This window comes from Podarcis gaigeae, assembly GCF_964106915.1.
Source record: "Podarcis gaigeae genome assembly, chromosome: 16".
NCBI classification, from domain to species: Eukaryota; Metazoa; Chordata; class Lepidosauria; order Squamata; family Lacertidae; genus Podarcis; species Podarcis gaigeae.
In genome coordinates, this window is record NC_139693.1 from 30,155,280 (window position 1) to 30,277,175 (window position 121,896).

At 46.9% G+C, this 121,896-nt stretch overlaps 1 protein-coding gene across 2 annotated transcripts; it reads left to right on the top strand.

Annotated features, from left to right (window-relative positions):
- The first annotated feature begins 55,931 nt into the window (after positions 1-55,931).
- Positions 55,932-101,438, top strand: TBX1 (T-box transcription factor 1). Of its 2 annotated transcripts, XM_083717273.1 has the most exons (9): positions 55,932-56,292; positions 61,434-61,971; positions 76,010-76,111; positions 82,655-82,826; positions 84,867-85,022; positions 91,763-91,830; positions 92,155-92,255; positions 97,210-97,272; positions 100,553-101,438. In XM_083717273.1, exons 1-9 carry the CDS (start codon positions 56,013-56,015, stop codon positions 100,987-100,989), a joined length of 1,917 nt encoding a protein of 638 aa, XP_083573399.1. In that variant the 5' UTR covers positions 55,932-56,012; the 3' UTR covers positions 100,990-101,438. The 2 variants fall into 2 exon arrangements, with proteins under 2 accessions (XP_083573399.1, XP_083573400.1); XM_083717274.1 differs by lacking the exon at positions 97,210-97,272 and having other exon boundaries at positions 55,934-56,292.
- The last annotated feature ends 20,458 nt before the right edge of the window (positions 101,439-121,896 follow it).

Sequence of the window (121,896 nt, forward strand, 5' to 3'; positions counted from 1 at the left end):
CCTGGAGAAGAGGAGGTTAAGGGGTGATATGATAGCCATGTTCAAATATATAAAAGGATGTCACATAGAGGAGGGAGAAAGGTTGCTTTCTGCTGCTCCAGAGAAGCGGACACGGAGCAATGGATCCAAACTACAAGAAAGAAGATTCCACCTAAACATTAGGAAGAACTTCCTGACAGTAAGAGCTGTTCGACAGTGGAATTTGCTGCCAAGGAGTGTGGTGGAGTCTCCTTCTTTGGAGGTCTTTAAGCAGAGGCTTGACAACCATATGTCAGGAGTGCTCTGATGGTGTTTCCTGCTTGGCAGGGGGTTGGACTCAATGGCCCTTGTGGTCTCTTCCAACTCTATGATTCTATGATTCATTTTGTTTTGTTACAACCAAGCAGTGTATAAATTATATTAAATAGATAAATATCTTAAGGCCCACCTCCTTCCAACAGAGGCTGTTCCATTTGGATGGACCAAACTCAGCGTTCCTATTAACAACCCATTCAGGGAGTGGCACTGCCTGTTACTCTCTCACTGGATCATCACCTTGTTGTGGTGTGTGGGCTTGCACATTCCGAAGCAGAAGAAGAAGAAGAGGAGGAGGAGTTTGGATTTTATATCCCACTTTATCACTACCCTAAGGAGTCTCAAGGGACACGGTTGGTGCTGTGGGTTAAACCACAGAGCCTAGGACTTGCCGATCAGAAGGTCGGTAGTTCAAATCCCCGCGACAGGATGAGTTCCTGTTGCTTGGTCCCTGCTCCTGCCAACCTAGCAGTTTGAAAGCACCTCAAAGTGCAAGTAGATAAATAGGTACCGCTTCAGCGGGAAGGTAAACGGTGTGGCCGTGTGCTGCTCTGGTTCACCAGAAGCGGCTTAGTCCTGCTGGCCACATGACCCGGAAGCTATCTGCGGATGAACGCCGGCTCCCTCGGCCTACAGAGCGAGATGAGCGCGTAACCCCAGAGTCGGTCATGACTGGACCTAATGGTCAGGGGGTCCCTTTACCCTTTACCTTTAAGGAGTCTCAAAGCAGCTAACAATCTCCTTTCCCTTCCTCCCCTTGTGAGCAAAGCCATTGGGAGTCTCGTACTCCCAGCAGGGTCACCCAAGGCAGATCCACCAGTGTTGAAGCAATGACTCTTCAACATCAACTTCGTTGGACTGGTCATGTTGTGCAGATGCCTGACTATTGTCAAGTACTCTATTCCGAACTACTCTGTTCCGAACTTAAAAATGGAAAGCGTAATGCTGGTGGTCAACAAAAGAGGTTTAAAGACTCTCTCAAGGCAAATCTAAAAAAAAAAATAGTATTGACACTGACAACTGGGAAGCAACGGCCTGCGAGCGCTCTAATTGGAGAACAGCCTTTACCAAAGGTATCATGGGCTTTGAAGATGCTCGAACTCAGGACGAAAGGGGAAAACGTGCTAAGAGGAAGGTACTCTTGGCAAACCCTCACCATGATCAGCTCCCACCCGGAAATGTATTTCCCCACTGTGGATCCAGAATTGGCCTCCACAGTCACTTATGGACTCACTGTTAAGACTGTGTTCATGGAAGACAATCTTACTCGACTATGAGTGATCACCAAAGAAGAAGAAAAGGAGAAGGGGAGATTGCCTGTCTGCTTCCTCTTGGTCTCAGTGCTGCCCTTGGATAACCCAACAGGGAGGAGACTGGGGACAAAGCCAGAATGAGTTGTCTCTACCTGTTGTTAGCTCTAGCACCAGCTACTGTCGAACTCCCTGCCTCCTGCCCCATCAGGCCCAACAGGCACCAGGCACCACTAAGCCTTTCGGGAATTTTAGGCCATTACGCAAGAGCCTTCTCTTCTCCCCACCAACAACGTCAGAGGTAAAGTGGCTGGATACCCAGGACAGAGTCTTTTCCGCCACTATACCCAGGCTGCACCCCGTGTGTGTCTGGCTTCCTCACCTATGATCTTCATGCATTACATTAACACAAGAAAGTCAACTTCAGAGGCCCTTCCAAACAGAAACAGCAGACAGTGTTTTTATTTTCACTTACATGCTACAAACCTAGACAGCATCTTAAAAAGCAGAGACATCACCTTGCCGACAAAGGTCCGTATAGTAAAAGCTATGGTTTTCCCAGTAGTGATATATGGAAGTGAGAGCTGGACCATCAAGAAGGCTGATCGACGAAGAATGGATGCTTTTGAATTATGGTGCTGGAGGAGACTCTTGAGAGTCCCATGGACTGCAAGAAGATCAAACCTATCCATTTTGAAAGAAATCAGCCCTGAGTGCTCACTGGAAGGACAGATTCTGAAGCTGAAGCTCCAATACTTTGGCCACCTCATGGGAAGAGAAGGCTCCCTGGAAAAGATCCTGATGTTGGGAAAGATGGAGGGCACAAGGAGAAGGGGATGACAAGAGGATGAGATGGTTGGACAGTGCTCTCGAAGCTACCAGCATGAGTTTGACCAAACTGCGGGAGGCAGTGGAAGACAGGAGTGCCTGGTGTGCTCTGGTCCATGCGGTCACTAAAAGTCAGACACGACTAAACAACAACAACAATGGTAGGATGTCCCTGTTTTCGTCGGAGAAATGTTGGAGGGTGTGGAGTTATCCAACCCTCCAAGCTGTCTGAAGGCAATCCTGTATAGGGAAGGGTGTTTTTAAATGTTATGTTTTTGTGTGCGTTCGAAGCTGCCCAGAGTGGCTGGGGCAACCCAATAAGATGTGTGAGGTATTAAATGGTAAAATTATTACAATGGAATGGGACGTCCCTATTTTCGTCGGAGAAATGATGGAAGGTATGAGCTTGGTTGTCCCCTAGCTGAAACCCTGGTGAGGTGCTGTCAAGTCAAGATAGACAATGTTGAGCTATATGGAGCAATGGTTATGTGATGGCCTGGGAATCCGATTCAGAGGCTGAACCGGAGGAATCCCAGCCTGCACAGGAGTCCCCGCCTCCAGGGCCGGCTGAACTGGGGCAGGGCCTTGATTCTGAAGTGCCTGCACCTGTGCCGGATCCTCAGGAGCAGGCACCAGGTGAGTCCACTCTGGCTCCAGAGGTGGTTGAGGACTCAGTGCCTACAGGTGAGTCTCCCCCTGGGCTCAGTAACCCTTCAGCCTCTCCTGAACTGCAGAGGCGAAGGGAACTGGTTTCTCCCAGGAGAAGTGCTCGCCTTAAGGCCAGGAGAGGCGGGTCTCCTGGGGGCCGGGACCGCCCCTGGCCTCAGAGAAGATAAAGGCCAGTCAGCCCGGTCCCAGGTTGCGGGAGAAACGTCGTTGTTGAGTACCTGTTCCTGCCCGGACCCAGACCTGACCCTCCAGTGTTCCTGTCCCTGCCCAGCTTCGGACCTCGCCCCGCTCCTTGTGAACTGTTTCCAGGCTAGTGACCCAGGACCGGACTTTGACTACGCCAACGGTAACCTTCCCCCCGGGGCCAGCATAAGTTTGACTCAGCAGAAGGCAGCTGCCTATGTTCCTACATCTCTTTATCAGGGGCTGCTAGCAGGGACTTGCAACAAGTTGTAATAAAATAATAGAAATGAATGGTTCCAGTGGGAAGAGGCCTTGGAGATATGTCTTCCTCTACCGCAGTCTTCTCCTCTTTGACATGCAAGCTCAAGAGACACGTCATATCCTCTCCTGCACTTAAGAGGCAAAGGGATTCAACCCCCCTGCCCAAAGAAGGAAGTTTTGGGGGGAATGTTTCCATCTATACACAGCAGATTCCCAACACGGAGCCAGAAAATCCCCTCCAGGAATCCAACCACAGGCTCTTCCAATTTGCCCCTCTTTCATCCAGGAACACTCTGGTGGGTTTGTGCGGAAGGGGAGGTTTCCAAATGCTTCCCCTCCTTGCCTAATAATATCCATCAAAGCGTTTCCAGTTTTAAAAGCAAGGACACACATCACAAGGCGGGCTCAGCAGGAAATTGTCTCTGGGAAGGCAGGGCCAGCCTTTTCTTACCAGCCAGAACAAAACCACGAGATCCTGATAGTCCCTTGGCTCAGTCCCCCCACAAGCTCTGTTTTCCTTCTCTCTCCAGACGGATTTTATTTTTATGATGTTGGGGAATGGGGAGAAAAGGCGGAAAAAACTGGCTTTCGCACTTACTTCTTTGTGGCGATGTTGCGTCTTGGCTATTAGAGAGATATCTGTGACAGAAAAGAGCTGTCCGGTTTGCTAAACAAGTCAGACCTGCTACATAATGTTGCAGCATAGACTCGCAAATCTATCCCATAACCCCAGCAATGGGGAACCTCAGGCACAGGGACAAAGTGGAGCCCTCCAGGCCAGTAGCACAGGGGCAAGTTCAGAAGTGCAGAGTTCTTTCAGGATAGTCACAGCCTTGCCCGCTCATAGTCACACCTCCTTCTAAGAGTAATACTATACAATAATCTTATAACTATGCAGTAATACTGGGGTACCTTGGTTCTCAAACTTAATCCATTCCGGAAGTCCGTTCCAAAACCAAAGCGTTCCAAAACCAAGGTGCACTTTCCCATAGAAAGTCATGCAAAATGGATTAATCCGTTCCAGACTTTTCAAAACAACCCCTAAAACAGCAATTTAACATGAATTTTGCTATCTACTGAGACCATTGACCCATGAAATGAAAGCAATGTACTGTGCTATAAAATAAATAAGACGGTATTGCAGATGATAAAAAAATTAATAATTTCTTTTTACATGCACTGATGATAGTCATTGTTTGGATGGGGGGCTTTTATCCATTTCTGCAGTCACACAATCAATCAATCAGTAGCTGAACTGGTTTCCACACAGCCACAAAAACAAATTAATCGAAAGCAAAATAAATAGCAAAAACAAAAGCGCCAAACTTAATCCATTCCAGAAGTCCGTTGGACTTCCAAAATGTTTGAAAACCAAGGCACGGCTTCTGATTGGTGCAGGCGCCCTGGAAACATTAGCCAACAACTGCATCGGATGTTTGGCTTCCAAAAAATGTTCCAAAACTGGAACACTTACTTTCGGGTTTTCGGCGTTTGGGAACCAAGGTGTTTGAGGACCAAGGTACCACTATAATTATTAGGGATGTGTTGCAATAATCATGTGTTGCCTTTCAGCTAGATATACCAGCAAATGATTTGGAGTGTTCCCATGTTTTATTTTGGAGTGACTTAAATTTTGTTTTCCTTGAAGTGCAGAACTTGCACCCGGTTCTCTTGAACAGGAAGCCCCTTGTGTTTTCAGTATTACAAAATGCTTATCTCTGAAGCATAGAGAGCCACACCTCCTTGGTGTTCCTTCTGCATGACCTCTGTAGAGTGACCCCAGGAGCCAATCCTCAGCTCCTCTTTTCACTCTTGTTGGCTCCAATCAGCACAAAGGGTGACAGGACATTATTATTTATTGAATTTAAATACTACCCTACACCCAAAGTCTCAGGGTAGTTCACAGAAGACTTCTTCTCAGTGCTGAGAAATCTCCCCTTTCATGTCTCTAAGATGCTGGAAAACAGGGACTTTGCTGGCCCCCTACTGCAGAAAGAATAATGGTTCTTTGACACAGCCATCCACAACGTTGGACAACTACACCTCTGTATCTGGCCCTTGGAGACCCTTCCAAGCCACACCTCCTCAACTGCACCCCAGACCACCTATAACCTGTAGGGATGTGCGTAGATGCTAGGAGAAGATATATTTATTAGATATTTTCCTTCCTCTGGAACTGTGGTTGGATTAAGACCTTTCAAGGTCCTAAGCACTGAGAAGATTATTTGTGTCATTGTGAGAGTAAGACTGAGCTTTGTCTACAATTTCAAAAATTCAGTAAAAAGTATAATAGAAAATGGGCTGGGGGGAGAAGCACATCGGGGAAAATTATGGAGGAGGTGGCTTTCGGTGGCTGCTAGCCACAATGGCTGTGGTCTGTCTCCATGACTGGAGGCGATAATACTTCTGAATACCAGTTGTGGGAGACTGCAGGAACAGAGAGGGCTGATGCACTCATGCCCTGCTTGCGACGTTCCCATTGGGGCATCTGGTGGGTCACTGTGAGCAGTGACAGATTTACGTATAAGCTAAACAAGCTATAGTTTAAGGCCCCACTCTCTTGGAGGTCCCCTCAAAAATTAAAGGGGAAAAAACCTGGATGTACATTTCCAAAATATAAGATAAACCAATAAAATAAAACCTACATACAGCAACAGTGTTTTGTGTTAGCTCCTGTAATGGGCCCTGCCTGCTAGCCTGCTCCCTAAAATATCACTGGTTTGCTCATTTCTATATATAGGGTGCCTACATTCTGCATGGACTGGTTGCATGGCAACATATGTCCATCAATTACAATATAACATATATTCAACACCAAAAACAGTGACAATTTGTTGTTGACAAAGGACTTTCAGTAGCTGAGGGCCTCATCAAACCTAAATCTGGCCCTGACTGTGAGAACAGGACTAGATGAGCCACTGGCCTGATCTACCAGAGCCATTCTTGGGTAAAGCAGCGAGTCATTTTCACACCTCCTCAAAAGAGATTGGCTAAGATGCTGCAAAGGCTGCAGTCTGTGCAATGACACCTCTTGGTGTGTGGGAAATATCAAAAGAGGAAACTGATGGAGGTGGAGGTGAAAAAATGCGAAAGAGCTTTCTCGACTTCCAAGCAAGACGCAGACAAACACGCCCTCTGTTTATTATCTCCAGCCGGTTGGCATGAACAAGGGAGGGCCTGAATGTTCCGTTGGTTACTTCCTCTGTGGCCGAACACACACTGAGCAACAACCCAGGGGGACGGAAAGGAAGTGGAGGGGAGACAGAGCGAACACAAGGAGAGGCGGGCAGGACAGAGCAGCTACGAAAATGTCAGAGGTTCAAAAGCCGGCCAGAACAAACGGCGTGGATTAGCAATCCAATTTGTTGACACTGCCATAGGCCATGTTTTCCTTGGCATGGTCTGGCTCTAGAGATCATGTGGGCTCCCCAAAGTATTTGTGAATTAATTACCAGGTACTGTTCAGAACAACAACATGGTTTCCCGTGCAGCGTAAGGAAAGCATGACCCGCCCCGCCACCGAAATATGGAACACCCAGGATTATTTAAATAATGTCTTATTTGAGAAGGATCTCAAAGTGTCAAAGATAAGCAAATCTGGAACTGTAGCCAGGGACTCACTAAAGCCGAGGGGTGACGGCGGGGACCCTGTGGCCCTCCAGATGTGGCTGGACTCCAACTCCCATCGACCCCAGAGAGTATGGGACTATGCCCAGAGATGATCGGAGTTGTAGTCCAACTATTTTGTGGTGGTGATATGGTTTTCTCACCCTGTTCTAGAGCAGAGGAGTGTGTCCCCAGGGCTGGCTTAAGACCTTTAAAGGCCCCAAGCACTGAAAAGATTATGGTGCCTGTGCCCATAGGTAATTCAAAATCAATGCTAAACAATAAAATAAAATTTTATTGCTCACGTTTCACCCTGTCTCTTATCTCAGTTATCTGATTTCTTTTTTTAAAAAAGAAACTGAATTATACAATGTACACTCTTTCTATGTATATATGTATGAAAGATAAACAAATACATTAGTAAAAAAAAACCCCATAGAGTTATTGCAACTTCTGGAGTGTTTCAGGTTGGCGAACCCTAATATAGTGACTCTACGGACTGTATGTTGAAACTACTATTTTCTCCACAAAGGGAATTGATGGTGTTGCCACCTAAGCTGAAACCGTTCTTAACCTGAGGTACCACTTTAGCTAATGTGGCCTCCCACTGATGCGGGCACGATTTCTGTTCTCATCCTGAGGTAAAGTTCTTAACCCGAGGTACTACTTTTGGGTTAGCGGAGTCTGTAACCCAAAGTGTTTGTAACCTGAGGTACCACTGTAAGTCAGAAATAACCCAATGTACCTAGATTTGGGAAGGGGGGGGCACTAATTGGCCTGACCCTGTGGCAAGGCAGAAAGCTCCTGGCCTCTGTGATGAGTATTTTTCCCCTTCCTATGTGTGCCCCTATAGTGTGGGATGTATCATCACTGAAGCAGTCAAACACAACATTTCCTGTTGCCTAGAGTGGACATGCAGGGGAATATTGCTCCAGACAGGGAGGACTTCCTGTCATACCTGCTCTGGAGCGTCCTCCCCCTGTGTGTGACCAGGTAGATGGGTGTGACCCTAGCAGACCCTATAAAAGGGCTAGTCATGCAGCCATCTTCCTCTTTTGCCTCTTCTGGCTCTTAGCCAGCAGCACATGGCTCATCCTTACAGAGGATGGAAGCCACAAGGTAGAAAGTCCGGGGCCTAGCTCAGACATCTCTTCTCTACAAATGTCACTGTAACCACAAGATAAAGCCTTCCTTCAGAATCCTACTGTGAACTGAATCTAAGTGAACTTTACTCTTACTTTTAAACAAGACTGCCGTGCTATTATTATTGTTAAGAGGGAAATAAAAGGGAAAACTTACCAGGAACAATCCAGGCTGGACAAGCCAGACTGAATTGCTTAACTTTAATGATTCTAATGAATCCACCAACTTGCACAGCAATGTGCAAGGGAATGTGTTCTGATCCTTGTTCACTAGTGTGTGAGAGAGGAAGGATAATATTTAATCAATATACTCTCTCCTACTTTCCTCAACATTCCCACAATTGGAACCAGCAACAAATCAGAGCCTGGGAGAACACACACACACACACACACACACACACACACACACACACACAAAATATGATAATCTTTAGTGTCATTGTCCCACACAGAACAACGAAACTGAAAAATCTACACCAGACATTCAAAACCAACAAGCCTGCTATCCCAGCTATCCCAGCCTGGTTAGCCCCCTAAAAACTCTGATACCCCATAATTAAATACAATATGCTCCCATAGAGACTATCTTACACTGTGTTTAAAACCAAAATATCACATTTGAATAGAAGCTGTTTCTCAGGCGGCTAGTCCTAGTCTTAATAACCCTGTACCTACGCGCGCACACACAGGGTATATAACCATGATCTCTATGTTCTACCTCCAACATTGGACACAGTGACACCTTTGAATACCAGTTGCTGGTGGTCAGAGAAGGAGAGAGCATTCATGTGCTCAGTTCCTGCCTCCCATGGGCATCTGGTTGGCTGCTGCGAGAACTCAGTGGGCCGTTGGCCTCATCTAGCAAGGCTATTCTTACGTTCGTAAGTTGTACCGTCCAGGAAAGAGATTATTATGTGATTCTGCTGCATGTCTAGATCAGCTGTCAGAGATAGATCCCTCTCCTCTCATGCCTAGAGAACTGCTGTAAGCAGCAGCCTTGGGGTTTAGCACTTTGCCACAGGAAAGAAATTAGGGAACAGATGGCGGATAATGAATGACAGGAAAGCTTAGCATTTGTTTGTTCCCTTCCTTCTCCCTCCCTCCTTCTCAGGTCTCATTGGCTCTAGTTATGGAGCTTCCCAGTCAGCGAAAATGCACAGAGGGAGGTTTTCTCTTTTGCTGAAATATTGCCACAAGTTAACCCAGACAGAGGCTCTTCAAATCGCTTCCTTGCTATGGCGATGGCTGCATCTGATCCACCTTGCAACAAAATGCGCCAACATGGCACATCTCCCCTGGTGCTGACACTGAATTGGTGGGAGGAGGGTAAGAGCCATGGACAGAGAAAGCTGGTAGGACATTAGCTCTCAAGAAGAACAGCGTTTAACTGTTGTCTGGTCAGCGCGAAGGCAGACATGGTCCACCCAAAGCTGAAAAGAAGGCAGAGAGTTTGGCAAATCTGACTGACTGGTGGCATGTTTAGCTTGGAAAGGTGTTTTTTTGTTGACCAGTTAGTGGAGGGCGTCACAGCTCAGTGACAGCATAGTTGCATTTCAGGTTCAAGGGCCCAGGTTAGGTCCTTGGCACTTCAGGTAGCAAGTGATGGGAAAGAAGAAGAAGAAGAAGAGTTTGGATTTGATATCCCGCCTTTCACTCCTCTTCAGGAGTCTCAAAGCGGCTCACATTCGCCTTTCCCTTCCTCCCCCACAACAAACACTCTGTGAGGTGAGTGGGGCTGAGAGACTTCAGAGAAGCGTGACTAGCCCAAGGTCACCCAGCAGCTGCATGTGGAGGAGCGGAGACGCAAACCCGGTTCTCCAGATTACGAGACTACCGCTCTTAACCACTACACCACACTGGCAAAGCCGGCACCCATTAGGCAATGCTGGGTGAGATTTTGATCAGTTGGCTTCTGTCCACAGCAGGGCACCCAATGTCATTGGGGTGTCATGTGATGTGGGTTATTTACAATGCAGTCTAACCAACAATGCTAGGCAGGCACATGATAGGAGCTGAAGCTCAGAGTCCTGTAAGTTTCCTAGACACTTCCTAGACACTGACAGACACTTCCACTGTGCCCCTTCAGGGGGAGGGCATTGCTATACATATACAGTGGTACCTCGGGTTACAAACGCTTCAGGTTACAGACTCCGCTAACCCGGAAGTAGTACCTCGGGTTAAGAACTTTACTTCAGGATGAGAACAGAAATCGCGAGGTGGAAGCGCAATGGCAGCGGGAGGCCCCATTAGCTAAAGTGGTGCTTCAGGTTAAGAACAGTTTCAGGTTAAGAACGGACCTCCAGAACGAATTAAGTTCTTAACCAGAGGTGCCACTGTACAGTGGAACCTTGGTTCCCAAACACCTTGGTTGTACGTTTCGGTTCTCGAACGCCGAAAACCTGGAAGTAATTGCTTCCGTTTTCAAATGTTTCTCGGAACCCGAACCTGTGACGTGGCTTCCGCTGAGTGCAAGAAGCTCTTGCAACCAATGGGAAGCTGCGCCTCAGTTTTTGAACATTTTGGAAACTGAATGGGCTTCCGGAATGGATTTCGTTTGAGAACTGAGGTACCACTGTAATCTCACCTGGCTGGGGCACTTCCTCTTTCGCCTCATTCCAGCAATGTAGAACATCTTCATATCTGAGCTCCGTTGCTCAGACACCATTTTAAAATTAGACTAAAGTATATCTTTGTAACTGAGTTGCCATTTTAAGCTTGCCTGAATAAAGCTGCTGTATCTGTTACTGTTCAACAAGTATTCTGAGTGAGTAGATGTTACTTTTTACCTTTTACAAGATTAGGGGAATCCAGTCTGCCTTAAAGCATCCTGGATTATTTAATCTAAAAGGTTAAAACTAGCCTATCTAATCTTCCCCTTTAAGCTGCAAAGGGATGCAGTCTGCTGAGCTCACAAACGGAAGGAAAGCTCCGTTCCGGAGCCCCATTCACATTCAAAAGCGAACACAACCCACGTCTACGCATCTGCGTGAGGCGCGATTCGCCGCTTCCGTGCATGCGCGTCACATCATTTTGACCGTATGCACATGCGTGAGCGGCGAAACCTGGAAATAATGTGCTACATTACTTCCGGGTTGCCGCAGCGCGCAACCCGAAAATACTTATCTCGAAGCTACTTCAAACCAAGGTATGACTGTAGTGGTTTATCCACCAAGTCTGGATTGTCACTGAAAAACAGATTCAGTTATGCAAGTTTTGGGGGACTTTGTGGTATGCCAATGTGTAATTTTACTTATTTCATTAAACACTTGTTCCCCAAAATATGCCACCTTCAGTCATGTCCCAACTTCTTTGTGTACCTGTTTAAGCATCACTCACCTTAGAGCATGGGTAGGCAAACTAAGGCCCAGGGGCCAGATCCGGCCCAATTGCCTTCTAAATCCAGCCCGCGGACGGTCCGGAAATCAGTGTGTTTTTACATGAGTAGCATGTGTCCTTTTATTTAAAATGCATCTCTGGGTTTTTTGTGGGGCCTGCCTGGTGTTTTTACATGAGTAGAATGTGTGCTTTTATTTAAAATGCATCTCTGGGTTATTTGTGGGGCATAGGAATTTGTTCATTTATTTATTTTTCAAAATATAGTCCTGCCCCCTACAAGGTCTGAGGGACAGTGGACCGACCCACTGCTGAACAATTTTGCTGACCCCTACCTAAGAGCCTTGGTGGCTCTGATGCTGAGATGTGGGGAGAAGAGTCTAGGAGCTAAAGGAAACAAAAAAGGAAAACTTACCTCCAAATGCCTCTATTATTAGGCTTATGGATAAGCCTGCCTTTATCCTCCCCCAATTGCTAGAGAATTAGTGAACAATAAATTGTTCAAAACTCCCCTCCACATATTTATGTGTCAGCTTTGAAAGGTGGAGAAGCTGATGAGAGAGTGACTCCATAATTAATTTGAGATTCACCTGTTGATGCTTTGTTCCCTTCCAGGCTGTTTAGAGAACCATGGTGGGAAAGGCGCTGTCAATCAAGTTGGCTGGGGATTTCAGCTTTGACTTTTATCTGCTAATTAGCACTTATGGTGGAATCAGCAGGGGGCCCTTTAGTGAAAGTCAGCTCTGGACCAAACCTCCCCACAGCCTCAAAACACACGCAAACAAAGTTCAACACAGCCAATCACAAACAAGCAGCTGCACCCTAGGCCAACCACAATTTCTCTCACCACCAAAGGAACACGAGCGAATAGCAAAGAGAACCTGCACAAACAGCACTGTCACAAAAACCCGCACATTCATTAAGCAAAATAGAAATATCACCTCCCGACCCCACACCCCACCCACCATGGCCCCCTCCACCTCTTCTCCCCTTTTTTCTTCCTAATGTAACCCTAATGTCTCAACAAATGAAACTGACCTATGGAAGATGTAACCTGAAGAAAGAGACATTGCGCATACCTTTGTAAACCAAGAAAACTTTAATAAAATATTAAAAATAAAAACACACGCAAAGAAAACAAGCCTGGAATAATAGAGCTTCCTGTTTCATCATCAGACCCATTGGTACTCTTTTCCAATCTTCAGTATGTTTGTGTACTATTTTGGAGACCTGGGTGATAATCAGCCTTTGACACAAAACGGGGGGGGGGGATCTCCCTCAGCTACTGATCAAGGAACAGAGGGGAGATGTTAAGCTACAGCAAATATGGGGAACCTGTGGCCCTCCAGATGTGGTTGCACTCCAACTCCCATCATCCCTGAACAGGTAAAAAGGTAAAGGTAAAGGACCCCTGGATGGTTAAGTCCAGTCAAAGGCGACTATGGGGTTGTAGCACTCATCTTTTAGGCCGAGGGAGTGGGCGTTTGTCCACAGACAGCTTTCCAGATCATGTGGCCAGCAGGACTAAACCGCTTCTGGTGCAATGAAACCAGAGCTCACGGAAACGCCGTTTACCTGCCTGCCACAGCAGTACCTATTTATCTACTTGCGCTGGCATGCTTTCAAACTACTAGGTTGGCAGGAGCTGGGACAGAGCAACGAGAGCTCACCCCGTCATGGGGATTCGAACCGCTGACCTTCTGATTGGCAAGCCCAAGAGGCTCAGTGGTTTAGACCACAGCGCCACCTGTTTCCTCTCCCTGACCAATGGCTATGCTGGCTGGGGCTGATGAGAGCTGGAGTCCAACAGCATCCAGACACTACAGTCTTGATCCACAGGCTAGGATTAAAATGTTAGCCTGTTAACCTACCAGTGAATCAGTGAAAGCTAAAAAATCCTAACCTGTAGCACTATCCTAGCCATGCCTACTTACAAGTCAGTACTACCAAGTTCAATGGGGCTTAAAGGTAAAGGTAAAGGTACCCCTGACCATTAGGTCCAGTCATGGCCGACTCTAGGGTTGTGGTGCTCATCTTGCTTTATTGGCCGAGGGAGCCAGCGTACAGCTTCCGGGCCATGTGGCCAGCATGACTAAGCCGCTTCTGGCGAACCAGAGCAGCGCACGGAAACGCCATTTACTTTCCCACCAGAGTGGTACCTATTTATCTACTTGCACTTTGACGTGCTTTCGAACTGCTAGGTGGGCAGGAGCAGAGACCGAGCAACGGGAGCTCACCCCGTCACAGGGATTCAAACCGTTGACCTTCTGATTGGCAAGTCCTAGGCTCTGTGGTTTACTATGTTTCCAAAGCCTGCTAGTCCCTCCCCACTGTGGGTGGGTGGTGCTGTTTTGGCTACATAAAGAACGGCACACAGAGCCAAAGCATTGGAAATAGAGGGAATGGTTAAAGTGGGGGTTGCGGCTAAAGGAGAAGGGGAAAGGATGGGGGAGAAATTTGATTCCATTTGCATTCAAATGAAAGTCTACCTTTATTCAAACTTTCCAAAACCGTACATGAGCTGAAACACAGCCATCTTTCAAAATTCACACTTTATGAATTTTGTAGTGCAGCTCTTCAAATACGTAATGTGTACAGAGATGTATACACAGGAGTAAATTGTGCATAAAGATGCATATAAGTAAAAATAACATTAAGAATGCATTATGTCAAGGGGAAACGCTTTGCAAAATTGTGTATATTGGGAGAAACATGCTCTAAAATGCTGATGAATTTTCATGAGGACTTTAAACTAAATAAATCACTAGCTGATGTGAGAGAATGTGGAGAGCTGAACTTTATAGAGTGGAAAAATGAGAAACTGAAATTGTCTTTCTTTAATCATATCATACAACTGGGTATCCCAGTTAATCACACAGGTAATACAATGAAAATAACAGAAGCCTCTTTTCTCTCTCCTTCAGAGCCTCCATTTTTCATCTGTCAATAATCCAACTGGTCTTCCCAACTCCCCCTTGTTCAGCTTTCAAGGCTCACATTTTAATACTAGGATCTGTGCCCCTCATATATGAAGGGGGGTCATGCCAAAGCAACCTGGCAGCTCCCTGTGACTCCCAAGACACCTGCTTGGCTTTGCCGTGATTTATGAAGTGTGAAATGATCTTCCAAGCCCAATTAATAAGGCAACCTCCTGGTGGCTTCAATATCAGCCGAAGGGCTGTGGGCCAGTTCCCTCACTGTCTCTCATCTTTTGCCATGGGAGCCTCGCTGGTTGTGATTATTTATGGGCAGTGGGCACTAAAAGTGAGAAGAGAGGATGGGACACACACACACAATCCACCAGGTGGGAGAGAGAAATGGTTATTTCAACCTGGACAGCAGGGATGCCATCGGAGCAGGAATTTAGTGCAGCCATCGGAGCGCCGCTCAGCAGAATTAACAGGAGCAGCCAAATGCGGTGAGATTTCTGTGTTTTCCATGAACATTGTGCTGTGGTTCAGGACAGTGGCACAGTGTGGGGAGCCACAGGGTGGTTGCCTTAGGCGCATACAATTTCATCACCTGGTGCTGCCTCAATACAGCTGTGCACTTCCGTCACTGAGCTCCAATGAAAATGACTTCTCCATGAGAACCAGGAAGTGACCTCTCCAGACAATGGAACAACTCTTCTTATCTCTGCAGTTGTGATCTCCTGAGTGACTCTTTGGTGAGTACACGTCTCTTGCTCCGCACAGCCCCTGGGTACTAGCAACCAGTGCTATGCCACTGACTCAGGGTGATGGGGATGAGGATGATACAGACAGGACTTGGGTAGCTATCACAGCAGAGTTAGGAAATAAATAAGTAAGACTGTTGTGATTGAGAAAGGTGCCACAACACTAAAGGCCCTGTTCCTACATAGTGCAGGACAGACAGGCTGGCCCACACATGAGGCCAAGTGAGGTGACCACCTCAGGTGGCAGTGTCTACAGGTTCAGCAGATCCTGATGTCAATATTTATCCCTCCCATGTTCCTGATGAAGATCTTCACTCACCCTTTCTTCCCTGGCAAGGGGAGGAAAGCATTAGTTGGCTTATCTCAGGTGCCAAAATGTCTTGGGCTGGCCTTGAGGACAGAGCTCCTGATAAGATGGCATCTGCTGCAAGCAGATGGGTATATATGGGATGAGCGTATCTTTTGGACATCCTAGTCCCAATTCAACAAAGGTCTGTATAGTTAAAGCTATGGTTTACCCAGTAGTGATGTATGGAAGTGAGAGCTGGACCATAAAGAAGGCTGGTCGCCGAAGAATTGATTCTTTTGAATTATGGTGCTGGAGGAGACTCTTGAGAGTCCCATGGACTGCAAGAAGATCAAACCTCTCCATTCTGAAGGAAATCAGCCCTGAGTGCTCACTGGAAGGACAGATCGTGAAGCTGAGGCTCCAGTACTTTGGCCACCTCATGAGAAGAGAAGACTCCCTGGAAAAGACCCTGATGTTGGGAAAGATGGAGGGCACAAGGAGAAGGGGATGACAGAGGACGAGATGGTTGGACAGTGTTCTCGAAGCTACTAGCATGAGTTTGACCAAACTACGGGAGGCAGTGGAAGACAGGAGTGCCTGGCGTGCTCTGGTCCAGGGAGTCACGAAGAGTTGGACACGACTAAACAACTAAACAACAACAAGTCCCAAGCCATATAGGGCTTTGTACAAAACAGTACAAACTTAGCCTAGGAGCTAATTGGCTGCCAGCACATTGTACTATACTGCTTCCGCACCATAGGAGCCAATTCCTAGGGGCCGTGGTCCCTTTGCCCCCCCCCCCAATACAATATTTGAGGGAGTCAGCCATTGCCATTCAAATGGTGTGTGTGCACCATGACTTGTGATTGATTATTCAAGTTGGCACCCCTTGTTTCCCACCCAAATTCTAAATGTTTTCCTTATAACATAAGAACATAAGACGAACCTGCAATGGCCCATCTAGTCCGGCATGCTGTTCTCACAGTGGCCAACCAGGTGTCTGTGGGAAATCCACAAACAGGACCTGAGAGCAACAGCGTTATGCCCTCCTGTTGGTGCCGGCAACTGGGGCAGTGAGTTGTCCCCCCTCAGGAGTGCAATGCAGCTCTCACCCATAACACCCCACCTGTTTGTCGGGGGCCTTCATAGACCACCTGAGTCATGGTCAGGGTGCCATACACAGCAGAGCTGCAGTCTTTTGAAAGTCAGCCCTCAACACAAGGTTTGGTTTGTTTGTTTGGCTGGTTGGTTGGTTGGTTGGTTTGTTGGTAAACAGGGAGTACAGTGGTACCTTGGGTTTAGTACTTAATTCGTTCCGGAGGTCTGTTCTTAACCTGAAACTGTTCTTAACCTGAAGCACCACCTTAGCTAATGGGGCCTCCCGCTGCCGCCACGCTGCCCAAGCACGATTTCTGTTCACATCCTGAAGCAAAGTTCTTAACCTGAAGCACTCTTTCTGGGTTAGCAGAGTCCGTAACCTGAAGTGTATGTAGCCTGAAGTGTATGTAACCCAAGGTACCACTGTACTTAATTTGTTCCGGAGGTCTGTTCTTAACCTGAAACTGTTCTTAACCTGAAGCACCACTTTAGCTAATGGGGCCTCCTGCTGCCACTGTGCCGCCGGAGCACGATTTCTGTTCTCATCCTGAAGCAAAGTTCTTAACCCGAGGTACTATTTCTGGGTTAGTGAAGTCTGTAACCTGAAGCGTATGTAACCTGAAGCATATGTAACCCGAGGTACCACTGTACAGTGGTATCTCAGGTTAAGAATTTAATTCGTTCTGGAGGTCCATTCTTAAACTGAAACTGTTCTTAACCTGAGGTACCACTTTAGCTAATGGGGCCTCCTGCTGCCGCCGCGCAATTTCTGTTCTCATCCTGAAGCAAAGTTCTTAACCCAAGGTCCTATTTCTGGGTTAGCGGAGTCTGTAACCTGAAGCGTATGTAACCTGAAGTGTCTGTAACCCAAGGTACCACTATAGCTGATTTCCAAGCAATGCTATTTTCACCAGTAAAAGAATGTGTTGAATTGGCAGGATTTGAGGGGGTTTTTTAAGGATTATTTAAGAACAATTGAGAAAATATGTGAAGCAGTGGGAAAAGATTGAAAATGGTAACCATGGAAGGGTGGAAGGGAGTAAAAGGATTCGGGGAATCCTAAATGATAATGATGTTTAATGTTTGAATTGAAATTTCCAATATAAAACTCAATAAGAAAGATTAATAATTTTTCAAAAAGCACGTGTCATATCATAATGCTCACTGTTTGCCCACGTACGTCTCTCCCACTCCCCAGATAAATCCACAATCTTATGAACATTCTCTTGGGAAGGTAAGGTAAAGGTAAAAGAGACCCCAGAGCATTAGGTCCAGTCGTGACCGACTCTGGGGTTGCGGCACTCATCTCACTTTATTGGCCGAGGGAGCCGGCGTACAGCTTCCGGATCATGTGGCCAGCATGACTAAGCCGCTTCTGGCAAACCAGAGCAGCGCACGGAAATGCCATTTACCTTCCCGCCAGAGCGGTACCTATTTATCTACTTGCACTTGACGTGCTTTCAAACTGCTAGGTTGGAGCTCACTCCGTCGCTGGGATTCGAACCGCCGACCTTCTGATTGGCAAGTCCTAGGCTCTGTGGTTTAACCCACAGCGGTACCCCCCAAAAAAACCCCACACTACTGACACCCAACCCCTAGCATCATGATACTTGGAAGATACTATTACGTTATGAAGTTAGTGGATGGTCAAGTAGCAATGTAGTGCTTGAATATTTGAGGAAGACTTGTCCCGGTTCTTCTTCCATCCAAGTCTATCTCCACATTCTTCCTTCATTCTCTTCCTTTTTAAGCCAGGAGGTCTATATTTAAAACTAGCACTCTAAAAATAGGGTAACCCGAGGTGGTCATAAAAGAGCTTTTTAGCTTTTGTACACGCCCTCTAATGCCCCTCTTTTGGGATGTATAATCCAAGCACAAACCAAGCTCCTTTTTCTCTGGGGTATATTTATAAATGGGCTTATATATCCCCTCCCCTCTCTCTTGTCATTGGTCTAATTTGTGAGTTGGGTTCCAACCAGAAAATAGCCCAAAAGATATTTCTTTATATAGAAATGAGATACAGTGATACCTCAGGTTAAGAACTTAATTCGTTCTGGAGGTCCGTTCTTAAGCTGAAACTGTTCTTAACCTGAAGCACCACTTTAGCTAATGGGGCCTCCTGCTGCCGCCACGCCACCAGAGCCCAATTTCTGTTCTTTTCCTGAAGCAAAGTTCTTAACCTGAAGCACTATTTCTGGGTTAGTGGAGTGTGTAACCTGAAGCGTATGTAACCTGAGGTACCACTGTACTGAGTTGTTGTCTACCTTGAATCTTGGTAATGACATAGGGGGTATCAGATTGTTGTTGTCGTCCTTGTTGTTGCTACTACTAATTACCTGCCCAAAGATCCCAGGGCAGGTTACGACAATTCAAATATAATATTAAAAACAGTTTAAAAACTTAAACAAATTATATTATAAATAAATAAATAAGATGGATAATATTTTTTTTATTTATACCCCTCCCTTCCTGGTTCAAAAAACCGGGCTCAGGGCAGCTAACAACAAATTTAAAACACTTAACTTGATGCAACAAAAAACACAGTATAAAACGTGAATAACAATAAATTCAGAATTCAAAATCAATTTAGGGGGGAAATCCATCCAATAAACATTAGATGATCACCAAGGCTAGCTGGCTAAATTAGTCCTATTTGGGCCAGCGAGGAGGCCGGGGGGAGAATTAGCTGTGGGATCCCAGAGCGGGTAATCTTCATAAAAAGGGGAGGGGAAGGGAAGGAGGGGGAATAAAAGATCAGGCTAAGTTCAAATTGAAAGGTGGATTCTTCACCCCAGAGTTGTGTTGGTTTCTGTTGCAAGAAATGTAAGAAGTGTGTTGGAGAGGAGTGGTAAACAGTGGCGTAGCGTGGGGGGTGCAGGGGGGGCCGGCAGCACCGGGCGCAACATCAGGGGGTTAGGGTTAGGGGGTGCAAATTACTTGCCTTGCCCCGGGTGCTGACAACCCACGCTACGCCACTGGTGGTAAACCACAATAATAATATCCATTCCACCCAAAATATCAAAGGGCAGTGATAGCCTGTAGAACTAAATTTACCCCACTCTCCTTTGGTGACATTCTCCTCTCTCTTTTGGGTATAGAAAATGTGCACCTGATTTGCTGAGCTGGCCGCTTTGTTCCCTTTCTGTCCCTGTGTCCACGGTTTGCTAACTGCGCTTTGAGGTTCTGAAATCTGAATGAGCAGGTCCCTGACAGAGAAGAATGGCAAACCAAACTGATGGACTATGCCGAGATGGCAAAGCTGACTGGGAAACTCAGAAGCCAAGTGGATAAAAACTTTATAAAAGAATGGAGGAAATTTATAAGTTACTTAGGAGACCACTGTAAGCAGATGGAAACAAGATCAGGGATTTGATTCACATGTAGTGTAAACATCACTACGGACAATAGGTTTGATATAAAAATTGGAGTACGGATGAATATGCAGTTGTAGGTGTTTAAAATGAGACCCCGTGGAATGAATGGGGGGAATTCTCAGGATCTGGAGAATCTCTTTATATAGGAATGTTTTTACAGTGGTACCTCGGGTTACATACGCTTCAGGTTACAGACTCCGCTAACCCAGAAATAGTACCTCGGGTTAAGAACTTTGCTTCAGGATCAGAACAGAAATCGTGGCAGCGAGAGGCCCCATTAGCTGTGGTGCATTAGTGGTGCTTCAGGTTAAGAACAGTTTCAGGTTAAGAACGGACCTCCAAAACGAATTAAGTTCTTAACCCGAGGTACCACTGTACTAGTTTGTTTATTTGTACTTTGCTTTGTAAAATGAAATCAATAAAAATCAATTAAAATGATTTCAAAAAAGGGAAATAAATCTGAATGAGACGGATAAAAATTAATTAATAAATGCATCATAAATATTCGTTCCAAACATGTGCAGAGTGCTGGATTCTGCTTTGCAACTAAAAATAGAAGTATGTATGAAGTGTGTGTGTGTGTGTGAGAGAGAGAGAGAGAGAGAGAGAGAGAGAGAGAAGTACAGCGGTACCTCGGGTTACATACACTTCAGGTTACATACGCTTCAGGTTGCAGACTCCGCTAACCCAGAAATAGTACTTCAGGTTAAGAACTTTGCTTCAGGATGAGAACAGAAATCGTGCTCCAGCTGCGCGGCAGCAGCAGGAGGCCCCATTAGCTAAAGTGATGCTTCAGGTTAAGAACAGTTTCAGGTTAAGAATGGACCTCCGGGACGAATTAAGTACTTAATCTGAGGTACCACTGCACATTAAATGGAGCTATCTTGTGGTCTGGCTGTTCTTCCCGGGTTAAGACTTGACTTCATTTTCATATATATTTTGCGAAACCTAGGCAAGCCCCAAACGGGATCGGATGGACAAATATATGGAATGGGAGCGAGGAATCTTCCACCGTTTTTTTTTTTAATAAATTATTAAGCCATATTTCTAAATATTAAAAACAACACTCTTTTAAAAGTAAACATTGGGACGCTCCGCAGTGGGTTTGTGTACGTCAGCCTGACAGCCCATTCCGAATTTATTTTGTTTCTTTATTTCTAACAAAATTTATAAGCCGCTTAACAACAAAAAGGCTCTAAGCGGTTGATCCAGTACGATGTAAAATGATGATTATTTTTTTAAAGCAACATGCCCCGATAAAAGGAAAATTTAAAAAACAGGCAGGACTTAGAGCGTATTATACGTAGAATATATTATTATATACGCAATAAAATGACATCGCTTGCCGAAACCAAACAATGGAAAGGAAACTCCTGCCAGAAACCGAGCCCTTCAAGGCTGCAATTCAAGATAGCCCCAGTGAACTCAATGGGTCTTGCTCCAGAAAAGTCCTAATTGAATAGCGCTCTTTGGAGAAATGTCAGTTCCAGAAATCAAAGGAACTTCACTTCCTAGTCGAGCGCTGCGAGAGACAGAAAGCGCGCTGTCGCCAGAGTCAGTTTTTCTTTTCCTTTTAGCTGACGAGCCATCTGCTTTTCACCGACGGCTTGATCCGCGTTCAAAACCTCAGGGGAGAAAAAAGCGTGAGGCAGAGAGATGATAATTCAAACAAGGAAAAAGCGATGGCTCGTTGGCTAGGAGAGCAGGCCGTCTCTCAAGTCTTTTCTTTCCTCGTTTCATAGAATGGAAGAGGGAAAAGAGAAATATGACGGGGGTGATGATCAGGGCCGGATTTAGGTCTGATGAGGCCCTAAGCTACTGAAAGTAATGGGGCCCTTTATATGTCCAGCTGTCCTTTGTCAGCAACAAATTGCCGCAGTTTTTTGTGTTGAATATATGTGATATGGTGATTTATGGACCTAATAGGTATCAAAAGCCATTTGCACATAACAAATAGGAGCCTACACAACACAAAATAAATATACTGTTGCTGTATGTAGGTTGTTGTTTTTTATCTTATATTTTGGAAATGTACATCCAGGTTTTTTTCCTTTAATTTTTTTGGGGGCTCCCAAGAGAGTGGGGCCCTAAGCTATAGCTTATTTAGCTTATACATAAATCCTAGACTGATGATGATGATGATGATGATGATGAAATGGGGGTTCAATTTCCAGCCCCACTGACTGAAACTGACAATTCCCGCCTTGGGATTTCCACACGATCCTCTCCACTCTCTCTTTGTCTCTCTCTTTCACGCGCACAATTGCACGCCCGCCCATCCCCTCTCTCACCGTCACGCACACCTCCTCGCCTCTCTTTCTCTATACAGTGGTACCTCAGGTTACATATGCTTCAGGTTACAGACGCTTCAGGTTACAGACTCCGCTAACCCAGAAATAATACCTCGGGTTAAGAACTTTGCTTTAGGATGAGAACAGAAATCGTGCTCCGGCGGCGCAGCAGCAGCAGCAGGAGGCCCCATTAGCTAAAGTGGTGCTTCAGGTTAAGAACAGTTTCAGGTTAAGTACGGACCTCCGGAACGAATTAAGTACTTAACCCGAGGTACCACTGTACAAATTTAATAAATCATCATCAACAACTTCATCACATCTCGCAAGAACCCTTCTCTCCAGTTTTTTCTTCCCAAAACAATACCCAAAACTTCTCCATTTGCAGAAGGATTTTTAAAAAAAACTCCTACAACATGGTTATTCTTTTATTGCTATCCTGTTAATATTCTCCCCTCCTTCCCACTTTGGTTTGGTTGATCTTCTTGCTTCCTTAACTTCCGCGCAGCCTTTTCCCCGAGCTCTGGAGGAGGCGGAAAATGAGTCTCGCTGCTCACCGGTCCCGATCCACAACCTTTGCTGGAAAGGCTTCTCTGCGAGGAGGTACACCTGGATTCTACCTTTCGACCTTTCTGCATCGATTCTTTGGCGCTGCGCGCAGAAGTCATCTTTGGAAAGGCCCTGGGAACCTCATATTTTTCCCCTCTCCCCTATTAAAAATAAAATAAAAGCATCACCCCACGTGAAACCCACTGACTGAAAAGCTTCGCTTTCTTTCTTTACGATCTCAGAGAAGAAACACTCTACTTGTACAACCAGAGCTTACAAGCAGAAAGAATCCGCTCCAGAACTGCTGCGCTTTTTCTCTTGCAACCGAAAAGAAAACGGCACGTTTCCGTTCCTTTCCTCGGACAGCCAGCGGCGATTGTCCTCGTGTGCCGGCTTTAAAACCGAAGTTGGAGGTTGGGAAGGGTGGGGGAAGGGGGCTCGCTTATAATAAAGGATCTCACGTTGTCTTCGCTCTCCATCTTCTCTGAAATCTAGCTGGCTCTAATTTCTGCGCACGAGGCCCCTTGTTTCTGCTCAAAGCAACGGCGTCGCTCAGGACTGGGCTTTAGCAGAACGGACAAAAGAAAGCAGCAGAAATTAAGTCCGAATTATGTCTGAAATATGTTGGGCATATTCAGAAAATATTTATGAAATATATTGGGCTCCCCCCCCTCTTTTGTAACGTTTTCTTTACAAAAATCCGGGGCGGCTATTTTTACATATAGTTTGTGTGTGTGTGTGTGTGTGTGTGTGTGTGTGTGTGTAAAAACACAAAAACCCTCAAATAAAACATCTCCCTTGCTAAGCCCCTCGGACTCTTTTAACAATGGTTATTTATTTCCTCTCTCTTCGCCCCCCCCCCCCCCCGCCGCCGCCCAAGAAGACAGTGAAAGACGCAGGATCGCAAGAGGCTGGGAAGCGAGGGGTTATTTATTTAATTATCGATCCCAATTCCCAGAACAGGAGGAGAGGGAATCACTACAATCCGAATCAGCGTCAAGATTTCGCATGGAAAGATACTTTTTTTAAAAAATGGGGGGCGGGTCGGGGAAGTTCCCAATCTGGAAAGGGAACGTAGAGGCCGACCGCCTATAGCAAAATCTCTCTTTTTTTTCCCCTGCCTCTACACGCGAGGCGTTACGAGAGTTCGTCTCGTGTGTAATTGGTAACGCGTGTTTCCTTCCGTGACTTTCTTTATTTCCGTTTCGACAGTGCCTCATACATATCGTGTTTTAAAGGAATGCTTTGCTTAGAATTAAGGTTCGGGGGGGGGGGTCGGGTCTCAAACGCACCCGGCTCCACTGAACCCCCTCCGGGGTCTATAAGAACCTCCTCCGAGATCCGTCAAATTCAACGGGTTGTCATCCATTGTTAGGCGGACTCAAGTGCAGACCCGCTGAAATGAATGGACATGGCTGGGGCCCATTCATTTCAGTGGATCTACTTTAGTTGAGCAAAACCCAAGAGGACTTTGAAAACAGAATGCCAGTCCCAAAGAAATCTCCTGGATTTGGGACCTGAGAGGTCATTGCCTGTCTCCCAAGAGATCGATAGATAAACAGACATATTACCCTTCTCATCACGTTGTTTCGCTTTTCTCAGTGTGGCCCAAACGCTGCTAATACGTTTTTAATTCTCAAGCCACCCGAACACCTTATCGTGGACACGATCCACTCGACGTGAAACATTTTTTTAAAGCCCGTTCATTTAAACCGGAGTGTTGGGGGTCCCGATCCCTGCGAACTGGGCAGTAGATCTACCGACTGCCCTGCGGCTTCCTCGCGAGAAATGCGTCTAGGGGATTGCAACTTTGAGCAACGCGCTTTATTTCTTGCGAGGAACACAGATTTATTCCATGATGATTATTATTACCTACTGTCGTTTGTGCTGGTAGCATACTTAAAACTATTATTATTATTATTATTATTATTATTACGCGAACAGTTTATGACACTTGCCATTAAAACCGGATTTTTTAAAAGAAAACAACAACCAGCCTACTGTTTAAATATTTCCACAACCCTGAATGAAATCGCAGGCTACTGGAAAACAGGCTTTCTGTTCAAAAGTTTTCCCTTTCCCTCTCTCCCCTCCCCCCCCCCGTTTTTCTTTAAAAGTGAAGGGGAAAATATTAAAAGCGCGCGCGCATAAAATCCCATGCGCGCTAGATCGCTTTCAAAGTCGAGAAAGCAGCCCACTTAATGCACGTGGATGGGCGTTATTCCCGGGTGGAATCGGGGGCTGACAGGTTAGTCTTCACCCTTCCGAAAGAAAGTGCTTCTGATCTTGATCTTCGAGTCTGGAGCGGGGCGGAGAGAGAAAGAAATCATTTGTAGATCAAGTCAAAACCCAGGCTGCTGAAAGGAGGCTGAAATTGACCCAGATGCGCGCAGGGAGAACAGCCTCGAGCCCTGTTGAAATCTCGCTAACGACAATTGCTCGGGGGCGACTCTGAGATATATCAAAGATGGGGTCATAAATAAGAATATTTTTTGGTTATATATATTTTTTAAGTTTCCTTGGGAAGGAAGATTAGAGTTAAACTCGGATTAGCTACTTGCTGATGGGTATTTTCGTTCCAGCCTTTTAAATACAGTGGTACCTCGGGTTACGTACGCTTCAGGTTACAGACTCCGCTAACCCAAAAATAGTGCTTCAGGTTAAGAACTTTGCTTCAGGATGAGAACAGAAATCGTGTCGGCGGCAGCAGGAGGCCCCATTAGCTAAAGTGGTGCTTCAGGTTAAGAACAGTTTCAGGTTAAGAACGGACCTCTGGAACGAATTAAGTACTTAACCCGAGGTACCACTGTACGTCCCCCCCCCCCATCACTTGCTAGAGACAGGGGTGAGTGGATAAATTTAAGGGTTGTTTTTTTTCTCCTGTTCTTGGTGGGGGGGTGTGCTTTTATTTATGGAGAGATGAGCTTCTGGTTTCCGGTCAAAAGCCTTTGCTCCCAGGTCCTTTATTTCGAAAACATTTTTTATGGAAAACACTGTCGCTGCCGGTCCGTGCAGACAGTACTGAGCTGCATGGCCGGATGGTCTGGCTCAGCAAAATGCAGCTTCTTATTGAAAGAAGGGCCTTAGCTCAGTGGGTGAGCATCCGCTTTGCATGCAGAAGGTCACAGGTTCGCTTCCCTGCATCACTAGGTAAAGGTAAAGGGATCCCTGACCATTAGGTCCAGTCGTGGCTGACTCTGGGGTTGCGGCACTCATCTCGCTTTACTAGCAGAGGGAGCCAGCGTACAGCTTCCGGGCCATGTGGCCAGCATGACTAAGCCGCTTCTGGTGAACCAGAGCAGGAGGCAGAAACGCCCTTTACCTTCCCGCCAGAACGGTACCTATTTATCTACTTGCACTTTGACGTGCTTTCGAACTGCTAGGTTGGCAGAAGCAGGGACCGAGCAACGGGAGCTCACCAGTCGCGGGGATTCGAACCACTGACCTTCTGATCGGCAAGTCCTAGGCTCTGTGGTTTAACCCACAGCGCCAGCAGCGTCCCTGGGGAAAACTCCAGAGAGCCGCTGCCGGTCAGTGCAGTGCGATACTAAGCTAGATGGTTTGACTCAGTGGAAGGCAGCCCAAGGCTCACCCTGAGCCTTCTGCGTCCAGCCCACCCTCCGGCTCCGTCGTCCTGACTCCTGCCTTCTTCCCCAACCACCCCGTCCGTCCTTCCTTGTTTGTTCGCCCGTCATGCCCAAATTCTCCTCAATGACAGCTCTTCTCCTCCGCCTCACCCCCATTTACCTCCCCTCCAAATCTACCCAGGACCACCAGCAGCCCCCAGGAAGGGAGATCCATGAATCATCCCTGAAGGGGGACGCGTGACAGGGGGCCAGCAGCTCCCCGGAGCTACCACTGTGAAAACAAAGAGGGGGGGGGGCGAGAGAGAGAGAAGCAAACACTTTCTGAAAGCGGCGCTTTTACGCCTGCAAATCGCGCGTGGACCCCCGCACCTGCCGGCCTCGGAAGCCTGCCCTGAATGGAGCTTTTGATTCTATGGAGGGTAACAAAAGTGGCTTTTTAAAATTATTATTCTTTTAAAAAAAAGGAGGAGGTAGAGTATTCAGGCACCCAAAAATAATCCTGGGAATGGCACTTTGCCTCTCACGGAGCTACAGCACCCTTAAGAAACTATAGTTTCCAGGATTATTTGGGTAGGGTGCGCATTGAAAAAGATGTGGATTGACTAACCATGTCTACTCAGAAGGAAGCCGTACTGAATTCAAAGGAGCTTGGGGTAAATGGGGTTAAGGGTTGTAGTCTTAGCCAACCAGGCTGAGGTGGGAAACGGGGAGAGAGAACCCAACGCCAAAATACAGGTTCCAAACCCTGAGGCGGTGTGGTATAATGGTTAGTGGGTCGAACTAGGATCTGGGAGACTCGGGTTCAGAATCCTGATTCAGCCGTGAAGTTCCCAGAGCGACCTTGGGCCGGTCACGGTCTCTCCAGCCCAAGCCACATCACAGGGTTGTTGTGAGGGGGGGGGGCACACATGGAAGTTATGGGCACGCCAACCACACACCGCTTAAAGTGGAGCCACATGGATTAAAAACACGACAACAAGCCTGATTCACATTTGAAGTTGCCAAAGGACAAGACCCGTCAGCGTAAAATTCAGATCCTAAACACCCCGCAATCCCATAGACGCCTATTCAGACCTAAACCTCATTGAAGACAATGGAACTGGCCAGTTTTCTTTTTAAAAATTGTTTAGGGGCACTCTCATTTTGACTCAAGAAAACCACCATTTTATAGTTGAAATTGGGAAAAATAAATACAGTAAATGGACAAACGGACAGCGATTTACAAAATGTTTAGGGCATGCGTACCCCTGCGTAATCCAGAAAGAAAGAAAAGCACTGGAACTGGCTTTCAGTTAAGCGTGTATAAGACGTGACAATTTAAAAGTCCCCAGCGGTTATAACTTTCAAGGAGGAGGTTTGTTTAGAAAGGAGGCCTTCGCTGGATCGGCCCCAACGACCTTTATTCTGCACTGGATCCGTCTCACCTTAAATCCAACAGAAGGAAAAGTTGGGGTTTAGACGTTGCCCCCCACTTCCCCTCCTTTTTAATGAACCTGAACTTGTTTCATTTGCTGTATTGTAAAGCGCCTGAGGAATCTTTATGACCGAAAGGCGGTCTACAATAGAATAAGGCAAAACATGATCAAACCATACGAAACTGCTGCGTTGTTGTTGTTTTGCGTGTAACTGAATCTGACCACTAGCAGCGCTAACCTCTGCTTGGTTACTCGGCAGTAAGTTACACTGCGTTCAAATGGAGCTTCCTCCTTCGTAGGCGCGTTTAAGATTGCAATCTATGTTTGCAGTTCCAACAGGGAGTAAAGCTGCGAGTAAGTCTTATTGAACTCAGTAGAGATTGGTTTTGAGAAAGCAAGCATAGAATCCATTCAATACTGTATTCCTGTTGCGCTCAGGACGCAGGAAGGCCTCCGTCAACAAGCGTCGGAGCGTTCAGTTGTGGATTATTTGTTCCCACTGTAGAATTCAGGAAAAGGGTAACCATCCACCAGTTCCACTCTTACAGCGCAAAGCTAGATGTGCTTCCTTGGAAGGAAGCCCTGGTGTGTTGAGCGAGACTCTGGGCTGCATTCCTAACCCCACTTACTTGGGAATGAGCTCCATTGAATTCAATGGGACTTCTATTTGAGGAGACATAGGTTTGCACTGTTACTCCCTAGTCAGTCTTTAGATCAGAGCCTCAGTGTGTGGAGAGAGAGAGTTATATTCTCAAAGGTTCAGATGTTGAGGTTGCAACCATCAACACATTTACTAGGGCGCAAGACACCTCCGTTACCAAGGGTAAAAATTGTCAAGGTCGCGCGTTCCTGCGTCCCAAAAGCATCTATATGGGAATATGGTTATCCAGGAATCGATGGTTTCATGACTAATAATAATAATAACAATTTTATTATTTATACCCCTCCCATCTGGCTGGGTTGCTTGGACACACACACACCCCGCCCCCCAATCTTTCTAAATTTCTAATTGGACGAGTTACTTGGAAGTGGCTGAAACCTCTGAAATAATTGGAGATTCCTTCTCTGCCAGATACGTTCTGTAGAGGTTTAGCAACTGTCATTCTAACAGATCTCTTTCTTTTAAGCAACCCCAAACACTGTGAATGTTTCAGACGAGAACTAGCTCAGCAGTTTCAAAATCCGACTACGCAGCAAAATAACCAGAACTACCACTCTTTTAATAAGCCCTATGACTCTTAAAAGGTAAAACAGAAAGCACTTTGTTTATTAAAATGGAACCATATATTCCTATTTTAGGATTACGCGCTGGTTTTTAAAACCTAGGTGCATCTTTTAAAAACATGGACAGTACATATAGAATTACATATTATATGTTAGTATGCGGCATTGTTTTGTAAACCGCTTTGATGTTTTTCCTAGGCTCAAGCGGTATATAAATCCTGCTAAATAAATAACATTATTTATGTTTCATCTGAGGCTCCAGCTGTTTTCGAGGACAGCTTCCTTCAGCTCCAGCCAGCCACTTGCAGCCCCAAACAGCTGGAGGGCAGCCGGTTGGCAAAGGTTTTGTGTCTCATCACTACCCAGCGATTTGGATATGGAGATGTTATTTTGTGCTCTTCTGTTACGATCTCCCCAAACCAGTTTTCCAGTCGAAATCTTCGCAGACGTATCTACAAGCTTGACATTATCTGCAAGCGTACGAGAGAGAGAGCTGTTGACAGACAAACCCATACTTCAGTTCTCCTTTGATACTTGCTTATCCCTTCTCTGATACGTAAGGTTTTCTTTAACCCATTCTCTGCCGTAACAAGAAGAACAATAAAATTAAGAGGACCGAAATAAAAAGAAGAATTCTCCCTCCTTTTAACCGTGTTCATCCAGCAATCAGTCTCATTGATCATTATTGTTGTTTATTGATGGGGTACCTAGAATTCAACGTAAGTCCCTCGTTTCAAGGGAAGGGAGGATTTCAGCTCAGGAGTCCTAGGGCGCCTCAAAAACTCGACGGGTGTCTTTGGCCTGAACTCTTCCTCTCGAAAAACAGTCAAGGCATATCTGACGCAGAATGCGGGAAGGTCTTTGGACGATCCTGTCTTTGTGCGTTAGAAAGTGGTAATCCATGCTAGTCTATTCCCACTCAGAGTCCAGCCACTGAAAGGAACGGACCTCAGTTAGTCTTGTGTTCGTGAATTCCAAGGGCTCGACATAAACCGCTCCCCAGAATGACAGCTTCCCGGGGTGTCCCCCACCCCACGCGGTTTATAATACAGCATTCGCGGGCACCTCAATTTTTAGCGGAAGAAAACTATTTTTTAAATCAGATTGAAAATCTGTATGCCATATACTGTGTGTGTGTGTGTGTGTGTGTGTGTGTTCATATATGTGCCATATATATGCATATATGCACACATACTTGAGATGTATAGCTTTAGAACCCGACTTATTTTTGTAAAGTTAAGTTGTTTTAAACTGTTAACATTGTGCATTATTGTGTTTTATATTAATGTTGTGTTTCAATTGTCATCACCCGCCCTGGGACCTTCAGACGAAGGACGGGCAATAAACTGTAGTAGTAGTTAATAATAATAATAATAATAATAATAATAATAATAATAATAATAATGTATTCACACATAAACACACACACGCTCTCTATAATTTATTTCTGTTGTTATTGAAGTAACTGGCCCTGTGAACTTAGGCTGAAGGGCAGGTTTGAAATCCCATCAATTAATTAATAACATTCCCCGCCTCTCTGAATCAGGAGTCACTTCGATCACTCTTTGCGCGTTTGATCCTCAGGCGTCTGAGCAGCCGCACTAGTCACCCGCCGACCCTCAAACTATCAGCGGTGAGTGGGGGATGCAAGCGCAGCTGGATCCTTCAGTAGCAGAAGTTTTGCAAAGGAGCCAAATAATAATATTAACTTTTCTGGGGGGCGGCTGCTACCGACCTCCAAATGTTTAGGAACCTGGCGCGTAAAGGATGGCCGGCATTAGAAAGCAACTCCCTCTCTCAGGAAATACATAGGGATTGTGGCTACCTGCTGCCGGCCAAGTATAAGACATCGCCATGTATGGGGGGCGATGAAATATACCGTCCACGCTCTGTTATTGCGCAGCGTTGTTTGTATCCATTTATCTCTTTTCTAAAAATAAAATACAGCACTCTCCAAAATCTGTTATCCCTGGGAGACATGTTAAAATAAATCGGAATATTTTTTATTTATTCTGATCTTTATTTCAAATGATCCTGACTCCTGATAAAGTGAGAGACCTTAAAATTTAAGTCAGCTAGCTCTTGCTTAGAAGTAGACGCCGTTGAGATTATTAACTTGCTTTAGGGTGGCTCCTATCCAACCGGAGCGATTTGCGCTGAGATTTCCTTCAGATTGTGGTGAAGATTCAGCCAGGAATATTGACTTCAGCAGGACTAAGGCTGAAGCTCTCAACGATTTTGTCGGGGAATAAATTCCCCCGAACTGTATGCCCACTAAAAAAACCAACAACATAGGATCGCGATTCATCTTTAAATGGATCGCATATCTGGATCCGATTTAAATCCAGAATCGACGGCTTCTCTCTGCTGTTCTCTTCCTTCCCTATATTAACTAAACGAAACAAGTCAGAACGACATTTTTTAGGGAATAGATCGCATTGCCTTCAGTCGAGCTTACTTCTGCCTAAGCTTCTTTAGGATCGCAATCACTGGAGCGCATTCGACTTGGGTTTAGAAATGAAAGAAAATAAGCAAATACTTGTCGCGAGGAAGGCATGAGATGGCTGCAATCCTAAACACATTTTCCGGAGAGGAATGAACCCCTCCGAAAACAGAATTCGTTTCGGAGTAAAGACGCATAGGATTGGGCTCCGCTCGCCGACAACAACAACAACGCTTTTCAATGTTGTGCAAAAGTTCACATAATTTAGCGTCAAAAAAGTTCGTGCGTCTTGTTTATATACTCCGCAAAATCTGGCGATTTTTATTTCTCTGCTTAAGCGAAATACATCAGGTATAATAAACCGGAAGCCTTTTGTCCTAAACTTGGTTGTCCGGCAGATTCCTGCTTCGGGATTTGGAGAGATCTTAAATTGCTTGGGCTTCATTCAGGTCCGCGTTTCACCCACAGCCGGTCACTTCGAGTTGCGGGCTGCTGTTTAACTGTCTCTTTGTTTCCGGGAGGGGATTATTTTTCAAGACAAAACATCTCCTTCTGAATACATCCCGAATACCCATTAGACGCAACTGTTTTTCTTTCGCTCTTTTTTTCAGAGCCGCCAATTAATAGGATCCCGGCTCCATAATCCCACCTGGCGCTTGCAAGAAGACCTACTTTGCGACATTCTTTCGCTCTTGTTTTTCTGTGGACGGGATTTCAGCCTCGGATTTGCCCCCACTTCGCTTGGACCGGGCATTTTCTGTTGGAAAGGCTAGTTGCGCGTTAAACACAAACGGGGGGGGGGGTTAAAACAGGGCGGGAGAAACTATTTTTCTGCACCTCCTGTGGGAGATCGTAAGCCATTTTTACACCTGCGTGAAAAGGCTACTCAATCGCGTTATCGATGCGGTACAGAATGCAGAAATTACGAGCGAGGTCTCTGCCCCGAGGGTTTACAATCCACAAGACTGGGATCTGGGGGCGGAAAGGGGGATAGGGGCTATGGATGAACATTGGAGGCACCAATAAGAGGTGGGGGTCAAGTACACCCCCACCACCAGACACATAAACATTTACTCCCCCCCCCCTCATTATTGAACAGGAAAACCTCCTTCTCGGTTTAAGGGAGCTTTAGTTAGATTGGAAGCACTCTGTGATGCTTTACTGTCGGTGACATAAAAATGAGAGTAACGGAAATCCGTCGCAAAGTCTGGGAGATCTGATTCTGTGGAACTGGCTGGAATATAGCCAGTCAGTTTTGTCGATCTGAGCGCGTTTAGGATCTCAGACCCGGGGCGTGAGTGCAAGAGTGAGCGCGTGATTTTTCTCTCACGCGCAAACAGCGCAGCCTGCGGAAAACCGGATCTGGAGCCTGGTACGCGCAAGAACTCCCTTACGGGGCACCGTCCGTTTAAACTTTAAAGCCTACACCCCGCTTGTAACAATCGCGGTTTGTTATAAAGCCCAGTCCTATGCGTGACTCTCCATAGAGTTCAATGGGCTTACTCCCAGGCCAACGAGCGTATAGGATCGCGGTCTTACAGTGTAAGCCTATCACACAGGTCTGTTTTACAAGCAGGTCCCATCGGGTTCAATGAGGAGGACTCCCAGGGAAAGGGGCATTTAGGATCGCCCGTTCACAGGGTGCTATGCTCTCCGCGTCTACTCTGAAGAAAGCCCCGCAGTGCTCGGTGGAGCTTACTGCCAGTTTACCGGGTATGGGATCACTGCCTCAATAACAGAGCGCGGCTTGCGGTAACAACAGCCATCTGCTTCCAAGTGATTATTTCCAGATTAGCAAAACCGGATTGAGATAGGCCGGGCATCGCCTTAATTTCGTACTAATAAATGCGAGCGAGCGGGTGGATGTAATCCGGCGCCCCGCCGCTTGATGGCTTTTAGAAGGCTGTTTCTCTCGCTGAAACTTTCTCCTAATTTTAGCAATTATTTCCCACCCACCCTCCTTCTAATTAAACACGTTTTCCCCCGTTGTGCTCATTTTGGCGTCTTCTTGTTTTAATCTGATCTTGATCTCTTGTGGATCCGTTTCCTCTCGCCTTCGTGCGAGTTCACCGGCTAAGGAAGCTTCCCATGTTGCAGTCCTGCGGTTTTAGCTCGGAGTAAGACCCACTGAATTCAATGAGGCATACCTACGAGTATGGGGTACATAATGAGTTTGTGCGATGAATCAGCCAGGGCTTTTTGCTTGGAAGGTATGGGGGTTGTAGACTCGAGGGCGTGAGCAAGTGTCTGCTTTTAAAAAAATCCTATTTCTCGCACTTTTTACTTTACTTGGCAGCAAAAGGCATCAGGTAGTCTGTGTTAAGCGGTCTCCAACATTTTCCGTCCTGGACCGCAAACCATCATTTCTAAATGGGGTTGTTTCTAAACCGCCTCTCAGCCAACCGCACAAGGCGGTTTACAAACATCCCTGAAATGCACCAGTGCGCGACAAACCATAACATTATCGCCTTGCGAATATCACAGAAGTGTGCAACTCGGTGTTATGTAAAAACTTCTTAAAGGTCTGTTTTTAATTAATCAATCCAGCTAAATCAAACATGAGGTAAACGTGGAAAACATACTAGTATAAAACTAAAGATAAAAGGCAACCTTGAAAAAAAGCAAAGTGTGTCTAGACCTTTGAAAAATAACCGAAAGCATATCACTTACATTTATAGACCCCAGGAGAATAAAAAAGGTATTTTCCAGGCAAGAAGAAGAAAGTAATGTTGGTGCCAAGTGGGCCTTTTTGGGGGGGTATTTCACAGTTGAGATGCCACCACTAAAAAGGCCCTAGTCACCTCCTTGTGTGTGTGGAGCAACACTTGGCAGTGCTAAACTAGGGGCCCGTTTAACTCCATCTTTTGCACCCCTCTCCTCTACACTATTGCATGTCAACTCTCTACACCATTGCATGCGTTGCACCTGCAGGCTGAGGATAACATCAGAAGCTTCCTTAAACTGAGTCAGGTCATTGGCCTATCTAACTCAATAATGTCTACACTGACTGGCAGTGGCTCTCCGGGGTTCCAGGATGTGGGATCTTTCCCAGCCCCACCTAGGGATGCTGGGGATCGAACCTGGGACATTCTGTAGCAAAGCAGACGCTCTGCTTCTGAGCTACGCCCTTCCATAGCCTCTAGGGGAGGTTATGGCATAACAAACGTGTTAGTCTTTGAGGTGCTACGCCGTACACGGGCACCTTCTTGTTTCCCCAACAGGCACAGATGGCGGAGAGATAGACACTTGTCATCGATCTATGTACAACTGATCGAGAGGCAGGAGAGACTAAGTGATAAGGTAGATCAGTCAGTCCCTGCCTATCTCACTCAACAACTCAGAATCGCAAGTGGGTCAGAGATGACAGAATATGAGGGCGCGTCTGGTGTCCAGCCCAGCGAAAGTCCAGCTGCTGAAACCGCAGCACTTCAGCCCTTAAGCAGAAAACAGCATCCTGCTCGTTTCTGCTGCGCCAGCATCCGGACGCCGTAACTACCTGAAATGCCCCATATCCAAAATCATAACTGGAATCCTCTGCTTTCGGGACTTAACTCTTTCCTGCCCCACTCTTAAGTTCCCCTTCCCCTTCCATCCTCCTTTCCTAACTGCGGTCTGCCGCCAACTAAGTTCTCCTTAAAGTAGACCCATTGAAACGAATCGAGATGACTAACTTAGGCCCATACAATTCAACCCGTAAAGAAAATTTAGTTGGGTGCAAGTCTCCCACCCCCCACTTCACGGACTTCGTCCAATTACGCTCCCACCTAATTTCCCTCAAAATAAAATAAAATAAAATAAAATAAAATAAAATAAAATAAAATAAAATAAAATAAAATAAAATAAAATAAAATAAAATAAAATAAAATAAAATAAAAGGACGGGAGAGAGACTCTCCATGGGATTCAGAGAGTCGACTTTCTTCCTCTCAGTAAAAAAAAAAAAAAAAAAAAGGCATTGGCACAAGTTGGGGCGGGGGAGTAAGAGCGGAAGCCAGCCAGGTTACTTGCTGAGCTTGTGCCATTGGCAGCGCGGGCTGGCGGGACTGGCTGGCTGAGAGATCAAGGCAGAAGACTGGGTTTCCGCATAAAGAGAAGTAGCAGCAGCAGCAGCAAGCCGAGGCAAGGCAGGGAGGAGGCTTCCCCCAAGCCAATCCTGCAAAAGATTTGGAGAGCTGGCCAGGGCGAGGGAAGCACAGACCCGGAGCAGCCTCGGTCCCCTTTTTGCCTTCGCTGCTGCGCGCAGGAGGTGAGGAGGGAGGCGCAAGGCACCCAATGGAGGCCGGGCGGAGGGAGGCAGAGCTTCTCCTCTGAGGCACCTTGGCCCCGAGTAGAGAGAGAGAGAGAGAGAGAGAGAGAGAGAGAGAGAGAGAGAGAGAGAGAGAGAGAGAGAGAGGAGCCGAAGAAGAGAGAGAGACGAAGAGAGAGACGCAGAGGGACCTCTCCGGAAGCCTCCGGGGCTTTGGATGCTGGCGACGGGCCTCGCAGGAGGAAGCAGACCTCGCTGCCTGGAGACGAAGGGAACCTCCGCGAGGCTTTCCCTGCTGTAAGTCTGCATCCTTATTGCGGATCTTTTCCTTGGGGAGAGGGGGGAACGGACTTCTTTATCCCTCCACTTCTCTTTATATGAGCCATTAACTCTTCCCCTATCGAACAAACTGTCTTTATTCCAACGGATCCTTGCGCGCGCTTTCCATCTCCCATCTCTTTATTTTTATTAATCACAAGAATCTCTACAGCTCCCCCACTGCTGCAACCTTGCTTCCTTAAAAGAGGCGACCTGTGGCTGGTAGCATAAACCGTAAGAAAGGGTTTATGTTGATGTTTCGAGATGTTATGTTGATGTTTATGTTGATGTTTCGAGAGGGGGAGGCAGAGAGACAAGGTTCCCTTGGGTATTTTCTTCCTTTGCGCAAATTCAGATCTGGCCTGGGGACGTTCTGTCTAGCAAACACGTACAGCACTGCGCTCCGAATGGTTATTAATACCGATCCTATAAGTGTTTGGTCGGAAGTAAGCCTCCTCCCGCACCCCGCGCAATCCAGCGGGGTTTACTCTCCCGCGAGCGCGCTTTAGAGCACAACACTAGATATAAAGCCACTTCGCTTTATCTGGACTGTGGGTCGTTAAGGATCCCTCGGAAGAAAGCCCCTCGGAGTGTCCTGAAAATAAGGCTCACGGAGCGATCCTATGAATAGCTGGGAGTTCCGCGGGAATAAATTGGGTTTCACTTCCAGTAAACATGGTTAGGGTCGGTCTCTTAAATGCTTTCTTATTATGTAGACCCCTTTGAAAAAGAAGGGACCTATGTTAGTCCTTTTCATGAATTTCAATGGGTCTACTCTGAGTAGGCTCATCATTGGGTACACCTATTAGTAACAACAGCAGCGGCAGCGGCAGCAACTATTTGCTGCGATGGCCCCTTGCTAATTCCTTACCGACCCAGACGCAGGCCACTTAAGCCGGAATCCTTGAGTCGAAGACAAAGTGTGCCTCGCTGGATTCGGAGGAACCAAATTCCCTGCACGGAGCGTTGCGGTTTAGCTAATACCTGGTGGCTTAGAGCCGCGAGGGAGGTCTAGAGCTCTCTGCTCTCTTGCGGGTGCATATTAAATCGGGATGGTAAAAGGTTTAGCTCCCAAGCGTGTTGTTAGACACACCGCGGGTGTGGAATGCCTACTGCGAAATCTGCGCGAGTTGCTTCGGAAGAGGTTGTTGTAAGAAACAGCAACGCGGCTCAGTTTCAATGCAAAAAGTGCGCGCGTGAAACTGACCCTCGGGGCTTTAGTGCAACCCAGCTCCTCGGTTGAACTCGCTGAGAGCTTTGCGAGGGTTGATCCCAACGGGGAACGGAGTTGTAAACACAAACAGACTGACTCTCTCTCTCTCTCTCTCTCTCTCTCTCTCTCTCTCAATGCAGAGGGTCGTACCCAATACTAGTCATGTTCATAGCAGGACCATTGAAGTTAATGGGCAAGGCTAATTTAGGTTCCTAAATTTCAACGAGTCTACTCTAAACAGCGCTTAGCTAGAGACAACCCCAAGATTCAATCTTCGTTGTTTTGAGTAAAGCGCTGATTTACCTAGGAAGCTCTCTTATTACAGGATGAGACCAGTGTGGTTCATCTAGCTGAGAACTTCAAGCTGGCAGGAGGACTTGGTTGGAGACAACCCAGGAATAAGTAAATATAGGTAGATTTTCTGTACCCATCGAATTCTGTGTAAATTATCAGTAGACAGACGTAGGATCGCAGACATAGGTGTGTGTGTATAGCTTCGTCTGCCCCATTCTTCAGTCTGTTTTCTGGAAGTGTCCCCCTCACCCAAACATAAATACAACAAGTTTTATGGACGCATTTCAAAAGGTATCGGAGACACTCTAGAACGCGGCTCCTCCTCCAGAATCGGGTCCGGTAACCTGAAACCCGGGCGCTCTAAAGCGGGAAGGAAATGGTTAACATCCCTATATGCTCAATTACCTTGAGAGAGCGGCGGGAGAGATTAGTTTGGCTCAGGGAAGGCTCATTTAAAGGTACATTAAATCCTTCCAACACTCCCTTAGCCAAGCACCCAAGGTGAACCAGACGCACGAAGTAAACACTGTCTGGGTTCCTGCTTAAAAAAAGAAAAAGTCTCCACCCTACAATCCAAAAGGAGGAACTAAATCGGCGATAATCCAGCGCAGATATACTCGGGAGTCAGTGGCGTAGCGTGGGGGGTGCAGGGGGGGCGGCCACACTGGCGCAACATCTGGGGGTTAGGGTTAGGGGGCGCAAATCCACGGGTAAGGGGGCGCAAATTACTTGCCTTGTCCCGGGTGCTGACAACCCACGCTACGCCACTGTCGGGAGTAAAACATAAGTAAGAGAAGCCTCACTGAAATAAACAAATCTGTGGAACAGCCGATTAGGGCTGTGCTTGGAGCGCACGGTTGATTCGAATCGTAGCCTTTTACTGAGGAACATACACGCGGGACCTCATCCCGGTGGATCTACTCACAGTCAAGGCATCCCCTCGGGGCAGAAAGCTGCGGAATGAGCCAGCTACCAACCACCCCACCAGTGGCGTAGCGTGGGGGGTGCAGGGGGGGGCCGGCCGCACCGGGGGCAACATCTGGGGGTTAGGGGGCGCGAATCCACGGGTTAGGGGGCGCAAATCCACGGGTTAGGGGGCACAAATTACTTGCCTTGCTCCGGGTGCTGACAACCCACGCTACGCCACTGCACCCCACTCCCCCGAAAACAGCAGAGCCGGTTGACCACCCGGTGAAGAAATATAGCCGAAGGAATATACATCTAAAGCTGGCATGTCCAAAAGGTAGAGCGATATCTACTGGTAGATCAGTGGACGTCTGAGGTAGATCGCTGGCAGATCACTGGCTCCCCCCAAAGAAGCCCAGAAACTTTGGCTCCCCTAAAAAAAGCTCTACATCTTTGACCTGCATTCCAAAAAAGGGGGTAGATCACTGCCAGTTTTTAACTCTGTGAGTAGATCTCAGTCTCTTGGAAGTTGACCACTCTTGGTCTAAAGCTTTGCAAAGGGGCGTTAGGACAGTAAGTGCCGGGGCTAAAGTTCCCTGACTGAGCTGCTGTGTGCAGTGGGCTCCGTGAATGCTTGCCGAAAGGGGAGGTGATTATTGAACGCCCCGTTCCTGCCGCCCCGGTGGTGGCAAACACAGCGAGCGAGCCGTGTTGATCCAGGGATTACACGCGTGGCCTGCTTCTCCATTAACGAGGCCCGCTTTCCCAGGGAACGCTTGCGAGCGATCCCCATTTAAAGGCTCTACAGTTACAAGGAGGATCAACTAGGGTGTCTTTCCTGCCTGACCCCAGTTAAAATGTTGGGGGGAGATTTAAGAGGGCCTCCTCTTTTTTTCTGGAGGAAAGGGGGGGGTAAAGTGCAATCTTGTGCATGTCTTCCTCAGAAGTCTCCTTTAATTCAAGGGGGTTTATTCCCAAGAAAGCGGGCATGAGATTGCAGTCTTCGGAGGAAAGAAATTGTTCCCAAATTCCGTGGGAGCGTTTGTGCATCTTCTGACTTGGACGACGCAGGTCTGTTTCTGCTTTGTCAATGTTATAGTAATAATTCTGAGTATAATGATGTTTACTCTGCCCGCCCCAGCCTTAGGGATGTGCACGGGGAGACGTCAAAATCAGTAAGGCTCAGCTATTCAGCTAAGGATAAACCCATTGAAATTAAAGGCCCCAAACTAGTCATGCCTATAAATTTCAATGGGTCTACTTGGTGTGTGATGTTGGGTGCAGTCCTCAGTCACCTACTGGAAAATTTATCCTATTGAGTGAGTCCAATGGAAATCACTTCAAAAACATGGTTTTAGACCAGGGGTCAGCAAACTTTTTCCACTGTCCCTCAGACCTTGTGGGGGGCTGGACTATATTTTGGAAAAAAATAAATGAACGAATTCCTATGCCCCACAAATAACCCAGAGATGCATTTTAAATTAAAACACACATTGTACTCATGTAAAAACACCAGGCAGGCCCCACAAATAACCCAGAGATGCATTTTAAATAAAAAGACACATTCTACGCATGTAAAACACACTGATTTGGATTGAGAAGGTGATTGGGCCAGATCCGGCCTCTGGGCCTTAGTTTGCCTACCCATGTTTTAGACTGTTGGCTAAATACTGATGGGGGGAGTGGTGTAACAAAAATTAAAAAGTACATAAGTAACTAGAATAAAACTTGAAATCATCCTTCCAAGTTTTCGCCTGCAAAATCAAAGAACAGCCGAGACACATGGGTCTTCCAAAACTTCAAGTTAAGATTCTGGCAAATTTGCTCTACGTTGGAGTTTGATAGCTGTGTTTACTTATTATTTATAATATACATAAAGTCTACTCGTTTGCCTGCACCGCCCATGATATCTTTCAGACTGAACAGATTACAAAATTTAAAAAGGGTTTGGAGAATTTAAAATGCTCCAGGCAGCTTCTACCATTACTATTAGTAGCAAACTGGTAGTAGCATGGGGTGGCCTTGTTAGTCTTTTGCAGCCAAGATTCATGTGGCACCTTAAAGACTAGCAAAATTATTGTAGGATAAGCTTTCCTAGACAGTAATAATAATAATAATAATAATAATAATAATAATAATAATAATATCTCCCCCACTTTTATACATACAAGAATTTGTTAATTCCCATTCACCATGAGAATGTTTTAGCACTTGATGTGTTACATGGCGGAAGGCTGCAACTCTTGCTTATATTCCACTGCAGTAGAGAAACCTACCTTAAATCAGCCACCTTTTATGACTTGGTCTGCAATTCATATCCCACTGAAATCAATTGCAAAACTGTCTCTTTTTGTTACAGCTGTTATGTTCATTGTCAATATAGAAACACACACACACACAAACAAACAAACAAACAAACACATCACAAAACAAAGCCTTGCATTAAAAACAACAACTGGACAGCTGTTAAAACAGCTAAGATTAAATTCAGCTCGCAATGATTCTAAAAACAGTATCCTTTACTTGGAGAAGAATAAAAAGTTACGCCTCGGATCTGTAGCATGGTGTCTGTGTATCAATTTTTTCTTTCTTCACCAGAGGCAATTACATTTTTATAATTATTGGTGTTGCAGCAGCTTAGCTGATTCATGGCAGATGAATCAACTAAAGAAACGTCCCCAAAATTAATTGGGTGACGTGATTTTTTCTCCTATTATTTTTAATACAAGGGTTTAATAAATTGCAGGTGGCAAGTGCATTTTAGGAGAGAGATTCTCCCTGGAGCAAGGAGCAGGAAGCTACTTTTAAGATGGCGTGGGCTGTGATACACACACACACATCTGCATCAGCTATCATCAAAAGGATTGTGCTTTATGCTTTAGAACTATTGCAGTGTTTTGTTTTTCTTGTATGCAAATTTAACTGATAGAGCAGCTACTGTGTTTAGCTGGGCTGAAAGCCTGCTATTAACACCTCTCCCTCTTTGAACTTCACCAGCCTGTGTGGTGTCATCATCTAGCATGGACATCTTCTGCCCTGAAGGCCACCTGCATGATATTGAAAGAAATGCCCACTTATAGAAGTATAGAGTGTTCAGAAGAACTAGAGTGTTTTTTGAAGGAGAGGAGGCAGGAGGGCCTTTCTTGTACAAGGGTAAGCTTCCTCAACCTCGGCCCTCCAGATGTTTTGAGACCACAATTCCCATCATCCCTGACCACTGGTCCTGCTAGCTAGGGATCATGGGAGTTGTAGGCCAAAAACATCTGGAGGGCCGAGTTTGAGGAAGTCTGTACTAGGGGATGCAACCGTGTTTCTCTTATGGACAGTATCATAGGAAATTTCTTATACTGTTTCTGACCACTGGCTCATCTACTTCAGTCTTGTTCACACTGGCCGGCAGTCACTCTCCAGGGTTTCAGGCAGGGATTGTCCCCCAGCCTTACGTGGAAAGCACTGGTTTAGCAGAGCTACGGCCATTGTTGGTTTTACAAAGTTCTGTTGGTTTAACTGGGGAGTTAAGTCTAGCTTTCGTTTTTGCTTTCAACTTACAAAGTCCTGTTGGTTTAACTGGAGAATTAAGTCTAGCTTTCGTTTTTGCTTTCAACTTATGCAACGCTCAAACAGGTGGCGATGTCAACATTTTATATTTTTATTGTGGTCTCGGGCCAATGATGGAGTCTGGGGAATGCAAACCCTTTTTCTGATGTTTTCATGGTGTGGGTGGGTGTGGGTGGGTGTGGGTGGGTGTGGGTGCGTGTTTTAAGTAATCCTCTAGATACTAAGACAGACACAAGGAAAAATGTGCAGACAGTATTGTACTCGCCTGCTCCTTGCCTTCCAGTGTAGTGACACTGGGGAAACCAGCAAGCCATAGACATTATTATTATTATTATTATTATTATTATTATTATTATTATTAATCATCAAGTTAACTGAAGCAATACAACTGTTGGCCAACATCTGGGCAATGCCTTTATTAGGCCAGACAAAATGTCACAAAATAGGATGCAGATTTTCAGGCTCTCCAGATCAACAAGGAGGGCATTGGCAAGGAAATTCTGTGTGTGTCTATTTAGAAGTCAGTCCCATTCGGCTCAATCAGTCTTCCTTGTAAGCTACACAATATGTTTAGGTTCTTGATTGTTCCGCCTAGATGTACATCCCCCCCCCCCCCCCCCGACACACACACCAAATCATTTGTTAGTAAAAGGTAAAGGTAAAGGACTCCTGGACAGTTAAGTCCAATCAAAGGCGACTATGGGGTGCGGCGCTCATCTCGCTGTCAGGCTGAGGGAGCCAGCATTTGTCCACAGACAGCTTGTGAGTACAGGTCTACTGACAGGGTTCAGTTATTATGTATCAACTTTATGATAAAAGACTTTTTAAACACACACAAAAAATTGCTTTTAATGTTTGGTGTATTACAGTATTTTAATATTTTGTTGGAGGCCACCCAGAGTGGCTGGAGAGGCTCAGCCAGATGGCGGGGTATAAATAAATTATTATTATTATTATTATTTGAGTCTGGGAAATGTCTATTAGTTATTTTGCTTAAAAGATGTTAAGCAACATTTTTTTTTACTATTATTTATTATGAAAGTGCAATGTGGAGCTTTTTAAGGGTACTATGTCTATGAGGTGCTTGCTAGGGCTGACGGGAGCTGTAGTTCTGCAACATTTGGAGGGTCGCAGGTTGCCCACACCTGAACTGGATGCAGGACAGTCATCTCTCAGGGAAGCTGAAGTTGCAATATGTATTTGTACTGTACTGAGCAGATCCTTGGATTAGATGACTTCCAAAATCCCTTCCAGGATTCTCCATAGATCTCCTCGCCTCCACCTTTGCTCCACCCTCTCTGCCAATTCAAACTCTTCCCTCTTCCAGATGAGTCAGGAACTGTGGACAATCTTTGATGCTCAATTGTCTTCAGAGGCGATGGTGAGGTTTATTATTATATCCTTGGTTCCTAAGAACAGCTGAAGCAGTGATGCAATCATGGGGGTGTTTCGGTTTGTGACATTTTGGGCTTGGCATGTGGGAAAAACAAGGGAGTGGTGAGTCAAGCTGGTGTCCCACCGTTGACCTTGATAAGGAGAACAGGTTTCAACCCCCACACTCTATCCTAGCCAGGCTTTGATGAAATGTAGATTGGGCTCCCGATTTGCATGGGGCTGGCAATTTGTTTGGTTGGCTCCTCTGTAGGAATCTGTCCAGTTTTTGTCTGGCTCCTGGTGTGAATATATTTTGCTCTCTTCCACAATGTGACAATATGGGAGAATAGCCAATGTGGCACTCTCCAGATGCTGTTGAACTCCAACTCCCACCAGCTCCTAACCAACATAGCCAATGTTAAGGTGTGGTAGTCTCACATCATCTAGTGAGACCATGTTGACGGCTCCTACTGTGGAGGGTGCCCATCCTATTAAAGTGTGTGGGATCTGCTCCCTGGGAGTTGGAGCCATTTTGTTTTTTAGATGGTCTGCAGAGATGAAATCTGTAGATTCCAAGTATGTATTGGTGCTCTATAAACTCAGCATTGTTTACGAAGCAGCCAGATGTCTATCAAGGGATGAGCCACCATTTGGGATGCTGGTTGGATTTAGATGAGTAGGAGATGATATTTTATTTTGTAATTATCCTTCCTTTTTCTCAGTTGCGTGAGAAAGTAAATGCCTGATTCAGCAGAGTTAAAAATCACCATCTATGTGACGCTTATCTTTAGAAGTTATTAGGACACGTTTGCATAACCTTCTAGAACAATTAGAATATTCAAGGGGGCTTCAAGCAGACTTTGATTATCTTCTCCCTTTTTTATGTTCCCCTCTTAATAAAGAAATCACTCTCAGGCTGTTAAGTGAACAAGAAAATACAAGGTTTACTCACATCAAAGGTCTTGCCAGGCTTCAACAAATGCAGTGAGGAAAATCAGGCAGCCGATAATCCTTAAACATTACATCCTTAAACATAGTCCATAGTTTCCCCATTGCAGGTACATAAAATAATATGTAGTGACAGAAAGAAGGTGGTACTCTGGCAGGAAGGTAAATGGCGTTTCTGCGTGACAGGGTGGGATAAAGGTAAAGGTAAAGGGACCCCGACCATAAGGTCCAGTCAAGACCGACTCTGGAGTTGTGGCGCTCATCTTGCTTTATTGACCAAGGGAGCAGCTTCCGGGTCATGTGGCCAGCATGACTAAGCGGCTCCTGGCGAACCAGAGCAGTGCACGGAAACGCCGTTTACCTTCCCGCCGGAGTGGTACCTATTTATCTACTTGCACTTTGACGTGCTTTTGAACTGCTAGGTTGGCAGGAGCAGGACTGAGCAACGGGAGCTCACCCCGTCGCGGGGATTCGAACCGCTGACCTTCTGATCGGCAAGTCCTAGGTTCTGTGGTTTAACCCACAGCGCCACCTGCGTCCCTTCTTCAGGGATACAAATGCTTTAATCAATAAATACAAGCTTGAGGATATTGTATCAGCTGCATTGAGCCTCTAGGCTTTATGACAAATGCTCAGGCATGGACCATACTACATTCAACGGGAGCTTTGGATTTTCAAAAGTGCTTAGTTTTTTTTGGGGGGGTAGGATATGTACGGAGGTGTTTGTGACTATATGTTCTAACACAGTTCTCCTTTCCAGAAGTTGGTGAAGCAGAGAGGGAAATGTTAGGCCTGTTGGCCTAGTGCAGGAAGAGGGAGCCTGTGGCCTCCAGATGCCATTGGACTCCCATCAACCCCCACCATTGACTGTGCTAGTTGCAGCTGATGGGCACTGGAGTCCAACATGAAGTCAATGAGGACAATACTGAGCTAGGGGAAAGGCTGTAGTTTTCAATGGCAGAGCATCTGCTTTGTGTACAGAAGGTCCCAAGTTTGATCCCCAGCATCTCCAAATAGGTCTGGGAGAGAAAATCTTCCCTGAAATCCTGGAGAGCTGCTGCTGGTCAGAGTAGACAGTACTGAGCTTGGTGAACCAATACAGTCGTACCTCGGGTTACATACGCTTCAGGTTACATGGGCTTCAGGTTACATACGCTTCAGGTTACAGACTCCGCTAACCCAGAAATAGTGCTTCATGTTAAGAACTTTGCTTCAGGATGAGAACAGAAATCGTGCTCCGGCGGCAGCTGGAGGTCCCATTAGCTAAAGTGGTGCTTCAGGTTAAGAACAGTTTCAGGTTAAGTACGGACCTCCGGAACGAATTAAGTACCGTATTTTTTGCACTATAAGACTCACTTTTTCCCTCCTAGAAAGTAAGGGGAAATGTCTGTGCGTCTTATGGAGCGAATGCAGGCTGCGCAGCTATCCCAGAAGCCAGAACAGCAAGAGGGATTGCTGCTTTCACTGCGCAGCGATCCCTCTTCCTGTTCTGGCTTCTGAGATTCAGAATATTTTTTTCCCTTGTTTTCCTCCTCCAAAAACTAGGTGCGTCTTGTGGTCTGGTGCGTCTTATAGAGCAAAAAAAACGGCACTTAACCCGAGGTACCACTGTAATAAGAAAAAAGGCAGTTTCATATATTTCTAGATGAACTAGACAACTAATTCTATATAACGCAGCTTCCTGTGTTTCTAAAATACACTTTACATATGAACAGAACAGAAACCCTTAGTCTTTTCTAGACAATGTCAGTCCTCTCCTACATAACTCTTTATTGTTATTAGTTTTTTAACATACCATTTGCAACAATACTTAAACATACTTTTACATCTTATTCACTTTTTTTGACTTCACCAGTCCTGTCTGAAAATTTTCCAATCTAATCTCTGAGTATGCATTTCTTATTTTCCCTATTACATTTCAAACTCATAACCAACATCTCTATATTTTTCCGCTTTGTAACACTTCGTATATTTCTCCTTACAAAACTTCTTGTAGTCCTACTAGCGTAATTTGTTGATTACGGTTGCTCTTCTAGTAATTCATATACTTCTTCCAATCTTCTGTAAATCTCTGGTCCCGCAGGTTTCAATTCCTTCCTGTCATTTTGTCCAATTCTGCATAGTCCATTAATTTCGTCTGCCATTCTTCTATCGTCGGAATTTCTTCTTGCTTCCATTTCTGGGCTAACAATACTCTTGCTGCTGTTGTTGCATATAAAAACAATTTAACATCTTGCCTATTAATGTCTTGGCCGATAATACCAAGTAAAAATGCTTCTGGCTTTTTTAAGAATGTATATTTCAACATCTTTTTCAGACCTCTCCTACATAACTCAGTCAGTAGAGCTTGAGAATCTTAATTTCAGGGTTGTGGGCTGGAGCCCCACATTGGGCAAAGGTTTCCTGCATTGCAGACAGTTGGACTAGATGACCATCTTGGTCCCTCCCAGCTCTATGATTCTGTGGTTCTATGATTCTGATGACTGAGCAGCAACACCGAAAACAGTTCAGGAGGTTAAATCCTGGTTTAAAGGATGCCCAGATTTTCTAACAAATTATGCTTGTTGATCTTTCCTGATAAAACTGTTTTTTACATGTCAGTCTCTACAGTGGTAGCTCAGGTTACATATGCTTCAGGTTACATACATTTCAGATTACAGACTCCGCTAACCCAGAAATAGTACTTCAGGTTAAGAACTTTGCTTCAGGATGAGAACAGAAATCGTGCTCCAGCGGCATGGCAGCAGCAGGAGGCCCCATTAGCTAAAGTGGTGCTTCAGGTTAAGAACAGTTTCAGGTTAAGAATGGACCTCCGGAACAAATTAAATACTTAACCCAAGGTACCATTGTATTGTGAATCCCCTCCCTGGCTATGCGGTTTATAATTTAACACTGATTTAGGATGTTGGCTGGATTGGTCATTTCAAGGCTACCATTGTGGTGAGAAATGCAATTGTAAAGGACCTCAAAGGTAACCAAAATCAGTGTTCTTCAAACTTGGGTCCTCAGATGTTGTTGGACAACAATTTCCATAATCCATGACCATTGGCTATGGTGGCTGGAGATGATGAGAGTTGTAGTCCAACAATTCCTGGAGCTCCAAGACTGAAGCATACTGTTTAAGAACACCCCTGTTAACTTGCTAGAAACCCAAGCCTAAGAGTGAACCTCCTATCCTGAAAGCAAACACTTTGATTTTATTCCCTAGGATATCAAATCTCCTCCAGGGTGTCTGGTTTTGGCAATGGTTTTGAAGCCCAAAGCAGATTTTTCATTGGTACGTTGCAAAATGTGCCAAATAATAAAGAATGTTGTTTTTTTAAAAGCACAGGTGGGGGAGGGGGAGGAAATGAAGAAACAGTCCTTATTTTTATTGAACTTCTTAACGACTTGACTAATACAATAATTGCTGGCCTGAGATCGCATTGCCAGGTGCAAATCACACCATCTTTCATTAAGAGCATTTGTTCTTTCTGCAAGACTTCAGACTGAAAATCCACAATGCGTTGTAGTCTAACAACATCTGGAGACCTTAGTTTGAACGATACTGCTTTAGTCCAAATCCCTGCCAATTCAGGCACTCCTGAATTGCCTGAATCCAGGAAATCAGACTACAGCAGATGGAGTAGTGGGCTGTGCTCAGGCTCAAGGGCCAATCTTGGCCCACAATGGTGTGCAGTTTGGCCCATGGGACAATATCCCTCAAAACATGCACACCTGACCATCAGCTGATAGCACTGGTAATGCCAGCTGCTGATGGATGGGACTTTCTCTTCTCCCCTTCCATGGACGCCCAGGGAAAGGGAGAAGCGAGGAGCTGCTTCAAATAGCACTTTTGCAAAGTGCACTCCTACTTTCTGGTTTGAGCCTCCCTCCAGAGTGGGAGTGCATGCAAGCCCAGGACTGCCGCAGAAAGCCCTTTTGCAAACCGCCAGCTGACTGTGCAAAGAACTTTGAGAGGTGGGCAGGGCTGATGTGATGTGACTGACAGGTGATTTGATTGACAGGTGGGTGACCCCACCCACCTGTCAAGTTTAGCTTGGGAAGACAATCCTGAGACGAGGGTCTGGTCCGTGTAGCCAAAAAGTTTCCCTGCCCCTAATCTACACTACAGCGTTCCACAGGATGTAGTGATGTTCCACCAACTTGCATGACATGGATTACACAAATCAATACAGGATGAGGCAACCAGTGGCTACAAACCATAATGGTTATGTTCTGCTTCCAGTATGCCTCTGACGACCAGTTGCTCATACTCACCAGGAAGCAAGGATGGTGCTCAGGTTCTGTTCAGAGCCAGTGTGGTATAGTGATTAAGAGTGGTGGACTCGTAATCTGGTGAACCAGGTTCGCATCTCTGCCCCTCCACATGCAGCTGCTGGGTGACCTTGGGCTAGTCACACTTCTCTGAAGTCTCTCAGCCTCGCTCATCTCACAGAGTGTTTGTTGTGGGCAAGGAAGGGAAAGGAGATTGTGAGCCGCTTTGAGACTCCTTAGGGTAGTAATAAAGCGGGATATCAAATCCAAACTCCTCCTCCTCCTCCTCCTCCTCCTCCTCCTCCTCCTCCTCCTCCTCCTCCTCTTCTTCTTCTTCTTCTTCTTCTTCTTCTTCTTCTTCTTTAGGAGTATCTTCTCATAGGCCTCTCATTGGCCACTGCAAGAACAGGACCCTGGATAAGCTGGGCTTTTCTTCCTGATTTTATGTTCTTAGCATCTAGGATAATGTTCAATTTATCAGGTATGGCAGTAGAGGCCTTTTACTTGGTATATTTTGAAGCGGATGGGTTATAACCACAAAAATCCACAAACTGCTTTATCCGAAGTCTTCCCCATAAACCTGTTCAGCAGCTTTCAGAGAAAGGGTTCGACTTCCAGACATTTGAGAAGAGCAGTCAGACCATGCTTTACATACTCACCTATCAGTTAAACACAGTCATCTGGGACTAATCAAATGGTAGACACGAACCCCAAGACATTGGGGGGGGGTGTTGGAATCTGGTGGCAAAGTTGTTGTTTCACTTTGTTTTATATTAGCACATTTAATATCTCACCTTTCAATGCAAGGAATCCTAGTAAGTATGTCTACAACCATGAGGTTGTAAATCTGAGAGATGCCTGATTGGGAGAGCCAACCATCTCTTGTGATGTAAGTCCCATTGAGGCTTCGGTCAAGTATACCTGAAGGAGCATCTCCACCCCCATCGTTCACTGAGATCCAGCGCCGAGGGCCTTCTGGCGGTTCCCTCATTGTGAGAAGTGAGGTTACAGGGAATTAGACAGAGGGCCTTCTCGGTAGTGGCGCCCACCCTGTGGAATGCCCTCCCATCAGATGTCAAGGAAATAAGCAGCTATCCTATTTTTAAAAGACATCTGAAGGCAGCCCTGTTTAGGGAAGTTTTTAACACTCGATTGGAAGCTGCCCAGAGTGGCTGGGGAAACTCAGCCAGATGGGCAGGGTATAAATAAATTACTATTACTATTATTATTATTATTATTATTATTATTATTATTATTATTATTATTATTATTCAATGGATGTATAGGATTGCAACCCCTGGAATATGGCTGTTTTGAGATTTCCAAAAACACATAAGATAGATACACACATGCCAGATAGGTTCTAAATTTCTAAATAACTGTTCACTTACCTTCTAGGACTTCTCTGGCCTTATACACACAGAGAGGTGTGTTCTTGATACATCAAGAGGTTTTCTTGGGGAAGGAACCATAGCTCAGTGATAGAGCATCTGCCTTGCTTGCAGGAAGGGGGTGAGTCAGTAGCACCAACTTGGGCTCCACACTGTGGGTGCACAGAGCACGTGTGCCATGCCGCAATGTCATGGCACAACTGATGGCCTTGCCTCTCATCCTAACCAGGGTACCAGTCACAACTGCCCTCCAGCTGTCCATGCCTGGTGGAGCCGGGTGGCATTCAGTGTTCCTCACAAGCAGAACTCTCTCACATGATTGCTACTTGTCACTCTAGCTCCTCCCTCCGAACTCTTTCACTAGTGCACACCACTCATTTAATGGTTTCAACAAGAAGGAATTTCTTGCATGTGTTGTGAGGCCATACACAGCACAGTCAGGCCATGGCTTCAGGCAGCAGTCCTAAGGCACATTCGTTTTAATTAGGCTCTGTTGAATGCAGTAGGACCTCCTTCTGATACATAGGACTGAATGGTAGTGAATTGACAGTCATCCAGTGCAGGAGAGATAAATAGTAGTGGACTGTGGGATGGGGCTCAGCAGGGAAAAATCAGGCTTTCTCAACTTAGTTCCTCATCTGTAAAATAGGAATAATAGCATAGTGACCTATTTCCTCCAGGTCTTCTGCAGGCAGAGAGACAGACATTGGCTGGTCGGGAGACATACATTTGCACAATGCAAATTACCATTGAGGAGAAGAAACAGAGAAGAGACTCAGCAACCTTTCAGAGTCTGATTATCCGCCCTCTGAAAATGCAGCTTTTGGGGGATTCACTTTCAAAATCCAACTTCCAGGGGTCCCTTTAAAAATTAACACTCCCAGCCCCAGACATCACCACCTCATATCTTACATAAGTCTAGTTGAGTTTAAAGTCAGTGCCTATAGAATTGATATAAGTCTTCTGAGAAGACATGTGTGTAAGGTTGTAAGTCTTGTGGACAAACTCTAAGGGGTTATTGCTAAGGATCAATTTGTCAGGTTCACTGGGCGGTATTTCATGCTAGTCCTACTCAGAGTAGACCTGTTGAAGTTAATGGACAGGACTTACTTAAGTCCATTAATTCCCATGGGTCCTTTCTAAGTAGGACTTAGCTGAAGAGTTTTACACCTTCGCTCCCCCAGTCCTGTTCATTATTAAATTATTATTACTGCAATATTATTTTTGTTGATATCAAATTAGGTCAGCGATTTAAATGACGCACTGCTATTATTATGAGTCCTAAAAATCAGCCATAACAACAAAATGATACTGGGGATTTGAAATTGATTATAGGAAGATCAGATAGTGGGTTTTGGTGGTATGTTTCTTCAAACGGTGGATTAATCATGAGAGTTGTGAGTTTTGTCATTCACGGTAGAGAGACCTAAAACAGGGATTTAAAACTTCTTTTTTAAAAAAAGAATCTGGGCAAAGTGTCATAAAAAGTGCTGTTTATTCATTGGAGGGGGAGGGAGAATCCTTGTAAAATTATAGACACCCAGGCACGATTTGTAGTTTTTAAAAAGAAAGACAAATAAATCCCTTTTATTTAGAGTTATTTTCTTAAGGCATCCGATCATCACCTGTTCTGAAACTATCTTGGAAATGCACTTTCCAGTCAAAAGGCCAAGGATTATTATTATTCCAATGGGACAGTTACGCTTAAATATGCCCCACTGATATAGAAGGGGCTTTATAAAGTACGGAATCGTGGTTGAATTTTTTTCCCTTCTTCAACCCCCCCCCCCAATTTTATTCGTTTGTTTATTCTATTTATAACAAACGGTCTTTCCCCCCATCCGGGAGCTCATGGCGGCTTACACGTCAAGTCCTGGGGGGCCTTCCGCACAATTCACACCCAGGTCCACCAAAGAAATCAACGGGACCGGTTGAAAGTACAACAGCTAGCCTCTCTTCCTACCCCCACTGACCTGGAACAATGTTCTACGCCTTACTCAAAAGTGGGACTTGCTCCGTTAGTTGGAAAACACGGAGGAATATCCGTGCGATCGTGGTCATCGAGGGATCCATTGCGTGATAACATCCCGCCCACTTCTTACGGACTCCATAGGGATCTCATTGACTTGGCCAGGACTGCTAATGTTAAGTAAATCCTCCTGCATCATTTTAAGCGTATTTGTTTTTAAAAAATGTGCTGCATAAATATATCTTTTTGCTCCTTATTATGGAACAGCCTTGCGGCACTTCGAAAACTTCGTCGATTTATGATGGCATAAGCTTCCGTAGCTTGCGGTCCACTTCATCAGATAGATGGAGTTTTATTCTGTTTTACAAGTATATGTACATATGAGAGTGGTGCTTTTTTTTGGGGGGGGGGGAGTTGTAAACATTGAGGTCAGAAGCAGAACACAGATCCCGTGATTCCCGGGGGGGGGGGGGTCTCGGAACACGAAGAATCGGGTTCGCACGTGTAACGTAACATCAAGCCCTTGTCGCGATTCAGTCCAGGAGTGACGCGGTCGAACTTCCTGATTAATGCCAATTCAGAGGTTTCACTTGGCGGTTCTCCCTTTAATGATGATGATAATGGTGGTTAATTGCAGACAGTCTCTATGCAAAACACGCAATACGCTCCCTGACCCTGCAGCGATGGTGTGTCTGCAGTACCCATCGAGATCCCAGTAGCCCTAGCCTGGGTTGTTTTTTTTCCCGTGGGTGCTTATGTGGCGAAGGGTCTTGGGTATAATGCAGTGGGGGAGGCAAAGTCTGCTTATCCAGCCCCCCCCCCCCTTCGGACTTGGAAGGGCTCGTCTGTAGCAGGAGGACAGATCGTGTTGCAGGAGTGCTGCGCCGGGAGCAGCCGAGAAAAGCGATCCTGTTCTCCGCGTCTGGCCTTCTAACGTTGCAGCAGAGAAAAGGGGGACGGCGCTTCAAGGCAGACTTTGCAGGTGACCTGGCCGGTTAAGCCGATGTATTTGTGTGTGTTTCTGCGCCTAGCTCGCTCGGGAGTCCTATTGAACTCAATGGGGCTTACTCCCAAGGATGCGCGGTTAGGATCTCAGCCTCCTGGAAAGGATCCGAGACGTGCGCAGCCGAGTCAAGGCTCCCGTGGCACGAAGATTTAAGTGGGGGGGGGGTCTTTTCGGCGGCGGGGTGTCCTTGAAACCAGCGCTGAAGGCTCAACCCTAGAGTCATTCCTCCTCCCCCCCCCCCTCTTTTACCTGACAAGGGCTGGAGACTTGTGTGAACCGGCACAAATCTTCTCTGTACCTCGGTCGCAAGTCCAGAAATTATGTATGTCTTTATCCAGAAAAGGTTCGCGGGCTTTCGGACTCCCGAGAGATATAGCACCTGGAAATGTTTTGCGATTTCACAAAACAGTTTTGACTTTTATACGGTTTGGAACCCAGAAAACGTTTTCTTTCTTTCTCCGAATTCAGCATTGCACAAAAGATCCATAATTCTTTTTACTGTAGCTTTGGTCCCAAAGGGATATTTAATGTAAAATTCCTTCCTTCTTCCGTATCCGTCCTGGTTTATCATCGTTTTGCATCAAGAGAGCGTTCTCGATCCAGATGGAAACATTGTTTAAGAACTGCTAATTCTTTTTATTATGGTTTCTCACTTAAAGCATTCTCCAGCCGCGAGTAAACGTTCTTAATAGAATGTATTGTACTACCCTACTAATTGTAAAAGGATTACTCTGAATACTATACAACGGTAGTGATAAATACTCCGCAGTTACTGTTGGTATAAAATCATACTAACGCAGAAGAGTTTGGGACTATTATGGGATTGAGAGCCCGATTCATACTCGGTTCATATTTCATTCCTAGAGTAATTTTGCTTTAGGAAGGGAGACCCATTTGCTCTTAATCTTAATCTCAAATTTAGACCCTTTTTTAAAATTTTGGGAGGATTTGATATCTTTTTGCAATTTATTTTTTTGCTTAACAGACCAAAAAATGACACATTCTTTCCGGTCAGAGCTTCAGATATATTCAAATAAAGGATTTGATCAAAGACTTTGTTGTTGACCGATATAGAACTTTGTCATATTAGATAGTTTAAAGCGTTCCTAGATATTAATGCAATAAAACGGCTGGAATGGCTCAGGATTAGACCACGGTGAATGTGTCCTCTCAGATAAGCTGATTATACAAACCATGCACTTTTTGGATATGTTTTCTCTCCTCCCGCCCCCCCCCCCGTCGCCGTCATTTATTATTTTTTAAAAGATTATTATGGCCAGAGGCCTCAAAAACCGAAAGTGGCCCGCGCCTCTCTGGACGTCTGAGCCTGTATTGGAAAGAGATGTCTCTGCCTAGGTCTCTACGAAGCTTATTCCCACCCCGAGAAAGTGTTTTAAGTTTTTAAGCAGGTGGTGTTTGGATCTGGGGGGTAGCATTCCCCCCCCCCGCAAAAAATAAAACCCACCCGTGGCAATCCTTCGCAAACTAAGCTGGTACGTGTCTCGTCCTCAAGCCTCGAGCCAGACATTATGGGTCGGTGATGACATCTCCGGCGCGAGGGGAGGAGAGGTTTGGGGTGCGAATCAAGGCTCCTCACCATAATTGCCATAGAGCTGTAATTGCGGTCTTACGCAACGTTCAGTTTTGCAGAGAAACGCGGCTTCGCATAACCCGACGCGCGCTTTGTTGGGAGGGAGGGAGGGAGATCTAAGCGCACGCACTTCTGAGGATACAGTAACCCAGGGGATTGGTGTATTGGTGTGTGTGTGTCTTTGTGTGCGGTGGGGTCACCGCTAATAGTGCGGCCTGTTTATAGGTCGGAGCAGTAAAACGCGGTAGAACTAATCTGTCCACACGCACCTCTGGAAAAACCGTTTTCAGTGCCGTCTCATAGACCGAGATGAAGAAGGAACTGTTCATTCTCAAGGTCTTGCGGGGCGAGGTGACCCCTTCTTTTCTTCGGGCAACTGCAGAGCGGATTGTTCCGCTTCTAGGGTGGACTCACTCTGGGAGGGGGTTGCGTTGCTTCCTCCTATATACGTAATTCCTGGTGATTCTGGGGTGTCCTTCCACACCTGGGCAAAGACTCCCCACAAAGTTTCTGCTATTATTATTCTGGTGGCCATGGCAAGAGAACTGGAAAAATGAAGGAGACGCAGTCTACCCGCTCTACTGCTCGCCGCCACAATCCTCTCCAATTTATAGCTCTCTTCTTTGCTAGTTTGTCGCTGGTAGTGTTTCCGCAAAGGAAGCGGAGAGTGGAGGATGCGAAATTAGCGGCGGGGCAAAAGGCCATCCTTCCCAGTCCGTGCGGCATCGCCACCCACGGGAAGGTGCGCAGAGCGAGCTAGAGGAATCCTCTGCGACAGGGAAGGGAGCTGCGCCCTCAGCCTTGCGAGGAAGGTGCGCTCCGGGGAGGGAGGAGAGTGGTGTAAATAAAGGCAATAAATCCAGGGGAAACCTGGAAAAGGGAAAACCAGGAGCATTTACCCGAACTATTCCTTGCTGGGGAAAGAGAAAGAATGCGGGAGAGATGGGTGGAGAAAGCAAGAACATAAAATTCCACTTGATCCTAAGGGCTTTACCTGGAGGTAAACCTCCCTGAGCAAGCGCGGCGCTTACTTCCGAGTAAACGTGGTTGGGCCGGCTGCAGATCCGAGGTGCGGGGGGGGGGGGCAAGCGGGAGGGGGAACGAGGTGGCAGAGGAGGAGGAGGAGGAGGGAGATTTCGGGTTGGGCCAAGGCTCGCGGAGCCACTTTCCGCCAGCTGGGAGGAGGGAACGGCGATGGGTTGCTGGAAAGGGGGGGGGGGAGGGAAGGGCCAGGGCAGAGGAGAGAGGGGTGGGGGAGCCGCTTCGGAAACTTCCTTCGGCTCCTTCTCTTCCCGCAGCAGTTTCTGCCGCCGGGCCGCCGCCGGGCCCCTGCCATGCGCGCCGCGCGCGTCCCAGCGCAGCTGGCCCTGGCGCGCTGATCTCCCCGACGGGCGAGCCGTTTCCAGCCGGGCTCGGCGGTTCTCTGCCCCCCTATGGACGACGCGAGCCCCCTATCCCCCAAGGCCAACGCGTTCAGTATCGCCTCTCTGATTTCAGCCGCTGAGCGCCAGGGAAAAGGAGGCGGCGACGAAGAAGAAGACGACGACAACGACGAGGAGGAGGTTGTAGTCGCTGCGCTGGACTCCGAGCCCAGCGCCGCCGCCGCCGTCGGGGGGGGCCTCCGCAGACCTTACAGCCCCTCCGCTGCCGCCGCCGCCGCCGCCGCCGCCCGGAGGAGGATGCATTTTAGCGCCGTTACCCGGGACATGGAAGGTAAGCGGCGAAGAGGCTCGAGAAATTTGCTTCTAAAAAATAAATAAATCAACTAGTTTGTGGGGAGGGGAGAGTGGATGTCTGCAAAAATATGTGGCGCCCCTCAGCCACTGCTTAGCGCAGCAAGCACCCAGAGGTCAAGGGCGAAGGGAGCTCCGGGGATCTCGCCCACAGACACTCACACAGTTTGCTCGGATACTCTTCTCCCGCTTAGAGTAACCCAGCTCTGCCGCGCTCGGAGACCCGGAGACGGCCCAAGGGACTGTGTTGCAGGAAGGAAACCTTTTGACAACAGCCTCAAACAAAGCAAAACGCAGCACGCCAGTCCCTCTGCGGCCCGCACTCCGACACCTGGGAATTCAAGGTGCCTGGGCTTACTTCCGAGTAGACACACCTCCGCTTGCCCTGCGCCGGCTCCCTACCTCCAGGGAACTTCCACGCAATGAAAATGTGCCTTGTTTCGCGTATATTATTTTCCGTGGCGCTTTGTCGCCGAGGAATAACGCGAGTTTTGGGGGGCTTCTGGACTTAGGGAGCTGCCTGCTGCCGAGTTAGACCGGCGGTTCCTCTAAACACTTTTTACTGGCACTGGGTCTCCGGGGGTCTGGAGCGCAGATTTTTCCAGATCCTAAGGGGACTGGACTGGGGAGCCATCTGCCTCCAGAGCATGCCGTTTGCCGCTAAGCCACGAACGACCCTTCCTCATATATAACCTCCCCAATGGAGATCCGCAGCAAAAAGCGCCCCCGGATCCTCCAGCTCCGGGCTGTAGCCAGCGGAGATATACTCAGGGAAGACCCAAAGGAGCTAATGAACCTGTTAGTCATGCCCACTAGTTTCAATGGGTTCTGCTTAGAGTACCCATTATAATTCATAATAATTAACGACAACAACAATAATAATTACTATTATGATGAATGCTGTGCAGCATTACCAAGTCACTTAGCATTAAACTCACCGTGTGAGCAGATGGGTCTGTGAGCAGCAAACATTGCAGTTCTGTTTGGGGTTCTTAAAAAAAAAAATATAGTCCGTACTTTTGTTTAAGTTAACCGATCTACTTGGAACTAAACCACCACCTCTTCTGGTTTGCTTGCCCGCCCGGCGTCTTTTCTTTGGAAAACGACTCTCCTCTAAAAGAAACCGAGACTGGAGTCCCGAAACAGAAGCCTACCTGGGCGTCAGCCCCACTGAACCCAGTGGGGTTGACTTCCGAGTAAAAGCATCTGTGGCATTTGGGTGGCACATATAACGTTAGCAACTGGAGCCACCGCCCACGGAAAAAACAAACAAACCACAGGCTCTCTCAAATCGATAGTAAATCTAGGTTAGACACATGCTTGTAATGTGCTGCTTCGCTGTCAATTAGCAAAGTAGCCCTGAGCTATGGAGTTATTAGCAGCGATTGCAGCGCAGTCAGGAAGGGACCACGTGTGTGTTTGGGAGGAGAGGGGGAGAAGCTCTCTCTAATTTGCCTGTAAGAACAAGAGAAAGTTGAGTATTTGGGACATATAGGTCTATTCTATTCTCTTTATTGAATTATAATTAATTTCTATTCTTATTTTTAAATTTACAAGGAACTATAATAGTTCCCTTCTACATAAGAAAAGTCAAGGGAATGCAAATCTAACCACAGGACTTTTTAAAGTCCCGTTCCTTTGAGTGGGAAGAGGTGAAGTCTTAACACGCATTGAAAAATAAATGGCTGAAACTTCGGAATAAATGAATGACCGGATGGTTCCCATATACGATGCAGATTATACACACAGGATCACACTAATGTTCTGTGGAGCTGACATAAAACACGTTTGAGTCTTGCTTCCCGGTAAATATGGTAAACACTGGGTTATATTTTATATACAGAGATCTTAATCACTTAACTTGGAAGCCAGTTCCATTTAAGTTAAAAAAAAGTTTACTATAAATAAACACAGAAAAATGAACTTGTGCTAGATTCCACTGCGATAGCCCGGTTCATTTCAACGGGGCGTTAGCCTTGGCGGGGAGGAATTAATTCACGAGATTACAGAGCTTGGAAGAAATACAAATAATCAGAAAGAAAATAAAATAGCAGTGTTATGGTATAGAAGTCATATGGCGCTTATAGAAAATATAAAACAATGGTTTTAGAACTTTAAAAAAACCCCGGCAGGTTCAAAGCCAGGAGGCGATTTTCTACAAGGCCACAGAGTAGCTGAAATCAATAAAGTCGTTTAATTGGAGAGTGGCGGAGAGAGTTCTCTGTTTCAAATATTCCATTTGTGTGGGGGGGGGAGAGACTGGGGGCTCATCCAGACGACCAGAGCAATAAAGGCTATATGTTGTATTACAGCGCAGCAAGGACACAGTGCTAAACAGCAAGCGAATAACGCAGGACGCAATATGGATTTAGCACGTGTTTCTAAACCGCCTGGGAGAACTAGCTGGTGGAAATGCAGGATACAAATAAAATTTAATTAATTAAACTTCCCGGAAAGGTCACCTATAGGAACCCCACGGAAGTGAATGGGAGAGATGTGGTACTGCGCTGTTCCCGTTCACTTCCATGGCTCTCTCTCTCCAGTATGAGACCTCCTGGCTTGAGGAGGTGTCCAAGAGTAGCTCTGAATAATACGACGGGCTTCCACACTATATCTTAAAATAAGCCATGAGAACTTTTTAAAAAGTTGCTTTTTAAAGGTTACTTTTAAAACAGACTATACTTCCTTGAACTTAAACAACAATAAAACTTCTATTGTGTATTCGCTATTTCATTATATAGCGGGATTCAACCTCGGCAGGAGATTCCTGCCAACTTTCCCCAAATTTCTTAGTAACCCAATTCTCTTGCAGGAACATTTTTTTTTGAAAGGAAGTAAACTCCATTGAATAGGATATCTAAAGAGTCGTGTAGGAAAAGATGCCCACTCAGTCTGATTTCAGTGAGTATTCTCCGCAGGAATAACTTTAATCTTAATTTTATTTTTAAATCCGAACAGAGGAATCCGAATAATTCTATGGTTTCCTTGGAACTTGACTTCCAAGGAAATGCACTTCCCACGGCAATCTAATAATAGCAATAACTTCCCAAACTAATCTAATAATAATAATAATAATAATAATAATAATAATAATACCTCTTCTTGAAACCAATACCATTCCATTCCTTCCATCGTGCTGAGCATTGGGGGGGGGGGGTCAAAGCTCAGTGGTAGGACATCTGTCTGCCTTGCATGCAGAAGGTCCCGGGCATCTCGGGTAGAGCTGGGAAAGTTCCCTTTCTGAAACCCTGGAGAACCGCTGCCTGTCATTGGGGACAATATTGAACTAGATAGATCAGTGATCTGACTCTGGGTTAGCAACAGCGAATTTATCCCCCTACCCTCTCCAATACTGTGCTCACATATTAGCGAGCCCGCAATCCGGATTAGTACTGCAATCTCATATATAGGACAGTAAACCTCACTCAAAACTGTATAGATCGGGGGGCCTAATTCGGACAATTTCGGGTTGGAGAGGGGATTCCTGTACAAGTCCTCCTGGCCATTTAAACCGAGTTAAGAGCTCAAATAAGGCCCCTCGCTTTTGCTTCCAGTATACGGCTTAAGAGATTTGTGGACCGGCGCTTGCTGAAGTTTCAGAGGTCCTGGGTTAAAAACGAGCCTGTTTGAATGGGTAGGAAAGCTGCAGTGGTGCTGGATGAGTTTGCGCATCTATAATATGCAGATAATTAATTTGCAGTATAATAGGAAATCGGGGTGGATGAGAAGAGATGCAAGTGGGTTGTGGGGTTTTTTTTATGTTTTTTAAGAGGTTGCATGTAAATTTCTGCTTGCATCAAAGCTGGGAGAGCGAGCCAAGGGAGAGCTCCAGGAAAAGCCCACCCCCTCCAAGCGCGTGCGCGCTTCCCGGTTGTCAATCACTCCGCGGCTCCCGAGGCAAGGAAAAGCGCGCGCGTTAACTGCAGGGGCTCCCCTTTATCGCCATTGAAGAAGAAGGGAGAGGGGGGGAAGGAAAGTAAGAACCGGTTTGGTGGCAGCGAAAAGAGGGAGGCCCTCTGCTGAGAGAAAGAGAGAGAGAGAGAGAAGAGGCCGCCTCACAGCCAAGTCAGGAGAAAATGGAAGCAAAGCAGGGCGTTTAAAAAATGAGGGGGACAAAGAGGGTGAGGGGGGGGGCGGAGGTGCCGAGCCCTGCCCGGGCAGCCAGCCGCCAGCGCTCGCTGGCTGACTGACGGCCGGGCTGGTTGACTCGCCCTCTCCCTTTCTGGGGCGAGGCCAAAAGCCAAAGCGCGAGAGGGGGGGAGAAAGAGTTTGGCGGTGGGAGGAGGGACGTCCCCTGCTGGGCTGGGCGCGAGGAGGAGATAGGAGAGCGTGGCGCGCGCGCCCAGGCCTCTCCACCGCCGTGCTCACCCCCCCCCCCAGTCCCCGGGGGAATGACTCAGTCCGTCTGTCAGTCAGTCAGTCAGGAGCGCCACAGCGCGAGAAAAAAGAGAGAGAGGCAGTCTGAGGGAGTTCTTGTCAGTAGCGCTCGCTCGCTCTCTCGAGGAAGCGAGAAAACGCCAGAGAAAAGGAGCTCGTTCCTTCAGAGCGCGGGGGGGGGGGGGGGCTTTTTCTGGGCCTCTCTCTCTCTCTCGGTGTTCAGTTCTCAAGCGTCTCTCCGGCGTAGAAGCCGGAGCCGAGGCGGTTGCCGCCTCGCGCTCCTTCCTCGGAGAGCCCCCGGCGCGTTTATGAGGAGAAGCAGCCGCGGGGATAAGCTGTAAAGTTTCTGGTGCGCGCGCAGGCGCGCCACCGAGAGCGCAGGAGCGAGCCCGCCGGCGCTGAGGCGAACTTGGCCGAGCGCTTTTTTTTTTTTTAAGGGGGGGGTGAGAGAGAGAGAGAGAGAGAGAGAGAGAGAGAGAGAAGAGAAGAGGCCAAGTCAACCGAGAGAGAGAGAGAGAGAGAGAGGGGCCTCCATTCTCTTTCTCCCTCAGCGGCGGGGCGCTATAAATTGAGGCGGCTGTGGCGCCGCGGCCCAGTTTACCTCAGGAGGGCGAGCAGCTCCGGGAAGCGAGCGTGCAACCGACCTGACCGCCCGCTGTTCTCTCTCTCTCCCCCCCCCCCCGCTCCTTCCTTCCTTTTTCTCTCTCTTTTCTTCTTCTTCTTCTTCCTCCGGCATGATCTCAGCCATCTCCAGCCCTTGGCTGACGCAGCTGTCCCATTTTTGCGACGTCGCCGCTTTCACGGCCAACAGCCTGAGCAGCCTCAACGCGTCGGCGGCGGCCGCGGCCGGCTACCACCACCTCTCGCCGTCACCGGGGGACCCGTACGGGCAGCATGAGCCGCCGCACTACGAGCCCTGCTCGGCGCAGCAGCAGCAGCAGCAGCAGCAACACCCGCCGCCTCAGCCGCCGCCACCGGCGCCGCAGCACCACCACGCCAGCCAGCAGCAGCAACAGCAGCAGCAGCAACCGCAGCAGCTCGGCTACGCCTTCCCAGGCGGCTCCGGGGCCAACCCTCCTCCGCCGCCGCAGCCGCCGGGCTCCGACACCCCCGAGAGCGGCGGAGGGGGAGGCGGCGGAGGGGGATCGGCGCCGGCCTCGGCCAAGGCGCCGGTCAAGAAGAACCCCAAAGTGGCCAACGTCAACGTGCAGCTGGAGATGAAGGCGCTGTGGGACGAGTTCAACCAGCTGGGCACCGAGATGATCGTCACCAAGGCCGGCAGGTCAGAGCCCCTTGCGCCTTCCTCCCCCTTTTTGTTTTGCACGCAGGGAGGGGGGGTTGGATTGGATGATCCCGGACGGTCCCTTCCAATTATGCCATTCCCGGCAGTGGCGTAGCGTGGGGGGTGCACGGGGGCCGGCCGCACCGGGCGCAACATCTGGGGGTTAGGGGGCGCAAATTACTTGCCTTGCCCCGGGTGCTGACAACCCACGCTACGCCACTGATTCCCGGCCTCTCCAGGCTTCCTAGTCTGGAGTAAATGGGGGGGGGGGTCTTGCTCAGAGGAGATCGGGAAAGGCTTTCGTTCGTGGTGCCTTTTGAAATGGACGGGCCTAAGGGAGTCAGGTCCGTTGACTTCAATGGGGCTACTCTGAGCAAGGATAGCATGATGGGACTCCGTGGGGCGCTAGGGGCTTCCTTCCGAGGAAGTGGGAGCCGCCGTTTCTCCTCACCCCCAAACTTCTTCCTCGAAAGATCCCTTCTCAGGTGCTTTCTGCCCCGATGGGCAGGCAATATTTATTTATTTTAAGGCGATTATTATTATTATTATTATTATTATTATTATTATTATTATTATTATCACGATCCTGCCACAGTTGGGCGCTTTGGGGATGTCCCGTTGAATACATAAATATAATCTGGGGGGACTGGGAAGGAGGGAAGGCTACGGTCCTATGCCTGCTGAAACTTGCAAGCGCTGTTGTGCTTTCTTCTGAGCAGAAGACACGCCGAGGATTGCGGCGTTAAGGCTGCGATTCTGTGCGCGCTTTGGATAGTAAAAGCCTTTGAGCGCGTTGGGACTTTTAATCGACTTCCTGGAGTTTATTCTTCGTTCCTGCCGTGAATACCACTAGGTCCCCCCCTCCCTTTGCTTGCTTGTGGCATTTTTTTCACCCTCCGCTTCATTGTTTTCCTTACGCTCTTCTTGCTGTGGCTTTGGTTAAGTGCAGGAGTTACTAAGGAACGAATTCGTCCCTAAACGCCCCGATCCCAACCACTTTCGCTCGTGCCCGCCTCTCCTCCTTCAGCGGTGCTTACTTCCAAGTGAGACTATGTGATCCAGGATCCTTCACTTTATTGACTCCGGATTTCATGTAGCGACATCTCGGCTTATCTGACCCAAAATGTTGCTGGTTTCTTTGCTTTTTTAAAAATCCCCTTTACAGTTCTCAGTAGCACAGGCTAACGCTGGTGGAAACCTTTTTGATTTGAAAAATAGGTGTGGAGGATCATTATTATCATCATAATGCGATGATTAAATGATTAGTTCATTAACAGTCTTAATCAACCCTCATCCTCCCAAAACTCTTTCTTGAGACCCAATCTTTACATATATGCACAATGTGTATTTTTAAAAAGCAGCGCTGTAATGGTTTCATAGATCCTGTACACGTTTACGCAGAAAGAAGTCCTACTGAGTTGAATGAGAAGTGCTCCAAAGTGTGTGTGTGCGCGCCTAGGATCGCAGCCTGCGCTCCCTCTACCGCCCCGCCCCACCCTACCCTCCTCGTCATTTCCTTCCGATAATTTGCTGCCCATTATAACTTTAAAATAGCTTCCCGCAAGGTGGTAGCCCACAAATTAACTAAACGTAATTGGACTCAAAACTGGCTGATCCACTTTGATCCTGAACGCAACAACGTGTACTTGTCATTCCGGCTGATTTAACGAGGACTCATTTTCACCTAAATAAATTGTTTCGGGTGGGGGCGTCAGCGGTCTCCCTTTGATTCGGCGGAAGAGGCAAGCTCGATTCCTAAAACCCTTCGCTCAGGTAGAAGCAGCTCGCCTGGCCTGACTTGGTTTGCGAGTTGTAACGTGCAAAGGGGTCAACGCGTGACCACCAGGGTTCATTCCCTATTTTGGGAAGAAAAAAAATGTATAAAAATCAGAATTAAACGTTGAGATCCCGGCAGTTGAGCGGAGATTTTAACTTCCACAGGGATACGCTGCACGCTTTAAAATTATATATCTTAATATTTTAGCTGGCGCAAAATCTGCTTAAAATCTTAAATACGCGTCGTTTCTTTTCATAGTCCGGAGTTTGGGTTCTAATCTCTGTTGAGTCGCGTAAAATGTGGGTTTCGCAACATGCGGTTCTTTCTTTCTTTCTTTCTTTCTTTCTTTCTTTCTTTCTTTCTTTCTTTCTTTCTTTCTCTCTTTCTTTCTTTCTTTCTTTCTACCATCCCACCACAGTGCAGAAAATTAAAGTTCAGAATTTCAATGCCGTTTTAATGCTTTTTTAAAAAAAAAAAGTTCCTAAGGAATGAATTCAAATTCCCTTCGGGGGATAGATAGGTTGGAAACATTTTATAGGCCTGTTTCTGGAAGAAAATATATATTTAAAAACTTCACTCTTTCAGGGTAATCTGCTTTCAGTCATTTGTGTTTCTTTAAGGGAAGCTCTGCGTTTTGTCTCAGTGTGGAAAAGAAAAGAAGAGTTGGGAGCGCAGAACAGAGAAAGCCTCTTATAAATGTGTGGGGAAGCGCGGAGAGGCAAACGTGTGTTTACATTGCTTAAAATATATATGAAAAAAAACAGGGAGGGGGTTATATCAATACGGAGCTTTGTTAGTACTTTATTTTGAGCGGGGGAAATGATGGGATTTCGCCTGTTTAGTCATCGCTTTCTATTCATGCCTTCGGAAGGGAAGTAAAATAAATTCAGGATTCGCCCCAGCAGGCCTCTCAAACTCTCTCTCTATATAGTACACACATATATATAGCATATATACATACACAATAAAAACAAAAATAGGTTGGTTTGTTTAAAAAAGTATTTTGTTTCGTTAAAGCCTTAGTACAGCATAATTTAAACATTCATTTGTAAAATGCTGGGCATTTTTTAATTTTATTTTTTGCATTTTAAATTTTGTGTATATACTAAATGAAACACCTACTTGTTGGGAGGGTCGCATAAATTAACTTGAACACACACGGCCACCCTCAACTTTCCTGTCCCAGCAGGAGTTGTCGTATATTATGCTCCGGTTTTCTTACAGCAACAACCCACAATTCAGTTAAGTTGAAATTATTGGGAGTTGTTGCTCCGTTGGGGCCCCGACTATGGAGCGGTTTCTGCCGAGGCAATGAACGCCGCCCAAGGCGCTATAAACAGACCTCCGCTTTCGCATCGGGAGAAAGTTCAAGCCTGCGCTTAGTTCCTCGGAAGTAAGACCCAGCAAGGTTCAGTTCTTCACTAGCCAAGAATCTTTAGGGTGACATCCTCTGTGGGTATACGGCCAGCAGTTGGTAGATCAGCCCCGCTGGTTTCAAAGGGGAATTGATTGAAGAATCACAGTCCCTAACTTATTTTTATGGCAAGAATGCGGAGAGAGGGGGAAGGCTAGCTGGGGCCTTGAATCTGATCCCAACCAGCGTGGCAAATATCGTTGGTCTCCCAATCGCGGCACACGGGCTCACTTTTATTTTGTTAGAGCAAGGAGCTCCAGATCTGGCTTGTCAGCCCCATAACCTTTTTGGAGAGGAGCCGCTTTGGTGTGCGCTGGAGTCCCATTTGGGTCTGACGCTTTGGGGGAATTTATTTTCTTTCTTTCTTTCTTTCTTTCTTTCTTTCTTTCTTTCTTTCTTTCTTTCTTTCTTTCTCTCTCTTTCTCTCTCTTTCTCTCTCTCTCTCTCTCTCTCTCTCTCTCTCTCTCTCTCCGGCTGTTCCTCGGGAAGCAGAAACGCCTGCATATGTTTGCTGGTAACAAACCGTGAGCAGAAAGGAACAAAGCCTGCCAAGTCTACCACCGTCTCCTGCCGAGAATGTTCGGTAGGAATTATTAGCCAAACCGGTCATAATTTTCTGTGTCCAGTCGCCCCCGCTCTCTTTCCCTTTCTGTTTACACCTCTGCAGCAAGGAGTGAAGCCGAACACCTGCTGGCAGGCACTGGGCACGATCCACCGCATTGATTTCCCCCTCTCTTCTTATCAAAATGTCATACATTTAAAGTACGTTTAAAACACCTTCCTAGTCCTGAGAACCCTAGTTTACACCTTAGAATCTCCAGTACCCTGAACAAACTGCAGTTCCCGTGATTACTTTTGTGTGTTGGGTGTGTGTGCTTTCAATGTATGGTGTGTAAGCAACTTGATCTCTCCCAGGGGAATCTAGGCGATTTCCAGCGAACTTGGCTTTGCCTGGATCTTGCCCAGCCTTTTTAGATCAAGGGTTTTTCCTTTCCTAGGAGGCGATTTTTAAAGTAACTGGTCTAGAAGTTATGTAGCCGTGTCAGAAAGAGAATACCAACCCCTTTTAAACTTCCACAAAAGAACACTCTGTTTACTTACTTTACTTGGCAGTAGTTAAGTTTAACTAACATTTGACTCTGGACTTCACAGTCCTACGGTGACTCTATAGATACGTGTTTGGGGACCCTCCTGCTCATTCTTCTGAGTGGGTCCCTGGACTTCTGCCCCCTAAGTTCTACCTGGATGGCACAGTTTATAATTGTTGATCGTGTTAGAAGAACTCTTTTAACTAATACATAAACATGAATTTCCTCCCCCAGGCACAACAGAAGTTGCTTAGCGTTGTTTCTGTCGCTTTGAGTGTTTGCTCAGAAGTAAACCTCGCTGTAGGAAAATGTAGATGTACACAGTTGTTGCGTTTAAACAGCGCATGTACACACATTCCTTTCCAGCCTCTTTGGAGCTAACCGAAGGGACATGGGGGAAAAATACAGACTGGCTATGAGATAAGCACTACCTCATGTGGACGCCCCGCATAAAAGTGAGCGAGCAAAGCGTGACATTGCCACTCTAAATCTAAAATGCTATACGCAGTCACTTGAGATTGAGTCCCATTGGACTCGATGCGATTTGCCTCTGAATAAACATGCATGCGAGGATTGCAGTAAAAAGTACAATTTGGAAAACGTTCATTTAGGAAAGCAGAGAGTCTGGATTTGAAAGGAATCTCTCCATGGGCGAGCTTTTTGTTTTGATTTAAAAAAAACCAAAGACTTACTTACGGGGAAAGGAAACTGATGCCCCAGTTTGTCTCTCAGATTCGCGAGAATTAGGGTTCATACCATCCGGCAGCTTAGTCTAAGTCAATGGCTGCTTTTGTTCTGAATTGGTAGGGCTGAAATAATGGAGCGGCGGAATGGGCGACTTCCTAAAACCTCGGCGATTGTTTCAATGAGGAAAAATGCTCTTCGCATTGATTTCGGTTTGGTTTCAGAATTATTTGCCCACATTCCTGGGCCCACATTCCGGGCCTCCATAAGTGAGTTGGGGGGTTTATGGGGCGTGGTTTTTGGATTTGAAAGCCACGATCGTGGTTTCCCCAAGAAGCCCTCTATCTGAAACGGATTTCCTTTTTTAAGAAAAGGTCAGCGCCGTTGATTTCAACGGGGGTCACGTTCCAGGGAACGTGTTTATTTATTAGCAGCACTGATACACAGCTTAATTTCTTTAAATTAAAAAACCCTGGCTGTAAGCGGTTTTAGGGTCTGTATTCAGGGTCTGCAGATCTGAAGTCCACGCATATGTTAAGGAGGCTCTGAGCTTGTGAATCGAACCGTTAACCCCTTCCGGACTCCTTTTTTTTGGGGGGGGTGTAAAATAGCGGGTTGTCAAATTTCTAAACGTCTATTTTAAATAGAATTACAATTGCAAATCCTCGAAAGGCTTAGGTCCGGCCAGGGCGAGTTTGCTCGACGTAGTTCTGCTCTGATCCCTGCTGGTCTAGAACTTGATTTCGCCCATCTACAATGTAGAAAAATAAACCACGATTCTATTATCAGCGATTTTATTATCCTTTGGAGCTGGGTCACTCCAAAGCGGTTTTCTTTGCTTCTTCGTCTTGACTGATTTTAGTAGAGTTGATTACGAAGCAAGATTCTCTAGGCGGGTCTTCTAAAAATCGTGCTTGCGCGTTTGAGAATCGGCTGGATTATTTTTAAGTGGAACAGCGAGGGAAGAATTAAGGCTTAATTCCTAAACATTTACTGGGGAGTAAGTCCCCAGTAACTTACTTGGACTCAGTTCCGAGTAAAGGCAAAAATGCTCGGCGAAAGTGGTGGGAAAAGTTACTGTCTGTATTTTAAACTCTCTCACATGTATACAGTCCTTACATTTTAGCCCAAACCGTTTTAAAATTCTGAGCGCCTCTACCAGAGGCGGGGAAAGGGAAAGGGTAATAAGTGGCAAAACAAACCGATATAATTTTTTAAAGACAGGCTTCTAGTCCCTGGTAAGGGCGAGTGGTCCGGTTTATTTTAACGACTCCTTAAAACCGGTGGTGTTTCAAGCTGGAGTTTCTCAAGTTAACGTGTTTGTTTTTCAAGCTTCATTTAAGGCCAAACGCGAAAAAACACCGGGGCGGGAGGTTAATAGGGTTCACCTCCTGTTAAACTATCAGCTCAGGGCCTGACATAATATTGCGTTCCGGGTCTGGGGGTGTGTGGTTTGGTTATTTCCAGAACGACTCCGAAGCCCCCCGCCCCAGACAGGACAAGCAGGCACCGTTAAGCAGAGATGCCCGCACATTTTCTACAAAGAGCATGTTTGGTTCGGAGCCGGCCAGAGAATCTCTCTCTCCCAAGCGCAGACGGGGGGTGGGCAGAGAAATGTTAGGGGGGAGGCTCGTGAAACGTAGGGAACAGAAAGGACAGCTGTCCCAATCCGCAATGGAGACTTCTCCCTCCCTCCCTCTCCTCTGCCTCTCTTTTTCAAACGGAGCCTGTGCTTTTTCTCCCTGGAAAGCGAAGCAGCTCCCGGACCGGGTGGCCAGTCTTCTGTTGCAGCGAGCAAGCGAGCCTGCGCCTCTTTGCCTGGGAGTAAACGCGCGTTGAACTCTCCCCTTGCCTGGGGAGCTGCTGAAGATCTGCGTGCCCCGAGGGAAGGCAGGAGCAAGGGAACCTACGCACCAGGGAGCCCACAAACCAGGAGTACGCAGCTGGCAAGCGAGGACTCTTGTCCGCCTTCGTTTAAGATAATCCATTTGTTTTAGTATTTAAATTGTAAACCGCCTTGGGTGTCTTGGCAGAGAAGGCGGTATACAAATCCAATAAGTAATTTAAATATACAACCCATCTCCCTGCGTCTTGCGGACTGGGTTCTCGCAGAAGTTTATGCCGCAGTAAACCAATCCATCCTTTTAAAAGGTCGCTTCCAGGCGGGTTTTTGTTTCGTGAGCATTCAGCCCGACTTGTTTTGGGGAGGGGGAGGTTAGACGACGTAGCAGGCCTATTTCACGAGCAAGTCATTCTGCTCTGTGGCAGGGAGGAGGAGAGATTAGACGACGTTGTGCCCAGCAAGTGCTATTCTGCACTGTCCTTATTTTTCAGAACATACCAGTGTTCCCTGAAAGGGACCTAGTTTAACAAACCTGCTCAGATATCTTTTTCATATGGTGGTACAACTTTTTTTTTTTGGTGTATGTGTGTCGGGGAATCGCCCCTGACATCTCTGATTAGAAGCAAAAGAAACGGACAGCTAAGCGGGTCTCTTTACCACAAGCTGCTAAGTTTACTGGTGCCGCATAAGTCCCGCACTGTGACATATTCTCTAAGAGGAGCTACGTACTGAGGCTACAGTTCTATACAACGGGGAGTAAGGACCCAACGAACTCAACAGGGCTGAGTAGATATATATTCGACTGCGCTGTTGATGGGATGGATTGTGGCCATCCTTATCCAACTTTTATCTTTCCGGCCCCTTGCAGATCGAGCCTCTGCATACTTACTTGGGAGTAAATACCACTCTATTGCAATAGGTGTTGTCCTTAGAGACGAAGCCCTAGAGTTTCTGAATTGTTTTAGTACAGAATTTGAGGACTGTAGAGCTGCAAGGGACCACGCCGGTCATCTAGTCCAACCCCCTGCGATGCCCGAATCTTTTGTCCAAGGCGAGGCTCGAACCCACGACCCTGAGATGAAGAGCCTCTTGCTGTACCCGCCGAGCTAACACAGCCATCCCCAGAAAGCTGGTCTGATATAAAATTATTTATATATTTTTCGGAGTGGGGCCTCCTGCACATTTGATTTCAGAAGCCCCATCCTATCCGTTTTCTTAGACACCCAATTTATTTCGGGTGGGATTTGCTCCCAAAGAAGTTTGCTCGGAGTTGACACCTACTTTGTCCTCCCATCAGCTTAGCAGTTAAACATTTTAGCTGGGGGGTTCTGACCGATTTCAAGGGGGGGGGGTTATTTCCCAATGGGGTGGGGGGAAGCGATCCAGAGAATTGAATGCTGCGCGCTTATAGCTGTGTGAGCAGAAGCTGGCTGGTGCTTTCAGAAAAGGCTCCCGCCCGCCTTGGTCTCTGCTTGGATTGCGCGCAAGGCGCCTAAGGATTTATTTTTAATTTATATCCCACTTTTTTCTCCAGGGAGCTCAAGGTGACCCACCTGCTGCTCTCCCTCCTGATTTAATCTCCGCAATAGCCCTGTGAGGTAGGTTAGGCTGAGAGAGCGTGACTTGCCCAAGGTTACCAAGTGAGCTTCATGGCCCAGTGGGGATTTGAACCCTGGTCTTCCAGATAAGAGTCCACACTCTAACCACTAGGCCACACTGGCTCAGAAAGCCCGAGGCTGCTTATGCACACACCATGCATTTTAAAACACATTCTTCCAAAAGATCCTGGGAACTGTAATTGGCCCCACATAGAGCTACAGTTATAGGGACGTGGGTGGTGCTGTGGGTTAAACCACAGAGCCTAGGACTTGCCGATCAGAAGGTCGGTGGTTCGAATCCCCCCCATGGGGTGAGCTCCTGTTGCTCGGTCCCTGCTTCTGCCAAGCTAGCAGATGGAAAGCGCATCAAAGTGCAAGTAGATAAATAGGTACCACTCCAGCGGGAAGGTAAACGGTGTTTCCGTGCGCTGCTCTGGTTCGCCAGAAGCGGCTTAGTCCTGCTGGCCACATGACCTGGAAGCTGTACGCCGGCTTCCTTGGCCAATAAAGTGAGATGAGCCCGCAACCCCAGAGTCAACCACGACTGGACCTAATGGTCAGGGGTCCCTTTACCTTTAGAGCTACAGTTCCCAGCACCCTTAAGAAACTGCAGTTGGCATTATTCTTTTGTTGCGGGGGCGGGAGAGCCTTGCGCTTGAAACGGGTGGGGTGTACTCAGTCTAAGCTCCAGGCTGAGCTTCTGAGAAACGCATAAGTCCGAATCACACCCCGCACCCTCAGCTGGGAAAAGTTTGGTCCCTGGAAAAGGGTCTCGCCTGGGGAACGTGCCTCCAGTCTTGGGATGCTGGGCCCTTCCTCGGCTGATCTCCTCAAGCTCTTCTGAGCCAAGGTGGGAATAGGCACAGAGGAAGCTGCTCTGTAGGGATTCAGACCATTCCTCTATCTAGCTCAGCATTGTCAACAATGACTGGCAGCTGTGGTTTCAGACGCAGCCCCACGTGAAGGTGCCAGGATTGAACGTAGGACCTTGTGCACGCGAACAGACCCTGAACCACAGTCCTATGGCCACTCGCTCTGAGGATACCTGCATTTAAGAGCCATTAGAAATCAGAATTTACTCTTAGTCTTGGACTCTTGCTCTCCTGGCTCTTAGCTAGCGCATGGCTCAACCTTCACATAGGATGGAGCCCACAAGCAGAAAGACTGAGATGCAGCTCAGACTTCTTTTCACTGTAAAGGTAAAGGGACCCCTGACCATTAGGTCCAGTCGTGACCGACTCTGGGGTTGCGGCGCTCATCTTGTTTTATGGGCCAAGGGAGCCGGTGTACAGCTTCCGGGTCAAGTGGCTAGCATGACTAAGCCACTTCTGGCGAACCAGAGCAGCACACAGAAACACCGTTTACCTTCCCACTGGAGCGGTACCTATTTATCTACTTGCACTTTGACGTGCTTTCGAACTGCTAGGTTGGCAGGAGTAGGGACCGAGCAATGGGAGCTCACACTGTCACGGGGATTTGAACTGCCAACCTTCTGATCGGCAAGTGCTAGGCTCTGTGGTTTAACCCACAGTGCCACCCGCGTCCCTTTTTTCTTTTCACTGTAACCACATGATAAAGCCTGCCTTCAGGTTCCTGCTGTGGTCTGAATGTGAGTAAAACTTTATTCTTGCTTTTAAAGAAGACTGTGTTGTGTTATTATTATTCTAAGAGGGAGATAAAGGGGAAAGTTACCAGGAACAATCCAGACTGGACAAGCCAGACCTGTTTGCTTCATTCATTAAACGGTTCTAATGAATCATCAACTTGCTTCCAATAAGTTGCAAAGGCAATGTGCGCTGCTGTTTACTCACTAGCGTTAGTGAGGAGGGATAATATCAAAACAATATATCCTCTCCTACCTTCCTTAACATTCCCACGGCTTTTACGCCTAGTCTCCTCTGCATACTTTCGCTGGGGTGCAAAGGTTTGGGGCTGCTGCCAGAGCCAGGGGTTGCGCTGGGGCATTTCGCCCCCAATAAGAGTTAATGCCCTATGCGATGCCGCTAACTTCCGAGTCCTGCATCCTGCTCAGCACGGAGTACCAAAAAACCTCGGAGACGATATGCCCTAACAACTGGGAGGAAAGAAGAAGCGTCTTACAGAGCGATTTTCGGCGAAGTTAGCACCGTTCATGGAGCTTATAAAGGGGCTTCGTGGGAAAGGCTGTAGCTGAGTGTCAGAGCATCTCCAACCCTGGAGAACGGCTGCCAGTCAGTGTAGACAGTACTGAGGCAGATGGACCAATGAGTGTGAGTCTGTGGGAGGCAGCTTCCTGTATGTATGTCATGCTCAGGCAAACTGGAACAGGATCGCCTTCTTACGGAGCGCAAACGCTTTTCCTGCCCCGGGAACGCGCCATTCCACCGGAACTTCTTCCACAGTAAATCTGTTGGCCTTTAACGTCCCACTGGGCGGCTCTTCGCTTGCTTTTGGTGCAACAGAATCACGCTGGCACCCTTCTGGAAGCTGGGGCGCTCATCCTGAAGATGGGAGGGGGAATCCTTCCCAAGCCAGGATGCCGCGCATATTTGTGCAGGCTCCAGACAGGCCCCGGGGGGAAACGTGGGCGGAGAACCAACCGCTTTGCAGCAGGCTCAAGCGGCGCTGTTTCACCTGGCCGGTCCACACCCGTTCCCAAGGGTCTTAAGTTATCCGACGTTTGGCCTATGCAGAGTAGACCCATTAAAACTGACGGACTCGGCTAACTTGGGTGTGTTCATTTTAATGGGTCTACCCTGAGTGCAACTTGGGCGGCGAAGAAGCTCCCTGCACTTAGAAGAGAAGCATGCTGGGTGAAAGGCGAGACAGAATCATTCTCCTTGCTCTGCTGGATTTCTGCCTGCAAGGGTTTTGAATTCATTGCACCGGCGGAGAAGCCGCCACCAACAGCCTGAGGCGGGGTAGCCTGGGCCCTGGGAGCAGGAAATATTATACTTGAGACTTGTGCATGTGGGACCTGATCCGAAGCTGCTGAATCTCTGGAGCAGCGTGCGCCCTCGAAAGAAGTAGAGGAGGAGGGGGTACCCACGTGGGCGAAGGTCGGCCTATTAAGAGTTCCTCAGACTGCTTTCACTTTCCTCTTTTGGCCCCTAGAATTGTATTTTTTTTGGGGGGGGTGGAGGGAGGGGAGACACCCAAAGCTCAGAGGGAGAGAAAAAAAATCCAGCCCTGCCAGAAGCGAAAACATTTGGATTTATAAGTTTAAGCAGATGTTTGCCACTCCCTCTTCCGAAGAAAACCACACTGAAGTCAAAGGGATTTAAGTGTCCTTTTTGGCACCGTTGCGCTTTTCTTCTCTGTGACCAGCATCTACATTTCCGGTGCCCCTAAAATACCACGAAGCTGTAACAAGGGAACGGGGTGAGAAGAAACAACGAAAGACACAATTAGCACATTTGCAAAGCTAAGCTGGGCGCTCCCGGTATGGTTTCAGATTGGATGTGTGCGGTTGCTTGCATTACAGGGGGTTGGACTAGATGACCTGTGGGGTCCCAACTCTGAATGGAGAGGAGAGAGAGCGTGAGAGCAGTGTATTGGTCTGTGGGGTGGGGAACCGTAGGGCCAACCAAAACATAGTTGTGAGCAAGCTTCTAGATCTCACAGAGCTCTTCTGTGAAGAAGTGGCGTGGGGGACTCGGAACTTTGCTTTCCATCATCTTTGGATGGAATAGTTGTTGGTCCTACAGCAACCTTACCCCACCTCCAAAAAAAAATGATCCAATGCGGCTTCCTTTCATTTCCAGTTTATCCACTTCTAACAAACAACTTCTCTCTATGTTGTGCATTAAGGAACAACATAGGAAGGCCCTTGGTTCACCTCGCCCTCTATACAGTGGTGCCTCGGGTTACATACGCTTCAGGTTACAGACTCCGCTAACCCAGAAATAGTACCTCGGGTTAAGAACTTTGCTTCAAGATGAGAACAGAAATCGTGTGGTGGCGCCGCGGCAGCAGTGGGAGGCCCCATTAGCTAAAGTGGTGCTTCAGGTTAAGAACGGTTTCAGGTTAAGAACGGAGCTCCAGAACGAATTAAGTTCTTAACCCGAGATACCACTGTAGTCTACACCAGGCTTCCTCAACCTCGCCCTCCAGATGTTTTGAGACTACATTTCCCATCATCCCTGACCACTGGTCCTGCCAGCTAGGGATCATGGAAGTTGTAGGCCAAAAAACACCTGGAGGGCCGAGGTTGAGGAAGCCTGGTCTACACGCCCTGCTGCGGCTCTCCAAAGCCTCCGACGGGTGCTCCTTCCTACCGTCCCTTTTCCTGCATAAGACTCCATCTCGGGGCCATCAAGGGTTTGAGCCCCACATTGGTCGAAACATTCCTGCATTGCAGCGGGAGGGACTAGATGACCCATTTAGTCCCATCGAACTCTGCAATTCTATGAAATCTACCCCTGCCCCTTTAAACCGGATTTTGAACCAGAACACTCGCTGGCCCACTGAGCTGGGCGCGCTCCACATTCGCTTCCAGTAGCATGTTTAGGACAGCCAGACAAGGGCTGCGCGCACACGGCACACGTTTAAAGCGCACAGCTCCCCAAAGGACCATGGGAACTGTAGTTTAAGGGTGCTGTGACTCGAAGTGCTGTGGCGGGTAAACTATAGTTCCCAAGATTTCTCGTGTGTGTGATGTAATCTGCTTCAGATGTATGGTGCGTAACCAGCCGAGGAGAGCATTTCATGTTGCTACCCAAAGTCCCACTGGTTTTAAGCGTTCGGGATTGCCCCTTCTGACGAATCTTTCCTCTGTTCCTCTTAGCCTGTTCTTAGGGCATTGCCAGCCTAACTAACCAACCTTACCCTGACAGGCTGGCGACGCTTACCCAAACCATTGTCACATCACAGGCGCTCATCTCTAGGCCCGCCACTAACGCCACTTTCTTTCCGAGAGAATGGACGGGCTTCAAAGACGGAATGAATTTATTATTTCGGTCACAGACCAGTTCCAGCCCACAAACAATATCAAGGAAGTCATAAAACACGATAGGGGTACATTTGAATTTGCAATTAGGTATAATTAGGTACTACAGGCGCAGTGAGTTTTGACTCAGACGGGCTGAAAGGTTTTCTCCCCAGTTCCACTGAGACTTGCATTTGCTGCCTGGGTTGTGCGTAACCACCTTCCAAACACCAAGGTGAGGAGCGCAGGTGAAGCTGTCTCGCAGAGTCACGCCAGGAAAAAGCTAGCTGTCCATTTACCCCAGAACTGCTTAGTATGTTTGACAGGCAGCGGCTCTCCAGGTAGCTGGGCCTTCAAATAAAAGGATCCAAGAACCGCTCGCACAGCGTGTGCGCTACACTTGCGGCTCCTTGGTAGACCATCCGCTTTGCAGGCCTCTCCAGGTGGAAGGGAGATCCCGCCGCAGGTCTAAAATCCTGGAGAGCCGCTGTCAGTCCATGTAGGGATGATGCTGAGCTAGGTGGCCCAATGATCTGCTATAAGGCAGCTCCAGTGCAGCCGCTTCAGCGCTGCTAATCCGTGGGTCGTAGGGCAGCGCCCAGTCGGGTCAGATGTGTTGGTTTGGTTTGTTTTCCCACGTACCTCGCCATCCACCGGGTGCAGGATCAGAAAAACGTTTTTCTCTAACTGGCTCATCACCTGCGCTGTCCTTTCCTTCCCTAATCCAGGAGGATGTTCCCCACCTTCCAGGTGAAGATTTTTGGGATGGACCCTATGGCAGACTACATGCTCTTGATGGACTTCGTACCCGTGGACGACAAGAGATACAGGTAAGCACAAGGGCACCTCTTGTTTCCGCTCATATTCCCGGGGTAGAAGCAAAGATTTCTCATTAAGGGAGCCCAAATCGGCGCTCAGCAAACTTTGGAGTCCCTCGCAGCTCTGGGAGACTAGGGAGCGCTTGTTCAGCGCTTTGCACTAAGCGGTTTACAAGTATAAAAAAACCCCCAAACTCCGCCGACTTTGGAGTGAGCCCCGTTGAATTCAGTTAGGACTCGCTTCTAAATGGATATGGCGGTGAGGATAGTGTTGCAAGGTCATTTGCAACGGTTATGGGGGCAGAGTTGTGGGTCTGGAGTCGCCAGTGGTTCTTCTGGGGTTTGCTAGTGTTCAAGCTGTATGATGTTGTGTTTTCACGTTCTCTTAAAATCAAAGTCTAAGGGACGATTGCAAATATTAGGAACCAATGCAAAACTAAAAAGGTTTTTGTTTGTTTTTTTAAAATCCCCAAACCAAGTTCGATATAAGCACTCGTAAATCCCAGATCAGGACAGTTTATTTATTTATCTAATGGATTCTCATTTGTATTGCTTTATTCTCTTATATAAACCAACCCACGAGGGAGCTCAAAAATTGTAAATTCACAATCTCTCCATGCATCATGTTCTTGAATTCTTTCCCTTCCCGGGGGACGGGAATGTAACTTTTCAGTCGTGCAGCCCGATGCAGGCTTACTCTTCCCAGCTAAAGTGTCCCAAAGCCTATCACAGCCCGGCCCTACCCATCTTTACTCACGAGCAAGCCCCATTTATATTACTTGGGCTTTACTTCCAAGCTAATTCACACTTATAATTGCAACACTGAAAGCAGAAGTTGAACCCCCCCCCACCTTTTGGACTGCCGCTCCGCTCGAGCATATCGTTTCAGCGACGCTGACACGCCTGGGCGCATTCCGACGTGCAAACACTTTCTTGCGTGCCAATGCCGTGGGAATGTGGGGAGCGGTGGCTCAGATGAGGGATTAGTCGCACGGGAGGGGAGAGAGGGGAAAACACTCCCTACGGGATCCCTTGGCTCGGCAGAACCAGCAGCTTTGAGCCCTGCCATTCCAACGCGCAGGAATGCCAAGCCCGGATGGCGATTACATCCCAATTTTACTGCCTCTTTTATCGTGTTTTCGCTCCGAGGCCTCGGCAATTTGTCAGCGATTATCTCCAATTTTGTACTCGGTAAAAGAATCCGCCTCACGGCCATCCTTCCAAACGGGTTCGGTCGGTGGAAGTCGATTTCTGGCTTGCAGGCCCTTAGGAATCGTGGGTGGGATCATCGGGTTGACTGAGAACCAACCCACCCCCCTCCGCCCGATCCATCCACACACACACGCCCCTCACCCGCAAGAATTTAATTGGCCACAATCTGTTGTCTGTTACAACACTCCTATGCGTGTTTATTCTGTAGGTTCTGCTGCGTTTAGGATCCTGCAGCCGTCCACTGCAATTGCTGCGTGCATCAGTCAGGAAGGAAGCAACAGCCAGCTGAAAGGGAACTGGGTGTAGAGTCTGCGATCCTGTAGGCAGCTACTAAGGAGTAAGCCCCATAGAACGCAGGACTTTGGAGCAGGGCCCCATCTATCAGAATCCGTTGTCTCATATTTCAAAGGAAGAAAACCATCATCATTATCATTTTATTATTTGCACGGTTTAATCCTGGTGTCCCAAAACCTAGCACCCTTGTAAGCACCTAGTCCTCTGAGTCAGATAATAATGATGATAATAATAATCCGCTTAAAGTCAAGCTAGGCTTCTCAGCAGTTCACAAGAACCAATTACATAAGCAATAAAAAAACCAAAAACCCATAATTAAAACTCACAAAATAACAATCCCATTAAAAACACATCGCCAACATGGTGTCCTGCATATTTTTTGGACTACATTTCCCATCATCTCTGACAACTGGCCATACTGGCTTGGGCTGCTGGGGGCAGGAGTGCAACAACATCTGCAAGGCACCTACACTGACTACTTGCCATCTAAAGAGGTGTGTCATCATAAGACAATGTCTAAAGTGATCTAAGTGTGCCGCTGACATTGACATTGACGAGAGCAGTAGAAGGGACATACTGTATATTAAGAATGTGAAGTGAGGGAAACAGGGGAGATACATTTTAGGCAACAAGAGCCTCTATCTCAGGGGTCAGCAAACTTTTTCAGCAGGGGGCCGGTCCACTGTCCCTCAGACCTTGTGGGGGGCCGAACTATATTGGGGTGCGGAATGAACAAATTTCTATACCCCACAAATAATCCAGAGATGCATTTTAAATAAAAGCACACATTCTATTCATGTGAAAACGCCAAGCAGGCCCCACAAGTAACCCAGAGATGCATTAAATAAAAGGACACATTCTACTCATGTAAAAACACGCTAATTCCTGGACCGTCCGCGGGCCGGATTTAGAAGGCGCTTGGGCCAGATCCGGCCCCCGGGCCTTAGTTTGCCTACTCATGCTCTATCTGTTCCCCAGTACAAGGATGCATCCTCTTCCTCTGGGGAGCTGCTTGGGGAACAGCTCAGTGCTTTGCAGCCAGGAGGTCCCCAGTTCAGTCCCCGTTATCTCTAGATGAGGCTGGGAGAAACTCCCTGTCCATGCCAGTGTGGCATAGTGGTTAGAGTGTTAGACTAGGACTGAGAGGTAAAGGGACCCCTGACCGTTAGGTCCAGTCGCGGACGACTCTGGGGTTGCGGTGCTCGTCTCGCTTTACTGGGCGAGGGAGCCAGCGTACAGCTTCCGGGTCATGTGGCCAGCATGACTAAGCCGCTTCTGGCGAACCAGAGCAGCACACAGAAATGCCGTTTACCTTCCCGCCGGAGTGGTACCTATTTATCTACTTGCACTTTGACCTGCTTTCAAACTGCTAGGTTGGCAGGAGCAGGGACCGAATAACGGGGGTTAACCCCGTTGCAGGGATTCGAACCGCCTACCTTCTGATCGGCAATTCCTAGACCTACAGTGCCACCCACTTGGTTATGAAGCCGACTGGGTAATCTCTGCCTCTCAGCCTAACCTACCTCACAGGGCTGTTGTGAAGGTTAAGGAACGAGGGAGATAACCACATGTGCCAGCTCCTTGGAGGAATATAGAAAGACAAATAAACAATAACCCAGGAGAACCACTGCCAAGACTGATGTTCTGACTCAATATAAGCCAGCTTACTATATTCCCCAACTTCACACCCATCCTCCCCCTGTTATAGGCTTTGACTCCCCCCCCCCCAATACCTAGGGTTTTCAAAGACCCAGTGAAAGGAGCATTTATGCGTTTTGCTCCAGGTCCGAGGCGCCTGGCAGAAAAACCTGCTCCTATGAAATCCCGATGCCAAAGATGTAAATATTTAGACAGATCTCCAGCTTCCCAGGGCATTTCAGAAATGTTTGCTTGTCAAAGGCAACGGGATATAGAACATCTAATTGAGGATATCTCTCTTTTTTCTCCCTTTCTCTCCCCCCACCCTCTCCTTCCCCTCCATTTTTTTGGCAAGTGATGGTTCTGCTCAACTCCGAGGCGAGAAGATTCTCCCTCTGAGCCAAAGCAGACTTTTAAATAAACAATCACAAAAGGAGAATGGCACTCTCTTGGCACTCTCTTGAATCAATGTGGACTTTGGGGGAGAAAGAAACACACACCGAAAGAACAAATCGGTGGCAGGTTTTGCTGGAAACCTGATTTGAGACTGCACTGATTTGAGAGAAGTCTCCACTGAACTCAGTGGGCCTTACTTCTGAGTAGACATGCATAGGTGTCAACATATTTAACTGTCCCAGTGACATTTAAACCAATTACTGCTTCAGCGTGCTTCTCTCTTGATTTGGGCGAGGCATGCCAAATGATTCTCTTTTTTTAATAGAAAGATCACCTTTGCTAAGATGGGTCGGTGCTGATTTCAGCATCAGACAGACATTTTCGAGGCAGAATGCCTGTATATATCAGCTGCAGGGAATCATAAGTAGAGAGAGTTCCTGGGACATTTGGTTCCTCTTTGCATTTGGTTCTCCAATGTAAGGACAGGATGTTGGACAACATGGGCCTTTGGCCTGTTCTAGCAGGGCTGTTGTTATATTCCTACCATATCTCCACTGGGCCCTACTGACTCAGTGGCCTAGGAAGGACACGGGTGGCGCTGTGGGTTAAACCACAGAGCCTAGGACTTGCTGATCAGAAGGTCGGTGGTTCGAATCCCCACGACGGGGTGAGCTCCCGTTGCTTGGTCCCACCTAGCAGTTCAGTGCAAGTAGATAAATAGGTACCACTCTGGCGGGAAGGTAAACAGCGTTTCCATGCGCTGCTCTGGTTCGCCAGAAGCGGCTTAGTCATGCTGGCCACATGACCCGGAAGATGTATGCCGGCTCCCTCAGCCAATAAAGCAAGATGAGCGCCGCAACCCCAGAGTCGGCCACGACTGGACCTCTAATGGTCACGGGTCCCTTTACCTTTACCTAGCAGGGCTGTTGTTATATTCCTACCATATCTCCATTGGGCCCCACTGACTCAGTGGTCTAGGTGTCCGGAGATGCCTTTAGCTTGAACCAGCAGGACTCTTCTAATGTTCTTAACTTCCTAAGCATCTGATCAGCTGTTCCCACCAACTTATAGACCTCATACTAAAATATTACAGCTTCTTTGCAAGCTAGCGGTAGAAAGTGAAGTTGTTCCCATCACACAGAAGGAAAGCAAAGCCTGACACACCCACACATTAAATTTCAGAAATGAAAGGCCCTTTCTGGAAGACATCCACTCTGACTTTGGAGCTCTTTTCTCTCATCCCAGATGTCCATGCACTGCTTTTGTTTACTCTGTGGTGAAAGGAACTCTCTGCCCATGGTCAGCGGCACCCTCTAGTTACTGTCATTTTGCATCTTTCAAGGCGACGTGCTGGCAATGAGAACAATTTTTTTGGCTGAGCCGTAGCTCAGATGCCGCCCAGCCTCTGGCTGTGGTAGGTCTCTTTGTCTCGCTTCCAAGTTCCTTTGCCAAGGGCTCCCTAGATTAAAGCTACAGCCCTATACAGATGCAATACTTGACTGTCCCACAATTACCACATATTTGCTTAGTTTCCTTGTGGGGTAGGCAGAGCAGTCCAAGTTACCACTGCTGCCGCCAGAGCTTGGAAACATGGGAGAGGGATCTCCATGTCTACTGCCCAGCCACAGATCGGCCCTGATCTGTGCGCTAGTTCTGGGTTGGTGCAGCGATTACTCTTGCATGGAGCCCAGTACTGGCTGGCACTGTCTGGGACACCAGCTTGGGATCTGGTTGATCTTGGGCCATCTCAGTCCTGCCCCTGTCCCTGCCCCTGCCCCTGCCCTGCCAATAGAGTGCCCCATTTAGGGGCTTTCAGTTCTGGTTGGGATGGTGTTCCTTCTGCCTATTACTGTACTGTTGAAATCAAATATACCTACAAAGCTGATACTTTGTCACCTGCTCAAAATTTGTATGTTTCACCAAGTGCTTCGTCAGTGCTGACCGTTTGTTCTGGATTTTACGATTTTATAATTTCTTTCTATTTATTTATAATTTAATACATTTATTTTGCTTTAAACAAATAGAGATAAACAACCAAAATTACAATACAAATAATAATACAAATAATAACAATGGAAATAATAATAATGGAAAAAGCTAAAAAAACTACAAAAAATATCAGAGTACATGGCATAGAACATAAGCCATTATGGGAAAGAAAAAAAGAAAAAGGAAAGAAGGAGGGGGGAAGGGGTGGAGAGGAAAATGAGCCAAAACACAAGAAGGCTCGTCTATTGTACACTTCCGTCAAGGTCACAACAGATCATTATTCTTATCAATTCTCTCTATCTGCATTCCATACCGCATCTTGCTTTCAGGGAACATTTCCCTATTTTATAATTTCTTGTACACCACCACCATTTTATATATATAATGGCAATGGACAATGGACATATATATATGTAGGTAGATAGATAGATAGATCGATAGATCAGCAGTTTATAAACGCTATCATAAATGAAAGCTCACTACAGTGGATGTGACCTGTGCCCAAATGCAATACTTACCTATTACCTTGAAGACCTGCTTGTCCCCCACAAGGCTCAAGGGAGTGCATGTGCTTTCCCTCCCTGCTCTTCATCTTACCCTCACAACAACCCTTTGAGGTAGGCTACATTGAAAGAGAGAGAGAGGCTCAAGGTCACCCAGGGAGCTTCACGGCAGAGTGGGGACTTGAACCAGGGTCTTGCCTAGTAGGGTCTAACACCATTACACCACACTGCCTCACTTTCTAATCATACTGTTAAAAATGGCACACTATTGTTTTGCTAATTAAAAACACCTAAAATTTTTTGAAGTCCATTGAGACAGGGTGATGCTGATTTCGACAGAGTAAATAAACAAGCCGTTCTTTAAATTGGTTGTTTATTTAACCTATCTAAAGATCAGGATGCTTATTTAATGTATCAAAATCAATGTCTTTACAAGTGTTGAATTCGCTGTTGGCAACGTAGATTCACAAATGTAAAACTTAGCATGGTGGCTAACCCACGGCTGGCTTTTCTCCCCATACAGATATGCATTTCACAGTTCCTCCTGGCTGGTAGCTGGCAAGGCAGACCCTGCAACTCCGGGGAGAGTCCATTATCACCCAGATTCCCCGGCTAGGGGAGCCCAGTGGATGAAACAGATTGTCTCCTTTGATAAACTCAAGCTCACTAACAATTTATTGGATGACAATGGACATGTAAGTGTTGTCTTGGGGAGGGCGGAAGCTAACTGGGGAACATGGAACAATATAATAATGGAATGAGTCTTGGGTGTGGGATGGTTCTTGCAGCTGGGTGCCCTAGTGGTGCTCTGTATCTGACATATATCCCACCAGTACAAGGGGATCTGCGGCAGCTGCCTATAAGGCTACTGAGCCAATTTTAAGGTTCTGCTCCTTGCATAAAGGTAAAGGTAAAGGGACCCCTGTCCATTAGGTTCAGTCGTGACTGACTCTAGGGTTGCGGCACTCATCTCGCTTTATTGGCCGAGGGAGCCGGCGTACAGCTTCCGGGTCATGTGGCCAGCATGACTAAGCTGCTTCTGGCGAACCAGAGCAGCGCACGGACACACCGTTTACCTTCCCGCCAGAGCAGTACCTATTTATCTACTTGAACTTTGATGTGCTTTCAAACTGCTAGGTTGGCAGGAGCAGGGACCGAGCAATGGGAGCTCACCCCGTTGTGGGGATTCAAACCGCCGACCTTCTGATCGACAAGTCCTAGGCTCTGTGGTTTAACCCACAGTATCACCTGCGTCCCTGCTCCTTGCATACAAAGCCCTAAATGACTGTGGACCAGAACCACCCCCCAACACATTTTACCTTCTGCTCCCCAGCAAGCGCACTACAATCAGCTAATAGAACCCAGTTGGTTATCAGCTCATGGTAACACAGAGGTGGGCTTTTCTATTGCTGACACCAGTGTTGTAGAAACCCTGATGAAATATGAGAAGCTCCATCAGCATTGGCATTCTGCTGGCCCCTAGAGACACAGCAGTTTCACAAGTCTCTCGCTGAACTGAACTTCTGATTTTATTTTTTACACTGTTTGCTTTTTAAAATAAACAAAACACACCATTGCCATGCTTTTTAAACTGCTTGTTTCGTTGCATATTTTACTTGAAGACATTTTGGTGCCCAAGCATGTTGCCTCATTTAATTTGCACAAGAACAACTTGCAACCCTGAATGTATTTATTTTGAGAGCCCAGGCCCTCCGAAATTACGGCAGGCAGAAGCATGGTTCAAAGTGTCCTGGACTTCAGAATGCACAACTTTTTGATGGGGTTGCTTCCATCTTTAGTGGCACCCATAAAAAAAACTAAGCTAGAAGAGATTGCACACCCTCCAAGCCAGATTAATAAAACATTTCAATCAAAATCATTGGGATTTACTGACTCAAATTAAGAGGCGCTGTGGTCAAAAGGCCTGGTGTGTGTGAGAGAGTAGCTAGCACAGGTGTGTAGTACCTATGGTCCAATCACTGCTTCTCAGCCTAGCCTACCTCACAGGGTTGTTGTGGAAGTTAAATGAGGAGGTGGAGAATCATGGGTGCCACCTGGAGCTCCTTGGAAAAAATGTGGAATATTGGCCTGGCATCCGTTGACACAATGAACAAATGATGTTTAGGTAGCCTGGTTCCCAATTGTATAGTGCTTTGTACACCAGCATCATCACCTTGAACTTAACCCAGTAGCTAACTGGCAGCCAGGACAGTTTTCTCAGCAATGGCATTGATATTCTGCTCCAGATTTCTTTTTTTCATTTTTTTTTTTGGGGGGGGGAAGACGACAGTGATTTCATTAATAAATCCACCCAAATGATTTACATTGCACACCAGTAGGCCTTGTCGAGTCCTCCTGCAGTCCAGATGTCTCCTCAAAGTTAGGGGTGCACAGACTGACCCCCCTCACCCCCAGTCTGCCCCCTCTGCGACATGGTATACTTCAGCTAGGTAATTTGAAACTCTGTATTTAATGGTTTTATTGGGGGGGGTATGGACTTTTCAGATGGGAATGTGAATTGCTTCACATACTTCAAAATATGGTAAGAAGCCAACCCTGCTGTGCTGGGGGGGGATTTCCTATCAAGTAGGGGCCCAGACGTCTGCCCCAAAGCCTTGCCCCCGATTGGCACCGCTGTCAGTTTCCTGCGTGGGACCCTTCTTGCCTCTCTGCGTTCCATCTTGGTGTCGTAGAATGACTCAGTTATGATCTCCCTTGCTCGTTTTATCATCCAGATCATTTTGAACTCCATGCACAGATACCAGCCCCGCTTCCACGTGGTCTACGTGGATCCTAGGAAAGACAGCGAGAAATACGCGGAAGAGAACTATAAGACTTTTGTCTTCGAGGAGACCCGCTTCACTGCAGTGACCGCCTACCAGAACCATCGGGTGAGTATCTGGAGTTCATTATTGAGACACAAACCTTCCGTCCAGTACTTCATTTATCAGCAAAAGAAAAGAAAAAGCACCTTTCCCAACCTTCTCTTCGAGCCACATGATGGATGGAGAGCCGGAAAAGAGAAGGCAGGAGAGAGAGACAGAGAGAGAGACAGAGAGAGAGAGAGAGAGAGAGAGAGAGAGAGAGAGAGAGAGAGAGAGAGATTGTTAAGAGTGGTCAATCAACTGATAGGTTTTTTTAAAACAAAAAAACACCAGCAGCCACAAAACAACTATCCATAAAGTGCTTTAAGGTGACGTGTCCCCAGTTAAATCAGCTCAGATGTGATGAGACTACACAGATGGGATCAAACTGGTTGAGATGCAAAAATTGCTTGCAGACTCCTTCGGAAGAAATGTATGAAATGCATTGCATAAGTTGGGCTCCAAAACCAATCTCCCCCCTCCCCCCCAAAAAAAACCAAGGAGGCAAACCTAAAAAGGTACTAAATGAAATTACATTTGCAAGTGCTCTCCAGTTTCTCCTCCTACTATTATTACAATTACAATTTCTATTACTATTACTACTATTACTGTTACTATTTTAATGTATATACAAAACAGGCCTCTAGGCAGATATTATGGCCAGCACATTTTGAGTATAACAAGCTCTTCATCCAAGGCAGTTAAAATAATTCAGAAATTATTATTCAATCAGTTTCATAAAATGAAGAGATGTTAACAGTCATGCCATATATATACATGCATCATAATAATAATAATAATAATAATAATAATAATAATAATAATAAACCTTTATTGTCACTACACCACCTGTGTGCAGTGAAATTAAATGAGCCCCCCCCATACACTCCGTCTTGTTCACACTCAGAAGTAAGTCTCATTGAGTTCAATGCGGCTTATTCCCAGGTTCAGGAATTACAGGTTACACACTCCGCTAACCCAGAAATAGTGCTTCAGGTTAAGAACTTTGCTTCAGGATGAGAACATAAATCATGCTCCGGCAGCGCGGCAGCAGCAGGAGGCCCCATTAGCTAAAGTGGTGCTTCAGGTTAATAACAGTTTCAGGTTAAGAACGGACCTCCGGAATGAATTAAGTACTTAATCTGAGGTACCACTGTATTCAGAAGGAGGAACAGGGGCAGATATGCTATCAATAAGCCCTATGACAGGAGTTAAAAGGGGTTGGTTTCCCCCTCCCCCCCTTTTATTTTGTAGAACTAGGGTGTTGCAGGAGGAAGATTTGGGATGAATCAACAGCAGTGTTCCGGGAATGGAATTTCCTCATGTGTCATCTGGATCCAACCCACAGTCTACAAACCAATTGGAAATTGTTGTTGTTATATTTTATTTTGTCATCTGCCCTTCACTCGGGTCCCAGGGCTGGTTACAACAATTTAAAATGCAACAATTAAAAACATTTCATTGCAACACATTCACAAAAATAGGGTAGATCCTTTTTTTTAAAAAAAAAGGCATCTCAGGTGTCAAAGGCCGAGGAAAAGAGGCGATTTTCAGATTAGCAATGTGGATTAAAAGCAAAATGTATATTCCCACCCACTTCAAAGGCAGTAGTGTTTTTGACATAGATCTTGTTGAAGTGGCTCACTAAGCAGTAGCTATGAAAATATGGCCCTAAATAGATTTGTGAAGCAAAAGTGGCCAGTCTAGCACACCTGGAACATTTACCCCCCTTGGCTTGATCCTAAAGCAAATTGAGATGAGAAAGTCCAAATCTAAAATATTGCGGTGGTAAAACTACAATTCGTAAAGCATAAAACAGCACTTGTTTGCTCTGGATCATGGAAAGATGCAGCTAAATCCCTCAAACCATAATTTGTTAACAAAACAGATTAAAGTCCTAAAACAAAATGTTCCAGCTTCTTCAGCTACTCTGATGGCTTTAAGACTTTGATATCTCTGGGTTTTTTTAGTCACTGCTAATATAGCTATGGATGCATATTTGTCTTACATGTTTCACGTATGTGTCATGCTCCCTAGATAATCCCATGGCTTTGAATGGAGGTCTTTGGGAAATATGGCAACTGTGAATTGCTGGATTTCAGCTTAGAAGCACACCGGTCCAATTTAGCAGTGATTTAATAAGAACAGCCGTTAATAACTTCCATCCACAAACCAGTAACAACACAGCGCTTGGACCCAACCAGTTCAGACATCTCCCCAGCGCGCTCGCTTAGATGTTGTTTCTGTTGCACACACTGTAAATATTTCTAGTTACAGGTAGGTAGCCGTGTTGGTCTGCCGTAGTCGAAACAAAATACCAAAATTCCTTCCGGTAGCACCTTAGAGACCAACTAAGTTTGTTATTGGTGTGCATGCTCATACCAATAACAAACTTAGTTGGTCTCTAAGGTGCTACTGGAAGGAACTGTAAATATTGTTAGGATCAGTATAAGCTCTCTTAAACACAAATCAAGCAAGCTTGTTTTCTGCTGTTCCAGAGGATAGGACCTGAACCAATGTATTCAAATGGCAAGAGATTGTGACTAAACATTAGGAATAACTTTCTGACGGTAAGAGCTGTTTGGCAGTGGAACTGATGGCCTCGAAAGGTTGTGGACCTTTCACAGGAGGTTGGATGGCCATCTGCCAGGGATCCTTTAGTTGTGATTCCTGCGTTGCAGGGGGGGTGGACTAGATGCCCCTGGGGTGCCTTCCAAAATAGCAATACTTTATAGTCCCACCACCAACTCCAAGTTAATTGCACAGACTGTGAGTTGTACCCAACTGTCCTCAGATTAGACTCATGAAAATCAATGGATATAAGTTGGCCATAGCCATGTGTTTTATTTGCAATGGGTCAACTCTGAGTAGGATTAGCACTAGGTAAGACCCCAGGTCTCTTTCTTGACATTACAGCTCCTGAGTTCATAATCTTAAAACCACCACAACAGGGAACAGCTTATACCACTGAGTTTAATAAAACTAGACTGGAAAGAAACTTGAATTTGGGTTTATCAAAGTACTACTATTGAGTCTTTCTACCTGTGAGACTATGGGACGCAGGTGGCACTGTGGGTTAAACCACAGAGCCTAGGACTTGCCGATCAGAAGGTCAGCAATTTGAATCCCTGCGACGGGGTGAGCTCCCGTTGCTCGTTCCCTGCTCCTGCCAACCTAGCAGTTCGAAAGCACGTCAAAGTGCAAGTAGATAAATAGGTACTGCTCCGGCGGGAAGGTAAACGGTGTTTCAGTGCACTGCTCTGGTTCACCAAAAGCGGCTTAGTCATGCTGGCCACATGACCCAGAAGCTGTACGCCGGCTCCCTTGGCCAATAAAGCGAGATGAGCGCCGCAACCCCAGAGTCGGTCACGACTGGACCTAATGGTCAGGGGTTCCTTTACCTTTACTGCCTATGAGACTGTGTACAGAAAGATGAGGAGCACTTGTAGAGGATTTGCAGCAACTTCATAATGCCCTAATTCACAGCGTCCCCTTGCAGCGAGGGGAACCATGATAGATGAGAAGAGGTTTGACACTGGATTGTGTTTGCAGTGCAGACAAGCCTATCACCAGAGCTACTGAGAGGAGGATCCGTAATGGACTGTGAGAGTCGGCCCGTTGCTTTTTGTTCTACTCAACTCTTTCTACAGGGCTGACAGAGTCCTCTGGCTGAATAATCTGCATTCAGCTTTTTGAGCCTCAAAGCAAGTTGTGTAGACTGCCTAGGGAGTTGCCCTTCTCCTCTTTCTGCTGCAGCAGTTCATCTGCTAAGCCGGTCCCTTGGTTTCTGAAGGAATTTGATCATCCTGGGAGGCCTTGAAGTATTATCTCTCCCCCCCCCCCCAAGCTGGCAAGGGTTCCATGTTTTGCCTTAAAGAAAACCTCCCACAAAAATGTCCTGAATATCAGTGAGACATCACAGCTTGTATAAACCTAAGCCTCAAGCACTGTCTGAGGTACTGCAGGAAACGCACCACCAAGGTGGTAAAAACTGGTAAGCCGAAAAGCTCCTCTTGGGGGAGGTCTCTGTTTTATCTGGACTTGCTCTGCAGAACCGTAGAACTCAATATGGCATAAAACATGAGTTGCCTTTCGGAAGTACAGACTAGAATATCGATTCTGGGGTTTCTTGTGTGAGAGATTTGTTTTTTATATACTCTAAATACCCACTTCCTTGCCAAAATAAATATTGATGTGGTCCATAAGCCGTTGGTTTAACTGATAATCAGCCAATGAACACATTAACCACCCCAAAGGTACCTTGAATCCGAGAATCCATTTTAAATGGTCATCCCATTCCAACCATTAATGGATTAGCTGCCTGTATTGCTTAGTTAGGAGGAGAAACTCAAGCTTCACCCATTTCCCCTATATGAAAGCGTTTCCTTTGTAAAGAAATCAGGATGTGTAAAACAGTATCAAGACAGTTGGGCTGAATATCTACTCTTTGTCACTGCAGCATCACACAAGGTTACAACTGATGACACACAGTGCCACCATGAATCCTGCACATCAACACTTTGCTGACAATCCTAAAGCGTGCTTGCCTGGGAGCAAGCCCTACTGAACACAGTGGGACTTACTTCTGAGAAAACACGCACAGGATTGCTCTGTTGTGCTGCAATCCCATACGTATGAACCCACAGAACTCGGTGGGACTTACTTCTGAGCAGGTGTGTACAGGACCACACAGCTGGAAGTCCCTCTGAATCCGTGGGTTCTAATCTGATCTGCAAATGCTACAATTTGCCTATGTGCGTGTGTGTAAACCTGTATTGCTGCTGATAGTCTTTTTGTTTATGACTCAATTCTAAGAAACAAGAGTAGTATTACTCATACTGCTAAAGAATATGGAACTCTGGGCCTGTAAATTTTCATCCCCCCCCTAAAAAGAATAAGATCAGAAGTGAAGCAGGCGGGGGGGGTGGGCAGAGGGGGAGAGGTTCCGCAATTGCTGTTCTGACAACGTCTGAAAATAACCTTCATGGGAGCCAAGTGCGGTGCCTTTAAGAGACTTCTCTGCCCCCCACCTCCCGACTGGCATTTATCTGATGGCTTGGGACAGCTGCTCCTTCTCTTCTGCTTTCTATCAGTTTGACCTCTAAGGCTGGAACTGTCACTGAGGGGCTTAAAGTTTGTTTTTCAACCCATTCCGGAAACTCACAATCACATACTTTATCCTTGGATTCGCTTAAATATGGGGGGGTGGGGGGGGGAGAGAGAATGCCCTGTCTTTCTCCCTGGTGAATGAAACAAATACAGGATTGCTCTTGTGGTGATGGGATGGTTTGGCAGAGGAGGGGGTGGGGTGGAGGGGAGGCATATGAAGTGACGTCTTCTTTCAAGTTTATTTGCATTTCAGACAGATCAATGTATGTTGGGGGGTGGGGGGGTGGGTCTGCCTTTCCCTGGTGCCCCAAATTAGCGTTAGCACAGAGTACAATTTTGCATTTGGGAGCAGCCATGTGGTTGAACTTCCAAGGCATAGAGGGAGAGAGAGAAATTTGCCTGTAACAATTTTCGAAACATCCCTGGGACCCAGTATTAGGGATGCGGGAGAAATGTGATTCGGTTCACATTAATTATGACACACACACAAAAGAAAAATGAATCAAGTACGTATAGCTCAGAAGAATATATTACAATAAGAAAACAAGGATTTATTGCAACACATGACAGAATCTGATTCCCTCGCATTATTTCGATCTGTGTCTGTATGATATTCCATATTTCTGCTGTGGTCGTCCTTCCTTCCTTCCTTCCTTCCTTCCTTCCTTCCTTCCTTCCTTCCTTCCTTCCTTTCTTCTTCTTCTTCTTCTTCTTCTTCTTCTTCTTCTTCTTCTTCTTCTTCTTCTTCTTCTTCCATCTCATGTCAAATTCTTTTTTTAAAAAAACACCCAACTCGTTTTTTCTGGTGTCCCTACTTTGCTGGTGCCCATATCACATGCATAGAATGCTTATTGGGTAATCCAGCACTGTACATTCCCCTCCCAATCCTGGACACACACACACACACACACACACACACACACACACACACACCACAGACATGCTGTACTTGGTGTGCTGTACATCTCTAGGCTGCAACAACACAGCCATAACTAAAAGTGTTTAAATCCCATTAGTTGGAGCAAGATGCATATGTGCTCAACTCTCTGGCATGAAACCCAATGTGGATTTCAAGTGCTTAATGTGCCCTGTGCATACCAGGCTGGGGTGGATCCTATTCAGTGTTCTCTCTTAAAAGGTACAAAAATCTTTTATTTAGGAGTGAAGAAGGAAAACCATGCTATGATCAAAATGCGCTCAGAATAAAGGGAGCTGCAAATAAACAAACCCTATGTAGTTTCTGAGAGTTAGTTCTTTGAGCGGGTTTTGTGCCCAACATTCAGCCAGTTTCACTGAGGGGAGCTGACAGTGGCTCATAAATAGCTTTGCATACAGAAGTTCCCCGGGTCAATTCCTTGCATATTCAGTGTAAAACAGAAGTGGGGAACCTATGATCCTACTGAGGATGCTGGTATGGACTACAACTCCCATCATCCCTCATCATTGACCATGCTAGATTGAGCTGATGGAAACTGGAGTCCAACATGTTCCTCACCCCCAATTTTATGGTGTGGCATGCTTTGGAACAATTGATATAGGATTAAACAGAGCAACATGCCCTTTCGAGGACCTGGGGATTCCACCCTCTTGGTTAGTGTGACATTGTTGTTCCTTAATGGCTCTTGACGTCTTTCCTTTCCTTGAACCTCTCTCTTCAGATAACCCAGCTAAAGATTGCCAGCAACCCTTTTGCAAAAGGATTCCGGGACTGTGATCCAGAAGACTGGTAAGGATGTTTTTCTTCCCTTCCTCTGCTAAGGTCCTGGTTCATCCTAGGTTTGGATTCAAACATGTCCCTGGTGTAGAGAGCAAGGGAAGATGGAGCTGGAGTCCATTTGGAGCGCTACCTCAACTTCAAGGGAAATCGGGGGTGCTGAGATTTGGGAAGCCTTATTTAGATTGTGTCTTGGAGAATTGGGTTGGTTGCTTGGCTGGCTGGCTGGCTGGCTGGACTGATTATCCACATAACGTCTTGCTGTGTGTATTCATTATTCAGAGCCCATTATTCCTTTGAAAAGTCTAAACTCTGTCCACTCTTTTCCCACATTAGGCCCAGGAATCACCGGCCCGGAGCCCTGCCTCTCATGAGTGCTTTTGCCAGATCTAGAAATCCAGTATCTTCCCCTGTGCACCAGAATGGGACCGAGAAAGGTGAGTCTATGTCGCAATGGTAGGAAACCTCCTGCATTCAGGGCAGCTGTGGCTTGTTATGGAAGATTTAAAAACTCAACCTAAGAACAGAGAAGGTCCATAGCTGAGTAGTAGGCTGACAGCTTTGTATGCAGAAGGTCCAACCAGGTAGATCTGGGAATATCCCTGGCCTGAAATCCCAATAGCCTACTGCAGGTTCATGTAGACAGTACTGAGCTAGGTGGACCAATGTTCTGATAGCAAACAGTTTCCCATGTTCCTCCTAATGTAAGAGCAGCCCCTGCTTGGATTAGCCCCCCATTTAGTTATTGCAGCGGCTAAACAGATGCACCATGCAGTGGTGTAGCGTGGGGGGTGCAGGAGGGGCCGGCCGCACCGGGCGCAACATCTGGGGGTTAGGGTTAGGGGGCGCAAATCCATGGGTTAGGGGGTGCAAATTACTTGCCTTGCCCCGGGTTCTGACAACCCACACTACGCCACTGGCACCATGGCAAGCCAGCAAGCAGGAAATGAGTACAGTAGCCGTCTCCTTGCTTTTGAATGATTCCCAGCAACCGGTATTGATAGAAGAGGCCGAGATTATCAATTGCTACTAGCCATGGTGGATATACACATCACTGCCTCCAAGTATACTAGCCACTGGGGAACAACTGCAGGAGAGGGTGAATGCCCTCATGTTCTGATTGTGGGGTTCTTGGGTGAATCTGGCTGGCTCACTGAGAAAGAAAAAAAAGACTGGACTAGACAGACCTTTAGCCTGAATGCAGCAAGGCTTTGGACAAATTCCAGTGGAGTGGTCATGATAAGATGCAATCCCAGGACACCTGGGAGAACATCCCAGGAGCCATAGAGGTTGGATGGTCATCTGTCATGGATGCTTTAGCTGAGATTCCTGCCTTGCAGAAGGTTGGATGAGATGAACCTCAGGGTCCCGGCCAACTCTACAGTTCTATGATTCTTTATCAGGTTCTCTCTCCAGCACCATGCAAGGTTAAGCCAAGGAAATTTGTTGCCTGATGTGAAGGACAATATCAAACCCACCTCCCCAATTCCACTTTATAGACTGAAAGCTGAATCTTCAATGCAGGCAACAGGACATTGTCTACTGCAACAGAAGGCAGCACGTTAACTTAGCAGGTGCAGGACTTGCCAGGCTTGGCACACAACAGTGTCCTCCAACACCTCCTCACTGCTCCCTGACCCCTGGCATCTGCTCCCTGAAGCATCCACCTCACAGGAAGCTGCCTTATAGTGAGCCAAACCATTGGTCCATCAAGCTCAGAATTACTACACTGCCTGGCAGTGGGTCTCTCCCAGCCCTACCTGGAGATGCCATGGATTGAGTCTGGGACAGGTCAGACTATTTGTTCATCTAGCCCTAGACTGTCTGCTCTCACTGGCAGTGGCTCTTTGGGGTTTCAGGCATAGAGATCTTCCCCCTCATTTGCTACCTGAGGTCCTTTTTTAAACTGGGACATTCTGCAAGCAAAGTGCCTGCTCCATCCAGGGGTGAACGAAGGCGTTGTGACACCCGTGGCAGAGCGTTGCTACATAGGGCGTATGTGCGGTGTTCCTACGTACGACGCATGCGGCGTACGTAGCAACAACACACATGAGCTGTACTTAGCAGCTTGCTCCAGCCCATGCGGATAGTGCCAGGATCCCCTGCTTGCAGCTGCAGCAGCGAACGGAGGATCTTCCACATGCAGCAGCGGCACGATGGCTGCTCGTGCCGCTGCGGGGTGCCTTCTTGTCACCCCCGCAGACATCTGTGTTGCAAAGAGAACGTCAGCAATGTCTAGGCAACACGGTGACCATGTACATACACAATAGACAATCTTTATAGAATTCCTTCAATCCACAACAAGTACAAAATGAAATCTTTAGTCTCAAAGTCTCTGAAAATCTTTAAATGAAGCGAGGTACCAGACTTTGTACGATGAGAGACAAGCTGTGAAGCTTTGTGTATTCAGCAAATATGATGTCCAACACTGAACAGGGATTCCGGATATTGACTACTGTTTCGTAGAATTCACAGCTTGTCTTTCATCGTACAAAGCCTGGTACCTCGCTTCATTTAAAGATTTTAAGAGACTTTGAGACTAAAGATTTCATTTTGTACTTGTTATGGTTTGAAGGAATTCTATAAAGATTGTCTATAGCGTATGCACATGGTCATCGTGTTGCCTAGACATTGCTGACCCCTGCAGACATGGCACCCGGAGCACACCGCCCTACCCCCCACTCCCATTGCGACGCCACTGGCTCCATCACTGAGCTTTGGCCCTTCCCCAGATTCCCAACTGCCCACAGCAGAGGCAAATGTGCGCCCCTACCTGGAGAGACTGGGGATTAAACGTGGGACCTTCTGCAGGCAAAGCATATGCTCTTCCTCTGAGCTGTGACCCTTCTCCCCATAGAAAAAGAGGATACTGTATCTCACTCTTCCTGATGGCCAATAATGGGTAAATGTGGGAAGAGTCGTTCAAGCGCTGCAAGTCACTTCGTTGGAACAAGGGACGGCCATAGTAAGAGTTAGGGATTCCACCCTCCACACGAAGCTCTAAGTGTGCGCTTGGCTTTAAGTGGTGTGATGCAAAGGAGCCTTAAATTAAATGTGATTAGCAGCCAGATCCACTGACTAGTCGAGGCACAGTGCCTGGAGATTTGCCAGTCTGGTTTATAGTCTTACAAGAAAAACATCTTGCTCACAAAAGAGAAAGCGTCTGAGTTACTAGCAGAGCTTCAGCAGGAGGAAGCTTCTACTTCTTTATTTCCCTTCTGCTGGCTGATCTGGTTATTCTTCTGGGGTTTTGCTGCTAATGCCCACGGCTGCAGAAACCACCCCAAGCACTTACTTGCTCAGGTGGCAAACTTCACAATAGGCTGTTTATCCTATTTAAGCAAGTGGGGCTCACTGCCTCTTCCTCAATCCAATAGTTTCTATCTAGTGGCCTCAATGCGCCTGAGAAAAACAGGTTTCCACAAGCAAAGCTTTCTGTATTAGGTGCACAGAATTCTTCTGCTCTGCAGGCATGAGAGACCACTATCAAAAAATGCTGGAAAGGGTAACCAGGCTCTCGAGCAGTAGGTGAATGAATCTGGATCACACCCTCCCTCCACCTGGCTTCTGGAGTCCCATTCCAAATCGCCCTCCCTCACTCCAGCCTCTGCGATTTACACTTTAAAAGCCAGCCACAGAGTTGCCAATTGCATGGATGGTCTCGTGCATTTAGTTCAAGCCTTTGGGAGAATGACTTAAAGAACTACTGAATTAAAATTTAAAGGGGAGGTCTGGGAGGGCACCCGAACACATAACCCATACTGCCCCGGGATTCTAGTGGTTGATATATTGTCCCTGTGTGCCTGAGCAAAACATTTCAGAGTTCCCTTTAAGTACAGAACTATGGAATGTCCCGCAAACAGAGACTCTGCAGGCACCTTCAACCTTCAAATGCCTGCAAAAAACTTTTTTGCTATTCCACCAGGCTTACGCAGAGAATTAAGAGCACATCTTAATTCCATGATAGTTAGCTGAATGATCTCTAATGGTCTAATGGTCTCTAATTTTAAATTTGTTGTGCGTTTTCATTATACAGTGGTACCTCAGGTTACATACGCTTCAGGTTACATATGCTTCAGGTTACAGACTCCGCTAACCCATAAATAGTACCTCGGGTTAAGAACTTTGCTTCAGGATGAGAACAGAAATCGTGCAGCAGCAGCAGGAGGCCCCATTAACTAAAGTGGTCTTCAGGTTAAGAACAGTTTCAGGTTAAGAACGGACCTGAATTAAGTAATTAGCCCGAGGTACATAGATATTTTCGTAAACCACTTTGATGTTTTCTTATGATATAACAAATAAATAAATAAATATTCCCTGGATGTCAATGATCCTCTCAATTTTAGACAGAGTCCAGAGGGTGGGGAACTGCAGTTTATAAAATATTTATATCAGGTATGATGAATACTTTAATCTGGAGCCAATAGTGACTGTTATTTGCACCATGTAAGGCTTTAACAGGGCAACCCAAGGAATGGCACACAGTTCAGAAGTCTGGGATTTTCATTTACCTGGGGGCAAGTCCCATTGAACCCAATCAAGCTTCCTTCTGAGTAGACATGTACAGGATACAGTGCAACTATCTGAATTTGGGTGAATTTGATTTTGGCTATTAATTAGTATTTTTTTTAAAAAAAATGTGCATAGAACAAATTTGTTGGTTTGATATTATTATTTATTAGATGCATGTAACCACCCATTGGTAAATGTTCCCTGCATAGTTGACAAACAAAATAATGTCAGCAGTTTTATGTAAAGGATTAGTGCAATGCCATCATTATTTTCATAAACCTACAATGATGCCCGAAGAAACAATTGCTAATTCAAAAACGAGAATCTGAAGTTTGATTGAACCAAATCACATATTTTAACGACATGTCATATATATTCTCGAATACAAAGCAAAAAAGTTAACATTATGTCATCAAATGACAAACACAGCAAAACCAAACCTAATCAAAACTTAACAGCTAACAATATAAATATTTAATGGTAATGTATTTAACATATTAAATTTAACATAATTTATTTATTTATTTAACATTTAACATATTTAATTGTGAAATTGAAGGATGTTGCTCAAAGGCAGACTCTGTTCCAGTGCATGTGTACTCCAAATAAAGCCTATTGAATTCAATGGAATATTATCAGTTAAGTATGCATAGAAGTGCATAAGCAACTCAGAGTAATGGCAAGGAGAGTCGTGGCATGTTAAAGATTAACAGAAGTCGTTATGGCATTCACTTGGGCTAGAGTCCACTTCATTGGATATATGTCTGTTTGTCCGTATACATAAACACATACTGTCCTGCATCCGATATATAAAGATAAGAACATTTATTGGCATCTATTGAATTTTGGCCCCTCCAATTTTATGTCTTAAATTTGCAGACCAATCCTATGTGTGTGCACCCACAAGTAAGTCCTTCTGTGTTCAATGGGACCTACTTCCAAGTAAGTATCTACAGCTTGCAGCTGTGCAACCTGATTCTATGCATATTTTACTCAGAATTAAGTCCCATTATACTTGATGGAAGGGACGCGGGTGGTGCTGTGGTCTAAACCACAGAGCCTAGGACTTGCCGATCAGAAGGTCGGCGGTTCGAATCCCTGCAATGGGGTGAGCTCCCGTTGTTCAATCCCTGCTCCTGCCCACCTAGCAGTTCAAAAGCACATCAAGTGCAAGTAGATAAATAGGTACCACTCTGACGGGAAGGTAAACGGCGTTTCCATGCACTGCTCTGGTTTGCCAGAAGCGGCTTAGTCATGCTGGCCACATGACCCGGTAAAACTGTCTGTGGACAAACGTCGGCAACCTTGGCCTATAGAGCGAGATGAGCGCCGCAACCCAGAGTCGTCCGCGACTGGACCTAACGGTCAGATGTAACTTTACCTTTACACTTAGTGGGGCTTACTCCCCAGTAAGAGTGCACAGGGTTGCAGCCTTAAGGGTTTCTTTTCCTTTTCTGTTTTGCCTTGACTTTTCAAAAGCTGTACCAGTTTTTCCATTTACCGCTGCACCCCAGACTCTTTTGCCCCATTTCTTTAATTAGGGCAAAAGCTTCTTTGCAGCCACCTCTGTCCTTAGATATAGGGACGCGGGTGGCGCTGTGGGTTAAACCACAGAGCCTAGGACTTGCCGATCAGAAGGTCGGCGGTTCGAATCCCTGCGACGGGGTGAGCTCCCGTTGTTCGGTCCCTGCTCCTGCCAACCTAGCAGTTCAAAAGCACGTCAAAGTGCAAGTAGATAAATAGGTACCGCTCTGGCGGGAAGGTAAATGGCATTTCCGTGCGCTGCCAGAAGCGGCTTAGTCATGCTGGCCACATGACCCGGAAGCTGTACGCCGGCACCCTCGGCCAATAAAGCAAGATGAGTGCCGCAACCCCAAAGTCGGCCATGACTGGACCTAATGGTCAGGGGTCCCTTTACCTTTACCTGTCCTTAGATGCATTATATAAAATTGTATAGTGTATTAGCATGCACACGCACTTCAGTTTTGAAATGTTCAAAAATAATTCTAACGATAAACATAAATCCCAGGGAAACAACATAAACCAGAGGATAGAATATTTGTTTTACTTCCAGATTTCCTGCCTATGATGATGAAACTTAAAATTAGTTAGGGATTTGTTTAGTTTGGCTTCTCTTTAACCTCTGAGGCTTTCACTCTTCTCAACAATCACCTGAGTAGAGCATTTTCCATGCTCCTCTTCTTGTTCTTTAAACCAAAAGAGAAGGAGCAAGAAAACACAACCGCCAGTAGTTGTATTTAGCCTCTTGCAGGACCCCCCTAGCAAACCCATTAGGCACCTCTATTTGATTCCTTTTCCATTACCCAGAGTAAACAGTTGCGCAGAGAATCTTGGGGGTGGGGGCCTTTCCTCCCTCCCCCCAGCACACTCCAGGCCTATTAAAATAAAGAGAAGTCTCTATTTGTTTAGTGTTATACAATTGCAAAAATTTCAAGCGTGTGCAAACTTGTCACTCAACTCAGCTCTATTTATCACAGTCAGAATGCCTTGTCCCAGGAGCACAGATTTCTGCTGAACACAATGTTAAACACTTCATTTGAGCGGGGCGGGGGGCAGGAGCTGCTATCCCTGGCATTCCTCCTCTCCCTTCTGTTAACTTAAGATCGTTGAGCTAAGAAAAAACAACACACACACACACACACACACACACACACACAAAGGGCTGTCCCTTTGTTTAAGAAACGTGGTCGCACGGAACAGAGCAGTGTCTCAGTAGGTGTAGGTGTGCAGAAGCTATTTCTAAAGCTTCACCAAGAGCTTAGTAGAACATGCAAAGCAATCAATCAAAATCTCAATCTCCTCCTTTAATCATCCAGAAATAATAACTGCACTCCTTGGTTCAGAACCCTCCTCTCCCCCAAGCTTCTACAAAACAGGTGGTCACAATCTCTGGTTTAGCACTGTGTCCAGACCAGGAAGATCCCACGGCTCCCACCTGCGTTACAGGCAGAAGGCTCCAGGTAGGATTGGGAATTCCCCTGCCTGAAACCCTGGAAAGCTGCTGCCAGTCAGTGTAGACAGTACTGAGGGACCAATTGGTGCTGCTCAGCATGAGGTAGCTTCCCACGTTCCTTCGGTAATGGTTTGTTTTCCGCCAGCAAACCATGACCAGTAGCAAACAGCTTCTGTTTGTAAAAGTGCATCTTATTCTCAATCTCTCCACCGCACCCCATTTAGCACTGGGGACAGGGCATGTCTCTGGGGTGTCTTGGAGTGCTTTGAGTGTCTGGGCCCACAACTCCAAGAAAAGGAGTGGGACCATAGGTTGGCATTGTTATGTGCTTGCAGAGATCCCACTGCCCAGTGAAGGGGCTGCTGCCATTCGATGTAGTCTCTTCCTGGCTGACGTGGCCTGTTTATGTGTCCCCTCTAAGCAAGCGAGGAGCGATCAAAGTGGGAATATGTAGGAGAGTGCTTCGCATGTAATCTCTCTTCCTTCCAAGTCAGGGGTGATGGAGGCTATGCTCCACCTTCACAGCTGGAGGCAATGTACTTCCAATACCAGTTGCTAGAAACCACAGGAGGCTGGGGAAAGTCTCGCTTGTGGGTTTTCCGGTGAACATCTGGTTGGCCACTTTGAGAACAGGATTCTGTACTAGATGGGCCACACTGGCCTGATCCACCAGAACTGCTCTTACATTCTTAAGGATATTAGGCAAATCAATGGCTATCAATGGCTGCTCACCATGATGGCTATGTTCTACATGTGTTCAGCTTGTTCTATGTTCAGCTTGATCTGGCAGGACTCCTCTTCTGGTGTCAAAACGGCTTAGAAGCCAAAGAACCTGGGGCAACCATACACCTTATTTTCTAATGACGTTTCTTGACAAAAGGTCAGAACTGGGTGCCTCCGCCATATTGTCCAGGCTTTCTCTACCACTTGCTGGTAACCACAGGGATCTTGTGCTTGAATCCTGCTTGCTGCTTTCCCATCTGGTTGGCCACTGTGAGAACAGGACGCCAGACTGGATGGGCTGCTGGCCTGATCCAGTAGGTTATGTTCTTATCTGCAGCGGCGCATGTTTGCACTACAAAGGCTAAAACTATATTGGTTTGAGTTACCTGGCTTCACACTGGAGTGATGGGTCCCCTCTCTAGAAGTTAGATAGGCACCTGGAGGTGACCTGGAGTTTCCAAGCTCCCTGCCAGCCAACTGACCCTTGTGCTTTTCTCCCCCCTTCCTCTTTGGCGCCCCCTGCAGATGTGGCGGAGAGTCGTCGGGAATACGAGAGGGACGCAGCCGGCGGGACGCCACTCCACGCAGATCCTGCTCACCAGCAGCTCATGTCCCGAGTGTTGAGCCCGGCGCTCCCTGTGCCCGGTGGAGGGGGTCTAGTCCCCCTCACCAGCCCGGCAGGGAGCCGGCCCAGCCCCCCACACCACGAACTGCGGCTGGAGCCATCCACTTCGGAGCCCCTCCACCACCACCCCTACAAGCATCCGGTCTCTGCCTACGACCATTACCTGGGGGCAAAGAGCAGGCCAGCCCCCTACCCTTTGCCCAGCATCCGGGGACACAGTTACCACCACCATCACCACCACATGAATTCGGCAGCTGCCGCTGCAGCGGCTGCCGCTGCGGCCAACATGTATTCCACCGCGGGAGCTCCCACCAGCTATGACTATGGACCAAGATAACCTTCGAGACACAAGGTCCTCTAGCTTATATGACTGGCTATCTGCATGGGTTTGAACGGCTCAGTAGCATACGTTTTCAGAGAGCACTATCTTGTCAAAAGAACATCCCCTTGTATCACCTCCCCGCAAAAAAACAACAACCCTTCCCTGTTTCCATGAGGGGGTCCTTTGTCTCTTGCACACGCTTTCTACTCATCCCTTCTTGCAACGTTGGAATCGTCCTTCATGACTTGGTTTCCTTCTTCGTCCCGGAGGAGGAAATGATCAGTCTCTTGACATGCGTGATGGATGGATGGATGGAGGTTGGGACTTTACTCGGAGCATTTTGCACCGCCTGGCGCCCTGCTTGGAGGGCACCACCGTTCTCGTCCCCCCCCCCCCCGACACAGTGATTGGCAGCTGCACTTTCCTCCCTTTGCTTTATAAATGAAGCCATATGCTGTTCTGTTGCCCTCGCTGCTGTCATCATCATAACCTTTTAGTGTTTATGCAGTTGTGTACCTGCTCAGAGTGCTTGCTGAATGCTACTTGTAGCACTGCCACGGTGCAGGTAGGTCAGGTGATTGTCCCGACACGGCTGTGGACCTAAAGCGTGAGCATCAGAACAGCTCAATTTTTATTTTTGCCTGAATTTTAGCTTGCCTACCTTACCGCTCTAAGGTAGGTGACAAGCTTTATCTGTCAGCTGATATAGGTAGATGGCAGACTTCCCCAACCTGGTGTGCTCTAAGTGATTTGGACTACAACTCCCATCAGCCTTGGCACGGACAGGAGAATTAGTCCAGGACATCTGGAGGGCATTGGCTTGGGGAAGGCAGGTGTAAATCCATTAGTCAGTGTAACAGTGGGGAAGGACTATGATTCAGTGCAGAAGCCCCCCAGGTTGCATCTCAGATCAGAGGGCAGATTATGGGGAAAGCCTCTACCTCCGAGACCCTGGTGAGCTGCTGCTGGTCAGTGTAGACCAGGCATGGCCAAACCTGGCCCTCCAGCTGTTTTGGGACTACAATTCCCACCATCCCTGACCACTGGTCCTGTTAGCTGGGGATGATGGGAGCTGTAGTCCCAAAACAGCTGGAAGGACGAGTTTGGCCATGCCTGGTGTAGACAATGCTGGGATACATGGGCAAATAGTTGGTCCTTTCTGTTGCAGGCAGAGTACTGGTGTGCAGCAGGCCTGCATGTCCCACAGGTGAGTTGAGCATCTGTGGACCTTGGGTGGAATTCAGTGTCACACTAAGATGACCGTTCCGTCAGTACAATGACTTCTGCTTTTGCTGGATGGAGGAACCTCCCCTCTCGTCCCCTCACATCGTGCCGAGCAGATTTGATTGGGGGGCGGGCGTACAAGAGCAGGAAAGGATGGGGAAAGTCCCATTTCACTAGTGGGTCCCCAGATGTTGTTGGACTACAACACCCATCATGCCTAGCCAGCATGACCAGTGGATGATGGGATTTGTAGTCCATCTGGGGACCCGCAGGTTGAGAACCGCTGCACTAGTGGGACTCATTGTGCTGGCTACCACTAGTACAAAAATGTAGCTGAATCAGGCCCCTTGCAGCTGGCATGGCAGTTGTAAAGGGCTTGCTGTTCTGGCATGTGTTTGGTTTCAACACCAAGAGTGGCCTCTATTTGTCATCTGTTGCACAGGCCCTGAATGCTCAAAGGTACCATTTGTTGGAGACCTCAGGAGGGGAGAGCTCTCTTGTGCTCGGATCCTGCTTGGGAGTTTCCCATGGGCATCTGGTCGGTCACTGTGAGAACAGAATGCATCTCAACCCATTCAACCATAGTCCCAAACCATACATAGGTTTGTATCCAGCGCTAGTCCTAGTGAGAGTAAACTTGCTGAAATTAATGGGCATGGCTAGCTTGGGCCCATTGATTCCGGTGGGTCTTCTCTGAGTAGGACCGGCATTGGATACAGCCCAGGGAGCCCTTGGAGTGGCACAGCTGAGACCACCAGAAGCAGTTCTGTGAAACATACTCACAGGGTTTCCAGTGTATGCAAAGGTGGGTTTCTTCTGTAAGGTCCATCGGAATCATTGCATGCCTATGCAAAAGGGGTGCTATGTTGAGACTTTCAGAACTGCCAGTATTTTTTAATTATGTACACAGTTTTTGCCAGGCTTAGGGCAGCGCTGGGACTGATGATTATTCATCAAGATGGTGTGAAATTGCAGTAGCTACTGGTTCTGATTTTGTCCATGTGGAAGTATCCTTAGAAGTTGTCTGCAGTTTAAGGTTTTTGGCTCAGTGGCAGAGCATCTGTCTTTGCATAGAAAAGGTCCTCGGTATCTCCGAGTAAAGCTGGGTATGTCCTCTGCTTGAAACCTCAGAGAGCCCCTGCCAGTCAGTGTAGACAATACTGAGCTAGATGGACCTGATGACTCAGTATAAGGAAGCTTGTTTTGTTTGTTTAGTCGTTCAGTCGTGTCCGACTCTTCGTGACCCCCTGGACCAGAGCACGCCAGGCACTCCTGTCTTCCACTGCCTCCCGCAGTTTGGTCAAACTCATGCTGGTAGCTTCAAGAACACTATCCAACCATCTCGTCCTCCGTCGTCCCCTTCCCTTGTGCTCTCCATCTTTCCCAACATCAGGGTCTTTTCCAGGGAGTCTTCTCTTCTCATGAGGGGGCCAAAGTATTGGAGCCTCAGCTTCAGGATCTGTCCTTCCAGTGAGCGCTCAGGGCTGATTTCCTGAAGAATGGATAGGGTTGATCTTCTTGAAGCCCATGGGACTCTCAAGAGTCTCCTCCAGCACCAGAATTCAAAAGCATAAATTCTTTGGTGATCAGCCTTCATTATGGTCCAGCTCTCACTTCCATACATCATTACTGGAAAAACCATGGCTGGGTTGTCTAGATATTTTATTTTGACACACTTGTCACATGAACCAGAGAAGTTACACAAGTGTGTGTGGGCACATGCACACGTTTGATCTTCTTGCAGCGTGTGGGCTAGTTTGGGCAGAAGGGCAGGCTGTAAATGTAATTAACTGACCCCCGCCCCCCTAAAGTGGTACTCACAACTGAATAGCCCAGGTTGTGCTTCTTTCCCCAAAGGCAATTTTTAGACAAGGAAGATGTAGGGAAGACTTTGAGCAGAATCAAAGCATAACACTTGGGTTCATGGGCTGCTGTTGGGTCCTCCCACCCCCATCACATAGCAGAGAGCAGGGAAAGGAGGTTTCAGTCTCCCCACGCAGCTGCAACAACAAAGGAGCCTCTGCAGACTTGACCGGAGCTGTGTCTGACCTTAAGAATGACCGAGAGGGTCCCTCCAGTGGGTTCAGGAACAAGGAGCTGTGATGGGATCAGGCCAATGGCCAACCAAGTCATCATCCTCAGGGCTCTCCCCACTTTCGAGTCTCGGAAGCTGATACTCAGAGGCAGGCTGCCTTCAACAGCTGAGGCAGATCACAGCCACCCTGACTAGTAGACCTTGATGGGACCAGCCTGTTCTGAAGCAGCTGTCCTGTCCTGTTCCAAACGCTCTTGGCCAAAAATGATGGTTGGATCCATTTCTGGACCCTAACAGGAGGTCCTTGCGTGTAGGTCGTTATATTTATTTTATTTATTTTTTGTCTCACATGCTGGCAGGAAGTGTGGTGCAAAACGCCTGGAAGGAACCAGGTTGGGGGTGCTAGTCCACACTGGCTGGCAGCAGCTCTCCACCAATTTGGATTGGGCCTGAGATGCTCTGCATGCAAGGCAGATACTCAACCACTGAATTATGTCCCTAACCCTAGCAAGAAGCTGTCTTATAAGGAGCCAGGCCTTTAGTCTATCCAGCTCAACATTGTCTACACTGGCTGGCAGAGGCTCTCCAGGGATTCAGCCAGGGCTCTGTCCCAGCCCTACCTGGGCACAACCTGGGACTTTCTGCATGCACAGAAGATTCTCTCCCGTGGAGCAGTGACCCTTGCTGCCTTATGCTGAGTCCAACCATTGGCTCATCATGCTTAGTATTGTCAGCACTGACTGGCAGCTGCCCTCCAGGGATTTAGAGAGGAACAATTCCCAGCTCTAACCTAGAGATGCTGGAGATTGATCCTGCAACCCTTTGCAGGAATAGCATGCATTGCACCACTGCGTCTCTGGTTCAGCTCTTGCCCCAGTTATACGAAATTGCCTTTTTACTGAGTCAGGCTATTGGTCCTACACCGACTGGCAGTGGCTTTCTGGAGCATCAGGCAGAAGTCGTCTCTCTTGGTCCTACCTGGAGGTGCCAGGGGTTGAACCTGTCTGCCCCGCATGCCCCCTCCCTCTGCCACTGTGTTGCTCTGTGTTACTCCAGAGGAGGGGCATTCATTGCAGCACAAACAGAACCAAGACTTGTGATGCCTTAAAGGCGAATACATTTATCGCTTTGGTGGGCTGGAGATCACTGCTTCCATTCCACTTTATCTGACAAAGTGTGCTTTAATCAGCAGCGGAGTTTTGGTTTTCAAATTTCAACAGTGGTCTGTTATCCCATGCACCTGCTCTTCTTTGAAGGAGCAGTCAGACTTCCTGACCTTCCTAGAAACTGCCTTGCATCAAGTCCCCTAGCTCGGTAAGGACAAAACCAGAATGAGTTGGCTCCTCCCACTGCCGGCTCTGGCGCCACCTACTGTTGGCCTCCCTGCCCTTTCACCTACAAGCCCCAATGGACACCAGCCTTTGCTTATTACTTTCTTAAAGGTAAAGGTAGCCCTGACCGTTAGGTCCAGTCGCAGATGACTCTAGGGTTGCGCGCTCGTCTCGCTCTATAGCCAAGAGAGCTGGCGTTTGTCCGCAGACAGCTTCTGGGTCATGTGGCCAGCATGACCAAGCCGCTTCTGGCGAACCAGAGCATTGCACGGAAACATTGTTTACCTTCCCGCCAGAGTGGTACCTATTTATCTACTTGCACTTCGTGCTTTCGAACTGCTAGGTGGGCAGGAGCAGGGACTGAGCAACGGGAGGTCACCCCCTCGCGGGGATTCGAAGTGCCGACCTTCTGATCGGCAAGCCCTAGGCTCTGTGGTTTAGACCACAGCGCCACCTACTTTCTTAGGTGTACTCTTTAAACTTGATGTAAGAAGCGGAGGTGGCTCGTCTGACATAGATGGGCTTTAAAGGGGATTTTTTGGGGGGTCATTGCAAGAAGGTCCATTCACAGCTCTTGGCAACATAAGACACCACTATATTCCAAGTTGGACCCTTAGTCTATTGGACTCAGTATTGCCTGTACAGGCTGGCAGCAGCTTCCCAGGGCTTCTCTGCCTGGAGATGCAGGGAATGGAAATTTCTGTACCCCAGGCTCTAACATTGAGCTATGCCTTCCCCAGAAATGCTTTGCCAGCACAGCTAAATAAATCTCCTATGATCAGTGGATGTCTATCACTTAGTTTACCAGTGGTTGGGGGGGGGGGGACAGGGGCAACAGAATGGGGACAGTTAATGCCTTAAGTGTGGGCTTCCTGGAAGGGACTCAGGCACCAGTTCTCTGGAATTCAGAGTTCAATATTGTCTACTCCCAGCTGCCAGTGTCTATCCAGGGTATCAGGCAGGGTTCTCTCCCAGCCCTACCAGGACATGCTGGGGACTGAACCTGAGACCTTCTGCATGCCAAGCAGATGTTCTAACACTGTTCTCCCTGGTGCTCTGATCATCCCTGATACAGGCTTATCGATCTTCAACTTGGCAAATCTATCTATCTCGTATGCACAACAGCAGTCATGACCCATATCTAGCCTAAACATACCCAAGCTCTGAGTGCGACTTTCTCCTTCGTGCCTCTGCACCCCAGGTTCTGCAGGTTGCTTCTTGATCTCCTTCAAGGGAGCTTCTCCTGCCTCCTCCGTCTTTCCCCTGATATACAGTGTTACTACTGCAGTGAGAACTCTGCTTTCGGAAGGCTTTAGCAGCGCTCGGAAGAGTCATGGACGAAAGCAGATGTGTTCTAGTTAATTATGGTATATTAGTTTTTTCCTGTTGCAAGAAAGTCTGATTCAATTGCAACGCGTTGCGCAAGAAGGGATCCTTTAAAAAAGTGTTGTGGTAATTGTGCATTTTTTCAAGGGCTGGGCTAAACTATGTTGTCAAGCACAGCCCTTAAGAAGAAGGCTGAAGGACTATTGCAAGGCTTCCTCAAACTGGGCCCTCCAGATGTTTTTGGCCTACAACTCCCATGATCCCTAGCTAGCAGGACCAGTGGTCAGGGATGATGGGAATAGTAGTCGCAAAATATCTGGAGGGCCAAGTTTGAGGAGGCCTGGACTATTGCAATCATTGCCCCCTGACCGCCTCTATCGGCTTCAGACTACAACTCCCATCAGCCCCAGATAGCACAGTTCTGCTGATGGGAGTTGTAGTCTGAAACAGATGGAGGGAGTCAGGCTGGCCAAGGCTGCAGGTTTATATTGTGCGATTCCTGCGTTGTAGGGAGTTTGGACTAGATAACCCTTGGGGGGGGTGTCCCGTATGACCCTAGCATTCTACAATTCTGTGTATCACCCGCCCATCACCAGAGAACCTCCCTTCCCCCTCTATGAGAGCTTTTGCCACTCTTATTTCCAAATTATTGGAAGGGTTTTCTCCCCCATTACGTGGATTAGTGCCAAAGCTTTGGGTCAAGTCTTTCATGACATTGGTATATTTATTGTTATTATTAATATTATTATTTTCTTCCTTTCAGCAATTATGCAATTTGTGGTGTGTGCGTGTGCTCTTTTTCTCTTCTCTTCTTGATAGTTGCAGTGTAAAGTGAAGGGTGGGGTGGGGTTGGGGGGCCCGGAATATTCAACTCAACCAAAGAGTCATATCTGCAAAGAGTGTAGATAATCTGTAGATATTTGTAGATAACTGTAGATAAACATATCGCGGTTACACTGGGGGTGGGAGGGGGAGAGATGACAGACAGTAACGTTTATAAAAGGTTTTCGTCTTCCTTCCTTCTCAATCTCTTGTCTTTTTTCCCCCTCCCCTTCGAAATCACATGCTTTGGGGGGCGGCAGCAGTGTTCATTTCATGTTACGAAAGCACTACGGAGCTCTTCACACAGCCCGATTCCAGACGGCTGGAGCTGCAATACTAAAAGCCCGGTTTGTAGCACAAACCTCAGGGGGTGGGGAGCCTCAGGTCAAGGGTCCGGGTGTGGCCCTCCGGGCTCTCAATCTGGTTTGGATTTGATATCCCGCTTTATCACTACCCAAAGGAGTCTCATAGCGGCAAACATTCTCCTTTCCCTTCCTCCCCCACAACAAACACTCTGTGAGGTGAGTGGGGCTGAGAGACTTCAGAGAAGTGTGACTGGCCCAAGGTCACCCAGCAGCTGCATGTGGAGGAGCGGGGAAGCGAACCCGGTTCACCAGATTATGAGTCCACTGCTCTCAACCACTACACCACACTGGCTCTCAGAATTTTGCAGAACTTTTCCCAGGCTACCTGTCTGCCTTGCTTCACAGTCATGCCTCTCACTTGTCTGGGTGGAGGTCAGTTGTTAATTGAGGAAGGAAGGTTAACATTTATATTTATTGCCTCACATCCATTTGTTTTTTTCCAAAAAAATTATTAGTTTTCCAAATTTATAACAAACATATCCACAAACATAAACCAAAAAACCACCATCAAAAAACAAACAAACATGTATCCTAACTATAATATTTCCACTTTTGTTGTCATTGTTGGGTGACTTCCTCGAATCTCCCTGGCTGAGTTTCCATATAAGTCATTATAGCAGTTTTCCAAAACTATTTCCACATAAAATTCACTTGGTCCATTAACATCTTTCTTTTCATTTTGACTTTTATCCATAGTGTTCTACAACATCACATATTTAAATCCTAGGCCAATCTGATACTCGCAAGTAATTCTATTTAAGTTATCTTAACATATTTAACTAAGTAGTCTTTGAATTTCTTCCATTCCTCTTGGTACTCCTCCCCCTCCTGGTCGCGGACTCTTCCAGTCAGGTCGGCTAGCTCCAAAAAATCCATCATCTTTATCTGCCATTCCTCCAAAAGTAAGGGGAAATGTCTGTGTGTCTTATGGAGCAAATGTGTGGTCCCTGGAGCCAAATTGCTCAGGGGCGAAAAGCAGATCAAGCTTTTTTTTTTTTTAAAGAAAAAGGGAAGGGGGTGTTGAAACGAAGCCGCTGAGCAGCTGATTGGCAAGCAATCGGGAGGGAGATAAGGGACACTAGCGATAAATCAGGCTGCCTGGAAGGGGGGAGGTAAAAGCACATGGATCTTCAGGATTTTTGCATTGGGTCACCCCAAATTCACCATCAGATCACATAGCATGTCCATGGCTACAGCCTGCACCAAAAAAAGAAACATGAACCCACTGTTTTGTGGGGCCGCAATGGCGCAAAAACCTGGTTACAAAGCACCAATCCACAAGGATCCTCAGGATTTTTGAATTGGGTCTCCCTAAATTCACCATCAGATCACATATCATGTCCATGGCTACAGCATGAACCACAAAAATCATACATCCACTGTTTCATTCAGAATATTTTTTTTCTTGTTTTCCTCCTCTAAAAACTAGGTGGGTCTTATGGTCAGGTGCGTCTTACAGAGTGAAAAATATAGTAATTCCGCCCGGGACATTGGTTAGTTTATTTAAGAAAATTCCTACCCCACTTTTTTTTTTTAACCTCCAAAGGGCTCTCCCTAGATTTCCCTGATATTCTCAGTTGTGACTGGTGAACTTCAACTTTTATGAATGAAGAAAGCCTCATCGCAGGCCGTGCAAGGGAATCCTGGGTCTAATCGTGTTCTAGTGGAGCAGGTGCAGGAAACCTTTGGCTCTCCAGATGTCCGAGGAAGATGTTGGAGGAAGGAACTCCCAGACAGTCCAACAGGGATTGGGTACACTCAGTGCGCTCGGAATAGAGACAGGCTTTTGGGAGCAGGGAAGACAGGAACAGAATGGGTGGAACCCTGATCCAAAGCACTCACCACTGCAGCTTTTTGTTGCAGCTTCAATTTCCAATGATGTCACAACCATTTATTTAGCTGAAATAACCCTAACTGGAGCACAGTTGTACAAATGCAAGAACCAATGAACGAAGAATATAACACAAGCAACTTTTTAAAAAATTGATTTATCATGAACCCATGGACAAAAATAACAAATAACCATGCAAACAATAACAGAACCATATTCGAGGCATATCCAGGAGAGAGAAAAAACCCTAACCATAGGGATGCAGTTACATATAGCCGAGATTGTAATATGACTATAGTCCAACCACAAGGAATGAGCCATGGGAGGAGCAATTCTGTGACTCTCCCTATTTATAATAGCAAAAAATGGAGACCATTGTGCATCAAAATTGCCCTGTTTAGCTTCACCTCAGACTACCCAAAATGACCAGACGCCCAAATAAAGCAAGCAGCACTGTAAACAAAAACCAAAACCTCACGTTAATGAGTTTCAAAGATGTTATACGGTGGTACCTCCGTCCGTTGCACATGGGATCCGTTCTGGAGCTCCGGTCAGATCCTGGGGAATTCGCAACTGGAGGTGTCTCCTCTGCACATGCGCATGGCGCGGTAGAGCGCTTCTGTGCATAGCGAAACCCGGAAAAATACTTCTGGGTTTGCTGCATTCGCATCCTGAAGGATACACAACCAGAGGTGTGTGTATCCAGAGATACCATGGTATGTGAAAGAGAGAGACAATAAAACGGGGTGCTAACCCATTAAAAGCCCACTGAAATTTAAAAGTGTATTTAATTTCAGTCAGAAGAAACGTGTGGCGTTTGAGCAGCAAAGAAACCCAGGGCTGTGGTGCTGTCACAGAAAAGCTCCTGGGTCTTCTGTTCACAGACCAAACCTTCCAAAATTGAAACCAAGAGCAAGGCAGACTCTGGTGATAATTCCTGAGTGAGACTAGAAGATGGGAGCAAGTATTCATTGGATCATTATGAGATTTTCTGCACAGTTTAAACGGACAAGGGCCTTTTCATGACTACCTGATCCCTCTGCAAGTGACCTTCCCATCTTCCTAGTGTTCTGGGTAGAAGGTTGTTGCTGTCCTTTTAATTATACGGGAGAGAATTTAGGCATGCCATGCTCCAGCAAGCAGCTTGAAGTGGAACCGTTCAGAAAGAGCTGTACCACGCCATGATTCCGATTGTGTGGCTCAGTTTCCCCAGGTTCATGCTACACCTGAATCACACCAGGGTTTCAGGCAAACACTGAAGATGCAAGTTAGAGGGGACATGGTGAGGTGTATGGAATTCTGCCTGGTGGATAGACAAAAGTGTTTATCCCTCTTTCACAACTCTAGAACTCAGGGCTACCCAACAGAGATGAGTGCTGGAAGGTTTGGGACGGATGAAAGAAATCTATGGTGTTTGCTCTCCCAAGAAATCACAAAGGCCACCAGCTGGGATGGCTGTAGAAGAAGATTAGACAAATTCTGGAATCCCAAGACTATCAGTTGCTAGTGTGTTCTGTCTCAATGGCAAAAAAGGCAGCATGTTTCTGAGTATCAGTTGTGGGAACTCCCAAGTGAGGAAAGCTGATGTTTCACTCACATCCTCCTTCTGAACTTCCCAGTGGAGCATCCACTTGGCCTTTTGGCCTGATCCTGCAGGACTCCTCTTAGGTTCTTACGTAGGTAAAAAAGGTCAAGGATGGTTAAATCCAGTCAAAGGTGACTAAGGGGTTGTGGCACTCATCTCGCTTTCAGGCCAAGGGAGCTGGCGTTTGCCCACAGACAGCTTTCTGGGTCTTGTGTCCAGCAGGACTAAACTGCTTCTGGTGCAGCGGGACACCGTGACGGAAGCCAGAGCGCACGGAAACACCGTTTTCCTTCCCACCACAGCGGTACCTATTTATCTACTTGCTCTGGTGTGCTTTCGAGCTGCTAGGTTGGCAGGAGCTGGGACAGAGCAACAGGAGAACACTCCGCCGCTGGGATTCGAACCGCTGACCTTCCGATCAGCAGACCCAAGAGGCTCAGTGGTTTAGACCACAGCGCCATCCGCGACCTATGTTCTTATGTACCGGTTGCCAGCTCTGCTCACAAAAGCCTAGAATCCTAGAACCAATGGGAGCATTTGCCTGTCACTGGAATGAAACATGGGAAGAAATCAGCAATGCTCTCTTGCGCTTCCTTTTGGTTTACAGGTGAGGTGGGAAAACCCGCTGTGGCGGCCTGTGTTACATTTCTTGCATTAAAGAAATGTGATTTTACATGCCACCAAGGGAAAGGAACAAGACTCTTGTTTTATACACACTTATACTGTATAGGGATGGGGGATGAAACACAACATTTAAAGGCAAATCTACCTAAGCCACACTTTGCAAAATAAGGTGCAAACTGAAACACGGTGATCTTTTGGAATTCACGCTTTTCCGAATTTTGTGGCGCAGCTGTGCAAAACTGCAGATGCTAAGGTGAAGTAGACAGAGAAATGCATTTGGTAGTGAGAATATCACCAAAAATGCATTATATTAGGGAAATTGCTTTGTGAAAAGGTGCATAATGGGGACAATTGCATACAGAAATGTGTGCACCACGAGAATTTCGCACCCAAAAAACTGGTGAATTTTCTCAACTTTTTTTTTTTTTATAAAAATCCCAACTGCAGAAAACTGAACATAAGGTTGGAAAAGTGAGGAACTGAATTTGATATATTTGCCCAGAGGTCAGCAACCTTTTTCAGCAGGGGGCTGGTCTACCATCCCTCAGACCATGTGGGGGGCCGGATCCTATTTTGAAAAAAAAAATGAACGAATTCCTATGCCCCACAAATAACCCAGAGATGCATTTTAAATAAAAGGACACATTCTACTCATGTAAAAACATGCTGATTCCCAGACCGTCTGCGGGCCGGATTGAGAAGGGGAATGGGCTGCATCCAGCCCCCGGGCCTTAGGTGGCCTACCCCTGTATTTGCCCATCCCTACCTGTAAATTTTACTGGATTGAAGGAGTGTTGACTTCTAAATGTATAGGATTGCACTGCCGGCCATTGAGAATTCAGCTAGCAGCTTAATAGCAAGTGCCCTCTAGAGAACAACGCTTGTATCGCAGGAAGCAAGGGGGCCCAGTTGCCACCGCTCTCTGGAAAGCTGCTGAGAAGGGAGACAAAAGGGTCTGGAAGATTCTTTGGTTCAAGCTGCTGTGTAGAGGCATGGAATTTTTTTCCCCCAGGACGAGGGCCACATTGCCCCTATGTAAAGCTGTCGGGGGCCACATTCCACACACTCAGTCTCTTGCATTAAAGTACTGGCATGCAGACACATATGTGCACATGCACACAAACACAAATACTATCACCAAAGAAAGAGGATCTATCGTCAATCTTCTTTTCTTTTCAGTTTGAGGAAACATTTAAACGTGCCGTTCCCCACCTGCAGCCTGAAATGGAGCGGCCCAGCACGAACGCAGATGCCACAATTCTCCCAATGATCTGTTTCAATTCTGGCTAACGTTTGGTTTTGCCTCATTCGGTGCTCGAATTCCACCCACGTTAGGTTTGCAAACGAGACACACATGTTGGCGTAATATACCTATTATATTCCCTTTCATAGCCTATGACACTCAAACAGTTTGTATATGTCACATCTGTTTTGCATATACGGACAACAGATTTGGCTGACCCGTCTATGGCTAAATTAAGATAAATGTGGGCTTTCCCCCTTTCCATATGGGGAATTAAATGTGTTTCCAGATTTCTGTGAAGAGAAAAGTATTGAGAATAGCCTATATCAAAGTAATTACAATACATTGTTCACATTTATTTCCATTAGGTATGAAAGAGAGAGAGAGAGAGATAGAGAGAGAGAAGGAAGGAAGGAAGGAAGGAAGGAAGGAAGGAAGGAAGGAAGGAAGGAAGGAAGGAAGGAAGGAAGGTGGGTGAAAAGGAAGAGAGTCCACAAACCTGATGTTTGAGTCACACATGAATCTCAAGTTCAGGATTTTCACATTATAAGCAGAAACCGCCTTACAAAAGGGAAAAGTGCTTTGTAAAATACTAACTTCAAAGAATGAAGCTCTTTGGTGGATCGAGATGAGGATCCTTTTCCAAGGTGGGGATCCCTTAAGGCAGTGTGTGCAAAGGGGTTTCGAAAGGTTCGTGGCATAATTTGCTCTGGTCTAGATAAAATAGCATTATTGAAACTACTCTCCAAACTATCTTCATCTGAGAATGGGAGGAAACTCAGAAAGGGGCACATGATGATTGTAAGTTTGGGAAACGCTTCCTTAAAAGATCATGGTGAGTTGTTTGTTGTTTATTAATTATTGTTGTTTGTTTGTTATAGCACTTATATATCCCACCTTTCCTCTAAAGAGGTCAAGGCAGTGTACACAATTCTCCCTTTCCTTACTTTGTCCTCACAACAACTCTGGGTTAGGCAGTGAGAGTGTGTGTGACTGACTCCCAAGGTCACTTGGTGAGTTTCATGGCTGAGGGGGGGGGGGGTTGGTCATTGTCACCCAGGTCCTAGTCTGACACTTTAAGCCAGTGGCTGTCCAACTTGTTTTCCTGGGTCACACTTTCAGAACAAAAATCCGCTTGCTGATTAGAAATACAATGGGAAACAAAAAGAAACAAGAAGCAGTGCTGGATTTATAACACAGAACACAACTACTTTATAATATGATCATGGTACATCCAGAATGTATAAAATGGTTCAGCTACATAAGAACACAGATCATTTACAGAATATCCTATTGAATCTTCCCAGCAATCTAATTAAGCAGTTGTGCTTTCTTCTCTTCTTCTTCTTTGGCGATCACTCATAGCCAAGTAAGATTGTCTTCCATAAACACAGTTTTAACAATGAGTCCGTAAGTGAACGTGGAGGCCAGTTCTGGATCCACACGTCCTTCCACAGTGGGGACATTGATTTCTGGGTGGGAGTTGATCACAGTGTGAATTTGCCAATTGTGCCTTCCTCGTAGCATGTTTCTCCCTTTCGGCCTGAGTTTGAGTGTCTTCAAAGCCCATGACACCTTTGGTAAAGGCTGTTCTCCAACTGGAGCGCTCACAGGCCAGTGTTTCCCAATTGTTGTTCATACTACCTTTTAAAAAATTTCCCTTGAGAGAGTCTTTAAACCTCTTTTGTTGACCACCGGCATTACACTTTCCATTTTTAAGTTAAGAATAGAGTAGCTGCTTTGGAAGATGATTATCAGGCATCCACACAAAGTTGATGTTGAAGAATCATTGCTTCGACACTGGTGATCTTTGCTTCTTCCAGTACACTGGCATTAGTTCGCCTGTCTTCCCAAGTGATGTGTACATTTTTTCAGAGACACCATTGATAGAATCTTTCGAGGAGCTGGAGATAGCATTTATAAGTGGTCCATGTTTCACAATCGTACAGTAAGTTTAGCATCTATGCAGAGTCAAAAGGGAAATAAGAACACAACACCAGTGTGAGTGTGGTGTAGTGGTTAAGAGCGGTAGTCTTATAATCTGGGGCACCAGGTTCATGTCTCCGCTCCTCCACATGCAGCTGCTGGGTGACCTTGGGCTAGTCACACTTCTTTGAAGTCTCTCAGCCCTACTCACCTCACAGAGTGTTTGTTGTGGGGGAGGAAGGGAAAGGAGAATGTTAGCCGCTTTGAGACTCCTTTGGGTAGTGATAAACTGGGATATCAAACCCAAAATCTTCTCTTCTTCTTCTTCTTCTTCTTCTTCTACACCATGACATGGATCTAAGTGATTTTAAGCCCTTCGTGACTTAGGCCTCAAGTATCCAAAATGCCATCTTCATCCCTACAGATGCTCTTGGGTCTTTGGGTCTGCAGAGGGGTTTGGCTTGATAGGTCTGCTACAACAGAAAATGAGACAGGCTGGGGTGCAAACCCTGGACCACCTGTGGTACAAAAAATCACAGGATTTCGGTAGGATGTTTTGGGACTTGCAAAAGAAGCTGTATACCTCTCAGGGATCTTTTGCCGCCTCAGACAGTACTGAAAGCGAGATCATGTATAACTGCCCTGATACCATCTTGAGCACAGACCATCATGGATGCAACAAGGAGGAGGATTTCTGGAGAGCCTCCATATCGACAGCCAGGGCTCAAAGCGCTCTGTTTGGATATGCTACGAGAGGCACGTTCAGAGACGCTGCATTTTCATAACTGCCAGATAAAGGAGGCTGAGAATATTTTGGGGGGTGGGGGGAGGAGGGGAGAGAGAGACACTTTCTTGGAGTCCTTTAAACATCACCTCACATATTTCTCCTATTTCAGCAACCATAGCGAGTGCCTTTGATTCCGTTCCCTTTCCTGTATGCGCTGCTTCAAACCAGATGAGTTGATGAGATAAAAAAAAAAAACAACCCTCTGAAATATTTCAATGTCTCTATTTCATTGAGCACCGAGCCTTGCAGGGATTGAATGAATCCGTCAGTTTCGGTTTTTGCTTTTTCCAGTCTCCAGATCTCTACATTTCCCCATTAGTATGCAATTTTGTGTGTGTTTGTGTGTGTGTGTGTGTGACATCCTTAAGAAAATTCCTCCACATTTTTGTGAGAATTTATCCCAGATACGAACGTACGTATGCAACTGCATATCAGCAATTTCAACTTAATATGTGTGTGCATATTTTCCTAATATATGCATTTTTATGCACACTTTAGCCCAGTACATGCTTTTATGCATTTTGTGCATCTATTACTTGGCAGGAGAGTTGCACTGCAAGGTGCATCGTAGCGCAAATTTCAAATGTTTCGGGCTGGCGCATTGTTTCAGAGAGCATAAATTGCGTAGGTGTCAGGAGCGAGCCGGCAGTAAATCACACTGTTAAAGTTGGAGTCAACTCTTTGTTAGCAAGAACACGACCCACACAGACTTGGCAGAGTGTCAGGCCTAAGGACACTCATCTCCTAAGGCAGCTCATCCCCAGTAGGTCTTGCCCCATGGATCAGTTGCTGAGACTGGAAGTCCCCACCTCGCAACAGCCATCTAAGTCCCCTCGCCTCCAGGGCCTTTCCCCAAGCAATCGGAGGCTGCGCCTGCATGCACCCAGTCTCTACCCCACCCTTTTCATGTCTCTTCTGGTTCTGGGAGACAAGTGGGGAGAGGAGGTTGTCCCAGCAGGAGGGGAAGAGACTCTTCCCCAGCCAGACTCATCTCTGCCTCTTAGGCCCCCTCCTCTCCAGCCTCTGCTTCTGGACTCCTCTCTGTCACAGACTCTCCCTTCTCACTAAGCCCTGACTCCTCTTCAGCTTCCTGTCTGCTACCCTGAAGAGCTACTGTTGTGCAGACAATATTAAGCAAGGCAGACCAATAAGGTACTAGCCTACGTTTTGTTTTAGAAAATGCACTGCTGTCGAAAAAGAGAACTGCATGGATGACCAGAGGAGATGACCTGCTCGATTGGTTGCCAACAGAGTGCCCTGGGGTGAAATGGTACCCTTGAAGTCTTCTTCAAAGCCCTTTGAGCCTTTCCCACCCCTCTCACTACTCCCTTGGTCAGGAGGGGGTGAGGGCAATTGCCCTTTTCTCCCTTCAAAATGACATAGAGCTGGAGGAGGAGGTTGAAAGAGTGATGCCCTTTCCCATTTACTCCAGCTCTACGTGCTTTTTTTTTTTTTACTACTCAGATTAAATCTACTGGATCTGACTTTTACCAGATGCCTCAAAAAAGTGAAGCGTGAGTGTATGTGGGTCCCCCCCTTCTGTCTTGCTATGGGGCTGATTTGAGGGGTGCAGGAGAAAGTGACCAGAAGTGGTGTTGCACACAGCGCTTGCTTAAAAATTCCAAACATACATGGACTTTAAAAGGTTGGGAACCTCCTGCTCTCAATATCCACACCCTGAATTTTACAGGGTTTCAAAATCAGGGGAAGTATCTGCAGGTGCCCCCCACAGACAGCAGAACTGCTTCCATGCATGGAGGGAAGTGAGATCTAGTGGAACCCACCGAGATCCAGTCTGCATCCAACCAATAAAAAACTACCAGCTGCTGGAAAATCACAGAAGGGGAGAGTGCTCTTGTGCTCAGATCCTACAAGCATCTTGGCCACTGTGAGAACAGGATACTGGACGAAAGGAGCCATTGGCCTAATCCAGCAGGCTAAATAATAATAATAATAATAATAATAATAATAATAATAATAATTTATTTATACACCGCCAATCTGGCTGGGTTCCCCCAGCCACTCTGGGCAGCTTCCAATAGAATATTAAAATACAATAACCTATTAAACATTAAAACCTTCCCTAAACAGGGCTGCCTTCAGATGTCTTCTAAAAGTCTGGTAGTTGTTTTTCTCTTTGACATTTGGTGGGAGGGCGTTCCACAGGACGGGTGCCACTACCAAGAAGGCCCTCCACCTGGTTCCTGGTATCTGATGTTCAGCATTTAGTTTAAATTAAGCCCAGAAATAAATCAGTATCTCAGTAAAGCCACCCCATGCTCTTCTGTTCTGAGACTCCACTGCTGCTGCAATATCAGTGTTTGTAGAAGATACCAGCAGATACCTTGAGGAACCTCCAGCAGAAGTGGGTCAAACCTGTGATCCTTCAGGTGCTTCTGGGCTGCCACTCTATTGCGTCTGCTGAATCAGGATGATGGGAGCTGCAGTCGAACAACACCTGCAGGGGCCACAGACTCCCCACCCCTGGCCTAGGGGAAAACTTCCACTCCCTGTCCGGAAAAGGCTCTTCCAGTGAGGATCCGCCCGTGCCGATGGGCTCAGTTGCGGTAAAGCACCCGTAATCACTCCTCGCACAAATTAGTCTCTGCTGCGATGATGAAGGAGATTGTGGTTAAGAGCTCGGAAGCAAGCGCAGTTGTTACAAATGAGAGCAAATGAGGCCGCAGCGGGCCAGATTGGCTGGCCTGCCTATGCCCAGCAGAGATTCAAAGTCCCACATCACCCAGGAGGAGGGAGGCAGACTGGGGCAGCGCCAGAACTGTGCGCCCCGGGATTATCTCCATCCCACAACGCAAGTAACCCTGGGGGGGGGGCGGGTTTGGGATCACAGTCAGGTCAGAAAACCTGCTTTGCTGCGTGTCTGTTTGAAAACGTGTTGCGAAGGCATGGGAACGCGATAGAGATTTGCAGGTGGCAGGGTTCTGGCGCAAGTCCAGAGCCCTGAAGGATGCACCACCTGTGTGGAAATGAGAGGGCTGGGAAGCCAAGCAAGGGGTGCCCCTCTTCTCATCAGCGATTCGAGTCAGTTTGCATTTAAAGGCAAACCTGCCTAATTTGCACCAGTTAAGTAAGCCGAAACACATCAGCCCTTCAAAATTCACACTCCTCTGAATTTTGCAATGCAAGTTCTCCACCAAAGTAATGCGTAAAAAGGCAAAGGGACCCCTGAAAGTTAGGTCCAGTCTCGAACAACTCAGGGGTTGAGGAGCTCATCTCGCTTTACTGGCCAAGGGAGCCGACGTTTGTCTGCAGTTTTTCCGGGTCATGTGGCCAGCATGACTAAGTCGCTTCTGGCGAATCAGAGCAGCGCATGGAAACGCCATTTACCTTCCCGCTGGAGCGGTACCTATTTATCTACTTGCACTTTGACGTGCTTTTGAACTGCTAGGTGGGCAGGAGCTGGGACCGAACGACAGGAGCTCACTCCGTCTCGGGGATTCGAACCGCGACCTTCCGATTGGCAACCCCTAGGCTCAGTGGTCACCCGCGTCCAAAGTAATGCGTCCAAAGGTGCATTTACCAGGTAAAGTGTGCACTACCTACATGCAGTCCAGAGAATGCCTCTGGCTGCCAGCTTCCTCCTTCTGAGTCTCAGTGTCACCTTTGTAGAACTCATCAGGGAGGATGGGGGACAATTCCAGAATCAGCTGGCTCTGCCTGTCACTGGCTCTGGCGCCACCTACTGTTGGTCCTCCCTGCCTTCCACCCCACCAGTCCCAATGGGCACCAACCACCAGGGAGTATAACACTTGTACAATGTCCGAATGTGCCTTAGATTTTACACCCCCTCCGTTTCCTCTGCCTGGGATATTTTTTTTGCCCGCTTTCCTTGTAATCTCTGCAAACGAACCCCTGAGAAACGAGCCTTGTGCTTCCAGCGTGCCTATCTGCGTGGGGTTTGCCTTCTCGGCTTTTAGCGGTTGGGGGTCGATTCCCTCCCGGCGCCATTCATCACGGAGCCTTTGGCACTTTAATGTACGAAAAGCCCGCAGTTGGGATTGTAGCAACCTAATTCCTGCGCGGTGAAGGGTTTTGCCCATGTGATTAATGGCGTGAAACGTATCTGGCCATGTTCTTACTGCCAGGCCGGCACGCCGCTTTATTCCAGCTGTGATGTAGAGCTCAGCTCTGTGGGAAAAAGAGAGAGAGCGAGAGCAGATCTATTAGGTATCAAACAGGCTGAGTGACGCTCTCGCAGCGACTTGCAATTCCATCTTTTGCAGAAATCGTAGCACCCGTCTAAAGTTTGTTGCCTCCCACCTCGAAGGCATGTTCAGAGAGGAGACGGCGACTTGGAAAAGATGCTTTTGCTGCTAACTTGCTGCTGGAGGTAGTATGATTCTGAATACCAGTTGGCAATCGCAAGCAGTTTTGGGGCTTTCCAGAGATTTCTGGCTGGCCACTGTGAAAATAGCTGGGCCTTTGGACTGATTCAGGAGGGCTCCTCTTAAGTACAGTGGTACCTTAGGTTACAAACGCTTCAGGTTACAGACTCTGCTAACCCGGAAGTAAGGTTAAGAACTTTGCTTCAGGATGAGAACAGAAATTGCGCAGCAGGAGGCCCCATTAGCTAAAGTGGTACCTCAGATTAAGAACAGTTTCAGGTTAAGAATGGACCTCAAGAACGAATTAAGTTCTTAACCAGAGGTACCACTGTACTTCTTAACAGCAGTTTAAGGGGGGGAAGGCGAGCAAGGGGGACACACGATACAGTTCCTGCCTGGCTCTGGCATGTGACCCTGGAATGCCACTCATGAGGGGATTGGCCCAATATAGAGGCATCATTGAGCAACACCAGCCAATAAAAGCCCCTCCAGGGATATCCCTGATTTAGGGAAGCCTTTCTGGTTTCTGATTTGATCCCGGAATCTCCCGCTTTTCCTTAGGATGTCCCTATTTTCATTGGAGAAATGTAGGCTGCACCCAATGTTTGTCTGGCTTCCTCATCCATGATCTTCATGCATTACGTTAACACAAGAAAGTCCAGAGGACCTTCCAAACACAAGCAGCGGACATTGTTTTTCTTTTCTCTCACATGCTTCGCATCAGGGAAGGGCTATAATGTAGCGGTAGATCATCTGATTTGTATGCAGAAAGCCCTGAATTTGATCACTTGCAGCTCCAGGCTGGGTCTGTCTTCTGCCTGAAACCTTGGAAAGCCACTTCCGGTCAGGGTAAAGGTAAAGGGACCCCTGGCCATTAGGTCCAGCCATGGCCGACTCTGGGGTTGTGGCGCTCATCTCGCTTTATTGGCTAGGGAGCCGGCGTACAGCTTCCAGGTCATGTGGCCAGCAGGACTAAGCCGCTTCTGGCGAACCAGAGCAGCGCACGGAAATGCTGTTTACCTTCCCGCTGGAGCAGTACCTATTTATCTACTTGCGCCTTGTGCTTTTGAACTGCTAGGTTGGCAGGAGCTGGGACCGAACAATGGGAGCTCACCCCATTGCGGGGAATCGAACCACCGACCTTCTGATCGGCAAGCCCTAGGTTCTGTGGTTTAACCCACAGCGCCACCCACGTCCCTCTTCCAGTCAGGGTAGACTGGACCAATTGTTCTGATTAGTATAAGGCAGCCTCCAATCTTTTTTTATTTAGTTTACTCCTTCATTCAAAGACTTGAGGACTAGAATCCTACTTCTTTTTTTTAAAGGACCGACCATATCCTGCGGACCCACCAAGTGTCCCTATTTTCCAGGGACACCCCTGATTTAGAAAAGTCGTCCCAGTTTCTGATTTCATCCCAGAATGTCCCACTTTTCCTTAGGATGTCCCTTTTTTCATTGGAGAAATGGTGGAGGGCAT

What these genes read in the sequence shown, in the direction of transcription:
- TBX1 (XM_083717273.1), top strand. Translation starts at nt 56,013, where the DNA reads ATGGACGACGCGAGCCCCCTATCCCCCAAGGCCAACGCGTTCAGTATC. An exon ending in CCAGAATGGGACCGAGAAAG is followed by an intron (nt 92,256 to 97,209) that starts GTGAGTCTATGT and finishes TTAAATTTGCAG; the next exon opens with ACCAATCCTATGTGTGTGCA. An exon ending in TCAATGGGACCTACTTCCAA is followed by an intron (nt 97,273 to 100,552) that starts GTAAGTATCTAC and finishes CGCCCCCTGCAG; the next exon opens with ATGTGGCGGAGAGTCGTCGG.